Genomic DNA, 144,179 nt, shown 5'->3' on the forward strand with positions numbered 1-144,179 from the left:
AAAAGAACACAATGTCACGTTTGCAGCACTGAGTGACAAGACACTGCATTCAAATATCTAGAAAAGTGTAATAAAAGATGGCAAAATGTAGCTTGGAAATATATTATTTCCTCTAATGTCCCTTTTTGGATGACAGGGACAATTTAGAGCTTTTTATCTCCATGCAATGGCCAACAAACTGAAACGGAGTGAGGAGCTGCTGCCCCAAGAGAGCCGGAGGCAGCTCCACAGGAGTCCCCCCTGCATGTGTCCTGCACCCCGCAGCCTGCAGAGCATCTCCACCTTGTACAGGTCCATGGCTTGGCACACCCCGATCTGGATTTTACTCTCTGCAATCCTGGGTAAATACCTGAATCTCTCTCTGTGCCACTTTTTCATCTGTAAAGCAGAGGTACTATTTACTTACCTCTACTTACCTGTCACAAGGCTCAATTTCTTAAGAAGCACAAAGCCCCTTGATGGGCTCAGAGGGAAAGAAAGAAGTTGAGAAATATCAGGCGTTACCTCAAAGTTTCCTCTATCTGCTGTGATGGTGCTGGCCAGGGAGCCTGTCCCTCTCCTGCTGGGCAGCTCTCATCACCTGGCCGGTGGCTGCAGGAACCAGCCTGCTGGGGCTTGGCTCCAGCTCCTCCCAAATTCTGGGGTCTGCAAGAGCTAGGAGAACCACCACTCAGCAGGACCAGGGACCACCACGTTGCTGCTGCTGAGAGGTGTAGGAGACACTGACAGCTACAGGGCAGCCAGGCAGTCCTCCCCATCCCCTGTCCCTCCACGGCAGCAAAGGCCCTGCTTGGAGAGAAAGCGAGGAGGGGAAACATCAGGAAGATGTGGCCAGTCTCCTGCCAACAAATGCTTTTCCAGTGCCCTCTTCTGGAAAACATTTTTGGCCCATGCAATTGCTTCGTATAAGGTAGTTTGAGACTGGTGGTGACTTGCAAGAAGCTGCAGGAGCATCTCCCAGCTCTTCAGACCCAGGATCTACTTTGCTTTTGTCACCTGTGGACCTGTGCAGCTCTTCATGCCCTTCAGAGCATGCCCTCAGGGCACTAGCCAGAAAACAGGCAGCAAAGGATGTGCCGTCTTGCTCTCACCTGATGTGTCTGAAGGCTGTCCTCAGCTGTCCCCCTGCACGGAGACCCAGGGCCAGATCCCTTCCCTCCCTGTACTGAGGCACCTCCTGCAAACCTTGTGTCCCTCGCAGCCCAGCCCTTGCCACCAGCAGCTCTTGGGGAGCCTCCAGAGACAAGAACTGGGAGGGGGATAAAATATTTTGGTAATCCCATCCTTCTGAGAAGCTCATATAACATCACTATTAATCACCTGCAAACAGCTAACAAATGCATCAGTTCCTCGGATAATTGCACCCCAGAGAGGCTCTTGCTGCCTCTTTTTGCTCGCAGTCCGGCCCATCTCTGCCTTCACTCTTCAGGCTCACATCTCCCTGTCACACCTGTACCTGAGCCATGCTGGTGTCCTCCCACCAGCAGCTGCCCTCTGGCGTCACCCAAGGCCGGTCAACCTAGACCCTGGTGGGGACAGAGCTGGGGACTCTCCCCCAGCCTCAGCTGGAGGGTGGAAGAGGAGAGGGGGAACAATGGCCAGTAGCAGGCACATGGTGGAGGGCTGGGGCTGGGTGATGGCCACCACCCCCATCCAGCCTCAGCCCCAGCTTCTCTGCCAACTCAGTGAGCAGCTGGGCTCCTGCGGTGGTGACACAGCCCTTTGCTTCCCTCTCCATCTGCTTTTCTGACACCTAAATTACATCTGCTGCCCAGGGAGCTAAATCTAGAGGCGTGTGAGCCCCGTTAACTGGCATAGGAGGGGATGTGAAGCTCCTCTGTGTTTCTGATGACTTACCTCAGCACAGGCAATGCTCACACAGTGTTGAGAATAGCTGTCAAGAGAAGGTAGCACCCTGGGGACCAGCTGATGTGGATGCTACACGCTGGGATGGTTTTCCCCACTGCCTGCTTGCTATTATTTATAAAACCTTCCCCAGTTCATGCCTGTGTGTCTGGCCACATACACACGGGCTAAATATATAATTTTTTTTATCTTTTAGGAGCTGTTGTTCCTTCTTTCATTTAATTTTTTAACCAAAGCCAGCTCTGTTCCCAGATATTTCTTTTGGCTGTGGCCCAACTTGCCTTTTGTTTCTTATCTGCTTGATCTTGGTGTTTTCCTTTATTTTAGTCCTTCAAGGGATTCTTGTGCAGCCTCAGCCTTGGCCGCCCCCCTCCCACGGACCTAGCTCCGGCAGCTGCAGGGGAACAAGGACATCCCATCATTCTGCTTCTGCCCAAACACGGTGGGTTTTCCAGCCGGGCTCAGTGGGAGAGGCCGGTGAGCACAGCCTTTTTGGTCCCTCCACAACAGGATGCCGTGCCCCACAGCAGCCGGTGCTCCCCATCGCCTTTCCCTACAAGGGGCCGAGGGTTTTCCCCACGGCACATGTTCCCACCCGGCAGGCATGGAAAAAGGCAGGGATTGGCCAGATGTCTCTGCCTTCAGAAAGCCATGGCTCTCCGTTAGCTCTTAACTAAAATACCCACTGGTGATTCGGAGGTGGGGAGCAGGAGTGCCCTGAGCTCCATCCTGCAGTGTGGGCTGCAGAAAGGTTTCCTGCAAGTGCCCCAGGGCCGGCAGGGAAAAAAAATCCCCTTTTTGGCATGACAGTAGTTCCAGAGCTAAAACAGAAGCAGGTTAAAAGCACCACGGAATTTATACCTGCTTACAACTTCCCTCAAAGCTCAGTTCTTACACAAGTCAGCACGCAGGGAGACAAAATAATCGTACAGGAGGAATGGGTACCAGTGTCAAAGCAAAGAACTAAAAGATGGTCAGTGTTATGTGTTTTGGATAACATCCTCGGCAGGCAGGGTTGGAGGCAGGCGTGACATGGGGAGTGTGAGTGCTGAGAAAAAGGGATGGCTTCAGGGGGGACAAACGCTTCATAGGTGTCACCCCACTGACCCCACATGTGTGATGTTCTGGGCTCTGCGTTTCCTTTCCCCAGCATCTGCCAAAAGTATCCCTTGCAGCCAGAGCTCTCCGGCCTCCTGCAGCCGCCTCAAGCAGGACGCGCCAAGGGTGCTGTGCTGGGGTGCTGTGCCGGGGCGGCGAGGCCTGTGCACCTGCCGGCAGCGGGCTGGGGTGGCGCCCATCGCCCTGCAGGACCGCGTACGGTGCGGGCCCCGTGGGGGAAGGAAGGGGGTCCCACGGGGGACCCACAGCGGAGGCCGCCACAGAGACCCGACGCGCTCAGCGCACGGCAGGAGCCGGCGTGGGCGGGGCGGGGGAGGGGGCGTGGCGCGCCCGGCGCGTGTTCGCCGCCGACGTCACAATAGCGGCTGGCCAGAGTCCCTACCCGGTCGCAGCCGATCGGGGCTGGTTTGAGCTGGTGCGTTGCCATAGCGACGCCGGCTGCCCTATATATAGGAGCGCCGCGGTCGTGGCGAAGCTTTGTCAGCCGCGGCGCCCCGCTCGCCCCGCTCCTCCTCCTCAGGCGCTGGGCGCCTCCCGCACCGCCACCGCCCAGCAGCAGCAGGCGGCGGCTCGGAGCGAGGGGACCGACCGCCGGGGCTTGACAGCGGCTTCCCGCCGCCGCTGCCTGAGAGCGGGCGAGGTGAGGTGAGGCGAGCGGGGCGCGGAGGGGAGCGGGAAGGGCCGGGGCGGGCGCGGCGGAAGCCGGCCGGCGCGGAGCCACGTGTCTCCGGGGCCGCTGCCAAGGCGGCCCGGGCTGGGCGCCGGCTCCCGCCGCCGGGCACGGGGCCTCCCTCCCCGCCCGGGGAATCCCCAGCCCCGGCGGGGGGGGGACGGGAGGGTACGCGGGGGAAGGCAGGCTGCGAGCGGGTCAGGCCGGCTCGCCCTCCGCCGGCGGGGGAGGGGAGCGTTCCGCCGGGCTGTTTCCGGGGCGGGGAGCGGCAGGTGCGGGGCAGGAGCGCGGCCCGGGACGGCCCTGCCCGCCCGTACTGCGGGGCGGCCCCGCAACGCCGCCGCCGCCCGGGCCCTGGGCTGAGGCGGGGTCCCGGGTGGGGGGGGCCAAGCTGCAAGAAGAAGTAGTAGGGCTTTAATAACGAGCAAACCGAGCCGCCGCCTCGGGAAGCCTCCGCATCGGGCGGTCGGGTTCGCCGCCCCGCGGCGGGTCAGGCAGCACGGCCCGGGCCCAGGCGGGGAGCCAGCGGCTGAGCGGCCGCCTGGGTCCACGGGGAAGGAGGCCGGCGGTGAGATCAGGGCAGCCAGCCGCTTCCTTCCCGATAAGAGCCCAGCAGCCATCTGTGAACCCCAGAGTCAGGAGCGCCCCGGGCACCCTTTCTAGACGCAGCTCTGGTTATTTGAGTCCAGAGCCTCCAGGCATGACTCAGCTGCGTCTAAATACAGCTGCTGAATAAGGGAATGTTCTGGAGAGCAACTTCTAAATGAGCGCAAATTGCCTTTCTTCTGGGAAGCTGCAGACGCTTTGCACACAATCCAAATAGAAGTATGCACTGGGAGGCTACAGTTTGCATCTACGTGATCATGTGCTGTCTATACTCTGTGTAATTACACTGTAGTTAAAATTGTGCAATAAGGTGGAGATGGAAAGCTTGTAAGAACTTCTTAGCAAAGTCTGCTGTGACCAGCAAAAGTCATTGCCTTTTTACAGGTTAACAGGGAAAGTGCTTTTCATGCAGCGCTGTGCAGAGGGGAGGATAAACTAAATTCTTCCTGGTGGCGTTCACTTCTCTTAACCACAGCTAGAAGCCCCGGAACTGCGTTCTGCAAAGCTGCAACATCTTGTTGAAATTGTCCTGTGATAAGATGCAGCTTCTCTTTAGTAACAAACAGCTTGCCAAGAAGTGTTTAATTTGCTGTTTCTTAAGTTCCTTTCAAAGAGGCTTTTACAAGAAGCCTTTACTCCAGCTTCTGGGAGACTTAACACAGCATGCGAATGAGAGCAGGGGGGAATGAGTCTTGGTGGATTGTTGGGTTTCACTTCATTACGGTTAAATCTTGATCTAGTTTGAATCTCAAATCTGGTTTGTGTCTAATAAATGAGAATTGATCAAAAGATGAGTAGTTCTTGACACTAGCAGGTGCCATATGTTTCTGAAGGCTGAAATAAAGTTGTATAATCACTGACTTTTCAAAGTCGTTCAGTCGATAAAGTTTAATGGATTCTAGTATATGCCAGGGTATGGAATGAATGATTCTGTTAGTCTTGTTAATTTGTAACAGCTATAAAATGTGAGGTATTTTTCATATTGTTTATAGCCAGCCTTTTTGAACAGAGGGAACAGTGATGTAACTAAAGATTAGTGAATAATTTAGAGTTTACATAATCTTCAGTCCAAATCTGTATGAGTAGATTGAGTGTGCTTCAAAAAAGTGTGCTGAGAGAAGGAAGAGGGCTGGACCTGGTTACATGAAACCATATCTTCCCTATGAGTCATTAGCAATGCTGAGGTCTTTAAAAGGTAGCACATACTTCTGCTTGAATTAACAGCTTAATGGAGTAGACTGTCATTCTCTATTTGGACTACCCGGTAAAAGATTCACCCATACACTTTTCCACGGACTTCGTAGGTCTTGGATGGCAGAGGAATGTGCTTTTGCACTTTAGTTCTGATTCTCAAGGGACTTGCTACTTGTCTAGTAGATTCCTGCTAACAATGAAGATTTGTTATGGACTACTGTAAAATCCCATTATAAAGTGTTAATTGGGATCACTGTTAAGACTTTGTCTGCAGATCACAGTTGGGAACCACTGTTTTAGTCTGTGTCTGCTGCTCCTGACAGCTGAGGGTTTCTTTTCATGTAGCCTGGAGGTTGTGGGTAGAAGAGGGAAGCTCTAACCACCAACAGAGCAGCTTCAGGGAAAACCCTGATCTCATGGCTGCCTTATATGTAGTCTGAACTGTAGTGAGAATCCAGATATTCAGCTGGCTTTGATCTAGTGAGAGTTGTTGCTACTCAGAAGTAGGTTGACACTGGCACTAGCCATAATATTAACACTTCTGATGTGGAGGTGAAGAAAAAGACAGTGGAAACTTCCAGGGACTTAAACTAATAATATGTGACAGTATTTATTTGATATTTTTTCCCCTTTTGAATAGGTAGAGTATATCATACAGTTGCTGAACAGAGAACTTGCCTTCAAGCTATCAAGATTATTTTGTGGAGTGCCTCCTTGGTTCTGATTAAATCTGATCTGTCATCTGTGTAAGTTCTTCATCTATGCTGCTATCAGTGATCACTGTAGGAAATGTGTAATTTCTATGAATTTAAGTTAAGTTGTGAATGTAAGCCGTATGAATTTAAATGAAGTATTGAATGGGTTTTTTCTGTATCAACAGTTTGTACTTAAAACTTTTCACATAAATCTGAAATCTTGGAAATCATGAGTAGCTTCAGCAATGAAGAATTTGAATTCACCTTCCTTGATGAAGGCTTTACTGCCAAGGATATCCTTGACCAAAAAATAAATGAAGTATCATCTTCTGTAAGTATGATAGGAAAATCACTGCGTTTCATGACGCTACAAGTTTATAACCTAATGGAACAAGTTGCCTTTGCAGATCTTCTGCAAGGCAACCTCCTTCTCAAATGCTGACCTCTAGGCTTATCCTGTTATCCGTTGTTTGTAACTTTAAGATGTGTATTGCTCTAGGATGATAAAGATGCCTTCTATGTTGCTGACCTCGGGGATATTGTAAAGAAGCATGTGCGATGGCATAAAGCCCTTCCTCGGGTAACCCCCTTTTATGCTGTAAAATGTAATGACAGCAAAGCTGTAGTGAAGACACTTGCTGTTCTTGGTGCGGGATTTGATTGTGCCAGTAAGGTAAGATCTTGACTGTGTTCTGATCTGTGATGTTAGTATATGTTCATCTTTCAAGATGTGTTCATGTAAAATTAAGCATAGCCAAGCAGTGTTGCTTTTATTGTACTGATTAATTTGATCATCTGTCCAGAAATATTTCACAAGTGTAATCTGTTCTTTCTTCAGACTGAAATACAGCTGGTGCAGAGCATTGGTGTACCTCCTGAGAGAATAATATATGCAAATCCCTGCAAACAAGTATCTCAAATCAAGCATGCTGCCAGCAGTGGTGTACAGATGATGACATTTGATAGTGAAGTAGAATTAATGAAAGTTGCAAGGGCCCATCCAAAAGCCAAGTGAGTTATGCTAATTGTTCTGTAATTCTTGCTTGGGTTCCCAAGTTACAGAAATATCTCCTGTTATCTGAAACGTGTTCCTCATTAGTTAAGATAGGCTGCAAAACTATGAGGAAAATAAGCCTACTTTTAGCCAGTGAAGCCTAATCATGTATAGCTTACTGGCACATTAGGAGGAGACAGACAGGAAAGCTTGCATGTTTAAGTTCACTCTCATTCTGAGGCTATATGTGCCTGATAATGTCTTTTACTGGAACTTATACCCTCATGTTTTCCTGTTCCTAGGTTAGTCTTGCGCATTACAACTGATGACTCCAAAGCTGTTTGTCGTCTCAGTGTTAAATTTGGAGCTACACTTAAGACTAGCAGGCTTCTTCTGGAGCGTGCAAAAGAACTTGACCTTGCCATCATTGGAGTTAGGTGAGTTGATAATACCAAAATACAGCCGTATTAAATAAGACTTAAGTAGTCTACCTGACAATAAAGATACCATTGCATCTGGTGACTTGAATTTTGTATAAACTTCTTGACTAATTTGCCAAATAGCAACTCATATCTCATATCTCTTCATAGCTTCCATGTTGGCAGTGGATGTACAGACCCAGAGACCTTTGTTCAAGCCATTTCTGATGCCCGCTGTGTGTTTGATATGGGAGTAAGTCTAGTTCTGCTGTCTCTGGAACTACTGCCCAACTGTTGTGACAAAACAGAATCAAGTGTAAAACTGTTACGGGGTTAAAAGCTAGCTAAGTCACTATTTCTTGTTGGAATTCTTGAGGTCATGATGGCTTACTCTGATCAGTTGTGCAAAACTCATCTACAAATGTGCTAAAATCAGCAGCTCAAACACAAGTGACTATTGAACACAATGAGCTAGCTCTGTCCCAACTATTAATAAAACGAGTTTACATTACTACTTAAGCTAAAATGATAAACTAAGAACTGCTTTCTTGACAGCATTGTCATTTATCTCATTTTAGGCAGAACTTGGCTTCAATATGTATCTGCTTGATATTGGTGGTGGCTTCCCTGGCTCTGAAGATGTCAAGCTTAAATTTGAAGAGGTATAGCTTTGCTAAGAACTTCTTGGTTGTGGATGTTTTTCTTTGAATGTTGATCTGGATTAAACATCTCCCTTTTTCTATTTGTATGCAGACACATTTGCAAGAAAACTTGTCTGCTTGGTCAGACATTTAGAGGAAAAAGGGAATTAATCTGAAAAGTGAATTAGATGAACCCATTAGATACACAGCTAAATGACTGCTTAAACATGCAGAGATATCAGACTTGTAAATCAGGCTTTAACTGCAGGCTTGATTCTTCACTGGCATAGAGTTCTTCCAGTTGATGCTGTACTTCAGACTATCTAGATTGGCAGTGCTCCCACACAGGGTGAAAAGGTAGTCCTGAACCCATAATGTCCTTCTGGGTGGCAGCAAACTAGATCAGTGTCTGATCTGGTTTAGGACTAGGTTTTGGATTGCTTTTTAATTAATCAGCCTGCTTTCAGACAGAAATAGTTCTGCTTTTAGAAGAGACAAGGTGGCTGGGTATTAGTAGGACTTCCACTTAGTGTTGTCAGAGTATCTGCCAGTTCAACCTAACCTGGTGTTAAATGATGTTACACATTCACACAAGCAGATAGCAAATAAATTACATGAAGTGAGTTTTCTGCTAATAATGTGGGCTAACTTTCTCTCACTTGTGTTACCTCTTAATGAAGGCTGGTTTCTCATAGTGTGGTACTGGCCTACATGAAACATCAAGAGCAAATGACACTGTCATTGGGCTCCATGGCATAACAGTCACACTGCAGTTGAAGGCAGCTTAATAATCACTGATAACTGCAAACCTTGGAAATAACTGTTCATGAAGGCAACTGGATTTCAAAGGTGATGACAAAGCCTTCTGTATTCTTAAGATCCTGTGAGATTACTTCTTTAGGATGCAGTAAGCTGGGGGATATTGCATGACTTAGCAGAACTACAAGCGGACTAGAAATCAAAACTTGCAGGGCATTAATGCTGGTTTAATGAGTCCAGGAGGGGTGACTTCCTTTAGACTCAACCATGAGCTGTTTGGTCACTTAAAGATTTTAAGTTGCAAGTGATGTCTGCTTTTGTTGCTTTGTGCAAACTTGATTGCTAACAAAACTTTGAATGGGAAAGTAATACAAAAGCAATTGGAGATTACAATATGCTAATAGTTGTTACACACTTGACCGGCATATCGTTGTGAGCATGAAAGTCTGACTTCACCTCAGACTTCTAAAATAGCACCTGAGTAACTGCTGAAGTTCTAATACTGGCAACTGAATCTTCCCTAGATCACAAGTGTAATCAACCCAGCACTGGATAAATACTTTCCTTCAGATTCTGGAGTAAATATTATTGCAGAGCCAGGAAGATACTATGTTGCATCAGCATTCACCCTGGCAGTCAACATCATCGCAAAAAAAATAGTGTTAAAGGAGCAAGCAGGTTCTGATGGTATGTAAATCTAGACCTCATCTTACTTCTAGCCAACTGTGTGTTTCTTTCCAAGCATTCTCTTACTGGTGTCTCAACCTCTTCCAGATGAAGATGATGCAAATGACAAAACTCTTATGTACTATGTGAACGATGGAGTCTATGGATCATTCAACTGCATCTTGTATGATCATGCACATGTTAAACCAGTTCTGCAAAAGGTATGCTTGTTCAGAAAGTATCACACACTAGTTGTGTATTATGGATGCAGGAGGATCCTTGTCACAGCAGTCACTTCTCGGTTCACTGCCCCCTTCATGTTGCCAGAATTTGGCATTTGACTTATGAAGCACGCAGTGGAATTAATTCAAAGCCAAGGGTGGAGAAGGACTTGCAAGCAGCTCTTCCTCCCTTGTGAGGTGGAATGTTAAACTAATTATGAAATTACTTCTGGAAGCTCTGTTTTGATAGTCAAACTAATTATACTCAACTATCTTCTTTAGCGGCCTAAACCAGATGACAGCTGCTATTCCTGCAGCATATGGGGACCAACATGTGATGGCCTAGATCGTATCGTTGAGCGTTTTAATATGCCAGAGTTGCAAGTTGGTGACTGGATCCTGTTTGAAAACATGGGTGCCTATACTGTTGCAGCAGCTTCTACCTTCAATGGATTCCAGAGGCCAACAATACACTATGTGATGTCGAGACCAGCATGGTTAGTAATTAAGTGTCTCGATCTATCGGTGCTTTTGATACAGGGGGCTGTAGTGAATAGCTCCAGTCAGTTGGCTGCCCCTTTACAAACCAGGCCATAGTTTTGGTGCCATAGCTCTTGTAAGACCTCCTTGTGGTGTGGCAGAAGGCAATGCCTCTGGAGGCTTTTGCTTAGATTTTGCTTTTGTGCTGAGAACAATGCTAACACTACCAATTACTCTTTTCTGATGTACTCACTTCCAGGAAAAGTGCTTTTAAAGGGGAAATAATAGGAGTCTTTTCATTAACCTGGGCTTCTAGCTGGTGTTTTTCACTCTTGCACAATGTATAGAATATGGATTATCTACAGGTAGCTTCTGTGGCCAGTAATTAGAGACCAGTCAATCAGTTCTAACAGTACACTGTCTTCTAAACTGATAGTGTGCTGAATCCTGTGTCCTGTGGTCAGGAACACTCAACCATGCTGCTTCACAATATGATCTGTCTGTTTATTTGAGAGCTATTCCTTGGTTTAGGTTGAGCTCTGGCTCATTGCTCAGTGCAGAGTCCTACATCTCCATGGGAAGTTATTAAACAGGTAAGCAAAGAAAGAGGACTACCCCTTGAATGCAAGGATACTGTGAAACTGCACCTTAAACAGCAGTTTAAAGTAACCTGGATGCCCTTCTGTGCAAGACAGGTTAATGGATTGCATCTTCTATAAAAGTTGGGGTTTCCTGTAAGAGGAAGCCCTTATGTCTATACTGAAGTCTACCTACTAAACTGGCAGAGAGCATCTGGGCAGCAGTATTACCTTGAAGTATGATTACTATTGCTGTTGGGTTGCTTTCAAATTTACTGAAAATGCTTAAGTTCAGGGGAATTTTGCCATAAAAGTAAGGAAGCTTCCTCCATTCTTTTACTAGCCTTGCATCTGTAAGTAAGGCTTGTATTGTTTCTTTCCTTTAGTAAAACCTCCTGTCAATTGAAGCATTCATCAAATGGATTGAAGCTTTTAGACTTCCCATAAGACACCAAACTTGTGTCTAATTAGACTAAAAATGGCTCTGCAGGAGAATAATTAGTTTTTTCACTGTAGGTACTGGGTTTCTGTTAGAATGTAATACTTGGTCTGAGACGTGCTGAGCTTAATTGTGTGGACGTAACCATCATCCAAGGCTACAGCCCTACATGACTGCCTGTGTTTTCTGTTTTGGCAAGAAAATTCTGTGATACAAGCTAGCCCTTAACTGAGGTAGATGTATTGATGAAGTTATGGTACAGATCTTTCTAGCACAAGCAAAACATTTTTGGAATGTAATCTACATGTATAAAGGCGTACTTGTGGCTAGATAAATGTGAAAGATAAGGGACAAGATGACTATATATGCCTAAGTAAAACCTAGTAGTATATAGGGAGCCATGTAGTAGTACAACTTCTAGCCTTACCTATAGTATAAGATAACTCAGTTCAAAAATCCAATCACCTAAAGGTCTTCTGAGCTTGTCTTCCAGTACAACTCCTATCTGAGTACGGAAGGAGTTGCATGGTTCTCACTCATCAGCTCCTTTACATTCCTAGTCCGTCATTCATACTTTTACTTGATTTAAGTTACTCAGGAATGTGAGGGTGTGGGATAAGGAATAGTGAGTGACATAGGTCTGAAATTCTGAACTGCTCAGCACTAAGTCATTAAATCTGTATGGCATGTGGTATACAGACATAGCTGCAGGTATATAGGTGCATCTTTGCAGATCTAGGTCATACCCAGAAATGGTAAAACCAGCTTGGTACCAGAAGTGACCTGCACTGACTTTGATTACCCTGCCCCCCCAGTATTATTGTCTCAATTGCAGATGATGAGTGAAGAGTTCATTTTATGCTCCCTGGCAGTAAAAACAAAGTGCTTTGCTGCTTACCTTCTTTGAGGCACATCACAGTGAACACTTTTTGACTGTTGCTTTTTTTTTTCTTTCTAGGCAACTAATGCAGCAGATCAAGGAGCAAGGGTTCCTAGCTGAAGTGGAGGAGCAGGATGTTGCTAGTCTGCCACTCTCCTGTGCCTGGGAAAGCGGAATTGAATATCCAGCAACTTGTGCTTCAGCTAGTATTAATGTATAGGTAATATTTAGTAATTAACGGCAAGGTTAGTCATTGAATTTAGGGCATTGGGGGACCATTAAGTTAATTCTTGCTAGACTTTTTACCTGTTTTTTTTTTTTTAAAGCTTAGGTTTGGCATAACTGCAACAAAAATGACTAGGAGATGGGTCACAATTATCTGTGTTCCTATGGAAACTATTTGAATATTGTTTTATATGGATTTTTATTCACCTTTCAAGTATGCTACTAAAGACTGACCCTCAACTGTCAAACAAGTATTTGTAGCTTGTGTATGGCAGAATGGGCTAAGCTTAATGTTTTGTGACCTATCTGTTTTAAAATAAACTATATTGAAATAACTGGTCCTGTGTTTGGTTAATCTGTAGAGTATTAATCTGTCATGGATGGCTTTTATAACATCTATGAAGGCAGACCAGATGCTGTGAGCCCAGAGCTTTATTAGTAAAAGAATAACACAATTGCTGTCTCTTTCCCTACCCTTGCTCTCCCAACTTACCTAAGTGAAGGAACTCCTTAATGGGTAGGGCAACTAAATTGTCTCTTTTTACTCTGTGATTAGAGAAAGCTTGACTGTCAACAAGTTGAATACTAGTTGAATTATTATAGAATCACATTTGTCTGTCACTATTAAACATGGGCTTAACATGGTTGCATATTTTAAGTTCAATGCAGTGCTGGTTTTATTCATGTTAGTCTAAACTGCTGTGGCCAGGACTGATGGCTATTTAAACACATCTAGTCATTAATGGGAGAATACAGCACAGGCTCCATGGCTGCCACTGACAAGCTGCTTGTTGTGTGTGAGGATTAAAATGTATCATGGGCAAACTTAAGAAGCTGAAACTATGTGGCTGACTAGTAGGTGATAATTACTCTCTGACCCTTGTTGCCTAGGCTTTTAGTAGAAAATGGATGATAATGGATGGGACTTGACATCCTTTGTGCATGCAGTACAATCAGAAACTCTTATTTAATGTCATGAAAATAACATGCTATCCTGTTAAACTCCTGACTTTGGCTTAAATGTGGTAGATGACAGTAGTAAATACTAGGAGGCAGTACAGGGTATATTGTTAAAATTAGTGAGTCTACTTACTGGAGTGGAGCATTCTGATTTCTATTTAACCTGATGCTAGTTTGCTGCCACTTGTTGCACTAAAATCACAAAATGTTTCTGACAAACTAATTGGCCCCAGATCTGGATCGGTTGTGATTGCCAGAAGGTCCTGGACTGCAGGCATCCCTTAGCAAATGCCTGATGTGTAAAGAGAAAAACCATAATATATTGAGTAAGTATGTAAAGCTTAAGCTAACTTTGACTAAGCGTTAAAATTTGAAGGGTCATCCAAAGGGTAGAATTGCTGATAGAAACAGTGAGCAGATGTTCTGGGCTTTGGGATACTGAGTTTACAACCTTCATCTCACAGCTGACCTCATTGTGGCTGCCATAGAATCTTAGTGGTTTATTTTTACTTTTAATGGATTTTAAAATACCCCAAGGGACAGGAATTGGTCATATGGTGACCGTGGGGATTCCCTACCATCCAAACTAGGGAAATATGTTTCCTAGTGTAAGCTGGAGCACTGTGTGGGACAGCACAGATATAACAAAGCAAGCAGTGAACTCCTGTGGTTTACTTTGACCTATCTTCACCAAGTCTTGGGCCATCAAAGTCTTTGCTCTGTTTTGCCCTGTTCATTGATCAAATCCAGTTGTTCTAACTGCACATCTTAATTATTCCTCCCTGGAGCAAGCTTGTCTCATAGGGGAGGGAGGAGCTGCATGTCTTACATAATTAGCTCAACAACTCTGAGTCAGAGCCAAGAATAACCTATACCTTGCTAACCATGCTCTGTACAGTGCTGTGCCTGTCTCACTGTGGACTTGGCTGGCCCATTTGCAGGGACTGCGGTGCTCCTGCTCCTAACATCCCTGGCAGTCACTCCCTGCACTGGTTATGGTGGTGTCAGTTCTCTTGGGATCACTCTTAAAAGATGAGAGTTGTATCTGAGCCAAAGACCAAGACACCTCCCTGAGATGAGGGCATGGCTTCCCATCACCTCATTCCTTTCTTGAGCGCTGAAGCTACTTGAGATCTGACGCGAGTCTATCTGAGGCCTTCTGTAAGTCCACCTGTATACATGGCCTGTTCTGGAGTTCATCTGACATCCTTTGGTGCAAATGTAGTTTATATGCCAAAAAAAAGTTGAGAAACACTGGTACTCTGAAATTACATCGGCTGGAAAACCAAAGATGGGAATGGTTTAAGGAAAGAGTGGAGAATACTGAAGTAGGGGGAGCAGACTGAGGAAGTAAATGATGGGGGGAGAGTTGCTGATGGCAGTGTACTGTGGGGCAGAACATTTAACTCACAATTTAATTTTTAAGTAGCTCACCTGTAGGCTGCAACACAGGCCTTGCAGTCAGTGTCAGTGCATGAGTCGCCTTGGAAGAGGAGAGTCTGCTGCCTCTTTTGCATCAGCAGACTAACCCAGAGCCGGGAGCCTCGCTGAGCAGGGATCCCACAGCTCCACCTGCAGGAGTGCGGCTTTGTCCAGGAGCAAACCTGGAGCTGGAGGGAGAGCTTTTCTCCTCTCACAGACCTCGCCCCCAGCAAGTACTATCATTTAAACAGATCTTTTATAGCTAAACACAGCACCAATTTGCAGTAAGACTGAAATGGAAAGCTTTCTTTCCAGGTCAAAAACAATCCTCTTCCACAAAAAAAAATAATCATTATCCACAAGTAGAACTTAGATGAATAAGTTATTTGATTGTCAAAAAGTAAAAGGCCATCAATCATTGCACTAATAATTATTATTTTTAATTTTATCTTGAAATAAGCAGCAGTCAGTACCAAAAGAAGTGAAAGTAATTTGCTTTAGAGAAGTGTCCCTGGTTTTGACATGCATCACCTGGTTTTCTTGCCAGTTTGAAGGCGGTAGGTATCGCAGTGTCTGTGGTCTGGTTTCAATACCCATGTCACAAATGCCTCCAATTCAAATTCTTCTTTAGCTGTGTTTGACTATCCTGAAAATACCTTGAGAATGGGGAGCATATATGGGGCTGGGACGTGTATTTGGCAAGCTTTGCCATTGCTCTCCAGCTGTTTTTGTAGTCCTGCATGCAGGAGGTGTTCAGAGCAGCTAAACCACAGCGGTGCCGCTTTTGGAAGGCTGGCTGTGAGTGCTCGGAGTGGTACAGCACCAAGATGTGGCACTTTGCAGTGCAAGTCTGAGGACTAACGCAAAGGTGAGCGCTTTGGGCATGACCACTGACTGGTGGCTCCTTGCATTCCCTCCATCTCAGTAAGGAGAGGCCACCTGCATTACTGGCAAATGCTTGAGGACTGGCAAACAAAGGCAACTCCCTCGGGAGCACACTGCAGTCTTGCATATGTCCATGTTGTCTTGCAAATATCACTACAGTCCAACTAGTATTAGACTCTTATTTGCATGTGTTTCTCAAAGCTTATACTACAGCAACAATTTTCCTCAGTCTGTTAGTCTTTGCCTAAAGGCAAAAGCCTTAGCACACTGAAACCAACCCTCCCTCTTCCTTTCCCTCATTTTAGGGAGCTGGTCCCGGTTTTACCCATAGTATTCCCACAAAAAAAAAGTGCCTTCCAGTTATGTTCTCTTCAACTCACGCTCACAGAGTGCTGTGCAAAGGATTAATTGGCTCATCCTGCCTTTGTGGTTCAGAGCCAACTGCCGTGTTTCAGTCTAGAAAGCAGCCAAGAGATAGCAAGGCTGCACAGCAATTCAGGGAAGGAATCAAAGGCAGAGACACTTTCAGTCTGGTGATGTAAAGGGAGCTGTGCTCCCATGGAGTGCTACCAACATGCTACCAACTGCTGGGGAAAGGCAGGGTCAGTCTACATACCTCGATAATGCAGCAAGTGCCACATACAAGCTGAGAAAGGGCGCCTGTAGCAGCTCAGTACAAAGGATTGCTAAAGAACTTCATAATCACCGGGATTTCATCCATCCTTAAAATGCAGTTCCCTACCTTGGGAGAAGAACAGGATTTGGATATTCAGTGGGCTTAAGCATCGCCCTTTTATATTTGGCTACTAAGTTGGGAAGAACAAGATATTAGCTCTAGGTTGACACTCTTGCAAGGAAGAGGGATGCAATGCTTGCACAGGATATCACGGATGCAGTTTTCAGTAACATAACAGAGGTGCTGCTGCCCTTTCTGTAAGGTCAAGAAGAAAATAATCTATTGTGTTGCTAGGTAAAAAAATTCCTGTTTAAAAACTCCAGTTCTTCACTGTTAAGTACAATTCAACAGCAGCAACAGCATTTTGCCATAACAGCTCAATAAATATTTCTCAGCAACAACTCTTCCACTTTCCTGCAGTCGAAACTCACGTTAAATCATTCAAGTGTCTGACCAAAGTGAAAAGCAAAAGAAAAAGCCAACTCACCATGGAGACTGCTGATGTGGGGGAGGGAAAGTCCTGCACCCTGCCAGGATGGATGGCCAAACTCCCCGGGAGGTAGGTGCTGAAGGACTCATCTGCTTGTGCCATGCGGCTTTCATTCCCCCAGTGAGGTGAATATACCTGACTGTAAGTGAAGGGGGAGTGTTCTTCTGACCTGGGCCAAGGGAGACCCTCTCAGAGATAATGATGTGGTGGCTAATTAGCCAAGGAAAAGCCCGCAAGATGGAGCTCAGCTCAAAAACTTAAAAAAAACCCCTGTGACAGAGCCAGGGAAAGCAGGAGAAAGGAGAGAAATGGAAAGCTTTCAAATGAATCCCACACTCCCGATGTTAGACCGCAGCATAAGTAAGATGTTATTAGGGGGAACAAACACAAATAAGAAAGTACAAAGGAAAAGTATGTACAAAGTAATAATTAAGCCGTTGCACAGCTCAGAAAAAAACCAGCCAAACAAAACTCCTTTCCCTTCTGTTCACAGAAATAGGAAACAGAGGGATTGGGGGTTTTAATGCACAGAACACTTAAAAATTAGTAGCTTTTTTTTTTCTTTTTTAAGGCTGTTACCTCAATGTCCTGTCAGCTTCCAGCTTCCCGCTTGTGGCCCATTTCAAGGCTTGGCTCTTCCAGTAGCTATTTTTGCAACATTTTTATTCTCCTTTATCACTTCCGGGGTTAATTTAGGTTCCCTGTTGTCAGGGGTTTTCTTGGTGGGGTGTGTGTGGGTAAGTCCATGGAACTGGCCTATACCATCTCCCATAGAGCAGCTTTGCAGGATTGCTGTTAAGAGACAAGCCGGAACCAGGGGGGTCAGGCTGGGTGCAAGGAGAAACTTGCCCCATGAGGACAGCCAGGCAGAGGACAGGCTGCTGGTGGCGCTGGCCAGGCTCTGTCTCTGGAGCCTTTCAAGACCTGACAGGACAAAGCCCTGAGCAGCCTGGGCTGGCCTTGCAGCTGAATGTGCTCGGAGCAAGACATTGGGCTAGAGCCCTCCTGGGGTCCCTGCAGTCCTAGCGTGCTTGTCCCCACGCCGCTGCCCAGCAGGTCTGGCAGTGCTGTAGGGCTGAGCCCAGCAGCACAGGCCCCTCGGTCCAGCAAAGGGTTTTGCATTTTGAACTGACCTCACCAGCTCATCTGCCTTCCCACTGAGGCTGTGCTTGGTGAGGTGCTGGTGCTCCAGTGCTAAAATGGGTCTAAGAATGGGGTCACAAAGCTGTACAGTTGCCTTTGAGGAACTACTGAGGAGAGGTGACCCACTCCTGCCTCACAAAAAAAGGGGGATGGGGGGGAGGTGGGAAAAAAAGAAGTGGCAATAGATGCTAAATCATTGCCAAGGTGCAATTTCCTTTGGAGCAAAGGAAAGACCCACGTCCTGCTCCATGGGGTGAAGAAAGTTCCTCACCCAGGAGCCCTGACCCTCATAAGGTGGCATCTTGCCTTCCTGAAGCAGTTTCCCTCCATCCCCAGCTGAATGTGCTGCTCATCAGACTCAGGACTGCCATTCATTCCTCCTCCCAGGTCAGCCAATATCTACAGACATTTCAGGGGTCAAACAGCTTCTAAAGCAGAAACCTGTTCCCAGACTTAGGTTTAGGAGACTGGGCAGGGTGGTGGGACATCTGCGGGGTCAGATGTCCATGCCAGCATCAGGGCATGGAGGGTGTGTTTCCCCGGGGAGGTGAGTCTCACTGGGTGGAAAGATGCAAGCCAGCAAGCGTGGCTCACAGCACTCACAACACTCCCACGGCCACAGTGAGCAAGGGAAGTCAGCTGGCACCTCCCGCTCTGGTTTGCCCACCAAGCTGCTGCATGCCCTGGCCCCAAGTACTGCAGCAGCTACTGCAGCAGTCTCAGAAAGGGTGGACTAAAGGAAGAGACATTAAAAGATACTGTCTCGGTGGCTTAGAAGATGAAAGATGCAGAAAACCAGTAACTTGCAGAGAAAATAGACTAAAAAGGGCCTGTGGGTGAGGGCTGTGCTGCGCCTGAGCAGCAGGCATGGCTAGATGGCAGCAACAGCCCATGTTAGGGCCTCACTTTACCAGCTCCCTCCTTAATCCCAAAACTGGGATTCAGTGTTTGCTTCTGCCTGCTCCTCAGCCGACCAAGGCCTCCAGCTCTGGGATCTTCCCCCGGCTGTGGTTACCGCCTGCACACTTTATTTTTGGGGGGAGAGCAAGGACATTTCTTTGTTACCAGCAAATAAATTGACTTGCATTGAGGAGAGCCAACACAGAAACAGTGATTGCAGGGAAAACATAACCCCTTAAACCTTTGGCTTTTGTGCTGGGGAGAAGATGGTGGGAAAGGAGGCAGCCAGAGCAGAGAGCACCAGTGTACTTTGCCCAGCATGCATCCCTCCGGATGGGTTACCTGCAGCCCCAGTCATCCTTCTGCCTGATGTCAACAAGTCCAGGGGTTTGTAGGACACAGCAGAGACTCCGTCGAGTAGCGGCATCTGCTAAGAGATGAGGGCAGGCTGGTGGAATGAGGGCTCCCTAAAAATCTCTGCATGAGATGAGGCTGGCTGCACCCAGCTCCCTCCATCCCTGCCCATGTCCCCTTCCCAGGGCCAGACAAGCACCCCATGGCCCAAGGAGGGCTGGAGCCATTTGCCTTACAGTGCTTATTGCATGTGGGAAGTGGAGGTCACCCCATACCCAGGGCTGGACGGCTCAGCCTGGGTGTAAGCTGAGGCTTGGATGCACCCCACGATGTGGATGCACCCTAAGACATGCCCTGGGAGAGGCCCCGAGTTTCTCCCACTGCTGTCTCCCAGAGAAGAAAACCACCCTGCTTGGGCAGATGATGCCAGTGGGGCTTCAGTGAGGCAGAGCACATCTCCGCTGGTCTGGCTTCCCAGTGCTGTCCCCAGTAATGCCCAGGGACACCATACAACCATCCTCTGCCATCCGGCCAGCCCCTCACGCAAAAAGGGGAAAAGGAAAGTCAAAGTGGAAGGGGACAAAAAGCTACCCTGGTCAAGCTACTTATTACTTCAGGCTTTAAGCACTGAATTGCTGGTGCCTAATGAGATTTTCTTCTGTCTTGAGCAATACCATGCAATAAAGTATAATTTATCTTTGTGAGAGATGGATGCAGCTGAGCCGGTACCAGATTTAAGACAAAAGAGTATTGACGTCACTCTCAGGAGTCCGGCGGCAGATGTTCAGCATCTTCTCCAGCCTCGGGCCAAAGGTACAAGCCTGGTACACAAATTACCAAGGCAGATTCACCGGCCTGCATTAGCCGCAGGGTCACGACGGGCTGATCAAAATGTTCCCTGCTGGCATTAGGCAGCTGTGAAGCTATTTGCCATCAGTCTGCAGAGTACCATACTGTACTCTACGTGATTTAGCCAGGTACCGGCTGCCACGTAAATAGCCTGAAAGTTGAAATTGTCAATCAGGGAGCTAAGGGCACAGAAACTTGGGCACACGGGCTGCACAGGGAGAAATGGCTGTGCCCAAGCAGAAAAGGGAGGTTTTGGAGGCCAGCGTAACCCCACATGATATGTGTGGTGCCTGGGGAACCCTTTTACCCAGCTCAGTAACATCTAAAACCCAAAGACTCCCCAGAAATTTATTCATGGTATAAGTTAAGCACTGAGCTGATTTTCAGACCTCTACCCAAAATGATCCTGAAATCATGTTAATTTGGGCGCTGAAGTGTATGAAGGGTTAGAACTACTTTATGAGTCTTTTTTTTTTTTAGTTAATAATAGGGAGCTTAATTAACATTTTTACTGCCTGGTTATCAATTTGTAGAAACACTTCTGCAACTATTTTGCACCATCTCTGATGATCCTAGACAATCCTGTATCATTAGCAAACTTCCTTACCTTACTGTATCCATCCATCCATCCATCCATCCATCCACCCCCTTCCAGACCATTTAGGAACATGCCACCTCTTCATTCCTGCAGAGACTACGAACAGATTAATCAGGCAAGACTTCCATTTGTAAAAGCACATTTTGTCTCTTCCCTAATACATCACATTTTTCCTAGGATCTGCAATGTCTGTACTTTGAAATAATTTCTACCATTTTTTTCTGGTTCAGAAATCAGGCTTACTGGTCTGGAGTTCCTCAGACTGCACCCTAGAGTCGTTAAAAAATGCTAATAATAATCTGGTATCATGTTTGCCAGAGGCTGATAAAAATGAGAGGTTATGTTCTCATCTTTCTGCTCTTTAGGTGCACTAGGGTGGGCACCACCTGATCTGAGCAATTTGTTGCTGTTTGTTTTAGCAGGCTGCTGGAAAACCTTTTCCGTGGTGTTTCAGGTGGTGGCAGCTCCTCAGCCTGGGTTGCTGTCACCCGTGGCTGGGGGGGACCACGGCTGCAGCTTTTGATTAAGGAAATGAACTGTTGCAGCTTGGTTTCTCACTGCCATGCTGGTGGCATAGATAGTAAAATATTACTATTCTGAGATTTAAAACATGCTTGCTACTCTAAGATATATGGATAAAGGTAAAAACCCGCCTGGGCCAAATCCATTCACTTCAGCTCTTTTTATCTGCATGAAATCTAAAGTCACAGCAAATGTCTATGGGTAAGGGTTTCATCCAGACCCAGTTTACCCACGTCCTCGCTGTGTGACTCCATCCTCTCTCCCAGGACACGACAGCCACTTCATTGTCAATCACTAATTAGTCATCCAAGATGTCCGTCCAGGCAGGTAAGGCTGTGGTTGATCCTCTGAAGTACCAAAATTCCTCTCAATCCTCTGGGCAGAGCTAGTGAACGCGCCTGAAGACAGGATGCAGAGAGAGTCCACCACAACACCCCAGTAGCCCCCCAGGTGCTCCCTGTGGCACTCAGAAAGTGTTTGCCTGTATTAGTGCCATGCATGACACAGGCATGTACCATTTTTTCCTATTTGTGCCCTTTTCCTTCGTACACCCACAGCAGAGAAACCAACTGATCCAAGGTTGGCAGCCCTTTCTCAAAAACCTGTTAGAAATTAAACCCATTTCCTAGAAGCACCTTTCTTTCATTTAAGGTACTAATTTATCCTTATTGCCATAAGGTGTGGAGATGACTAGTGATTGAAGGGTGATTTAAATCACATTACTGAGGAGAGAATCAACTAGCAGGATTCCTTCAGAAAAAGCCCATAAGACAAAGCTGTGCAGCTGACGGTGGTAAAGACTTTGAAGTGACTCATGCTCCAGGACAGAGGTGGGAAGTGCTCATCCCAGGGGAGAACAAGGCAAACCCAGAGGCAGGACATTTAGCTTTACCCTTAGGAGAGTGCTTGTAAGTAGTATAAAGTGCTACAGCAAGGAACCACACTGCCTGTGCTATCAGCTCCGTGCTCTGCTAGTGGTATTAGCTGAGAGGTGGACAGTTTCAAGTCCCCTTGCTTGGTGGGTCTAAATGGGTGACTTGCCATCATGTCCACAGGCTGCACCTCAGCCTCAGCCTCCCACTGCCAGTCCCGTCCTCTTCCTCACGTCCACTTGTCCCTCCCTTGTTTCTAAATGGTGCTGCTGAATTTTGTGCTTGTGCAAAAGGTCCTGGTCAAAGAAAGCTTATGGGAAGAGACGCTGGGCAAAGAGACACCATCTGGAGTTACCAGTTGCTGTGTGGCACCCCATATTGCCATGCATTGGCAGCTTTGTCCAGGACAGGCTATTCTCCTGTCCCATCCCCACACACCTCCCCAGCACAGATGCTTGTGCTGCAAGCATGCTCCTGCTGCTTCCTCCCTGCCAGAGCCTGCCTGCGTGCACTGTGCTGGACCTGCACAGTGGCAATTTGAAAATAAATCCCCAGTATAGCTGCAGACACATGCATACACACAGGCTGATACCCCTCAGCAGTGCATTTGGGCATGTGGGGCTGCAGCCAGCCCACTCCATCCCCCTGCCTCCTCATCGACAAGTGCCCAGCCACAGCTGGCAGAGTGTGGTGTAAACCCAAACTGTACTGCAAAATAGCAGGTCCCAGGAGAGTGGCTTGTCCCTTCCTCCTGCCGAAGTCCCTTTTTCTCCCCTGGATACTATGAGAAATGCTCCCCTCCCACACTAAACCTGCCCAAGGCTCCTGGCATGGAGCAGCCTGAGCTGATGCTGACCTCGGTTGGCCTCCAAGGCAGAAGAGATGCTGATTCCCAAACTGTGCCAAGGAAATAGCTGAGAGACTGGTAGCTGATATGTGCCAAAATCATGCCAGCTAAGGACCCAGTGAGTTAGACATTAGGAGCCAGTGAGCCTGCCAGTGCAGCGCTCAGCGCTCGAGGGCGCTTGGGACAGGGGTTATTTCGTGAGGCTGGATGCAGCAAGTGGCTCTGGGAAGATGAGCTCTGTAACATCATGGCCAAATGGCCTTGGCTGTTGTCGGGACATGTTGGGGTTTTTTGTTGCTGAATGTCATTGCATGCAATCCTGAAGTTGTTTGGGAAAGGTCAGCTGAGCCTGCTGAGCCTCTTCCTCCAGACCTGGGATGGGTTTCTCTGCTCCATTTCCTTGGCTACCCAGTCCAGGTGAAATCTGGTTGATTCAAGGAGCATCTATGCCTGGCATTCCAGGTCCAGTGAGGAACCTGCATCGAGCTCATTACCTCCTCAGAGGTCCAAGTCCTTTCTTGTTTCCGTGGGCCACTGGCATACCCAAGTGCAGGCAATGGGGAAAGAGCCCCTCATGGCGCCTACACAGTGGCTGAGGGGTGGGGAAGGACTGCTTTTCATCCCATGGAGAACAACAACTGCTCTCATTGTCTTGCTCAAGACAGCAGCCAGTGTGCCAGCTCCCCCTAAGGCTCATCCCTGCCTGAAACCAGCATGGAGCAGAGGAAAGGCATCCGTCCCGAAGGCGGGCCCTGGCCCAGCAGCATGGCTCTCCCCTCGCACTCCAGGCAGTTGCTGTCTGTGAGCACGGTGTCCCCGTGGGATAACCTCCACAGTGTCCAGCAGCCGGCACAATCTGTTCTGCACGCTCAGTGGCTGGTACGTTTACATTGGCATCAGCAGGATGTCTGCTGGACCTGTGGGAACTAACCCTGTTTCCCTCCCTCCAGGTCACCTCCATGGTGGATGGTGCCAATCCAGCCCTGCACGCTTGTTTGCCAGGTGAGCTATTTTTTCCCTTTGCGATTGGAACGGAAAGTCTGCAAGGTCAGAGCTGCTGGGGCCAGTGACACAAAGCCTGCCCTGCTGGGAGCTGCACCACAAGGCCCTGCAAGGCTCAATACCATCTGGATATACCAGGAATGCAGAAAAATGTTGGGCTAACATCTGCCTCCTACTTGCACATCAGGCATCCAGAAGGGATTTTCTCCAAGGCCACCCATGCTGTGGATGGCTGCTGACACCAGGCAGGTTTTGTTGGAGACACAGTTGTGATGTGTAAGGCCAGACCAGCTGAGGCTGATGGCAGTAAAAAGTGGTGATCTACCACCTGATCTTAGGTCCTCTACAGGGACCTGGAAGATGACAAAGTAACACAGCCTTCAAGGAAGAACTGTGTCTGGTGGGGAGGATGGCAAACAAGGCGCTATCTTTTCTTGGCAGCACTAGCAGAGCCCACAAGTCCTCTTGGGTCTGCTGTTGGTAGGTGGTATGGGCTCTGACAATTGGGGATGTCCGAATTTGCCACATGGCCTACAGGAAACCTGGGAGCAGGAGATCTTCTCCCTGGCAAGACATGTGGCTGTCACCAGTGCCTCCTGTGTGCAGGCAAGTTCAGCTGCGAGGAGGCTTGCTGAGATTTGTGGCACACCCCAACCAAGCAAGCATGGGCTGGTGGGGGAATTACCATCAATTGGTGGTGGCTCAAGCATGAAAAGGAAGTTTAAACACACAAGCCAAATAAGAGCACTGAAACTTGTAGCTGAGTGGAAGCAGCATACAAAGGCTGGCACAGAAGAAATTAAAACCAGAAAAATGATGGTGGAAATGCAAGAAACAGCACAAACCTTGCTGGCTAGTGGAGGAATGGTCTAACTTCAGCTTTGAGAATCAGCTACCGGAATATGGAAATGCATTATAATTGTCCTTCACAGTCCCCTTTGTCCATCTCCCTGTATTCTGCGTGGTGTCAAAACCCCCCAGAAATGCAGGGGAGTGCAAAGCACAATTGCCCTGTGACTAACTTTGCCAGATGATTGCTACAACAGAGCAGAGAAATAGAGGGCTCTGGTCCACTGCGTTGCCACCTCACCTAACCATCCCATGCATAGGCACACACATGCTGCTCAGCAGGGACTTGTTGGCCCATTCAAGAATCCTGCCCAGCACAGAAAAGGTGAACATGGGGCTGCAAAACCTTCCATAATGGAAAGTGAGGTTTTTCTTCAAGCAAGTTGCCTTGCTTTGAGAAGGAATAAAAGCTAAACTCATGGTTCTTTTTTGAGTGTTGCCATAACAACTGAGTCAGCCCTGGCCTCTGGTGCCTGGAAAGCATCACCTGGGTACCATGCAGTGGGCGCCACATGGAGGTCCAGCCAGGGTGGCCAGCATCTCCCTTCACAGGTATCACGGGAAGGCATCACGCTCAAGGAAAAACAGAAAAAAGCGCCCCATTTTTTCCTGGATTTTTACCTGTTTTCCAGCACCAGTGTTGGCAGTTACCAAAGGGCTGAGCAGACTTGGAGTTGGTGAGTTGCATCAATTGAGAAGTCCTGCAGGTTTCACCAGTGTGGCCCATGATGCCTCAGACCCAAAAGAATTTGGGATCCTTGTGGGAGAGCTGGAGCCCTGTGGGGACCTGCTTGGGGAGCCTTGCTAAACTGTGCAGCCACCACTGGATTCCACAGGGGACAGTGGGCTAGTGATGGCATGCCTGAAGGGCAGCTGATAACACCAGAAGCTCAGTGAGAAGTGGCTGTGAAATCTCCTGCTGAGTATCTCAGAGGGGTTCAACAGCTGCTTTTAAGCTGTCTTAAGCCACTTCTACTTAAAAATTAAGTTCTTATCTACAGTTATCTTCAGCCCAAAGGGCTCCCCAGGTGGGGCAGAGGGCAGGCTACCAAAGCCAGTTTCCCCAAAGACTACATTTCCCCAGCATGGCCAGGGCCTGGCGGCAGCAGCACACTGGAGCATCACCACACGCGATGCTGGCAAGATGGAGGATGGCACAGTGTGGGGTGAACCCTGGCACCTGCAACCTATTTCTAGAGCACCAACACTGTCCCCAGCCTTGCTCCTCAGTGTTACCATACGCATGCAGTGCTGCTACCTGTGTCCTTCAAAGAGCATCCAACCTGCTTCTCGTGAGCCTCGCAAGTATTAATAATTCAGAAGGAAAGCAGCACAGGAATAACAATGGCTGTGCAACACTAATATCTAAATTAGCTGAGTTTATTTTATTTTCTCCAAGGAAAGCATGTGCTGTGTTTGTGCTTTGTTCCTGGTTATTAATGGCATATTAAGGTACAGTCATTGTACTCACCTTTCCCCAAGGAATCAGCTGCTAGCATTGTGTCTGCTGTCCCCAGCATCCACTCAGCAGTGGAATCAATTTTTTTTCAGGTATTTGCCCTGAAAAGAATCCAGGAAAATATTGAAAAAAGAATAAAGAGGAAAACCATACATGTTCAGCAGCGACTTGGCTCTTGGCAGAGAGGGTCAGTCATTGTCGCAGTCCCAGGAGCCGGGTGTTTGCTCACACCAGCTGGGTCTGGTGGAAGGAGGAATGGTCTCTTCTCCCACCACCACTTTGCCATTGCACCTTTGCAATAAGGTGGGGAGAGAGTGGTGGTCCTGCATGGTATCCCTGTGGGAGCTGGAGATGGGCAGTCTGCTGCTTCTGCTGGCTGCAACAAGCAAGGGCTCCTGGCGTCCCCAGCAGGATGGCACTCCCCAGCTCCATGCTGTGATGCTCAGCATGTAGCCTTTCCTCTAGTTGCTCTGAAAACACTTTTAAAAGCACTCACAAAGACATCTTGCCCCTGGAGAAACAGCCCAAATGGAAGATGAATCCCAGCTTCAGGCACAGGTTTAACTATACCAGTTCTGCGTTTTTCCATAAGAGGGGATGGGCCAATATCCTAGTTATGAGTTAGCTGGCACTCTCCTTGGAGTCTGGGCACCTCAGCGTTTCCCCAAACAAGCCCCTGATTTCTCTTACTGGAGTCTTACCCAGCTTTATTCACATATTCAGTTTCAGATGTGGGCAAGGAGCACCCCAGTCCTGCTCCTCAGACCCCTGGCCTTGACCAGCTCCCCCTGCCACAGTGCAGGGAGCATGGGCTGTCCCTGCAGCCACTGCCATGGCAAAGATGCAGTAGAAGAGTTCTCAGAAGCAACGTAGGGTCCTGCAGATGTGAAAAGGAGCAAACCCCGGGAAGGCTGCCTGCGAGATACTCCTTTAGACTTCTCGCCTACTGAGGCATGCTCAGCACAGTACTGGCTACAACCTGAACCCACATGGGAGGATGCAGATGTTTCTTCTTGCATGTACCCATGCTGAAGACACCTCCTAGACATGGTGGTTTGCAGCTTCCTCCTGTGCAAACAAGTCAAGAAATGCATTAGAGGTGCTTTAGTACATAGAAGAAATACATCCCTGTTCTTGCCAGTGAGGACAGGATGCAATAGAACTGTGCATGGCCACCTGTCTGGGACTTTAGACTCAGAATCATGGAATCATTCAGGTTGGAAAAGACCTCTAAGATCAAGTCCAACCGCTAACCTAGCGCTGCCAAGTCCACCACTATGCCATGTCCCTAAGCACCACATCTACACATCTTTTAAATACCTCCCAGGGATGGTGACTCAACCACTTCCCTGGGCAGCCTGTTCCAGTGCTTGATAACCCTTCCAGTTAAGAAATTTTTCCTAATATCCAATCTAAACCTCCCCTGGTACAATTTAGGCTGTTACCTCTGGACCTATCTCTTGTTACTTGGGAGAAGAAACTGACACATGCCTTGCTACAGACTCCCTTCAGGTAGTTGTAGAGAGTGATAAGGTCTGCCCTCAGCCTCCTTTTCTCCAAACACTGATGGAGAAAGCCTGGATTCAACCTGGCTGAAACTGTACCCATACTGGGTTTTTGGGATATTACTTTTTTCACTTTTAAACTAAAGAGCAAAATGCAAATAGTGACTGGAAAGACACATGTGTCCCAACCTGGGAAAGACTATGAAAGCTTTTGCTGTGGGTGACTTTGACAGGATGGGACCCTTAAGCAGGACCTGTCCCCACTCCTGTTCTCTTCTGCAGTGCAACCTCATCTCCACCACCGGGGAAGAGGAGGCATGGCCAGCATCACTGGGGAGAAAGAGGCTCCCTCGCTTACACCTCATTACCTGCAGAATGGCCTGAGTGATAGGAGCAGGAACGCAGAAGCAAATATCATCCAGGATGTAATTTGTCATCTTTGCTGTAATATGTTGTCATGGTTTTGGCTGGGATAGAGTTAATTTTCTTCACTGTAGTTGGTATAGTGCTGTGTTTTGGACTTAGTATGAAAGTAATGTTGATAACACACTGATGGTTTAGTTGTTGCTAAGTAGCGCTTACACTAGTCAAGGACTTTTCCAGCCTCCCATGCTCTGCTGGGTGCACAAGCAGCGGGGAGGGGAGGGGGCACAGCCAAGAGAGCTGATTCAAACTGGCCAAAGGGATATTCCATATCATATGACATCATGCCCAGTGTATTAACTGGCCAGGGGAAGCAACGATCACAGCTCAGGGACTGGTGGCATCGGTGAGCGGTTGCATCACTTGTTTTTTTTCCTTCCTCCCAAGGTTTCACCTCTCTCTCTCTCTCTCATTATTTTCCTTTTCATTATAGTATTTATTACTGATTTATTTTAATTATTAAACTGTTCTTATCTTAACCCACAAGTTTACTCACTTTGGCCCTTCCAATTCTCTCCCCATCCCACAGGGGTGGGTGGAGTGAGTGAACGGCTGTGTGGTGTTTAGTTGCTGACTGGGGCTAAACCACGACATATATCTGTGACCAACTAAGACTTGGAGTGTGATCTGCCTTACGCACTGAGTTTCATACTGCTGCATGTCAGATGCAGTTAAGGTAAAGGAAGCTGCCAAGGTCCTCGGCAAATGGGCGCAGGAAAGGTAAGAAAATGCTGGAGCAGGTGCCTGGGAGCACAGCTAGGGAGGAGGTGGACTGGTTGGCACATGGAGGTTTAGTGTTGCAGCTCCCAGTGCCAAGGACCAGGAAGCGAAGGCACCAAAGATCATAAAACCATAGAATAGTTAAGGTTGGAAAAGACATTTAAGATCGAGTCCAACTGCCAACCTATCACTGCCAAGTCCACCACTAAACCATATCCTCAAGCACCACATCTACCCTTCTTTTAAATACCTCCAGGGATGGAGACTCAACCACCTCCCTGGGCAGCCTCTTCCAATGCCTGAGAGCCCTTTCGGTGAAGAAGTTTTTCCTAATATCCAACCTAAACTTCCCCGGTGCAGCTTGAGGCCATTTCTTCTTGTCCTATTGCTTGTTACTAGGGAGAAGAGTCAGGCCCCCACCTCGCTACAACCTCCTTTCAGGTAGTTGTAGCGAGCAATAAGGTCTCCCCTCGGCCTCTTCTTCTCCAAACTAAACAACCCCAGCTCCCTCAGCCGCTCCTCATAAGACTTGCTCTCTAGACCCTTTGCCAACTTTGTTGCCCTTCTCTGGACACGCTCCAGCACCTCGATGTCCTTGTAGTGAGGGGCCCAAAACTGAACACAGGATTTGAGGTGCGGCCTCACCAGTGCCGAGTACAGGGGCACGATCGCCTCCCTGCTCCTGCTGGCCACACTATTCCTGGTACAAGCCAGGATGCCATTGGCCTTCTTGGCCACCTGGGCACACTGCTGGCTCATGTTCTGCTGGCTGTCAGCCAGCACCCCCAGGTCCTTTTCCTCCAGGCAGCTCTCCAGCCACTCCTCCCCAAGCCTATAGCATTGCATGGGGTTGTTGTGACCCAAGTGCAGGACCTGGCCCCTGCCCTTGTTGAATCTCATACCGTTGGCTCCGGCCCAACGATCCAGCCTGTCCAGGTCCCTCTGTAGGGCCTTCCTGCCCTCCAGCAGATCGACACTTCCACCCAGCTTGGTGTCATCTGCAAACTTACTGAGGGTGCACTCAATCCCCTCATCCAGATCATCAATGAAGACATTGAACAGGACCGGCCCCAACACTGAGCCCAGAGGAACACCACTCGTGACCGGCCGCCAGCTGGATTTGACTCCATTCACCACCACTCTCTGGGCTCAGCCGTCCAGCCAGTTTTTAACCCAGCGCAGAGTGCACTTGTCCAAGCCGTGAGCAGCCAGCTTCTCCTGGAGAATGCTGTGGGAGACAGTGTCAAAGGCCTTACTAAAGTTCAAGTAGACAATGTCCACAGCCGTCCCCTCATCCACTAAGCAGGTCACCTTAGTAAGATGTACTCAGAGCTGTAGCCCTACAGGCAGGGAGGGTCTGGGGGAGCTGAGGATGACCTGGGGTAGCAGCCTGACCCACCTGAGTCCTGGCAGCACCGAACACTGAGGTGTGGGAACATGTGGTGGGAATGAGCAAGGAAGGAACCTTTCTTCTCACCTTCAGGTGAGAGGCAATTCCCTCTAGTGATAGCCCAACCAGTGAAGATTGAGTTTAGGATAAACTGTTCCTCCACCATGAAGAGCCAGCCCACTGTCAGCCTCCTAAAATAACCCATCCAACTGGTGGTTTTGGGCTTACTCTCACCATTGAGGACAACAGACAGCTGCCATGACAGCTCCTTGCCTCCTTCTTCTGGCCAGTGAATAGAATAGAATAGAATAGAATAGAATAGAATAGAATAGAATAGAAATTTCAGTTGGAAGGAACCTACAATGATCATCCATTCCAACTGCCTGATCACTTCAGGGCTGACCAAAAGTTAGAGCATGTTATTAAGGTCATTGTCCAAATGCCTCATAAACACAGTCTAAACGTCCCCTGGTGCAGCTTTGAACCATTCCCACATGTCCTATCACTGGGTACCAGGGATCAGCACCTCCCTCTCCACTTCCTCCCCTCTGGAAGCTGTAGACAGCAATGAGGTCACCCCTCAGCCTCCTTTTCTCCAAACTAGACAAACCCAAGCTACTCCTCATAGGACATGCCTTCCAGCCCTTTCACCAGCTTTGTTGCCTTCCTCTGGATGCATTCAAGGGCCTTCGCATCCTTCTTAAATTGTGGAGCCCAGAACTGCACACAGTACTCCAGGTGAGGCTGCACCAACGCCGAATACAGCAGGGTAATCACCTCTTTTGACCAGCTGGTTATGCTGTGTTTGAGGCAGCCCAGGATGTGGTTTGCCCTCTTGGCTGCCAGAGCACACCGCTGACTCATATTGAGCCTGCTGTTGACCAGCACCCCAGATCCCTTTCTGCAGGGACCCTCTTCAGCCACTCATCTCCCAGTTTATACTTGTGCCTAGCATTACTCCATCCTAGATGTAGGATCTGGCACTTGGACATCGTAAATTTTATCCCATTAATCATAGCCCAATGCTCCAATCTATCAAGATCGCCCTGCAAGGCCTCTTGTCCCTCAAGAGTCAATAGCACCTCAGTTTGGTATCATCAGCAAACTTGCTAATGTTACATTCAGCTCTTGCATCCAGACTGTTGATAAATATATTGAAAGGAACTAGCCCCAGAGTTGAACCCTGAAGAACACCACTGGTGACTGGTCGCCACCCAGATGTAGTCCCATTCACTACAACCCTTTGAGCTCTGCCCTTCAGCCAGTTCTTCAACCAGCACACCACGAACCCGCTCATCCCACAGCTGGACAACTTGTCCAGAATTATGCTGTGAGTGACATCATCAAAAGCCTTACTAAAATCCAGAAAAACTACATCCACTGCCTTCCCTTCACCCACTAGGTGGGTGACCTTATCATAGAAGGATATCAAATTAGTTAAACAGGACTTTCCCTTTGTGAACCCATGTGGACTGTGCCTGATGATTGCATTATTCTTTAAATGCCTTTCAATAGTACCCAGTATGATCTTCTCCATAATTTTTCCATGAACTGAAGTTAGACTAATGGGTCTGTAGTTCCTTGGGTCCTCCCTCACACCCTTTCTGTAGACTGGAATAACATTGGCTAGCTTCAAATCAGCAGGAATCTCCCCAGGCTGCCAAGACCTTTGGTAAATGATGAGAGGGGTCCTGCCATAACATCTGCTAGCTCCTTCAGTACTCAGTGGTTTCTAACTTGTCTGGCATGGCCACCAATCTGGGACTAACCCAACCCTCTGGTGATGCACTGCCTGCCCTTTAACCACAGCAACCATGAGAGTGTTCAGAAGGATGCCCAGGTCCAAACCTTCACAGTGATACAGACAGGCAACAGCTCCTGGTGATGCAGGCACATCTCCAAGCTTCTACAGAGAGATGTTCTGCTCTCTTTTTTTATCTCCTGTTTCCTTCTTTTCCAGTGAAAATTCTCCCCTCCCACAAGAGATAACAGCAATTATTGGGTTCATCAGCAATGTATCTGCCACCACAGCAGCCTGGGGATCTCAAAATGCCAGTCTGCCCACTGGACTATTAAAGTCGATGGCTGATCCTAATCTTTAAATTTTAAGAGATGGTGCCCTCCATAATGGATTGGGGACTATCCATGGAGACCATGTGCTCGGTGGCTGCAGAAATGCTCACATTGTTCTTCACAGGAGTTTATTACTCAGGCTAATGCTAAAAATACATTGCAAAGGGCCTTATTTAAAAACCAAGGGCTAATGCAAACCTGGCGACAGAGAAACACAAGACCGAATACAAGCACCTCCACCACCCAGGCTGGAGTTAAGCTGCAACCAGACAGGCACTAACTTAATTTGAAAGGCAATGACATAATTCTGAATTAGCTTAATAGGACCTGCAATTCATACAGAAAAGCCTGAATTTATGTAGTAATTAGCCAGAGCTTTCAGAGTGCTAGGTATCTCCGTGGTGAGAAAATAATTACATAGCTTATTAAAGTGAGGCAAAAATGGGCCCGCTGAAGGTTTTTTTCATGCTAAACTCCACTTTTGCTAAGTTAGATTATACTTTTGATTAAACATACAATTTGCCAAAACACCAAAGTCATTTAACAAGTTGGGGTTTTCTACTGATCAGTTGGGCATCATTTCACAAGCGATTAAGCCCCCTACACACCAGTCCATCCCCGAAAGACACCCCAGGAGCCTGACGAGCAGTAAAGCTCTGCAAGCTTTTCATAGGTTTCTCCATCAGTTTTGAACTCTGCCTGGATCAACTCTCAAACGACGCATCCTGGAGGACGAGCCTGGAAATTGCTCTCCCCTCCTAGTCCTCCTTACCAGCCAGGGAAGCAGACATGTCCTCAGAGGAGCTCTTCAAAGCACAGCCAAGATGTTCAAAGTTACCCAGTGACTGTGGATGCACAACTTCAGCCTCTGAAGCAGGTCTGATTTTCTTCAGGGAGCTGCTTGGCAGCAGCAGCTAAAGCCCTTTCCAGTACTTAGCTGGCCTGTAATCAAAAGGTTCCCCATATCAGAAGCCACCTTTGAAAAGCTCATCCTGGCTGGGCTTCAGAGCATCTCCCTGCTCCCCCGGGATGCTGTGTGTGACCGTCTTTCCTGGGCATCTTCCTCGCTTGCTTTCCAAAAGGCAAGCTGGGAGCAACTTGGTCGCATACCCTGTGCCAGCCCCAGTCCGAAACAAAGCCAACCCACTTGAAAAGAAGGAACTTCTTAAAAGCTGGGAAAGCAGTAGGAGACCACCTAAAAAAATCAAACCTAGGACTGGAAAGTTTAAAGAGGCAAAGAGAAAGGCAAAAGAAATTGGGACGGATGAAGCAGGACACAATCCCAGTGTTTGTATGGGGCTGCTCAGGTGCTTGTCAGCCCGTGGTGGGCAGCAAACTCCATTGTGGGTACCTCAGCACATTTCAGAGCAAAAATTATAAAGTCAAAGAAATGGGAATTTTTTGACCGCTAAAATTTAGACTCTTCCAATTTCTTTCTGCAAAAACAAGTTCAAAATCAGCTTTTGTGAGGAGGTTTTTTTTCTTCCTTTTCAAATAAGAGTTTGGGCTTTGTTAAACAGCCACTTAAACTTGCTATTCGCTATGGACAGAAGTGGAAACCAGAGGAGGAGGGATGTTAGGAAAAGGTGACATAAGTCCCACTTAAAAGAGCAGATGACTGATGACAGAAGAACTGCTGCATTTATGAATGCTACAGAAAAACAGTTTGTACATCCTTGGTACCCAAGAAAAGGATACTGTGCAATGCTTAACTAAAAATATACCTGACTCATTTTAAGATCACACAAACAAGAATCAAATGCCGTGGGCCCTCCCAGAGGCACCATCCCATGACAAGGTCAGAAATGTTTTTTGCACGTTGTCCCAAGTGCAGAGAGATGCTAAAGCCCACGGTGGCCGATTCCCATCTAAACCTTGTGCATCTAAACAACTGCTACCTAGCCCATGCAAGAAAAGCCATTAGTGTAAGAATATGTGCAGTACCTTTAACACCACAGCATCTTCTGGCAGCCAGCCAGCATGAACACAAACAGTCTGGAGACAGACTATAAAAGCAACCATTGAATTATACTTTTTTCCCCGATACTTTGCTTTTTTTGCTGGGCTCACCCAGGGAAAACAGGTAGGCTTCTGATTAACAATCCTTTCAGGGTTGTGCTCATCAGCAGGGTGCTGCGATTGAAAGTACTGTTGGCTTAATAGCTCAAATTTGAATTTCTAGGGAAAAAAAAATGAACACTTTTCTGCTTGGCAGCACTGACATGAGCCTGTATTGTACACTGACTCTGACCTAATGTATTTCCATTTGGATACTGCAACCATCTCTCTTTTTTTTTTAATATTAAAGTATTAATACCTAACTACTACCAGGTCATTCTACACAGCAAAAATCCCTATAATTACATGCTTAACATTAACTTCAGGCCAAACCATTTGCTGATACTTTATTTTGCAGAGAGGACAAGCTTAAGCGGTTACCTGCAGACTCAATGAACATGGGGAAAACCGCTTTCCATGCCACCAATGTTAAACGTTACTCTAACAGCATATACCTGGTACCTGTGAGGAACAAGATACTTTTACTTTTTAAATTTGTGGTCACAGCAGCCTGGCCAGCAGGGCAAGCAGCTTTCCCTTTGGCACCTCGATCTGCTCTGCATCCAGCAGAAACCGAGCTGTCACCTTCCTGCTGTCTTCACCAAAGAATTGCCTTCGCCCAGGACCCAGCTGGGATGGAGCAGGATCCCACAGGCACCAACACCGCTACATTAACCCAGCTGCAACAGGGGGCTCCCAAAAAACCCTACGTACTTACAAGGCAATGTGCCTTGGACAAGACAGGGACGCGTCGGGCAGGGAGCCAGCCTTGCCCTTCCCCCAAATACATGATGCTAGGAACTTGTTGCATGGGTTAGACCAAGACAAGTGACAAGAAAAGTAGTCTTTTATTTCAATTAATATTTCTTGGCATAGGCAGATATTAAATAACACTGGAATGCACAAGACTATTAACATATCGACAGCAAAAGGGAGGAGGTGTAGCCAAGTCGAGAACAGCAGTGCGAGTCACATCACCTCGGGGCACTCAAAAGCCATTTAACGCAGCAACCACCAGAAAGTAGGACTCCACTGAGAAATACAAAATGAGGATGAACTCCTTTCAGGTCTTCTGTTAATACAGTAACATTGAAACAACTTACAGTAAAAATGAACAAATATTTGCATTCAGGAATTAAACAGAGTGAAATATCCACAAACTGCTAGTCATGCATTTCTTCTGGAACAGCAATTCGCTAATGCATAAATATCACAAAAAAACAATCTCCAAGATTTGAATAAATCACAGACAACTAGAAGAAACAAAGCTCGAGTTCTATCTTATGCCTTAAATAGATGACCTAAATAGTTAAAATTTTACTTCACCATATATATATAATTTATATATATATTAAAAGAAAGTAAAGACCATTAGATAAGTGCAAGCAATTTTCCTCAAAAAGAAAATTGGAACCATGCCCAGGAAAGCCGCTTTTTTTTTCTTTTTTACTTTTTTTGAACTTTCTACTCCATTCAGTCCACTTTTTTTTTTTTTTTTTTTTTACATAGTAATTTCTGAAGCAAAATAAATTATCTACCATCTGCTATGTCGGGCAAAAGTCCTACCTAGCATCTTCCCGGGAACTACTAGAACATCACCTTTCTTACAGACTAAGTGAAGTGGTGTCTCACCAGCAATTTGAACTCTTTTGTAGCTGCATGTAAACATATCTTTCGATTAACGTTTAAAATATGTAGAGTGAATCGTAACATTACGGGGAAGCAGAAACGGAGCTGCCGAAGGAGAGCTGCACTGGTGTTAGTGAGGGGAGCGAGGGCTGGTTCGCTCGGGCACACGCGCACGCACACAATCTGGCAATGGGATCTTATCCGCAAAGTGTGGAGGGATGGTTGAGAAGGCATCCGTTTGGGAGCAAAGCTTGAAGGACACAAGCCGAGATTCTCTGTGCACACTGTCCGCTTTAATCAGAATTGACTCGCGCTACTGGGGTCGCACTGTAACAACCGCACAATGGAGGGATCGCTCTTGGCACCTTTGATGAACTCCTCCAGCGAGAGTTTACCTGAAAGGGAGGAAAAGCAAAATAGAAATAACGAAAAAAAAGAAAAAAAAAGCTGGCTGCGGCTGCCACCTTTGCTGTAGCTTAGAAAAAACCTTCCTCACTGAAGCAACATATGTATATTTAATCTACCACAAAGGCATTGAGGGGAATTTAGTGCACGCACAGCAGCCAAATCCTACTCAAGCTCTTAAGCCCAGATGCATTTTCTTCTGCAAAACAATCTAGCATAATAATTGTTATTTTTTTATTTAAAAAGACAGTACCGAATATAAAACCAACTGTTCTAATATCATTTGGCAGCTTTTTGCCCAGAACCAGATTATAAAAATAATGTGACACACGAGCACAAGGTATAGTACCTGAACACATGTACACTTTGCAAATAACACCCATATTACTACGATATTTTAAACCTAAATATCCCAAAAGTATCCCGAAAGGCTCCACTTTTCACCCTCCCAGTTTATTGAGACGTGTAGGGATGAGCAGTGATGGCTTTTCCTGCACCTACAAGCCACTTGCTGTGCCCTGCAGGGTGTACAGGAACGGGGCCCGTTTCACAGGCCAGCGAGAAAAGCCAGCCTTGGGAGAGCTGCCTATTGCCACGTGTGAGCATTTCTGATTTATACCTCTTCGGTTTAGGCCAGGGGCCCTGACTTGGACAGACCCCATAACAGCCTGTGGGTCTGAAAAGGTGATCCCTGGAGGAGCAATCATGAGGAGTAACCACCTCATCATCCCCTGGCTGCAACAGTCTCGTGGCATGGCATGGCATGGCATGGCATGGCTCGGCACGGCAAGGAGGAAAGATTCCATCTGGTCCTCCCAGACCTCATCCTGGGGTGACCCAGCCTCCTGGCAGGTTTTTCCTGAGTTCAGAATCAGTCCCCTGCACAAATGCCATCAGGATCCTGTGAGCAGCTTCTGCCTTGCCTGCTATCACCAATACTCTCCTGCTTTGGCACTCTGAACCATGGCAGAAATAAGCTGTAACAGTGTTCATGACGAAACAGGTTTCCCTAAAACTGGCGGAGACAAGCATTTGCTGCATCCCCGACGCCGTGTCTAGTGATCTCCCATCTGTCTTGTGCTCCCAGCACAACCTACCCCCAGCCTCATACAACACCCCAGGGCCATCCTCACCCAGCCCAAACTGCTCTGCTCGAGACAGGCAGGACCCATGCATGAACACCTTGCACTTGGCAGCTGCCTGCTGCCACTTTTGGCCAAGTGCCCCTGAAGGGAGGGAGGCACAAGCTCATCGTGCCAGCTTTCAGCAGCCCCAGGATGCTCCCAGCCTGCCGTAAGGGTGGGGAGAGGACTGAGCTCAGTGGCCAGCACCCGAATCAGGTTGGCTGGGGAGGAATGAGCAAACCTTCCAGAAATTACAGAAGCTCAAAAACCCATGGCACCTTCTGTCCTAATTTCTGGCTTTTAAGCTAATGTTCCCAAACCAAGTGTCTTCTTAAGTTTTTATCAGCTGGAAAAAGAGTACTCTTAACTATCTGATCATTTATGAATTTTCTCCTCTCCTTGCAATACTTAAAGGCAAAGCACAAATCGAAATCTATATGCAATGTCCAACAGTCAGATGGGGAAGAAAAAACATTTCCAGCCACCAAGAACACATGTGTTTCCCCATGCTCTGACTTCATTGCTTGGCACTGCACAGCTTGCAGGGCTGGTATTTTACTGGGAATAGGATGACTTTATTTCAGCAACAAAGAGCAACAGATGGAGGATGTATATAGCAGGTTTTGTGACCACACTCTGTCGCACATCTGCATGTGTTGCTACTTTCCACAGAACAAAAATACTTTAATCATGTTATTTTAGGGCCCTCTACACTCGAAGTCGGGAGATGAAGTCAACGGTAAAGTACTCGAGAACTTCAGCAAGGCCAGGAATTTGCACTGGAGGCTGCAGCAGTAGATGCCAAAACACAGCCATAAAATTCTCTTAAATAAAAACCTTCCTATATACAATATCATATTTTTCCAGGTCTCTATATCTCAGTGCTAGAACCAAATCTTTGCTCCCAGTGAGCACGTCAGCGGGATACAGCTGATTTCGACATGGGCAGCTGCTACCTTGGCTGCTGCTGGGGTAATTCCCAGGGAAAGCTCCACCTCAACTGGGACAAGAGGAAACACGTTGGCAGGCTGATGGGCAGAGGAAATTGCTCAATTCTTCCTGTGTTCTTTGAGCCCATGGAAATGAGCTAGTTCAGGTGGAGGGGTCGTGACGGGTACGCTGTCAGATACTTCTCAAGTGGCTCCATAATTGGCTCAGGAGCTGTTACATCCCCCTGATATGCACACTGCAACAAAGTAATCTGCAGGACCACGTGTGACCATAAGTATACGTACACATACCATAAACATGCACAGAAAATACGCATTATGGACCCAGGGGAATTTTTGCTTTCAGGTACCCAACCACATCCCGACCCACGTTACTGATGACAAGCCCAGGACTGCAACTCTGTCAGGGCCAACAGGAGTAAAACCTTGTTCCTAGTTCGTGCTACACCCAGAGAAAATAACCCAAAGACATTGCTCAGGGGATTTTCAGAGGAGCCTTTGCAGAAGGGGATTTACCTACGAAATGTTGGGTCAGGACTGCTCCCCTCCCATCCTTTCGTCACCCCAGCAGAAGCAGCCTCTCACCCACTGACCACTTATTCGCCCTCTTTGTTATGGACTGGAGATATCTGCCCCGAGGGCAGGCAGAGACCAGAAATATAGGTGGGGACATCTCTGCCCTCTAGCCCCTGTCCCCCTAAGTACCATCACCTGCTTTAACCAACGCTGGGCTAGAAAACCTGTATTTCTAGAGCCTAAGGAGAAGTGCTGGTGGAGATCCTACCATCGTTGTTTGTGTCCATCTGTCTGAAGATCTTGTCTGTTCGCTTCTCGGGAGTAGATTCATCTTCTGGCATTTTCATTACTGATGAAACCATTTTGTAGATTGCCTGAGTATTTAAAAAAAAAAAAAAAGAAAATACATAGGGAAAACACAAACAAAACAATAAAGCATCAAGACTGAGAAAAAGAATTTAACCCTGTCGCAATAAAAAAAAAAGGCAGCTGACCCTGGTAGGCAGCTGCGGGACTTTATACACCAAAACAAATAAGAATTTCTGACAGCTGCTTTTTTTATTTTTCTTTCCTGTATTCATTCGCACTTCAAAAGAAGCTCCCGCACTGCTGGGTCAAGTTTAACTGAAAGCCAGGAACTAGATTAATGTATGGCAGGACTGAGCTAAAATACAGGAGGCAATGGTGTGTAAATCTCTTTTCTGCAACTGGGCTAAGCCACCGCCTCTTCAGATGGCTCTCATACACTCAGTTAACACGCATGCATGTGGGGTGTTGTATGGATTACAGATGAATATGAATATATAGGAATAGGCCTTGTTTTTTTCTATGGATGGGTAAGGAAACACATTTTCAGTCTTATAGGAATATGAATAAAGATCAATAAAGATCTCTTTAGGACATCTGCAGTCCTAGCCCTCCTCCTAAATTATGCCTGCCCAGCCACCGCTGGGGCACTGGCTGGATGCATGACGTGCTTCCCAGTGCCCCTTGCAGTGCACTGGAGACACATCTCAGCTGCGGAGCAAATGGCAAGCAGCCCACTGCCGAGGCCAAGCCCTCGTCAGCATGTGGGGCAGGGCCACAGAGGGCTCTGCCCCACACACCCTCCTGGTACAGCCCGCGGGCTTTGCGCCCCCAGCCTTCAGGAGGCAAAGACATGCTACGGCCTTTCATTTGGAGCTCATGTCAACTCAGATTTGAAGTTCGAAAGTATTCATTTCGAGATTAATCAGGTCAGTAAAATTTGCATTTAAGGTTTTTCGATCCCATCAACACCCCACTAAGAAATCCCCAGGGAGAGCTGCAAGATTTTGGTTGTGGGCCAGTTGCACAGCACCGTGTTGGTCTCTCAGGCTGTTTCCTCATCTGTACCTTGTAGGTCCCACCATGGTCCTCAGTATTCTTTTGGGGACCACGGGCTCAGGAGCCTGCCCGCAGCAGGAGGGACCCAGCTCAGCACAACCCTCATCTCCAGCTCCAGCTGTCTCAGATCAAAGAAGTTACAGCAACATGAATAAAATATAAAATAGAGACAATGCCTCACCTGCACTATTTCTAGCATTTCCCCACGGCTGATGTACCCGTTGCCGTCCAGGTCGTACATACTAAACGCCCACTTCAGCTTCTGTTCCAGCTTGCCCCGAGAGGTGACGCTCAGGGCGATGATGAATTCCCTAAAGTCAATCGTCCCGTCGCCATTGGTGTCAAAGGTGCGAAAGACGTGCTCCGCAAACTTTGATGCGTCACCATAGGGAAAAAAATTTGCGTATATTTTTTTGAACTCTTCCACAGTCAAATGGCCTGTTGGGCAATCTTTTAGGAAGCCCTTGTACCACTCTTGCAGCTCATGGTCTGTGAACTCAGTGTTCTCACGCAGGTCCTGGAGCACCTCGGGGCGCAGCTTGCTGTTCTGCTTCCCCATCCTCTTCTGGATCCGGATTCAGCAGCTGCAAAGCAAGACAGCATCTGCCTGAGCTCCAGCCCCCCTCTCCATGGAGAGAGGCCAGGGGCAGGCAGAGCCCTGTGGGAAACGCAGACCCTGCCCAGGGCAAGGGGGAAGGAGGAGAAAAAGGATGCCATAAATCACTAGGAAAATATCTCTTTTCATCTGGTCTCTTTTCCTCTCCTCTAGGCTCTCTCAGTTACTAGCATGCCATGGAAGGACAAGGGAAGGCAGTTTGGGAGGGACTATTTGGGAAATATAAATCCTTATATTACTCATTATTTGGGGAATAATAATCCTCATTATTTTATTTCTCTGCTACAATCCCACTCCTCTGTCATATGGCTTGTGATGCCCAGGTCTGGATCCCAACTCTTGACCCACCCCAGCAGGCTGATCTGCTGTGATGACCGAGCGGGAAGGGACAACAATGGTGACAGAAAGTAAAATCCATCTATGCAAAAGTGAAAGTAAGCAGGGATGAAGCGAGGGGCTGGAAGGGCAGGTGGCTCCACGCCAGCCACGTTCGCATCATCCAGATGCTCTTTAAAACCCCTTGGCTTATGGAGCACCTCGTCCCTCCTCCCGTGACAGAAGCACCAGCACAAGGGACTTCATCCTTTCCAGCAGATCACAATCCTCTGCCTCCCCAGACAAGCGGAGAAAAGGGCTTTCTAAAGCAAAATGTTTGGCAAAGTAACTCCTTCCAGGTTTACTGGGGTTTATGCTTTTATACAAGCTTATTCAGTAAGTTCAGTATTCCCCAATGTGGGCAAAAGGGCATTTCAACCTCAGGATTTTATCAGGATTTCAGGAGGGCGTTGGGTTTTCCCCTCTGACAGTGTCCGTGATGAGCAGGTGACTACACAGGTAAGACTGTCCAGCAACAGGAAAGCTCCTTCAACAAAATGCAAGACAGTCAATCTGTACTTAGAAAACAACAGGGGAAAAAAAAAAAGATACCATGATGCACTTTTGGCTTTTATCCCTTTCAGCCTTCATGGCTTCCCAGCAGTACCAAACCGAGCGGCCAAGCAAGAGGTTGGGCTACATCTCCTTCCCCAGACGCAAGAGGTTTATTCACAAGCTTTGCACGAAGTCACACCCAAACCCCTGTGACTGGTCCGGCACAAATGACATTTCTCTACACAGCCTGCCACACCCCTGTGAGGCTCGCTCACAGGCAGTGCATAAGGCAGGTTAGTAACAGGCCAACACCGCACGGCTACTCGGAAACTGCAAGGGCTCAGCAACAAAGCATGCAGAGACGGGGAAAAATACAAAAGGGGCTAAGCACTTCCCAGAGAGTAAAAATCCCAGGCATGCACAAGAACAACAACAACAAAAAGTCAACGGTCAGCAAAAAGTAAGTTACTCTACAGCAGAGAGATTTTCAACAGCTGAATTTAAGCTCATTTTATTTGTATTCTACTTAGTCTCTGCGTTGCCTCAGCAATGTAAAAAATCCACATCCTGCTCTGTGGCTTAATGCTCGGAGACAAAAACCAGCCAGCTGCTCATTAGTTCAGTGCATCAGGCTTAACGGAAAACTGTGTTATCATTAGCACTTCTGTTTTCTAGAAAAGCTGCCAATATTTCAGCTCCAAAGCTTTACTTTTGTCCATTATATTGCAGAGTTTTCGCCGGGCCCCTGACACACCTCTGCTTGCTCCCAACACACAGGGATGCTACAGCTCCCGGTCCCTGCCAGCATCATCCCTAGGAGAGCACTGGGCTGCCCTCCAGTTAAACCACTAACTCCCAGCTGCTCCCGCTGCCTTTCCATCTTTGAATCTCCCCTGCTTCAGATATTCATCCTTGTAGTGCCAAAGGCAGAAAACACAATATTCTACTCTACTGCAGTCAATTTGCAGAAAACAGTGGCTTGGAGCAAATAACAGATTGACCGTGGTCCTTTTTTTAAGAGCAGAAATGGTAACACCACGTTTCTGTCCTTGAGTGAGGAGGTGCCTTTGGGTCCCATACTTCAGTCAATCCCTTTGGCTTCATGATACCTGGTCCAAAAGTAGTCCCTGCCTTGCTGACAGCTGCCTCAGACTTCCCTGGGAGAGGGGCAGGAAGAGCAGCAGAGCCTGCTTAATGCAGGAGCTGTACTTTAAGCAGAAATAAACTCAGCTTTAATCTCATGCAGGGTTGTGAAACACACGGTAGAACTCCCAACCAGCAGTTAAAAGAAATTTGAAAAGGTTTAATGCCATTTCTCCCTATAATACCTTTATCATTCCTGTTCCCTTAAAAATAGAGGCCCCTAGACAACAGAAAGGTAAGATCTTAACTTCCTTTATTAGATTTCACTACTTCTACTAGCAGTAAGATATATCCTGTTATTTGGATGGATGCTTCATTAATATCAGCTTTGAAAGCTTATATTAAAGTAGTCTTTGCATTCAACAAATTACAGGTTATTTCAACCCTTCCTCCTTTTTTACATCTTTTTGTATCAGAAAAGTAATATGCAATGCTCTGAACACAATCCTTTTTTGCATATGAGCTTTTTGAAAGGCTTCATAATGTGTTCAACCCAAATGTAACCCTGCAGCTGTAGTAAACAATTTGTAATAAATAATTAAATAGCCAACATTAACATTAATTTATTAAAGCCCATCTAAAAAAACCCAGCTTCAATGTGAACTGTGTTGCAGGTAGCCCCTCCAAAAGGAAATGCCTAAATATCTCATTAATCATGACAGCAACCCCCTGCTGCTGGCATCCAACTGACATTTCATTCGATTGCTATAAAATGCTTTCATCAAATCACTTTCCAGAGGCTCAGTGGCTGATTTAGCCACAAGACCACTCAAAGAATGGCTGCTAATGGAAATCACAGGGAGTGGGTCAGTCCTGTGATTAGGGTTGTATTTTTCTTTTTTTTAAAATGAGCCTGTACCAGGCAAATCACTTGTTGCAGTGGGTGTAGAAGGCAAAGGAGGAGAGACACCCTTGCACGAGGTGTTGCCCCAGGCAGTCAGCAGAGACCTAGCTCCAACACAGCCTGCCTGTCCCTCACTTCCCACCAGACCAGGGTGCAATCCAGGGAAGCGATGCCACACACATTGCAGCAAGGTCCGTCCCTGCTTAGCTTGGTGAGCAAAAGCCCTCAGAGCATCTGACACTATCTCAGCAGTAATAAAAATAATCACAGGGATGCCCTTGAGGTCATCAGATAAGGAAAAGCTTGGAAGTAGAACTGCAGACCAGTAGACTTCACAAGTGTATCATTGCTCATGAAAGCAATGCTCAGCCATATTAAGGCTCAAACAGGGGAAATGCAGATCCATTTTTGTTCCAGTTTCACACCAAATTTTTTGTTAGAATTACGCGGTGCTGCTGCCTGCGATAAGCTACATCCAGCCAGGCTAGAAACCGAGATGCCAGAGAACACCTGCCTGAGTATGTCCTCTGTCCTTCTAGGCTCAACAAAAATAAGCAATAATGTCACAGCAAAAGCCTAGGAATGAGAAAAAAGATCTTTTATTGAGACCAAGACACCCACCAGTTATGCAGCACTACAGTGAGTAACTGCAGCTAACTCTGAAACAGCTGAAATAGCAATTCTGTGTTTTTACCAATAGATGGGCTGGTTGTCAGCATCCACACACTGAAGTATTTGAAATACTTGCAACAAAGCTCAGTGCATCCCACTTTTACATGAACTCTCCAACAACCACCAGTTACTGTGGGTAGAAGCATTCTCTGAGCAAATAACCCAGAAAGCCAGAGACCAACCCGGCTTTTTCACTGCAAACCTTCTGAAGGCAAAACCCCCTTAAACTGAACTCCTGTTGGGATCCATTCAGTGCATCAGTTATGGCTGCAAAAGGAGGAGTGACTCCTGAGAGATGCAATTTCTTGCGCAAACCCCCTTGGATACTGATTTAGTGCTAACAAAAAGAGGAAAATTGATTAAATGCCTGCCTGTAGGACAGAGGTGCTCTCCAGCAGAGAGAGACAGTGCACAGAGAAATAGAATAAATACTCTACATTATCTGAGCTATCTGCTTCGCAGGGGAAAATCTAGCACCATTTCTCTTGCGGTGATCACTCATAAAACAGAACAAGTGTGTCGGAAGACTGTTATGGTCCTGAAGCTGCAGCACAGTGCCTCTGGGACTGCAGGAGCCCAAAGCAAATGAACAACATAAGCCAGGCAACAAATACTGCTCTAAGCTGGCCTGAAATGCAAGAATCGTTCCCATAGGGGAGGTAGGTTTTTTTTTTATTAAAACACCTAAAGCATCAGATCCATCACTGATGCCTTCTGCCTTGGGGCACAGAAGAAGAGAAAAAAAAGGATTTAGGGCACAGGGACCTTGTGAAGCATCATGTTAACAAAGGCTTTGCTTGGAAACACGGTTTTACAGTGATGGTGGTCAAACACTGGTACAGGTTTCCCAGAAAAACTGTGAAGTCTCCATCCTTGGAGATACTGAAAACCCAAGTGAAAATGGTCCTGGGCAATCTGCTCTAGCTGACCCTGCTTGAGCAGGGCAAGTGAATTATTTCAAAAGGTCCCTGCCAACCTCAACCATTCTGTGAAATAGCCTCAATATCCTTTTTCCTACAGCCAGGTGAAGACAAGAGCCATGAGGAGGTCCTGCTCTCCCGGGGCAATTCAGCAACTGTGGTGCCTTGTTTGGAGGCTGTATTTTTTACAGTTTGATCCTTGTATTAAAAAAAAAAAAAAACAACACACAAAAAAAATCACACATAGTCGAAATAAAAATCTGTGCCACCACACTTCAGGAACACACCCTCAGAGAAAAAAAAGTGTTTGGGGCTCTGGTAGCACCAGTGCTCACCAACTTAGTCAACACAGAAGACTCTAAGACCTGGCAAGCTGCAAGAGGGAGGTGAGTTCTCAGGCACCTCAGCTAGCAATAAATGCCCAGTGGTAAGAAAATATCATGTAGCAAACATGCTGCAAAACAGGATTATAACGGCATCCTCTGGACCATGCTTTGCCCAGGGCCGGTCCACAGGCTGGATCTGAACTGGGAGGGAAAATGTGTCTGGGACAGATAATGAACTCTGGAGTAAAGAGCAGATTTTATTACATGTTTTAATTCCAGTATCCTAAGCAACGAGCATTGCAATAGGGAAGGCACAGGATATACAAATACGTTGCTATAGATATCTGGTCCTGCCTGGTAAACTCATATGAACTCCTTTCCTGCCCTGCAGCAAAAGCAGCGCTAATCCCAGAATCATGGGTTGGAAGGGACCTCAGGGATCATCTAGCCCAACCTTTCCAGGAAGAGCACAGTCTAGACAAGGTGGCCCAGCACCCTGTCCAGCCGACTCTTGAAAGTGTCCAACGTGGCCGAGTCAACCACTTCCCTGGGGAGATTATTCCAATGGTGACTGTCCTCACTGTGAAAAATTTCCCTCTGGTGTCCAATCAGAATCTCCCCAAGAGCAACTTGTGTCCATTCCCCCTTGTCCTCTCCATGTGACTCCTTGCAAAAAGGGAGTCTCCGTCTTCTTTGTAGCTGCCCCTTAAGTACTGGTGCATGGGGATGAGATCCCCTCTGAGCCTCCTTTTCTCAAGGCTGAACAAACCCAGCTCTCCCAGCCTATCCTCATATGGCAGCTTCCCCGTCCTCTGATCATCTTGGTGGCCCTTCTCTGGACCCCTTCCAGCCTGTCCACATCCTTTTTGTGTGGAGGGGACCACAACTGTACGCAGTACTCCAGCTGTGGCCTGACAAGCACTGAATGCTCACATACCAGCTACCGCAGCACCTGCTTCATCTTCCCAAGCTGTATACTTGGGGCCAAAAGTAACACCTTTTGATAAAGTTTGAAGCGCAGCAAGGAATATCTTCACCCCTTGAAAAGTTAATAATAGAAGCAGCAAAACAAAAGAGAAACCTCAGTCAATAATGCCATGAAAAATTCAAACCCTGCAGAAATGCTGCGGGGTTTGAGATGCAAAAGGCTGGCATCAAGAGGAGCTGAAGCTCCTTCCTCTGCTGCCTTCGGGGAAACAGAAAGAGAAATGAAACCTGACAAGCGAGGAATAGACCGTACTAAATAAATAAATGGCTTTCTAAATTTTTCAATTTCAGTGACTAATCATGCTTATATTTAAATAAGTAACATTGCTTGCTTGCAACTTATTTTCAAGTTAAATCCTTTTCAGAAGCTTACTAAAAAAAGTAGGTGAAGAAAAAGGAGCACCCCCTGTATCACCCACATTCACAGTTCCAGAAATCAGGTTCGTACATTGAACGTCCTCCCAAAAGGCGCAGTGAATTGGTAACAGACCTTGAGCCACCTTACTTTGTAAGTTTGTCCATAAACACATACCCAGGAATGGTGTGGTCCTCAAAACCCAATTCCATGTCTAGGATGAAACCCCATTACAGATAACCACCTACCCCCAGCTCACCAAAGAAAGATAAAACTACAAAGATTAAAATTACAAAGATAAAATTACAAATCCTGCAAATAGTTATGTGAGAGGAATATTTCCAGGCTGGCACATTAATTTCATGGAGTCAGCTGTAAGGGCTGAAACCTAAGAAATTCACTTACAGGTCTCTGGATTGCTCCTATCTATTGAAGTCACCTTACTCAGGATTATATTCCTGATTTACAGGGGAAAATCAATTAGTCTCTGACATCGAGCATCAATGCATTAACCCGAAAACCATTTTATGTTTGAATCATCGGTATGCAGTGCAGAGGCATTTGCAGATGATAGCGGCAGTATCTTCCCAGCAGTCACTGCGTGAGCCAGGACACGCCAGTACCCACTGCGCCCGCCAACGCTGACCGCCATCACCAGGAGACGAGAGCTTGCCATCGAGGGCATGGTTACAAATTCACTGCAAAGAAACAAAAGAACCACAAAACACCCCCAAATGTTCATGAATTACTGCCAATGAGGAAAAAAATGAGACCTGTGTGGGACCAGAAAAGTGGCAGTTCCTCGAGGAGCTCTCTGTAATATTCTCCAGCTCAGGGAGGACAGCTTATTCCTGTAAAGGGCAAATAGACCCAATACGATAAGAAAAGCACAGAAATATTTCGAGTAAATCAGGAAATTGCTTTAATTTGGTTGAAAGCAGATTGGGCAGCAATGCGGCTTGTGACTGCAGACAGGAAAAGAAAATCATGAGTGGATTTTCCTTGTCTCCTCCCTTTGCCTTTTCCTTCTTTTTTTTTTTTTAAAAAAAAACAAAACCAGTGGAGAAGAAGCCAGCCCTGTTTTGTCTTCAGACACTGTGCAAAGTTGGCAAGGCTTAAAAAAAAATTACAGTTTGTTTACACAATATTAGAAAGCAAGGAAAACATGTTAGCACAATATCTTAGCATACAAGGTCTTTTTCGGGGAATGCTGTGTTGCATGAGGAAAAATCCACGTCATGATCATTGAAGATACTATTGTGATATATAATCTTAAATAAAGCTCTGTGAGTGTGGGCCTGCAGGACAGGGAAGGTGCCCAGTGCGAACCAGGAAACCAGAGAGAATTTTGCAGTCTCAGAGTTTACAAAGAGGGGAAAAAAGGCAATAAATATCAGCACAGGGCATTATATTTTTAATATAATTAAAACCACATAATTAGCACAGTTGGGCTGTCTTGTCATTGGATGTTAGAAGTTTTATATGATGCATTTATTTAAGTGACGAAGGTAAATCACATGCAGCTTCCCACCCTTTCCCTGCTGGCCATCCTCAGAAAGCTTCCTTAGCGCAGCATTTCTGTGCAGGGGGTCAGTGGAAGGGGCAGCAACGCATCACAGGTGATGTCCAGTGAGGTGAGACACTGCTGCATCGCATCTTGAGCACACTGCTACACCAGGGGAGGCATATCAGTCCTTTTGCTTTTCTGGTGTGCAAAGCCACCTTTATAAAGTCCCTAAAACATTAAAAGGACTTTCAATGGTACACTGACTTCTTAAGTCTTGCTTGCTTGCCTTAAGGGATGCGTACGCACTGATTTGAGGGACAAATGTGGGTTGTATTCCTACTTTTTACATAGTTGTCCTTGCTACAGAATACTTACAGCCCTAGGAGGAAGGAAGTTGGCTTAAATTTCAGAAGAATTAGTCAAAATATGGCAATATCAAGAGCCAGCTGCTGCCCACCTGTGGCATCAGAGCCATCCATGTGCAGAAGATGGAGAGTCTGGGGACAATGACACTTGCTGAAGAGACAGTGACAGATGATTATCAGCCATCACTGACCATCCTCACTGTTAATGACACCTAAACGAAGCGGGGTGGAAATCTGACATCCTTCCCCAGCTGCAGGTACCAGGCTGAAATATGAGGCTTGGAGGAATCAAGGGGATTTCAGGGTAGCTAATCTGAAACAGGGAAGAGAAGATAACTCGTTTTGTTTTCAAAGAGTGGAAAGAAACTTTGTTTTTTTTTTAAAAAAGCATTATTTAGCAGAGGTATGCATAGAAAAAAAATGCTGAAAAATGTTATTTTTGAGATATGGCAAGTAGCTACCTTTAACAAAAATTCAACCAACATTTATTTAGATGCTTAATTAAAAATACTGAAACACTGGGATGAAAAACTCTACCAAAAGAGAAGACTGTCACTAGCATTTTCATCCACCAAATCACAGCTATTTCTACTACTACCCTATTTTTTGTTCCAAAAACCTCAAATCTGGTATAAATGCATCCCTTTATTTTCTTAATCTAACTTTCTAAATGAGTTTGTTTTTTCTTTAACAGACCATCACTTTTAAATAGCACCAAAGCCACTGGTTAACTTCCTTGTAAAAATAAACTCCACTAAACCAAAATTCTCAAAACGCTTCTCTTTCTCCTTCAGTGGCAACTACTACTGACAGTAATCTAATTGTGTCACACCTTTATTTTTCTGTTTCTTGGATGAAAAAAAGTGATGTTAAAAAAATCTAAAAGCAAACATAGAGTTTAACTTTCTTTTCTTGCAGAGGTGTAAAACACCTGTAAAATAAAAACCTCAGTAAAATAACTATGCGAGAACAGCATCCCACCAGTAAGGAAGGAACCTAGTTCCACTGGATGCAGCAATTCAGGCAGCAGGAGACCCAGTCTTCTGCTCTAAGAATCAGCCCAAGCTCTACGCTAGCTGAGGATATTACTCAAGTCTTGGTGCAGGTGACTGTACCAGCTTCAAAGGGATTTCTGAAAATTTATTTTTAAAATCAAGGAGCCAAAAGTGCAGAGACTACTATCACGTGCTGGAAAGCCACGTACCGGCACACATCTCAGACAAGAGCATCACATGAGGAACATGATGCGAGGTTTGTGCTCAGGTTAGTATCAGGACAACCACACGCCTTTGTACCTTGAGAACACAATGCCAAACACCTCATATTGAATTATAGCAAAATCTGTGCTGGGATGCGGACACCCATCTGGAGCAAACTCTTGCCGTGCTCCCGGGATGGCAAGGTCTGCCCACGCTAAGGCGTGCCCAGGCTGGTGGCTCCCCACGGGCAACGTGTGCAAGGGCACACATGGGCATTTACACAAGGCAGCACCTTGGTGGTGTGAACTCCAGACCCAGTGGTCACAGGAATGAGCGGGGCGTTGACACCCCTGTTAGGTGGATCCTGACCACAAAGTGCCATTTTCCATAACCATTGCAGAGACGAGGACATCTTGATCAGCGGTAATATGACATACCATCTCTCTGGCCATGCATGATGCTCAGTGATATGAGTAATACCCCCTCTCACCTCTTACTTAAGTTCCCATCAATTAATATGGGAGAAGTGATCCAGAAAACAGGAACCATCAGATTCTTTTGAGACTAATTCCTGCAAAAGCAGTACAAAAATGGACAACACCCCTTTGCCGAGTTGTCAGGCAAGTCACTGCACTTGCTGGACTTCCCCAGCACCTGAGTCCATGGCAAGCAGGGGCTGATGTAGCATCACAGCAGGACACCTCCAGTCCCAGCCCATGCACTAAGTAGTTGCAACTTGCATTAATCCTGAACATTTGGCAGTATGATTTGCTCTTAAGTGCGTTCACTTACTATCAATTATGTAGAAGAGCAATATGACTGTCTAAAATAAAGGGAGTGCTTCATATCAGAGGAAACAGCTGAAGACCCCCTGACCCAAACACATGATGATATTTTTAGGGTCACCAAGAACATCCCTTTGAAAGTCCTTTCTCTCCTCTAGCATTTCTACACTGCGTTCAACACTCGAATGCAAATCATCTCAGAAGCAAACCATGCAATCCACATTCAAGACATCTCTTTTTTCATTAACCTCCACCACGGGGCTCCATCCCTAGCAATATCCACACCAAATGTGCTTTTCTGAGCGCTGCGGGCGAAGGCTGCCTGGAGCTGAGTCTCTCTCAGCAGGCTGGGCAAGACAGCAAATGCAAAATCAAATCAAGCTGATTTTTATATTTATTATCTAAGTGATGCTAGTAGTGCCCAAATGGGTGTTTTTTTGTTTCTAACTGGGCACGGTAACAGGAAGGAGATGAGATGGGTTTGAAGCAGGCATTATCCCAACAGGCGTGGGATGAGAAAAGCTGACCTCCCACCTGTGACCACACACGAGGCACATCCTGTTCCACCACCTCGGTGCTCCACCAGTGAAGGTCTCAACTGGAAAAACAGGAAATGAGTGTCTTCTCTCAACAGTGAGGTTGACGGGGGGCATTCATGGGGAAGAAAGGGATGAGGGAGAAAACCTACTCCTGTTACCACCTTAAGGTCCCTCTTTCAGGTGGCACTATCTTCATGAACTTTGTTTTAGCAAAGGCAAAAAGAAAAAAAAATAAAAAGCACATCATCAGTAAAGTTTTAATGTATCAGGCCATAGACATATAAGTTCTTCTGGGTCTGGCCATACTTGGATACTGATCTCAGCCACTTTTTAATCTTCTCATTTATTACTCTGGTCTCTGAAGAGACCCTAAGCTATACCTGATATCAACTACTAGTCAGCCCCACTTCCTAACAGGGCTACAGAAAATCCTACTAAACCCAACACTTTCACCAGCTTCTGCATCTTTCACAAACCAAGATCCACGCTAGCCACCAGGCTGTCACGGTTTTTTTAATATGCCTTCCAAAAGGATGACATATCTGTTTTCCTGGAAATTTTCAGCAACTTTTCTGCACACGGAGAAGGTATCCTGTGTGAGAAATCATGTCAACAAGACCTTTCGGTAAGTGCAACATTTGCATAATGTCAACACAGTAATTTTTTTCTCTTGAGAGGAACAGGAAAAAAAGTGTTTAAAGGATGCAGCAGTGGTTTAAAGGAGGACTACACTGGTGGAGGATGGTGCACTAATTGAAAGTTTCTGAAGTGATGCCTTCTCCCAGGGTGTGCAGACATCATCTTTCAGCACACAAGAGCGAGGCCACCTCCCTTCCCCTTGAAGCCTGCTAACAGCTTTTTGTTGGCAGTACGTATGATCAAAGGGAAGACCAGTGAACATACCATCTTCAGGGTCAGGGGAGTCAGCTCCAAAACTGATGTAGATGTTTGGAGTCACATTGGCACTGGGGAAGAGGTTCCTGCCAGATGAAGGTGAAGCTTTATCTGCTCGGCTGAAGGCAGTCCAGACCATGGAGGCACCAGGTAGATCCTCCAGCTGATGATCTGCCTCTTCTCTCTCCCCTCTGCAAACACAGGCACGATCCTCCTGCTGGACTTCCCTGATATACACTGAGCACAATAGAAACAGTCCCACATTTCCCCTCTCATGCTCTGAAAAGAGCAGGCAGTATCTTAAAAGCATTTTAGGCCTCATATTCTTGTGTTTAACATTTTTTTTAGCTTCTTGACTCTTTATCACAGAGATCATGACTTGTCAGACTTATCTTGAGACCTCCGTTAAGTTTCACAACTCAAATGCAGCAGCAAGCATCGATTGGGCTCCCAAAAGAAGGTTGCCCCCCATATCTCCTCTCTGCAGCACCAACATTTCCAATTGAAGGAGTGGTGGTGGGGCAGGGTGGCCAGATGGGCATTTATATATACCATAGCCCAGCCCAGGACAGCACTCTTCAGCATTCTGGTGCCAAAAGCTTGTCTTTTGGAAAAGGATAGGAGCTGCAGATGAGGATGACTCCGCTGAACAACGGCACATGGCCTCAGCATGCTGGGTTTTGGAGTAACTCCAAGCAGGGTGGAACTGTAAGGAAGCAGACAAAAGCTTTGGATAGAGATCTACGGGGAGGAAGTGCTTCCTACTTCCTATACTCCACAGAAAGGACGAGGGCTTTAAATAACCCTCCTCCCAAGCCCTGCTAAAGACCAAACAGGTTGCCGCTCCAAGAAAGTCCTGTCTGGCTGGGACCTGGCTGAAGGCTGCTGGGGGTCTCTCACGGGATGTGGCCACCCCACTGTGGTTCCCACCACCTTGGTGGGAAGGGGAGGCCTGGGCTGCCCACAGTCCCATTGTGACCAGCACCATCCAGATAAAAAAGCCTGTGGAAAGCCTGGGACAGGGCTCTCAGCTCCCCCACCAAAGGTGCAGAGCCAGACTTGCCCCCCCAAGAACATCCTTTGCTGAAAAAGGAAAATCAAGAAGCTATATTTAGAGACTTTGCAATGCCATCTCCACATCATGCTATTTCTCAGCCCCACTGACCTTTTAGACCCTTCCGGTATAGCCCATAGGGCTGCAGCACCCCCTTTATTCTGATGGACAGAGACACTCAACCTGCTTCATCCATGCCTCCCACCTCCTCTCCCACCCCACCTCTGCAGCCACATTGGACCTTCCCATCTTGCCTCCCTCCTGCCTCTCACATGGTCCCACGTGTAGACCATGAACACTGGAGCTAGGACAACCAGTAGGTTGGGCAACAGTACTGATAAGCAAACAACTGGCACTGACAAAAAAAAAATAAATCACACTCCTAATGAATACCAATAGAATATTTACATTGCTTGGATGTAACAGAATCAGACCCTAAATACAGTAATACATATTTGCAGATCACCCAGATCTTTCCTCTGTACAGTATTGCATCAGTTATCTGTCCGTTTTAACATACATATTCAGTTGTCACACCTCTCACCTGCCCTGTTCTCCACCCTGAGCATCAGCCCGCAGGAGGAAGCCTCTCATTTTTCAACCCATGCTTAATGTGCTGGCGCACCCATTGCCTATTAACCCAATAGAAGACTTGTGCTGTGCCAAAGTTGCTTAAATATACATCTCATATTTTCAATGGAAAATACCTGGAAGATTTAGTAACAGAAAATAAGGGAGACAAGGAAGGAAACCACAGGTTTGGAAAATAATCAGGCTAGACAGATTAAGAAGCAATGCAGAAAAAATATACTGCAAATTATATTCTCAAAACAAAATTGAAGATATAGGCAGGCCAGAAAGAACCGACTTGTGCGCACATTTCTGCTCTGGCCTCTGGTAAGAAATGGCTTTGAAATGGGGTTGAATAAACAAACTTCCCTTCCTGGAGGAAAAAATTAGTTCATGAATGGCTTTGCACAAAACAATTGCGCACCGGTTTGGAACAGACATCTGTGTTTTTGACCTGCTGAGATAGCCATCAAAACTGTGCTTGGTCCAAAACTGGGAGAGATAAAGTTATCAACTCCTCCCCAGTTTTACAAGGGAGTGAAAGAGTCAAAACTATTTCTCATAGCAATTATCTGCCAGGTTCTGGGTTCACTGGACAACAAAATGCACTCAGTAAACATACTGTTGTTATAAAACTCCTGGGTTATCTCTACTAATTCATATTATGGCAATACAGGGAGCACTCAGCTGAGAAGGCGGAATTGCTGGGTTGAAATTAGACAGAGTGCAGTAAGAAACAGCCCGTGGTGACACTGAATTCACAGCCAGGGGTGAGAGAGGCAGAGCTGCCTGACTGCCAGCCCTGGAGAGGCAGCATATCCACCACAGGCATGCACTGAGGCGAAGACGCTGAGTGCCACCCTTCCTGCAAATTCAGTTCAGCTATTACAGGTCATTTATCTTTTTCTTGTTGCTTCCAAACCACATCAGTGTCCTATAAGCTTCCATTACTCAGCTTTGTCCTAATGGCTTCTGTACAGAGCTATGCCAGTGTGGACGTACCTCAACATACTTGCACTTCAACACAGTCAATACTCACTATTTTCAATAATCCTAAAGATGAGCTGCTCTTCTTGGAAGTATGGTCACATTGAGGCCCTTAAAGCATCACACAGATACGTGTTTGGATGGTTAGATATGCATTAGGGATGGTTATGCCCAACAAGAGCTCATCTGTCACACCAGGGAACACGTGGCACTGGAAAGCCCTGGCTGTCCCCCTGCACTGCACGTTTTTCCTGCTTTTTGCTGAGACAACAATCACTTGTGCATAAACCCAGGTAAGCTTTACCCCTCGTCGTATAACTGACACCACCAACCTCATGGTGCTGGCAATTCCACTCACTCCACTGAGCTAACAGTGGGGATTCAACAGGGGAAGGGATCATCCAGCTCACCAGGTTCGGCCCCTGGTACAGCAGGTGTAGCATCACTCATTGACTTTCTTCTTGAGCTTCATCCCAAAAGCCAGCCAGGCTTTGCTCCCATCAGCCCAGTCACAGTCCTCTAACAGCTCAAAATCGTCTTCTAACTTCCAGCCCAAATGTGTTCAGTGCTGGTTACAGCATTTGATCTGATCCCAATATAATCTTCTCTAGAACTTCCCCCCTACATACACACGTATAGAGGACAATCACTCTCACATCAGCCTTGACTTTCCTGGCTTAACTGAGCAGGGTCTCCTTGCCCCCTCTCAGACACACATTTTCCTTTCCCTGTGTTTAGAAATCCTCCTCTGCACTTAGTGCAGCGACAGCCTCCTGACTCCTGGTCACTGGGACCACACCGCACCATCTTGGACGAGGTCTTGCCTGTGCCTGCAAAGTGACTCCAAGTTTCCTTATCTGCACTGGGAACATGTCCAAGAAGGGGATTTGTCTTTTCACCTTAGTGCCTTGGGTCAATCTGTGTTCAGCTCTGCCCGGGATCTTTTCTGCATTTCCACACAAGCAGCTTCTCCCCCTTCAGAGGTGGACTTCCCCTGCATTTCTTGCCTTTTCTGTGACTTCCATCCCCAGGTTTAACCAGCTCTCTCAGAACCATGTCCTGATCTTCTTTCACATTAACGACAAACGCCAGTGTCATGGCATCAGATATCTGATCTACACACTTCCAAATGTGGAGCTTCAAAACCCATCTGCTGATAAGGTCTAATGGAAAAGATGTGAAGCTCAGTGGAAAAACAGCATTAAGAACTAAATGATCCAACACATTTCTGGAACATCTCCACATGCAAAACTTATCAGTGCACATCATATAAGGATTTTGCCAGTTTCTTCCCAGCTATAAATGTTGGGCAACCAAGGAGGACCACTTCTACCTCCCTCCCCGTGGGAGAGCAGGGAATAACAGCCAATTTGTTTTCTAAACAAAACAGCAGGCTTGTACAAAACCAACCAACCAAACAAATCTAACCACAGCCTAAACTAGGGGAGACCACAATCACTCCCTATTTGCTATTCAATAAGATCCGTGTACTAGAAAAAATGTTCAGCAAGTGCAGTTTCTCACACACATATATTTGTATTTTATCTATAATAAGCATTTTTTTTCCTCCTAAAGGGGGAGATTCAGATCTGGCACTTCAGAGGAATGACTGTAACAAACAGAATAGCCATTAGGCAGTTTGCTCTGAAAATAAAAAAATAAAATCTCCCTTTACTAGAGCAGTGAAAAAGGTAACTGAAATAACCCTGAATGCTACAAGCAGGCTGCAGCCCCCTTGGAGCACGAGCAGCCTCAGGATCTGCTGTATGGGCAGGGGAAACCCTTTGGCAAACACGTGTTCTTGCACACTTACAGACAAACGGTGCTTGCAGTCAATGAGAGATTTGCCACTGAGAAAAGCATTTATTTTATTTTGACATCAAGACAAGCATGCCCTTTGTTGCTTTACCTCCTGAGCAGGACTGCGGCAGTCTGGCACAACTCCTCCCCTAGCTCCAAGCACCAGAGCAACATGGCAGGACCCTCTGCAAAACCAGAAAGACACCCCCAGATTGGGTACCCATGCAATCAAATGGATGGGGAGAAACCATGCAAAAATACCGCAACTTTAAAAATTTACCAAAACTTTGGTCCATGCCATAATGGCATTTGGAAATACATTGAGGCACACGGGTAGGTTTGGCCACGCACAAGCGTGCTCAGCTGGGTGCTTGCTCCGATGGCCCATTGCTTCTGACTCATGAATTGTGAAAAAGCGTCAAACCTCTACATGTCTTGGCACACCAGTTAACAAAATTGGTGCATACATAAATCCCCCAGATCTACTTTTCCTATAAAAAGCAACTGTTTATTGACCAAAACTTCTCTTCCTGGCAGGGAGGGGAGCTGCGGCAGCATGTTTCTCAAGGCTGCACCGCAAAGCTGCAGGGGCTGCCAGGAGCACCGCAGGCACAGCTTACAGATCTTGTCAACAACAGAGCACCACTATTTACCCACAAATAACCCCACCAAAACACACAGAATTTCCTGAAGTTGCTGTTGCAGCCAGCGTTTCTAAGCCTGTAACTTACCTGGAGAAAACCACAGCACAAACACATTCCAGCCAGTGCTACATTTAAAACAAATAGCCTGGTTTCATGCCTCTGTAAGAGTGGTAGGAGCTACTGTTTCTTTGCTAAAGGCACATCTAAGGCTGATACATGTTAAAAGGTAACCAGTAGAAGTCCACTACTCTGGCTCTGTGATGGGGATCACATCTGCCAGTGGCTGCCCCAGCTAAAAAGTCGGATGCTGGAGGTATCCCACTGCAATGCAGAAAAGTGGCAGCTGAGATCTAGCCTCCACTGTGCCAGGCACCATGCACGGGGCTAAAAAGAGACTGTCACTGTGCCAAAAATCAGATAATTTAAGTACAAAAGGCACCCGACGGAGCTTCCCTGCTTTGCCAAGCAGCCGGCTGGGGAAACCCAACTTGGCACAGCAAACATCAGCCTCCATTGACAAAGTGGAGTGTCCTTTCAAAACAGTCCTGGGCAGGTCCAAGGACAGGGGCTGAGGGTAAAGAGGAGCTGCCTGATAAATGGCAACACTGGGCAAACCTAAAAAAAACCAAAACCTGCTTCCTTTCCTTTAAAAGGTTACTGACCTCCTTCCTATCATTGCCTCCCAGCCCATTAAATATCATTAAATTTACCAACTGAAAATATAAGATGACTCATGTCTTAAACTTGAAGAACATTTTTTCCACTCAGACACAACAATTTTGCTTACCTTCATCGAGCATCAGTGCCAACAGTTGTTCAAGTACAGTATAAATATCAGCTAAGAAACATCGCAGCCTTTGCCAGTAAACAAATGCAGATTTTGGCACCAGATCTCACAGGAGTAATCGCAGAATCACAGAATGGTTTAGGTTGGAAGGGATCTTTAAAGGTCATCCAGTCCAATCCCACTGCAGTGAGCAGGGACATCATCAACTACATCAGGTTGCTCAGAGCCCTGTCCAACCTGACCTTGAACACTTCCAGGGATGGGGCATCCACAGCCTCTCTGGGCTACCTGTTCCAGTGTTTCACCACCCTCATCGTAAAGAATTTCTTCCTTATGTCCAACCTAAACCTACCTTCTTTCACTCTAAAACCGTTGCCCTTGTCCTGTCACAACAAGCCCTGGTAAAAAGTCTTTCTCCATCTTTTTAATAAGCCCCCTTTAAGTACTGGAAGGCTGTAATAAGTTCTCCCAGATCCATCTCTTCTCCAGGAGGAACAACCCCAACTCTCTCAGCCTGTTCTCCCAGCAGAGCTGCTCCAGCCCTCGGATCATTTTTGTGGCCCTCCTCTGGACCCGCTCCAACAGGTCCATGTCCTTCCAGTGCTGAGGGCTCCAGAGCTGGATGCAGGACTCCAGGTGGGGATTCACCAGAGCAAAGCAGAGGGGCAGAATCACCTCCCTTGACTGGCTGGCCATGCTTCTTTTGACGCAGCCCAGGATACAGATGCCTTTCTGGGCTGTGAGTGCATGGTGCTGGCTCATGTCCAATATTTTGTCCACCAGTAACCCCAAGCCCTTCTCAATCCATTCATCCCCCAGTTTGTATTGATACTGGGGGTTGCCTGACCCATGTGCAGGACCTTGCACTTGGCCCTATTGAATTTCATGAGGTTCACATGGGCCCACTTCTCAAGCCTCTTGAGGTCCCCCCAGATGACATTGTGACCCTCAAACATATCGACTGCACCACTCAGCTTGGTGTCATCTGCAAACTTGTTGAGAGCGCACTCAATCTCCCTGTCTGTGTCATTAATAAGTTAAAATACATGACAACACATTGCAAAAAAAAAAAAAAAGCCCAGGCAAGGAACACCAGCACAGGCCGAGCAATCCTGCATGTGGTACTGAAGAATGTATGCACAGCTAAGCTAGACCACAATTTCTAGAAACTCCATTTCCATGCTTTATTTAATTTAACAAACTAAAACCCAAAGTGCCAAACTGAAGGCTCAATGACAACTCATGCTAAACAGACTGGCTACTCAGATCATTAAAACACTTGAGAACTACTTTACTTCCTTCTGTTTACGCTCTGCTAATCTCTACATTTCTCTCAGTCTGATAGAGTAATTAAAAAAAAAAAATCCATTCCGCTTTCAGTTTCTGACCAGAGGAAGCATCAAGAGTTCACAAGCAACTGGTATTTTTTTTAAATGAGAAATATTATTCTCCATATACTTTCGGTAAATAATCCCACTGAGTTTAGGTATGAAACTGATCTGCAAAATTAAATAGGCAAGAATGTAAACTTAGTGTCTCTGCTTTGAAACACTGCCAGACTCACCTAATGACCAACTTGGCTGGAAAGTTATTTATCAAAACAAAGAGGCCAAGTGATGCACAAGTGCTGAAGACACAGCAAGGAGTGCAGAGAGGGTAACACCTAAGTCAGTTATGCAAGTGGGGAAGCGCAGGGTGAAAGGACGGGAGGACTCTGTGGGATGCACGGCAGCCAGCCTTGGAAAGCTCATAAAGAGCTTTGGCAGGAACCAGCTGCCCCACCAGTGATGGTGAAGCCAAGCTGCAGCACCACCGGCTGTAGGACCCCGTGCCCAGCACCCGGAGCAGCAGGGCAAAGCTTGCAGCGAGCTGCCGAGCTTTGTGCTTGCCAGGCACATGTGTGGAGCCTGCGGGGTGCTGGGGAAAACAACAAAAGGGCTTTGATGCTTTCTCTGCCATCTATTACGGTTTTTAATGCTGATTTTCTTTTTCTGGGTTTGCTGCTGAAGTGCCCACGGACAATGAGACTATTGAGCATTTACTCCAGCATGAGATTAGTTTGGGTTTCAGTTTCTGCTGAGCCAGCTCATTTGCTTCCACATTCTTACAGGAACAGATCCTGAAATACAAATGGTCAGTCATCATCATAAAAGCAGCAGAAGAAAGATTCTTCATATAACAGCAGCTACATTTTTTCTTTTTCATAGCTCTGGCCAGAACCATTCAATAGCTTGCTCCTCTTTCTAATTATGTTACATTAAAGAGGCAAGGAGCTATTGTTTCATCTTTTCTTTAGTAACAAAAAACCCACAGACGCACCTCAAAATATCAAAAACCCAACGAACCCACAACCAAACTGGCCAAACTGGCCAGATGAAAAGAAGTTTTCAGGGAAGCTAAATAGAAGAATTACTGTAGTCCCCTCCCAAGCGCCTCGCATGACTGCGGTGCTGCCTTCAGAGACCAAACCTGATTGCTGCAGCAATTAGTCACAAAATTCAAGGCGAGTTGAAACCACCAGATACACCAAGGAGCATCCCTGCACTATAACTGGTTCTTCCCCCACAGAGGAAAACCAAGTGGATGAATAACCAGCAGTTAATAAAAATCAGCTAGCCATCCCTGGGCTGTGACACTAGCAAGGATGAGACAATGGCAGCCGTCATCACAACACTCGTCCCTTGTGGCACCACCTGAGTCAGTGCAGGAGCATCTCCTCCCCGCTGGGTGCTTTGGTACCCAGTGGCTGCAGTCAGAGTATCCCCCCATGCGGCTGCAGCAGCTCTGCAAAGCACAGGGCTTCACAGTTCCCCGGACTTTCTTCAGGGGAAAAGAGGCGAAAGGAAACCCAGATCATCTGTGACACTCATCAGAGCTCTTCTCTGCCACGCTAGCCACATTTTCCTTTCCACCCATGGTTACTCCCTTCGTGATTACTTGTGCAAAACTGCCTACAGTCACCCAGAAACTAAATTGTATCCATCAACTTTACTCCTGCTCAGAAAAGCCCCAAGTAGGGCAAGATGCTCCCCCATGCAGCTCTGCTCTTCAGATACTTCACCAGTTAGATGGGCAACCTGCAACCCCTCCAGGCACTTTTTAAATTACCTTTTACATACAGATATAATATCCATTGTCCACTAATGCTTTTTAAATGCTGTATGCTTCTCATTGGCCACCCCAGCTGGGCAACCCATGGCTTGGCAGGCCTGTACTGCCCCAGCGCTGCTCTGCCAGCCCACTGCTGAACCTGCAAGCGCCATCTCCTCTGGGCTGGGGGAAAAACACATAAATACAGGTCAGAAAACCAAGATCACAAAAGGCTGAAGCCACTGATTCCCCCATCAGTGCAAATTTTTCCAGTGGGTTGCTAAACCTCTGAGAACTAACAAGCTGTGAAGTATAAATATGCAGTGTAAACATACAGACGATATGTATGTTAGTAGGACTAATGGTTAGAAATCACTGATAAAATTTAGAAGGACTTTCAGGGAAATCTTTCCAAATTGCCGGCTTTTGGATTTGAGACAAGTGAGGCTGGTTCATGGAGGTAAAAAACAAGGTTCATAGAGGCTCATGGAGTAAAACGGATTTAGATCACACAGAGAAGAAAGAAAAGGTCCCTGCTGGCAGCTTAGGCCAGAACCAGGCTCTGCAGCATCTTACTGACCACAAGCTCAGGGAGTTTCAATCCTGACTGTAAAGAGCAGAGAAAACTACGCAACTTCCTACTGCCTTTAGCAGCTTATTCATAAACAATTTAGTATTACAAACATTTTAATTGCCTGTGTGTCCCCTGCACAATATCATTAGGCCTTCTCAGATAAAAATAAATAAATAAAATTTAAAGAAGCACAGCGTCCTTAATGAAAAAATAAGCTCCCAAGGCATCTCTTGACGAACATGCTGCCCCATGGTTTCACCTAGGCGCTGCCTTTCTTGCTTCCCGTCTGCAGCTCTCCTAGCACCAGCTCAGCAAACCGCCCCAGCACTGCATTGCTCCTCCCTACCCAGAGAGCAAAGCCCCCTACAAGCTGGCACGGCTGCCGCTGCAGTGTCCTGGTGGCTAGCGAGCCCAGCCTCGGTGCCGGTTACACCGCTGTCACACCACACCGCTGCATCAGCACCACCACCGCTCTGCTTGCTCACCTGTTTCACCCGGAGCTGCTTCTTCCACTCCAGGCCTCTGACCCACTCTCTACAATTTAGGGTTCAAAGCCAACCACCTCCCTTCCTGCCAAAACTCATATGCTCAGGACCGATGGAGGACCTACACACTTGCACCACCATGCCACGATGTGTATTTGCAGAGGGACTTCACACAGGACAGACACCCACAGGGTGCCTACATACCGACCGACAGCAGCATGACCCCCCCCACACCCAGAGAACAGCCAGCCACGCACCACCAGCCCCGCTCCATGGCCAGCTGCCTGAGGGGGTGCCGGCCACCCCCCCACCCTCACCTTACCCCTCCGGCCACCCCGGGCTCAGGTGGGGGGTTCCCTGGGCTGGACTGGCTGCCCCATCCCTCCGGCTGCTCCGCCACAGCCCCGCGCAAACCAGGAAGTGGAAGCAAGCTGGCAGTTTATTTTTAGATTATTTTTTTTTTTTCTTAAATACAAAGCGAAAACATGGGCAGAAACCACGCGTCCACCCTCGCTCCACCCAGTGATGGGTATTACACTTTACATCCTTCCAACACTCGGAAATTCCTCGGTGACGCTGGAGAACAGACGTCACCCTACTACCCCGAACATTTCCATTATCCCCCTCAGCAGCTCCATTCCTACATGGGCAAAACAAGAGTCTCTCAAACACCAAATTAAGTCTCTCGAGTAAAGAAGCAGGCAAAGCCTGAAGAGGGCTTAGAAAGGGAGCATGTCCTTAGCACTGCTACAGTGTAAAACCAGGCAGGTGGCTCTGTTCTCAGCCTGTCTCCCTCTTTCACACCTCCCCAAAACCCATCCAGGCTTAGGACATCCAGGAGCACCAGCAGAAGATGCAGCTCACACCTCCAAAGCTTCGTTGCGGACATTTCAAAGAAAGAAGAGCTAGTGTAGGATTATTTGTCCCTTCCCACCAGTTCAAATCACAGTTTTGAATCCCTACTAGCCAGCAGTTGACTGCTGCTTCTCTTCTGAAGCTCCTCAGACATCATTACTTACAGTATCTTTGGGTGTTTTGGTTAAACAAGATACAGGATCTGAAGAGACACCCCAAACTTTAGTTTCAGAGACGCAGGAAGGTAGAAAGGGGTGAAGGGTTTCCAAGCGGTTGATGGTTTTGCAGTCTACAGCTCCTTAGGTTGAATTTTTGGAGCTCTGAGACCACCTGGCTGGTCACCCATCCACTGTGGGAATTTCTGGCACAGTACTTAGTTTCCCTCAAATGTAAAATTAAGATAAAAAGTGGAAAGATCCCTTTTTTCAAAAATGTGCCTATTAGAAATCCACAGATCTTTCTTTAAAATAAAGGGGGGCACTAGGTCAGCATATACATATTTACACCAACAGCAGCAAGACTTCTGCATCAAAGAGAAGAAAACCTTCAACAAGCAAATATATTTACACAAGACCCAATTTGTGCCCACAGCCTGATGTGACTATATATTCAGGCTCTAATGGCAAAATTACCTGTTTCTACCTCTGTTCAAAGAGAAAACCCACACCAGTGGACGGCCACTCAGACGTGAGCATTATTAATATAGAAATTACTCTTTCAGAGCCCTGAAAACCCTAATTAATCACAGCACTGTTTTTATGAGCGATTGTTTGCAAACGCCACACCAGCTCCGCACTGCACCACCCTGGCGTCACCGGTGATGCCTAATCCCAGGCAGAAAAATGTCCTTGCTACTTGCTGAATACCATACTGCTTGGACAACAAGTATAAGCCATCATTTTGATGAAAGAAAACTTCAAAAACAAAACAGAGTCACTTAAAATCATGAGAAGGCATTTACTACTTTTATAGTATCTCACTGCTGATTTTTACCTCCAAGACAAGAAAAATTTGGAGGGTATGCCATTGTTCAGTAGCTCAGGGAGGGACTGGGCAGCTTAAAGCACTACAAGGCGTGAAGAAACACAAGATGTTGATGAATATAAAAACAACAATAAGATGTTTGTGAATATAAAAAGGTGGAAGCTAAGATGGTTGGGCCACTCCAACCACTCAGTAGCCCTCCACACAAGGATAAAAGGTGGTTTCAATGCAGCCTTGCAGATGCCTCAAGTAATTTAAAAATCTTTTGGAAAGGCTGTCAAATATTTTTGTGCATCTTAAGAAGCAGAGCTGACACATAGACATCTTTCCCCAGTCCAATCCAACAAACACATGGGTAAGACACAGGCTGGCTTTAGGACAGCAGATTACGTTAGCTAACAACCACCCCTTGCTTCACTTTCACTCAGCCTTCTTGGTCTGTCTCAACCAGCCAGACTGGGTTTTCTAAACAAATCAATGTATCGGGGCACCCAGAAGAGACGGGGCAGGCCGCACACTGGCACGCCATTCAGACACGCTGCAGCCCTGATCCACTTTGACCAAGCAGCTGAACTCATCCTGTCAAAACAGTAGTTAAAAATATACCTTTATCCTGTCCTGGATGGAGACTTGGCTTCTTCCAGTGCTGCCAGGATAGGGGCAGGAGCAGCACAAGTCTGCTGCCCCAAACCACCTCACCCTACGTGACACTGGCAGTGGCGTCCTGAATGCACCACCACAGAGGGCAAAGCTCTCCACAGCCTCTGCTTGCCTTACTGCCAAAGGTTTTTCCTACACTGTTAACAAAAAACTAAATATTTTGTTGTAATTAAGAAAAAAAAAATGGGGGGCGGGATGCTGGCAAGAACAGCCCTAGGCTTTTGCTGCACTGGAGACGTTTCACAAAAATATCACTGCAAGGCTGTAGGTGTCATTAGTCCCCTTGTCTGTATTTTACGCACTTGTGTACAGTGCCTATTCAACACCCTCCAGCGACACAACAAGGTGCCCAGTGACGAGGTAAAATAATCCCTTGCTTAAAAACTGAAAGTTATTTTATGTGGAGCAATGAGAAATGCATTTGCTGGGTGAAGCAGAAGCCTCATGCTGCGCTCCTGGCTCCTGAAGGAGACTTGAATTTAAACCTACTTAACTAACGAACTGTGCTCTGCAAGGAGCATCAAGCTTACTTCTAGGAAGCACCACAGAAGCTCCACAGTCAACTACAACTCCCTATTCCCTTCATCTACAGAAACAGCCCCTTTCCCTTTCCCGCTGGCCGAAACTTTGCTGCACTACTTTGCTGACACAGCAGATTTATGGCTGCAGTGACACCAGTGTCCTGCTCCCTTCTCACACAAGCCCACCTACAGTAAGGCAGCTCCTTCTCAGCTTACCACCGGGGTGGGCAGAGAGACCCACTGACACCCAGACCCCAGGTTTCCAGCAGCAGACAGCAGTGCCAGTGGGCTGAAATGGGCTGCTAGCCCCCCCAGGAGAGGCTGGTGCAGGCCCCCCATGCTGAGCGCAGGCGAGTTCCCAAGAGAGAGGCATTTAAGTGCCAAGACCTCTCCTTTCCAGCCTCCAACGAAGTACAGACTTCTCCAGCAGCCTAATGGACTGTGTTTATTGCTGCATCCTTCACTTTATAGGTCAATGTATACCAGAGAGCTAGCAATTCTCAGCTAATCAGATTTCTGTGCAGACTGGCAAATGGCTCCCAATAAGAATATAAAAAACCCATAAAATAAACAATCCCTATAATCAACTCGCTCACTGTAACGCATGCAGAAAGCTCATACGCTTTATTAACACATTTATTTACACTTTGCAGCAGCATCCTGGGGGCTAGCAGTGGTGGGATGACCCCAGCCCAGGCCAGCTGCAGGAAGGAGCATGTTCTCGCTGCTCTTTGCTGTTTGTGCTCCACTAACACTGTGTTATTTTAAAATTAAATTAACAGCAAGTCCTTCACGTACCATTAGTGTGCTCGCCAAATGCCAAAGCCTAAAACCAGACTGTGAACACCTGCTCACAAAGGAGGTCCTTGCTCCACCGCTGGATTACTCTAGATGGGAAACTTCCTATCTACCCAGCCAGACCCCAAAACCATGAACTGACATTGCCAACGGGGTGCATAAATCATCCTTCCCACAAAGTCCAGTGCATCCCCTTGTTACCCTGCCCCTGGAGCTCTGCCACATTCTGTCCCTCTAAACTCCAGATCCTACGCACTTTGCTCCGAAACATTTTGGAAAGCTCCCTCTTCACGGAAAGAGCTTGAGAATTTTAATGACATTGTTGACATATATATGGCAGCCCTCCTCCTCCTCACCACAGTGCTCGTAGTGATGGAGGGGCACTGCATGCCCTGAGAGCCAAACTGCTGAACCCAGTGAGCCAGGAGAAGAGGAGATGCTGTCCATTCTGTACAGAGGCAGGCAGAAAATCATGACCTCCTCCTCCACGATGGCACTCAGGAGGCTTTAGAAGATGACCTGGATTTCCAGCTAAAACGCTGGTGTTCTCAGAGGTCTGGCACCCAAGCTGCTGAGCAGGTAAAGGGGATGGTGAATCTGCCAAGATGCCTGAGTAGGTGTAAAAGAAAAGCCCTGTGCACGCAATAGTCTTACTGCAGCTATAAATAGCCCCCTCTAAACCAAAGTTTTACACATTGTATTGACACTCCTGACTTAATAGGATTTGCCTGAATCAGCTCCGGCTGCTGCAGGGCAGCCTTGCCAAGCAATTTTCACAACATGTGCACACCGTAAGGCTCTGCAAGTGGGGGGAACACAGGCATGATCTCATGTTTTCAGTGTCCTACTCACACTAAGGCAGGGGGAGACTGTGAGAAATTCCTAAAGGGTCTTAATGTGTTTGCATGCACAGCACGACAGGGAGAAAACTTCCAGGCTGACTATTTCAATGTAACAAGCTTATCTCACCGCTACATTACAGAAGCATCTGTGTTTAATACCAATGCTGTTTCTTTCTCTTTTATATTAATTCTTTTTTACAGTGGTAGAATAAAATGGAAAACAACACTCTAATGAAATATCTATTATAGTAGCATTTATATAATTTAAAATAATTTCCCACCCTGTCTGGGTTATTGTCTGTTTACTTGAGATGCTGACCTGAGTACTGCTAGCCAGATAATCTTTTACTGTACCATTTCCACCACACCACCTTTGCCTTTGTGGTATTTCACAGCCTGCCAGCAGGGCTGAGAATCAAGTTCAGGTTCTGCCCCAACCCTTTGAGCATGCACAAAATACACCCCCTGCCCTGGGTCCTGAGGCTGGGCTGCGCTGCCAAGCCTATGCCTGCCTTCCCGGGCACAACTGCAGTATCGCTTCACCTGGCCCTGCCCCACCCTCCATCATCCACCTTCCAAAAGCGAGCCTCCATCGCTTCCATCACTTGATAAAATATTCTAAAACCTGTCCCCTCATCTGCTGTGGGGAAAACCAGTATTGACACTTCCATCCCCAAAATGTAAAAGTACCAAGGACTACTTATACCAGAAGTGAGCAGCCAGAGTCCCCTGACTGCGTAGGCAACTACCCCACTCTGTCCTGCTGTTGCAAGGGTTGAGCATCACCTGGGTGAAAGCATCACCCCAGCACCTCGGGGCCTGAGCCACAGATCAGGAGGCAGCAAGACTTTATCTTGCACAGATGCAGGACAAAAAGATGTCTTCTGGTACCTTATCACGTCATCCCCATCATCATTGCCTTACAGGGAACAATCCTGAGCAAGGAATGAAGTAGGACAGCTTCATATTGTGCATTCCCTACCAGCCCCAGCTTCCTTCAACTGCTGCATGACCATAAGCAACACAGGAACCACGCAGGACAATTGTAGATGCTCATCCATGTGCGAAGTATTGCAGGTCACTGACCCAACCTGCTCAGGACAAGCTCTCAGGCATGCTGTATCTCTGGGACTTAGGAACGCACTCTCTCTGTGCAGCACTTCCATGTTTTTTTCTGGGATGAGGTTTGGCTATTGGGAGCACTGGGAATTCATAACACAAGTAGAAGCAATAGCAAAGTTGACCTCAAGCTGGTTCAATACACTCATTCTGAAACTAAAGTAGCTAAAATGTGATGCATCATTTTTTCCTACCACAGACTTAACTGTTATGGAAAATGCAGTAATGAAGAAAGGGGCTTGTGAGCTAACCTTACCTGTCTGCACCCCATCTGCTTCTTCAGTACGCACTGCACGCTACGGCAACGACATACATAGCGTTTGCACGGCTATCTAAGAACCCCAGGCAAAAGTGATTGTAAAGAGACATGTAGTTTAAAATTTCATTAAAGAAATGGCTATAATACAATCACAAGTCACTCAATGCACTGGAGGCTGAATGTTGCTAAGGAAAATTATGAGCCTCCCCCTGCAAATATCCTTATCTACCCACAACAGAGGAAGAGCCAGTAGTTTAACAACATCTTTATTCAGCACATGTACTAGACCAGAATAAGGTGATCATTAAATTGGTTTAAACAGAGAAGCTAGCAAAATTTAATAAGCCTCAACAAACCAAGTGAAACAGGGCTAAGAGGCTCTACCAGCTACATCTTGCGCTTAGTCCCCTCTTAGGACACCTTCTATTGGACATGGAAAGACAATCTGCTTCCATGCACGATGGATGATGGACAGGTGGCTCCTTCTGCAAAACCTGTTTTTATTCTACACAAGTGGATAATTCAGCTCAAGGGGAAGGGAAAAAAAAAGCAGAAAGGGAGGTAAGGAAAATGCTTGAATGTTAGAATAGGCAAACTACCGAGCTAGAAAATCTAGATTAAATTAAGCATTCCTACAAATTTGTAATAAAGAAACAAACGGCTCCCATCTGGAAGCTCAGCAAATTAACTTGGTTCCTAGTTAAGAAGATGGCACCAGAGCCTGCTTCCAGAAATGTAAATATCCAGTGTGCATTTGCAATCCAATCACAGGCTAAAAATATAAGACAACTCAGAGTGGAAATCTGATTTTGTGTCTACCCTCTTAATGGGAAATAAAACAATCACCCTCTGTAGACACAGCAATCTGGACTCATTCTTGCTGCTTGGAGATATGCTGTAAAATGTCTTTGTACCATGAAAATCTTTCAGCTGTTTCTGATTGCAAGGCCACAGCCTATGTGTTGGGGGCCTGACTTTTCTCCGTCACACTCCACTTCTTCATCTCCTTTTCCAGCCCGTGTTCCTAGTTGCTCCACTGTACTGCCCTCAGCTCTCTGTTTACTTACACCACTTTATTTCATCCTTATTATTAAGAGTACTCAAGCTCCTTGTCCCTGAGAGATTTATCTTTGGCCTTCCAGTAAGAGACAGAGCGCCCTTGCTCTCAGTGTGCAGATAGAGAACTCAACCACAGGCACGAACAAGGCTCAGGACTAAATTTAAGCCAGAAAAGGACAGTCTGTCTGCCAGTGGGAAACATGGACTAGGAAGACCATTTGGGGTAGAAGCCTGTTTTAGATGCTCCCCGGTGGTGCCTACCTCCCTCTAGGTTACAGACAGAGCCTGGGGAGACCAGGCTTAGCCTCTGAGCATCATCCCTGGGGACTTTCAATGCTACAAAAGGAAGGAAAAGCCATTACAAGTTAATGTCATCCCTATGATTCAAGAACTGACACTGCAAAGGAAGTTTTAGAGTATTCCACCACCAGAAAACATTAATGGAGAAAGGATGATTCTCCATGAATGAAGATGGCCTTCGGTGATTACAGCAGGCACAGCTGAGAGTTTTAAACTAAAGAAAAAGAACAACCTCTAGAGAGAGGAAAATCAGTTAATTCCCACATCTGGTTTTAATAAACAGACAGGGGTATTGGTAAATGTGGACAAAAAAAAAAAAGCAACACATAATGTAATCCAAACTTAGGAGAACAAAGAGCATATTAACATCAATAGCAGCAGTCAGATAGGATGGTAGATAATTAGCCAGAAATTCATACATGATGAGTAAGAAACAAGATCAAGGATTAAAATACTGATACCAGGAGCCAGAGCAATGCAATGGAAAAGTCAGGAAGCAGAAGGAGAAGAAACTCAGGATGGCAGTCTATGGTCCTATGGGGTCCACATTGCCTGGGAGAAGAAGGGACAATGGCATGGGTTGTCCTACACCCTACAGAGTTTGCATGGGAGTGCAGTGTAGATTGCAAGGTCCACAGCAAGATAACAAGTGCTGGCAGGGCTTACCTTACTGTGGGACTGTAACTTCCGAAAACATTCAACTGAAGAAGCTACTATTAACGTTAAGAGCTGACCACAGATATTCCTGGAAGCAGCAGACAGCAGTTGTAATCCTCCAGCTGCTGAACTAGAAAAGGGTGATACTAATTTAGACACTGTAAGTAGCTGTAAGCTCTCACAGAAAGTAACTCTGGAGGCAACTGTAATCACGGAGAGGTGGTTTAGGCAGAAGAATATGCAGAAATTTGTATTTTCAATTTCCCATAAGCTTTGAGTAATCAAAGGAACTTGGCATGGAAGTCAACAGGACTGAAGTGCTCAAGGACACACTTGGAAGAAGCTAAGACTATCTTTATGGCAAAGACTATTTTTTTTTTTAAAAAAAGGAGTTGGTACTTATAACCCCAAGCAAAATGGGGAAGACTTCTAGGGAATGATTCCCGATCTAACTGGAGAAACAATCACCAAAAAAGGGATTTTAGGACTGAGCAGAGTGCCTGTGAGGAATTGAAAGGAAGGGCTGCTCGGCAAAGACAGCTATGACACGGAGGTCAGGAAACTAAGGGGTAAAAAGAAATTGCCAAAGTCAAGCTGAATTAGATCACGCAAATAAAAATACAGAGCAAGGTTGAAAATGTTCTTCAGTGATACAAATTTTTTTTAAAAAAAAAGAGGCTAAGGAAAGTGGCAGACTAGCAGCATTCAGCTGATGTATTGTAAAATGAAAGTACAAGAAGGGAGAGGAGCTTTTGCTGTAACCACAGCAGGATGGTGAAGAGCAGTTAGAAAAAAAATAAACTCACAGCAATGACAAAAAACCCACCAACCCAAATTATTAAACAGACCATAAGTTAAAAGTGAGGCATTTTCTAATCCGGGAGGGAGGTGAACAGCCCCTCAGCAGGGCAAACACCCAAAAGAGGACCTGTTTGTTTGTTCGGGTTGGAAGTCTACTCGCCGCTCGCTGCAACAGCACAAGATCGGGCTTTGCAATCAACACAGCTTCATGAAATTTGCTATTTTGAAACATGCTGACCACCACCAGCTCACAGAGAAACCTAAACAACAGGATGATGACAGAGTCTCATGATGCATGGAGAAAACTATTTTAAACTATCTTAAAAATTAAATGGAATTAATTGCTTCATCCTGCAGCACTCAGGCAAGACCACTCTTGGTGGTCTCCTTCAGCACCTTCACATCCCTTTTCTGACTTCAGCACGCCATCGTCCCTCTGTGATCTCCTTCAGCAGGAGCTGCAGCACAAGCTCCCACACCTGGAGGTTTGGAGGATGGGAGGGTGCTTATTTTTAAGCACTGGTCATTTGAGTCATTTTGGAACAGGCACCAAAGCTACACCACCAAACAATCATATCTGTTGCTGGGTGGGAGCAGTCTGTCTCATGTTTACTTACTAAAATTTGGTAGTATCAAGTATTATTTGGTTTTAATCAAGATTAAAACCAAGCTCTGCTCTGAAGAACCTTAACACAGTACAGCTGTCTGCCTGGAGTTCACTCCTGAACTTCAGCATCCTGAGCAAAAGCAAACTGCATCATTTATAAACAGTCATGAGGGTTTCTTCCACCGCACAGAATTAAGAAAAGGTGATTCATTTATCTGAGAAAGCTGGGATTAAAAAAGTATGCAGTATAAGCCAATTTTTAAGCCTTCTTGTTCTCCAACAAAAGTGTCACTATCAGAGCACAGGGTTGCCTTTAAGGGACAAGAAAACATTTCAAAGAAAATATTTTGTAGCTCCATCAAGCCAGTATTCAACCATACACGCAGTAACTGGCTTTGTGCCTGCAGTTTACTGAGAGTTAAGCTCAAAACCTCTGCAGTAACAGAATTGCCATCACACAAGCCAGGGAAACAAACCTGTTATTGTACAGAATTATTATTGTCATTATTATATTATTAACCAGAACAACATAAAGCAAGGGTAAGAAGCTATATGAGTAACTCCATGACTTACGCCCAGCTCCACTGCTGCTCACCAGCTCTGAGCCAGCTCAGCTGGATGTACAACCAAATGTATCCTTCCCATTCAAAGCAATGAGAAACAGCTTAACCTCTAATTTAAGGTCAGATCTGAGGACACCTCCTCAAACAGAAAGACAATTAAAACCAGCACTAGCTAATAGGCAAGTCCACAGCATCAACGCACTCTAGATGATTTTTCTGAATTGGTTGTCTTGATGCAATGTGGTACATAGTGTTATGACTTGTCGCTGTAAAAATGTTAAAAATGTACAAGTTTACAAAAATGTACGAGGAACTCTTTTCTGCAGTCTTGCCTTTTCCCTCACAAATCATTGCATTTTAAAGTGTTTAGTCATCTCCCTAAATTAAGCTGCAAATTCAGCTCCTTTACTAAGCGCTGGGAATTTCTCCCTCCACAGCATGTCGCCAAAAGGAGAGACCTTCTGGGAGGAAAACCAGGAGGTAAGTAGGTATTCCCATTACAAATACTACTCCAGACAGTAAAATTATCAATAAATATTTTCACATGCTCTGCACATGATGCCACCAACTCATGAAGAAGAGAACTTGTGACGTCCCATCAACAAAAGCTCTCAAACATAATTTGATTAAGCATGGATCTAAGTGCACAAATAAATCCAGCCAACCCCATGATACTTTAAGCATACACCTCAAATGAAATACAAGATTGAGTATCTTCTGTGCTCAGGGCAGACTTTAAACCTCTTTCATTACATGCTTTTCAGTGTAAGACAGAAGTGCAATGCTGAAGCAAAGGAGCAGACTGAAAGAGAACTGGGCTACAAATCACAATTTATTTTACTGTCAGTGTCTTATCTTTAGACCAGTCTTGCAGGGAAAGAACAGCAGGGAAGAGGCTCAAAAATTGTTTCAAAGACACTACTGCACTTGCTGTCTGCTAGTAGATTAATCATTTAGTGTCCACTTAGCAATAACCGTAATTGTTTTTGAAGACATTCATATTGCAAAACTGTAAGAGTGGGTCCAGTTGAATCCAACCCTTCTTCATTTTACATTTGCTTTAGACATGTTATCCCCAGTACAGAAAGAACTAACTTCAAGGAAGATGAACTGTCATGTAGATTGGAGTTTATTGATTACCCAGACGACAATTCCAGCCCAGCAATTTGAGATCTCTCCAAGGGGGAAGAAAGAGATGGTATTTACAGAAACTGCTTCTAATGAGAAAACCTTAAGGCAAGGAAGGCGAACCCAAGAGCAATGAGTATCAATTTTTATAGATTATAAACAACTGTTTGCTCTTTTGCTTTTATAATTGCATTTCCCTTTATAACTACAGTCCCTACGCTCTACCTTTCTCCAGAAACACCCATTGCTAGGCTGGGGTGGCCAATGCTGGGTTATACAGCGCTAACTGTGGGCAAAGCATGTTAAGCCTTGCTTAAGCTCACTTTGCCGGGGACAGCCTTAAGTTTATCAGTCTAATAAAAACCCTGGAACAACTGGTTTCATCAAGGGACTCTCCCTTTTCCCCCAGTGATTTAAACAGTAGTTTTGCATAGAGGTCCATGATGAAGGAGTATTTCTAGAACAAATCCCAGTGTCCCAAGCAGGTAAGTTCACTTCAAAAGGGCACTGAGCCCATAGAAATAATTTTATTTTAAAGGAAAAAAAGAACAAACCAAAAGACAAGCTGTTTCTCCCAAGTCATCCTGACAAGCCAGGCTTGCTGAAGGTAACCATGGATAAGTCTCCCTTGTTGGCTGAGGACCTGAGCCAGCAGGACTTGGGGAACCAACATGTGTGGCTGCTCCTTCATTGAGCTTTACATGGTTTTCTGCATGCAGAAGAATCTCACCCCTGCAAATCTAATCCTCTCTATGTTATAGCTGTGGGATGCCAAGAGTGTTGAAGCTCCAACACTTGGGGTAAGCGAGGAAACCTAACCACATGGCTTCTAACAGCCTTGGCTCTGCAGGTACTAGATTTGCCTTCATCAGATATGGAGTACCTGCAGCTCCTCCATCATGAGAGAAAAGGAGCTAAAAAAAGCAAACAAGAGCAGAAAGCAATTATGGTTAAAGAATCCTCTGAACTGAGCTACAGCTGAGCTTGCACGCAAACAGAATTGGGTTTCACAGACAAGCAGCAATGATAGAAGAAGAATTAAGTAAACAGCCATTCGCCAAATATAACTTTCTAAAACAGTTTGTCAGAAAACGGCAGCTTTAGTGGAGTGAAGTAAGAGGACGGAACGGACATTCTCACAGCATCACATTTTTATTTAGAGAAGACAAATAAGAAAAAAATAAATACATCTTGCAGATGGCCTGTCTTTGAGTAAAAGCCTCCGTGCCCTGACTCCGGGCCAGCCACATTCCAGCTCCAACTGCACAGCCTGCAGAAGCATTAACAGTAATTAAGAAAAGCCAACCATAGTGATAAGCCAGACTTCTGTAAAAGAAATACATGCTGTGCTGATACTGGGTTTTTTTTTCTTTCACTATTTGGTGGACTAACACAGTGCACTCCTTATAAAGACAATTTCCAAGCACTTCACATGTTCCTCCACCCTTGACTCACTGAATCCCAGATGGGGCCCTTGGCATCACTCATCCCAGTAGGCCTCCAGGACAGCGCCAAGGACTTCATGTGTGGCCACCATGCAGATACTGCTTTTCCAAATCACCACACAACTGTCCAAAGCACAGCCCCTGAGAATTTGCTGCGATCTCACAAAAAGTGTTAATTTGAGAACAACCGATCTAGTCCAATACCCCTTGACTCAAAGAATTTCTCCAAGAATTTCTGCATCAAGACACCACCCACTTGGCCTGCATCACAAATGTTTTCAGAAGATACACAGCCCTGACGTAAAAAGCCTCCAGAGGACAGGTAACCCACCATAGGCTGAAACAATTTGCTCTGAACAGTGACGTTCTTCCCCTGTTAAGCAGGCATACAGTACACAGCTTTTTGGGGAGGGATGGTATAGGGGAATTTGATAACTTTGTGTCACCTCTCTCTTCAGACTGTATATAGCTCAGTGCTCACTTGTGCAGCTCACTGAAAGATTACTTCACTGGTTCAGGCAGGCAAGCTAGACCCTTAAGATGTTTAAGTGATCTGGGGCAGGATGATCATCTGTCCCTACCCTGTCCACAATTAACTGTTGCATGACCCTCATCCCTGCTAGAGCTGAGCTCTCCCAGGGGAGTGAGATGAGCTTCTTCCAGCACGACCAGGAGCATCCCTCTGTCCTCAGCTTCCAGGACTTTAAAGAAAGTTGGCACAAAGGGAGCCAATCCTATCAATGCTCCCGAATCCTGCTTATTCCACCTAAAGCTCAGTGTTTCAAACAGCAGGGAAATTAAGCAACAGAGCCTTGTGGTAAGGTAATCGAATGATGTCATATATCTACGTTTAGATTGTTGTAAAGAGCATGACAAACCTAAAACAGCCTGCAAATTCCTAGAAGTAAACAGTTCTTCATGTTACGAAGGTCAGCCATCTGTTTAAATGTTCACGTCATAGTTAATTTAACCTTTCTTCTTCCACTCCCCTCTCTTGACCCAAGCATACTCCCCAGGAAGAAGAAAACCTGGCTGAAGTCACTACAGTTATACAGCTCTCCTCACCCACAAAGAGCTGCCCATCGAAAATATGTTTATGGTTAGGACAGACTACAGAAGCAAAGGAGAAAAGTGGTGGAAAGAAGCAGTATGTTATCGAGGTCTCACAGGACAGCCAAAACCTGCAGAGAACAGGACTGCAGGTGACATTTGGAAGAGAACTAACTCAATTAGGTTCTGAAAGCTGTGTTCAACAGCCCTGACACACAGGAGCCCTCCAGCCCATCCTACCCAACATCTGTTCGGACTTGCTCTAGAAAAACTAGAGAGCATTACAACATCCAACTTCAAACTGTCATCTCATGACATGGAGGGCTTCAAAGTGAAATATGACTGGTGGCAATGGATTTCACATACAATTCTAATGGAACTGTTTGCTTTAAAAAATATTTTAAAAATATTTAAAAAATATCTGGAGTTACTCAGCCAGCAAAGCCAGCCCCAGGCTGAAATTGGACTTCTATGAAGAGAAATGGGCTCCGAACTGTGCATGTTGTGAAGAGAGAGATGAGACAGAAAACCCCTCCAAATTCTGCTATTCAGCATCCTTTCACAGCCAAGGTTATTCTGTCCTCTCCTCTATCCTTGCAATAAAACGAGGGAAGAAAATAAGGAAAGAAAAAAGATCATGAGTTCTAATCAAGCTGAAGAACGAGGGGGACAGGGAGACTGAGCCAAAACAAGCTATTTTCAGGAAGAAACCAAGCCCGTGTAAAGTAAAAGTTACAAAAGATGTGAAAGCGGGTGGCTGAGGATTGGTCAACCTTCTGCAACCGCCAAACACTCTTGAAATGCCTCTTTGAGGAACTGGCCAACGCACTTGAGATCACAGGTAGCACCTGTCCATCAGGGTTTCTCTGGCATGAAGGAAAAGGCAATACATGCATCTTTACACTTCCAGCTTTAGGCTGGGAATGATGGTTTCAAAGGAGACAATGCAACATGCTGCTTTATTGTGTATAATTTTAAACGAGCAGGAGTTGGAACAGGTTTTGATGGAGATATTTGGATAAAATTCTGTATAAAAGAGACATTGTACAGAACTACCTACTGGGTTAAACACAGCTGAGTTTGGATGGAGAAAAATGCCCCCATGCTCACTTGGAAACCCATCTAGGAACAGGTGTGAATCCTTGGTATTGCCAATGGCTTAATTCAGAGGAACAATGATGAATGACTTATCTGGAAATGTTGCCATTCATTATTTTCTAACACCTCCAGCTTAAAACCCTGCAAACACTTAGCAGCCTGACCTTTGGGATGAATTAAAAGCAGTGCTACAAAACCAAAACAAAATATTTTCCTGGCTTTTTTTGAAGTCAATAGGACCTGTGTTATTTGAAGAATGGTAGCCTAAGGGAATCTGCATCACAGCAAAACTGTTTAGGCAGCTTCCATTAGTTTAAAAGCCCATTTTTGTTTAATGACTGCAGTTTCACATTCTCCCAGTGCCATGCATCATAACTGTCATCCCTAAACTCTAGATTTATGAAAGCATCCAGCAGCATCATTGTACTCAGGGGTCTGCTGACATTCCCATTATTAAACCACTTCTTGCAGGTTTTGACTTGCGTTTAGGCATAATAAACCCTGGATTCTGCCTGGGTGCTGTCACGGAGATGGATGCTGCTCTGCTCCCCTGGGGTACCCAGAATTCCATGCAGAGCCATCGTCACCCCTGACCAGGGAATCTCCCAGAGCATGGGAGGCTGAAGGGAGAAGGATGCTTGAGATGCAATGAAAAATAAAATCAAACTTTTATATTTGTTCAGCTAGGAGTAGACAAAACAACTCCCTTGCCATCACGGGAAGGGACTGAGAGCATGGTAAAGTCCCACTGTCCTACTAGGTCACGCTTTATCCACAGTGCAGCGAAAGCATGTGGCTGGAGGGGAACACAACCACAGAGCTGGTAGATGTCTGGAAAAAATGAGAGAACCAGCTAACCTGGAAAACTGAACCCCTTTTCTTAGAGACCCAGCCTATGATCTTTAAAAGCACACTGATTCAAGAGAACAACCTGAAGTAATCTACCAGGTACTCTACGAAATTCAACATTTAGTGTCTTCCTGCTTTGAAATGTCTTTTGTACATGCTAGCGTCCCTCAATCCTCAATTCACTTGCCATTTTGCAGGTAAATTCACCTCCATCTTTACAGTGGTGAACAGGGACCATTCAATCCTCTTACTTGACTATTCAAGTGAGCAGCAGAGTTTGTCAAATACATTTGGTCTAACTTAAAACAAAAAACCCAGCCAAAACCTAAGCAAAGCAAAAGGAAACAGCTTCCTTTTTTTTCAGATTCAAAATACTTAGGAAGCATATGCAAACTCAGGGAAGGTAGTCCTGGTATATTCTGAAACCAATCTGCTCAAGGTTTTGAATCCTGAGGTTTCTTTTTTCATACTCTTATATTAACAGATTTATTGTGCTCCTCCTTATAGCGTTAAAAATATTTCATCATCATTCAGAAAAAAGGTATTTTAACCTAGAAAAAGACTTAAAACCAAACTGCCTTAATGATTCCAATATAAATGATCAGAACTAGAAAATAAACTATTTTGACTTGTAGGTAGTAACAGTACATAACAAACAATGAAACATGATACAGCCTTAATGATACATGCCTTAATACTGATGTGCCACGAAATAATCTATTGATGGTAAACCCCTAAAATGAAATCTCTCCCACAAATTAGAAAAATTATGATTTTTCCCAAATATTTTTTTCTGGTGTGTTACTGAAGAAAATGTAAAATTATATTCCTCTTGAAATTCACTGAAGACAATTTTTTTTTTTCTGAAATGAAAATTCTGTATTTCAACCCACTTCAGTTTTACTGTAGCAGATTCACTACCTTTTAAGCCCACACTCCATTTGCCGATGAAATCAAAATTGAGACAATTCATTCTCAGGCTTTACGGTATAAGACAGCCAACAAGCACCTAGCAAAGAAAATCTCTCCCACCCCTCCTGCACCAAAGCAGGAACAGAGATACTGGCTGGGATCTACAGCCCAGTCTTCTTCCAGTTCCCCAATCCTGTCTACAGGAGGAGAAGGGAGGAGAGTTCAGCTGGAAGGGACCTGCAACGATCATGTAGTCCAACTGCAGATCCTGATGCTTCACCCGAGAAGACAGCAACAAGGGTCTGATGGCCACCTCTGCTTCCCCCAGCGATGAAGGGCAGCTCTCTGGAAGGGAGCAATCTGGATTGTGATTGCTAAGAGACAAGATTTTCTGGTAACCCAACAGCAGTATTTATAGATACTGAATGTTTAGGGAGAAGGGAGCAAAACTGTCTGGCTTAGCTCAGACCCTTTTTTCTCACACAAGGACAAGCTTGCATCCCACCAACCCCACCCATACTCTCCTCTGGAATTTCACCAGGACGCTGTGCAGGAGAAGGAGATGCCTGGACCCAACAGCCAATGTAGATGCAACAGGTGTCAGGGGAGAGAGAAAAAGAAAAACAAAACCCAAAACAACTCCAAACCAACCCCCCTTCCCCCCCAAACCAAACTGTTAACAAAGCAATGGAGCCCCAGCCCCTGGCCGCAGCAGGAATGCAGCAACGAGGCTGCAGCAAAATGCTTGTCAGACCTTTAAGTCTGTGTGTGGTTAGATAGTTAAATGGTTAACTTTGCTACTGAAATACTTAAATACAACTAAAATATATGTAAAGCATGAAAAGGGGTACAATGAACAGAGGATGTTGTTCTTTTTAAAGAGCCAAACATGTTAGGTCAAAACCCTCACAATAAGTTGGGGTTTTCAGCTTTCATTCCAAAAAACCTTTTAATTAACGTTCATAAAATTTTCCCTGCCTTCAAGCTTGGCTATTCTGAAACCCAGCACGCATCCCACATCAAAATTATTCACATATTTTCTTATGGCAAAATTGACAATTTAAGTTCCTCTACTCTAAACGGCAAAATGGAGATCAGACTTCACCAGCTCATTCCTATACCCAGCTGACCACAAGCTGTTGAGCTGGGAACGGGACTGAAAGCCTTTGCAAAAAGCCAGTTGCGGTGCTGCAGTGGCAAACCTACAGCATCTTCTCACCCCTTCCAATGGACGTTCTGTGCTGCCCATGCTGAACAGTGGAGCATCCAGCCACTACCACTGGCTTTTTTTCTATATAAGGTAGAAATCAAGTAGCTATTGAAAGTTATTCTGCATTCCTGATAAAGAGAAAGCAGTAAAAATACCCACTGTTGAATGTCTACTTCATTTCAAATGAAGACTTGAAGGGGATGGAAACACTAATTTTTTTTGTGGGCTGAGGCCCTGTGTCTCCCCACATGTTCATGCTCACACAGCTGGGGATCGCGCTTGAGACCACTGTGGCTGCTCATGGTAGCATTCCCGCCAGGATCGTAATGCCTTTGGGTGCCATGAGCTAATTAGAGCAATTAAGTAGATTGCAAGCCAGGACTCCCTGGGATGCAGAGACCAGGAGGATGCCCACAAGCATATGCGTGCTGCTGGGGCACATGGAGCAGCTCTACCACCACTCCCCTTCTGTCAACCATCACCACTCCTCTTCTGAACTCTCACAAAGGCCAGAAATATGTCCAGAAACTCCCCAGAAGAGACAGTGCTACATCTCCTGCTCTGAAGCAGCACCCTGTCCCAGCAAATCCTGGAGGTGGGAAGTCTGGGGGTGCGCTGTGCACCCATGGGTGATGTCCTTTCTATGACGATCCCCAGAAAGGGAGCTGCATCCAAACCACCTACGGAAAATGATCCCTGATCGTGCTTCCCCTCCCCACCCCCAGAACCACAATATCTGGCAGCCCATCCAACCCACAGGCATCCAGACAGACATATTCTCCATAGATAGCTCTGACTGCACCCCTCAGCCAACCTACACCCCAGGACATATGTTTATTTTTGCTTTAACAGCACACCAGGCTGCTGCAGGGTGATAAGCAGGAGAGAAGTGAGGAAAGGATCCACACCAAATTACCACAGGTTTTTTTAATTAAGAGGGGCAGGGCCTGTGAGGTGGGGGGGGCACAGGTGCTGGTATGATGTCCATGGGAGGTCTCATTTGCTTGAATTAGATGACCCCACAAATGCTCAGATGGATGAAATCCACTGCATCCCTTCAGTGGTTGCCCAGGTAACTCCACTGAGCATCTCCAAACCCGCTCAAGCCCCTGCTTACACCAAAGCTTCTCCGAGCAAGTACCAAGTCCCTGACCATAAGCCAAGGCACCCTTTTATTTTATTCCAAGCCTGGCCAACATGATTGAGGTCACATGAAAACTAAAAATTTAATGACTCACTGTAGAGGAAAGGGAAAAAAAGCACTGAGCTCATGATGAATTTTTGCAGCTCTTGCTATGGACAGGGTTTGTACAGCCATGTTGATTTTTTATAAAAATAGTAAATGGTATTACCTCTGTGCTGTGAGACCAAAGATTCACAATGATACCTTAATACAGCTTAAATAAAAATAGCACTACCTGAGTCAATCTGAGGATGATAATGCTTTGTAATCCCACACTATTAGAGGATGAACAGTTGTATAGCAGTGAATCAACATGAGATACTTGCATTAGGAGACGCTCCTTTTTCATGCTATATAGCAACATCTATATAAAATGTAGAAGGGAGGTGGTGTTTGTAGGAGGCACAGTACACGGCAGGGAAAACAGCGCTATTATTTTATAATACAAACCTGGCACCCTGCTATTTTCGAGCTTGGAAATCTTGGCTAATACCTTGCATTTTTTAAAAGCAAAGCCTGCTTTTAACTTCCCCCATCAGAGTAAAGAACTCATGAAAAAGTCTGAATTTTAGGAGTGGGCTATCCTGAAGCCTGTGTGCAACCAGGCAGAAGATTCATTCATAAAAACAAACATGGATGAACAACAGTGTTGCATATTATTCTGGTTATTTTCTTAATATCCTTGCATAAGTAAACAGTGTATATGGAAAGCAAATGCACAATACAACATAGAAATGCTTCATGAGTGAAAATAGTGAACCCTTTTGTATTCAAAATATAGACAACACACTCAAATACCAATTTCTAAAGGTGGTAGGGAGGGAAAATGCAAGCTTTGATTAGTGATATATTAAACCATAATAAATTCTTCTTAATTACTTCATTACATAAGCCACTCACACAAGGTGCTATTTGTGTATTGCTGTTGTGCTCCCCATTTGTTCTTTTTTAAGACACATTTTCCAATGAATTGCACTTTTCTTCCCCCCCACTGCAGTATAGTCATACATATGGCAGACATCTGGCCCTTGCAGCTTCCTCCAGAGGGTTTTAGCAGACTGTGGGGAAAGGTAACAACACTGAAAGGTCTCCCTTTCCCCAACAGGATTTGAGTCCTCAAACTAGGGAGTTTTCCAAGGCGGTAGGGCAGAGGATGCCCAGGGAAAGTGGAACACAGCCTCAAGCTCCCCCTTGACTTGCCTGCTCCTCCCTCCTCCATCCCTGTGCTCAGCCTGCCTCTGCTGCTGGTTTTTCCTCCCCACAGAGGATGCTCACAGGGAGAGTGACCCTGCAGGACCCCGGAGACAGGGACACGGGTGGCCTGTGGGGAAGGCAGGGAGGTGCTGGCTGGGACAGCAGAGGAGGAGCCATGCTGGCAGGAACCTGGGCTCAGGGCTGAGGACATCCCAGTGAGGGGGGTGTCCTCATGATGGAGAAGGTCACAGTCAGGCCATGGGGAGGTGCCCACGGCCCCACTCTATGCACAGGACTATTTCCAAAAACACTCCAGCACCAACAGCAAGAGCATCCACTAATTTCAGTGCTAAGCCACAGGTAGTCCTGAGGCATGTCCAGAAGTCCAACCCTCCAGTACTCCATGTGACCTCCCATTAAAGGGGAGCCACCTTCCCTCAAAAGCAAAGATTGCACAGGTTTCAGCTCAGCTGCAGTTTAAAAATAAAATGCTTCTCAAAGCCAGTTTGGTAGGACAGATCTGTCAGGTCTTTGGCTACAAAAAGTTTCGCTTCAAAACTCAAATCCTGGATGTTGCAGCGATGCACACCTTGCTGGACCAGAGGAGCGAGAAGACCCATTTCAGCTACAGAGCCCCACATCCATGCAAGCAACAGGCAGTCTCTGCTGTTCATGCCATTTCACGGCCTATCCTCTGCCTCCCTTGGCCATGGGCACAGTTGCTCATGCACTCCTCTGAAACAGCACAGAGGCTACAGTAATGCCACTGCTGCAGCCCGACCACATCACATCTGGGACCGAGATGGCCCTCATGCCCACATCACACCTCCAACCTCCTGGCACAAGCACCCCAGCAGCACCCCGAAACACACCGAGGCATGAGACCCCCAGCATGGGTGCCGATTCAGCCATCCTGCCCAAGGCGGCCCTGCCGCGGGTGCATCTCCTGTCGTGTGTCTGGCTCCCCACTCTCTGCTGCTCAGAGCTGCTTATGAGCTTAGAAGCGAAACACGGGTAAGCAGCTTGCCCTGTCAGATCCCAGAGTACCCGTCAGAAGAGCACTCAAGTGCCTGTTCCCCTCCTCCTCAGCCAGCACCCTCACCTCCAGGTGTGCTCAGCTGGGGTAAAATCCAAGCTACTTTCAGGCACTTTCAAATATATTTTGTTTTCGCAAAGCTGTATTTTGCTCTGAAGCCACCCATGTGCCACTGGCCACACATTACATTTTGGAAAATGGCCAGCTGGCTCAGCACCACTCTGCCTCAAGTCTGTCTCTTACTGTATGTTAAACATGAATCAACACAGCCAGACCACTGTAAGGCTCCATACAGAAACAGTTACACCCTGGAGATGTACCTTCATACTGGTACGGATCAGCTAAATTCCCAAATTGGAATAAAGGACAGACCTGAATTTGAAAAGGTGAGGAGGAATACAGACCATTAAAGCAGCAAAAATGTGGTGTATAAACACCTGACACCTCTAAACTCTGTTTGCAAAACTGCACTGGGAGCCCAAGTTTCCCCAAAAGACCACAGGACCTTCATGCTTTTGAAAGCACTACCCAAGGGTCTACCCAGGGGAAGGAAACTAACTCTGGCAAGCAGAGTCTAGAGTATTAACAAGTTGGGGTTTTTTGCTTATAATCTATTCAGATGTTACCTGAAACAACAAGAAAAGTCAATTGTAAGTACAATTTAAACTGACAGTTTAAAATTGCTTGGCCTTTACACATGGTATTAGTGTCACTGACCCCATACTCTCCTCTGCCCTCAGGAAAGAGCTTGATTCTTCTTGCAACATCTCAAAAAGATCAACTGATGATTCAGGTCCCAATATAGCAATTACCAGTACAAACAGCATGCAGGTTTATAATACAGATCCATTCATAGCTGCGAGGCTGGGGGAGAGGAGGTTTTCATACCATTACTCACAAGAGCATGTTGGCAAAAGGCACACAGGATTCATAATTTGGCCTTATAAGACTCATGGTTTATGGACATAAGCCTTAGTCAGAAGGACCGTCTGGGGTTAAATGAGCTCCCCTTATAAAGAAAACACGGGCAACAGTTTATTAAGTAGGGGATGTTTTCGTCAATGAAAGATGTAATTTGTGACAAATACATTTAAGGTGCATTAAAAAAAGATCCTTAAGTGTTAAATAAACATTTTCTGGCCAAAATGAAAACAAGCACAGTACAACACACCAAACCCCAGCATCTTCCCCTGCCCTGACAAGGAACAAGTGCAGATGGCTACATTTCAGCTGTACTGACACTTCAACCTGGGACCACCTGTATCAAAAGATACCTTATCTATGGAAAATACATTAATTTGGAAGATGGAGAAGTCCATTAGAGGCTTGGGACATTCAACTGTAGTTCATTAGTCAGTCTGAACCCACAAGAGCTCTTAATAGCTTATATCCTGTGCACCAGGGAAATGCAACTAAAGAATAAACTTCCTGAGCAATTAATGGGTAATGATATAATCTGGTTAATCTCATTGGAAAGAAATCTAGAATTGAAAGAGAAAACAGGGTACATATTTCTCTAGAAACAACGAAAACAAACAGCAAAGGGTGCTACAGAACTGAGTCCCAGCTGGCACTCACCGGAAGACATCAACTCCACCAGAGGGAAAGAAATTACACGGATGTAAATCAGTGCAAGAGGTAGCTCTCCGGCTGCAACGCCACAACATCAGCATTTCTGCAGCTCTTTACTGGTTTAATGTTTCACTTACTTACAAATAAGGACTTAATGAAGTGCATACAAATAAAATACTTCGAAGTCTTGGGTGCAGGCAGGACAAAGTCAGTCACATGCAGCAGAGATTAGCATGAGTTACGCAGGTCATTTAACCCTCTGGAAGTTGCATTCCTTTAGATTAACACAGATGGTCAGAACAGAAAGGGAAGAAAAAACACCTAAGGTTGCTCTCTGACACAGAAGATACTTTGCCCCACTGGACAGTGTAGGCTTTTAGTAAAAAATACAGTGTAATTTTTACAGAATTTCCCTAAAGTCAAGTATTTTTGAAAATAACACATTTATTTCATTAATCAAGTCTCAGAAAATTCCTTCTGGTGCAAAGGTAAAACTTAGCATTTTGATGCCAAACCCCTACTCAAAGATTAGCCCTGCCAGCTCTAAAATTAAAGCATGTCACAAGCTCAGCAAACTCAAACTTCTGTACCCGATGCAGAACAAAAACCAGCACTTGTATTTTCTATTACTAATTTAATTTTTCTATTACTAATTTAAAGAGTGCCTTGAAAGGAGCAGGCTCTGGAAAGTACTCACCACCTATCTTGGAACCTCTTCAAAGAAAGTCCACAGGGCTCGATTGCCTGGAGGAGAAGACACAAACCAAACATGCTTTACATTACAGTTTTCTTTTAAGTGACAACCTTCCCACTTTTTGGCCTCCCCTGTAAAAACCAATTTTCCTAGCTGAAAAAGAAATCAGAATTAGTCTAAACATGTAAAAACTCTGCTCCAGTTCTTACCCTACACTGAGAAACAACTTTGTTCCTGCATTTGCATTTTATTATTTGTTCTGAAATAGAAAACAGCTCCCATGTTGAAAAATGCACAGATTTCTAACTCAGACAGCAAATTCTTCTGGCATTCAGAAATCTGCTGAAACCACCCTTCCTACTTTAAATCCTTTTTGTAAAGCTCATCTTTCAAAATAAGCAAGTATCAAGTTCAGATTCAGAAGGTTTGCTTGGCTTATACCTCAAAATATTACTGTATCAAGATCTAAAAACAGGAGAAAAAGAAATAAAATATGAGGGAGTCAGTTTCAAGTTTTCTGGAGCCACTAAGCATTGCTCTGAATGGTTAGAAAACACTTATCTTTGCACTGAGCAGCTTCTCGAGAAAGCAGAGTATAATAATTTGCATTCCTGCAGCATCTGCCAGCTGTGAATTCTGAGGTTTCATCAGTGCTTAAGGAGTCACAGACAAGAGCACCAGGAGCAAGCTCACCTGCTCCTGCAACTCCTAATCTCTCAAAGTCTATGGATCAGAAAAGCGAACACAAGTCACTCACTCCCATTCCCACCATCCCACAGAGCCTTCCATCATTTCCCCCACTGCCAAGGCTGGGCACGGCTGGGAAGCATTAATCTCCTCCAGCCCAACATCTCCAGCCCCACCACACCAACTTCTTTCCACCAGACCCTTGTCTGACCCAATAACCCTATAACTCCTGCAAGCAAAATCCCGCCAGGTTTGGGACCCTACCCCCAGGCACCTCCAGCTCACCCATAACACACACATTCGGTCTGCCCAATGCAAAACCCCAGCCACAGAGATCCCAGACTTTACCAAAGCCTCCCAACAGTCTTCTTCAGCGCTTCACCATCCCTACAAGTAGGAGTTTCTTCCTTTTGTGATACCATTCAAACTCATTACTGCCTGCCCTAACCCCTGAAGACATGGGGCAGAGGTTTCATATTTCTCCACTCATGGCAACCTCCTAGACACTGCAAATCCGTTGTGCCAATCCTTCCCCTTCTCTCCAGACCAAACACCCCACTCCTTCCCATCTTTCCTCTTCAGTCCTGTTCTCCAGATCCCTGCTGGCCTCTCTCACTTCTCCACGTCTTCCCCCAGAAGCAGTGCCCCATGCTGGCTCCAGTACTCCAGCGATGCCAAAGCACCAGGAGACGCAACACAGGACACAGCAAGGCCATCCTTCTGTTTATGAAGACTGTGTCTGCTGCTGTTGGGGCAGGATGATGCTGGCAAAGTGGTGTGTGACTCACCACAACCCCAAGACGTTTTTCAGTGGAGCTCCTCCAACCACCCCTGGGTAGTCTGTACAGCCAACTAATTCACCAGGGATAACTGCAAGCCCACATTAACACTTTTGGGTGTGAATGATGGACCCTCCAAGTTAATTTTCTGTTTTTGTCCAAAGCTATTTGAAAAACTAATGCCTCCTCCCAAGGGCTTGTAACCTTCCCTAGTTTCGTGCTACCTGTTGAGTCTGAACAAGGATTTTATCAAATCCATCAATTACAATGACCCAAGCCACAGGGTCCACCTCTGGAAATCCCCACCCAATACTGCTGAACTTGATGACATACAGGAGGAGCTAAGCTTGGAGCATGGTTAGCACACCTACATTGCACCATCCATTAGGCAAAAGCTTCACCAAAATGTCTTTTCCCTAGCTTCCTTCTAAGAATTTCAAAACAGTGCCAAAAACCTAACTAGGACTGAAGTACATCATATCATCTGCTCTTCTTCTATCCACAAGACCTGTTAGCCTGCTGTAGAAGGAAATTAGGGTGTCTGACATGATTTATTCGGACTAATCCATGCTGACTGTTACTCATATGCATCTTGAAGATGCCTAGGTGGGAAATAATTTATTACCTTCCAGGAAGATAATGTAATAAAAGTCAGACTGGCTGTACTGCAATTCCAGCTCCTCCTTTTTTAAAAATTTAGCACCATATTTTTTGCTTTTTCATTGTTATGGAAACCTCACAAATTCTCCACAGGTTTTCAGAAATAATCACCCAGAAGAAATTGTAAAGTGAAGTCAAGCAGCCAGCTGAAATCCAGCTCCTTCTACAAATCATGAGAATGAGACAAGTGTCTTGGAGGTGAGGTCAGGGCATCCCGCCGTGCTGTGGGGTCACCAGCCACCTCCTTCAGGTGCCCACTCCCCTGATCACTGGTGTTTCTGGTTGACAGGCTTTTACTGAAGACCAGCCTTGCCGCATGCATCCTCCCAGCATCTCAAGGGTTGTTTTAAACAAACCCTTCCCTAAAGCCCAGAGAACTGGGAAGTTAAGAAACAACCAAACACAACAACAACACCACCACTACCCCAACACCCACCACCACCACCCTCCCCACCCCGAAAAAAAAACCAAAACCAAAAAACCACAAACCAAAACACCCTTAAGCGAGTGCTCCCTAAATTATTCTTTTCCTATTTTATCCTGGTATCTTCCCTTGTCAGTGCAGATGTTAACTACATCAGTCTTCTGCTCACAGGAAGGAAGATCCAAGACTCCGTGAAATTTTCTATTACTCTTGAGATTCCCAGGCAGACACTCAAAAATGTTGCAACCTGATAGCAATACAAGCATTTATGCAAGTCATTTTAGCTTCAATATCTTTTTAGGAAGAAAACCTGGTATCCTCATTTTACACAGGGATGGACATTACCTCTCCAAGTTACCAACCCAATGGAAAGGCAAGGTAAGGATTGAACCTGGTCAATGGCAGAATAGGAAAAACAACCTACAAGCTCTTCTGATTTCTCTTCTGTATTACTGGTACAAAACTGTTGTGCCTTCCCCATTCAACAAACCTTACAGAACAGTGAAAGATTATTTGGCCATATTTGTATGTTCAAAATAAATGGCACTTCCCAGTTCCTGGCTAGATTCTGGCATCCCAAAAGACTTTCAGAAAAAAAAAAAAGGCTGCTTAATTTTTTATAATCTTACAAAACCTTTGCTCCAACCCAAGGGAGTAGAGGGTAACAAGGCAGCACACATTAATTCCTATGTTAGCAGCACATGAAGTATTTAAATCCACTGCCAATTAAAAGGTATAATTGAATTAGCAAAAGCAACTTATGGCAGAAATTCAATTACAAAGCAGCGTTAAAGGAAGAGATGTCAGTAACTTTTGGAGGCCGGGCAGGAAGAGACAAGTGCATCAATCTACTATTTTCAGAGCTGCTAGCAAAAAGCTTAAGGAGGAGACTGTTCCAAAAAGTCATTTGTAAAGGTCCTCCTTATATAAAGGGCTTCATTGATGGACTGGAGAAACCAAGGTGACTATTTTTTTTTTCCCCAGACCATACTTTGACCTATCTGGCAAGGGTAAAACTCCCTCCCGACAGTCACACATCATCCACCCCTGCCTCCCCCATGAGCACTGCAGCTCTGCCACGTTCTGCAGCGTCTACAGACCTGCCTTAGCTTGCACTAAAACCGTTGCAGACACCTTTATTTTTCTTTTGCTTTCTGAAGTGATTTTAACTGCATTCCTTTGCTTCGAGTCATAGACATAATATACTAAGTAGATTTCTTTCTACATGATGGAGAAGTCTCAAGTGTTGCGGGCACTTTTCTTCCTTCAGTGGCCACTATTTTACCCTGCCCTGTTCTAGCCTCCATTTGTTCCCCTTTGGCTGATACAATCCTCGATCAATCTCAATGCTGATTACTGATAAGACCCTCCCACACCTCCAAGGTTCAGCTTTCATAACTGCATTAAGACAAATCAATACTGTTATTAACGTTGTTACATTTGTGGATGGTGTGACCTGCCTGCAAACACCACACACAGCAGTGGATATAACCCCCAGCACCACATGAAGTCTCTGCTCTCCCTTATTTGCAATTTCTTTCTCAACTAGATTCTGCTATTTTATAAAAACTATTTTTTTCTTGCAAATGGCAACTGGTGAAGGCTTGTAGAACATCCTATTTTGCAGTCCCCTTTACATGTGGGTAGTAATAGTCCATGGAGAGCCAAGAAACTAACTGTCCTGCCACTTGCTATGCAGTTGGACTAGATGATCGTTGTAGGTCCATTCCAGCAGAACTATTTTATTCTCTTCTCATTTTCCCCCAGTCCCGTCCAGCCAGTCAGCTCACCACCCACTACTGCGCCTCACCTTTGGCTTTTGCATTTCTACACATGCTTGCGGAAGCATTCACACTGCATGTGTAGTTGTGCCAGCCCTCATGACAGCTGACAAACTGCTCTAGAGTGTGTCCACCCACTCCTTCCTCCATAGCACAATCTCTTCCCACTCACCTCTGGCCCCCTTTCTCCTCCTCACCTTTCACACCACTCCCATAAAGCAACCACACTCAGAGCCCACCCAGCAGATCTGCGAAGTCCCACCTTGACATGTAATTCAACCCACAGTACAAGGAAACTCCCACAGGACTCTATCCTCCAGCTTTGTTTTCTTTAAGGCCCCTACATCCCAGAAGAGGAGTCAGTCAGTTCACCCTGCCTGTCAAAGGATTGTCACTACCCAAGTTCATTTCCAACCTGCCTACGTCCCAAGGATCACTTAAACTGCTCAGCATGGCTCAGAGAGCCCAGACACCACCGCAGGCCAGCGTAGGCTCATTTCCCTTAGCTCCTGGGCAGGTTTTCACAGAATCACAGGTTGGAAGGGACCTCAGGGATCATCTAGCCCAACCTTTCCAGGAAGAGCACAGTCTAGACAAGGTGGCCCAGCACCCTGTCCAGCCTAATCTTGAAGGTGTCCAATGGGTCAGAGTCAACCACTTCCCTGGGGAGATTATTCCAATGGTGACTGTCCCCACTGTGAAAAATTTCCCTCTGGTGTCCAATCAGAATCTCCCCAAGAGCAACTTGTGTCCATTCCCCCTTGTCATCTCCATGTGACTCCTTGTAAAAAGGGAGTCTCCAGCTTCTTTGTAGCTACCCCTTAAGTACTGGTGCACAGTGATGAGATCCCCTCTGAGCCTCCTTTTCTCAAGGCTGAACAAACCCAGTTCTCCCAGCCTGTCCTCATATGGCAGCTTCCCAGTCCTCTGATCATCTTGGTGGCCTTTCTCTGGACCCCTTCCAGCCTGTCCACATCCTCTTTGTGTAGAGGGGACCAGAACTGTACACAGTACTCCAGGTGTGGCGTGACAAGCGCTGAGCAGAGTGGGATGATGACTTCTTTCTCTCTGCTGGCGATGTACTTTTTGATGTAACCCAGCATCCTGTTGGCCTTCTTGGCCACAGCAGCACACTGTTCGCTCATGTTGAGCTTCCTGTCCACCAGGACCCCCAGGTCCCTATCCATAGAGCTGCTCTCCAGCCAGGTGGATCCCAGTCTGTGCTGCACTCCCAGATTATGTTTTGCCAGGTGCATGATCTTACACTTTTCCTTGTTGAATTTCATAAGGTTCTTGCTGGCCCACTCCTCCAGCCTATCCAGATCTCCCTGCAGAGCAGCCCTCCCTTCTGGAGTGTCTACTTCCCCACTCAACTTGGTGTCATCAGCCAACTTCATCAGGCTACACTTGATGGCGGAATCCAGATCACTTATAAAGATGTTGAATTACATTGGGCCCAATATCGATCCCAGGGATTGAAGTAAGGCTGATGGGCCTATAGTTACCCGGATCCTCCCTCGAGCCCTTCATGTAGGTGGGGTAACATTTGCCTTCCTCCAGTCCTCTGGGACATCCCCTGTTCTCCATGACTTCTCAAAGATTATGGAGAGCGGCCTTGCAATGATGTCAGCCAGCTCTCTCAACACCCTTGGGTGGGTGGCGTCAGGGCCCATTGATTTGTGGGGGTCAAGCTCCTGTAGTAATTCACATACTAACTCTTCCTTCACTGATGGTGGGTCGGTGTTTGGTTCAATTGGCAATTTTGTTCCCAAAGCCTGGGACCCTACAGTGCTGGTAAAGACCGAGGTGAAGAAGGTGTTGAGGACCTCTGCCTTTTCTACATCATTCGTGATTGATTCTCCTTTTCCATTTAACAATGGGCCTATGTTTTCCTTCTTTTTCTGCTTGTGGTTGACATGTCTGAAGAACCCTTTCTTGTTATTTTTTATGTCTACAGCCAGTTTCAATTCAAATTGGGCTTTTGCTTTTCTGACTGCGTCTCTGCACTCTCTGGCTATGCCCTTGTAGTTCTCGGTGGACAATCCTCCACTTCTCCATTTCTGGTGTGCTTCCCTTTTGGATTTGAGTAGACCCAGGAGGTCACAGTTGAGCTATGGGGGCCTCTTGTTCCGCTTACTTCCTTTTCCTTTGTGGGGGATAAACTGGTTTTGTGCTTCCAATAGAGAGTTCTTGAAGAATTCCCAGCTCTCACTAGCTCCTTTGTATTCCATGGAAGCCTCCCATCGAATCCCTCCCAATTGAGCCCTTAGTGCACTGAAGTTTGCTCTTCTAAAATCCAGAACCCTTGTCTTAGAGGTGACCTTCAGCTCACTCAGCAGGATCCCAAACTCCACAATATTGTGGTCACTTCAGCCAAGGCTACCACTAACCGAGATATTACAAAGCAGGCTTTCTCGGTGTGTGAACAGCAAGTCCAGCAGCACCTCCTTCCTGGTTGGCTCATCTATCATTTGTATCAAGAAAAAGTCCTCTATACATTCCAGGAACTTGGTAGATGACATGCAAGCTGCCGTATTGTTCTTCCAGGAGATATCCGGGTAGTTGAAATCACCCATCAGGACCAGGTTCTGTTGGCCAGAAGCTTGTTTTAGTGCCCCAAATATCGCTTCGTCGGCTTCATCACCATGGTTAGGAGGTCAACAGCAGATGCCCACTGTGAGGTCCTGCTTGGATATGACTCCTTTGACTTTAACCCAGACACATTTGATAGAGCAGTCGCAATCACCATAGTTGACTTCGATACATTCAAGGTGTTCCTTGATGTAGAGTGCAACTTCTACCCTGCCTGTCTTTACAAAAGAGCTTGTAACCGTCCATTGCGATGCCCCAGTCGTTTGAGGCATCCCACCATGTTTCAGTTACTCAGTTTTCTAGCCCATACTGAGCTCCAGGGTGCTACAACTAGAGATTTAGATGCTGACTGATGTAAAAGCTAATTCAAGCATTCTCCTCAATACCCAGCTATGGCTGCGGTGCAGATACACCTCAGGTTGTGCATCCCCTGAGGGGCTGGTACTGCTGAGAGAGATTTCTGTGGTGTCAACAGAATAAATTGCTGCCTCTCCTTCTCTGCCTTGGACAGTGCTAGTGGCACTTCTCCTGTTACCATTTCACTTAAGCAACGTGCTTGCAACACCCCCAGTCCAACCACTGCAATGGGCACGCATGGAAACCCTGCAGCCTCCCCAGGAACATCTCAGGACGCATACGGTTAAGTCAGAGATTGAACCGCGCTCCCTCAAGCCCCAGGCCATCAGCCAAGCCACAAGTGCATCAGCTCTGGTAGCAGACAGGAGATACACCCGATACCTGCTTCCAGCTGTCACCACAACCACAACAGTGAACGTCAACTTGAATGCATCAAACTGGGTATACGCACAGAGATGGTCACACAGCCCAAAAACTCTCAGTGAAAGCTGCTGGCAGTCACCGTAGCAAAACACCAGTTCTCACAGGGAAGACTGTAACCAGGCAGCTGCCAGGGCTTGAAGGAACCACCAAGCACAGACAGTATCAGGAAACAGCAACAAAGAAGAGTTCAAAACATTCCTTGGAGGCCATGTTTGATTATTTGAAGCACGTCCTGGACCTATTGACTGACAGACTGAACAGCGTCCCAGCTACTCTGATATCTCACACTGTAAAGCAGCCTGCATTTTCAGAAGGTGTCCAGCTCCTGACAGCTCTCTGCCTTCAGGCTCTCTCCCTCTGCAGTTTATTTGGACAACTTTCCTACACAAATTTTTGCAACCTGAAGCATGTTGCAGCATCACCATTACCTACACCTGCTCACAAAGCCACCCTGACACTGCTTGATGAATTTAACCTATAACAGTGAGGTGAAACACAAAGCAAGGTCTACCTCTCAGCAGAGAAAACAAAGAATGGTGGATTTGTACCATTGGGAAAAAAAAAACCCAAACCAAAACCCACACAAAACAGGGAGAGTGGGGCTGCTGCGTGTGGTGTTGTAATCCCTGCCCCAGCAGAAAGTTGTTTTCCCTTGGCTCCCCTTGGCACTCAGGTCTATCAGGTAAGTCAGCAAGCCCTGAGAGCACAACAAGACATTTACCTGGGTGCTTAAATGTAAACTCTCTGAGTAAGAGACTTATGTCTCTGTCTGGAAGACCGTTTGTGACTTGTGCTCCTACCCAAGCAGAAACATCACACCTTAGCCATGACACATCCGCATTGGGTTCACAGGAGTCACAGAAATCCTGTCAAATGAACACATCTATCCCCTCAATTTTTACTGTGGGATTTTAGGAAACACTCCATGCTGCCCCACACATCTCCACTGCACATCTGCCATGCTGGAGCTTTCTTTACAGCATAGATACATTTGGAGTGCAATCCAAAAAGCTTGGACCAAAATCAGTAGAAGAGTAGGTCTACAGAGAGTAACTGTTGTTTCACATCTCCAAAACCCCCACTCTCGAGCGTCCCCGAAGGTTTATTTATTGAACACAGCTGCAATGTAGTGGTTAAACCATTGACTGAAGAACAGCCTGAAGCGTGCAGTACAAGAATCTTATCTGTGACTGACGCTGTCGTAACACAAACAGTTACCCCTGCCAGATTCAGGGGAACAACAAGGCAACCAACGGAAACCAAAAGAAGCCCGTACAAAGGAGAAACCTACATGCCAGCAAGACCTATCATGAAATATATCATGGGCTACACTGCCAGATTAGTCTCAGATGCAATTCCCCTGGCTTTGGATGAGGTTTTCTCACTTCAACCCAAAGCTGCAGATTGCATTTCTGCCTTATATGTCAGTTTTGACTCCAGTCCCTCCTGCTAATGGACCCTCTCACAAGTTGGGAGATAACCTTTGGCCACTGAGGATGACCCACTTCAGAGGGGTGAGGAAGCTGTACAAACATCCTCTGCCCAATTTAATGAGTGATTACTGTTTGCAGTCCTTAGGCCAGCTTTACACAGGCAAAACTTGTGGCTTATTAAACACACCCCAGACTTGGGTTCCACAAAAGCAACAAAAAAGGAAACCACAACAGAGTAGGGAAGGTTTACAAATTCAAGGGTAAGCAAAGGCTTTTTCAGGACAGCACTAGTGCTAAGACTAGAAGCCACATTGGGTAAGTTGATGTTATCACAGAATCAATTGCCAGAGTAAGTTGTATAAGCTCATGTACTGCACTAAGCTCCCCTAAAAGCTGCAGGCGCATGAAAGGAGGAAAGGAAAGTATGGAAATTCAAACACTCTGCTATGACTAAATGTGTTACATCTGATTTAAAGTGTCAGAACAAGATTGATTAATTTTACTTAACTATTTTCCCCTTACGGAATTGCAGCGTTGGTTTCGTTGTTTTTTCCCCAGAAAGACTACAGACAAATGCCACGTACTGCCTGGTCTGACTTGCACAGAAGTGATCAGCCTACAGTTAAAAAGGATGCAGGCAGTTGGGGACAGAACAGTGCCAGTTATTTACTCTATTTCCTCTTTTAAACTTTTTCTCCAATACAATTAACTAAATTATGCCATTACACATTCATTGTCCAGGAAGTTTCTCTCTTCCCCATTTCAGCCTCCTTTTCAGTTGCATTCCCCTGCTTCACAGGATGCTCTAAACTAAACATTACATTCAAGTTACACAATGAAGATTTGGAAGGAATGGAGTGAATAAGAAAGGTCATGGGAAGGGAGGTATCTGCTAAAATTAGATTTGCTAAGCAGATACACAGGACATAGTGTCAACTGCCTTTTATTGAAGGAGATTGCAAATTTGTATCAGCTAAGATACCAGGTGGAAGGACAGAACAGAGCAGTAGTTTAAAGAGTTCAAAAACTTTCCAAGGGCTGAATGAATCCTGAATTTATTCAAAAACAAAATTACAGTGATAAATGCTGTTATGGCACAGACAAGGTACCTCATATAACCTTAACCCTCTCTGCATATTGGGGCTCTTCTACGCTACATAAAACCACACTCCAGCTACAGAATGTGCAGCTGTGTTTAAATTGAGTTTATCACAAACTAGTGCCCCTGGGCAGATCATTTATTCATTTAAAAAAAATTTACACATGCTCAGCCTTATAATTATATGGGGGAAACCACCTTGAAAGCAAAGCAAAAACCAGATGCGCCAGTGTCTTGTTAACCTCCAGAGAGGTGGAAAAGCAACATTAAGAGCAAAACTTCTTGTACACATTGATCATGGCTTGAGAGGCTGTAAAATATCAACCTCAGGTGACAAAGATTTTTCCAGGCTGATGTGTCTTTCCTGCTCTGGCAGGACAGGCTGCTGCTTCCACGCAGGCAGCCCTCCCGCAGCCCACAGCTTACCCTGGCACAGGCTGTTCCAGCACAACCAGGGGACATGGAGATGGGGTTCGGCCAGCAGCAGGGCCGTCCGAAACACAGCTGGGTGAGCCCTTCCCTGGGAGCTGACGAGACACTTGGGTGACAGCACTAGAAGTCCCCTCCTCTTTCTACTTGGTGGGAACCAGGTACCTGAAGAAGACTGATGGGTGACCACCTTGAAGTCTGTGCTTTGGGATCTGTCACCATTGATACTCTGGTTAGGGATTTTTCCCTCTCCTTCCACTGCTGACTGACATTAAGAAATGCTGCAGCCAAGCTTAGGTTTAAATGGAGGCTGATAACAGGAAGCAAGAGACTGCCATCTCCGTGGCTTGACGTGGACAGCAGGGCGAGCTGGGAGAGGAGAGGAGACAAGCGGTGGCAAACAGGCACCCTGCAAATGCCACATCATGCCAGCCGCGGGCGTGGACCAGAGCTGCAGAACCCAGCACGGAGACGTCACAAAAACAGCCACAGACAGAGGCGGCAGCAGTGGCTGGCCCTGAGGAGCAAAGCCTGCGGCACCGCTCTGCCCCAACACCTGCATGTCTTCCCCAGGTCAGAGTCCACCCAAACAGCAGGCGAGAGACAGCGAGTGTGCTCGCACGGAAAGCAGGAGGCACGATGCCATACCGCTCGTGATATTTAAAAGCCACTGAGAGTTTGTCTGTCCATCTAATGACTATTATACCAGGAGGCATCCTTGTTACAAGCCCCTGAACAGGCATTAATATTCAATAGCCAGCCTGGCCTTTTGCACATGTACAGCTCAAGAATATTAAAACCTTTCCCAAAATGGTTTTGCAGTGCTTTCCTGAAACCAAGCAATGCAGACAACTTTTGTTAGAAACATGTCTCCCCGCCAAGCATAAAAAGCCAGCAGGGCCAGGGAATGAGGCACACAAGGCCCCCAGCACTCCAGACAGGGTCACCAAGCGTCTGAAAACACAGCTCAGCACCAAGAAGCAGCTAACTCAAAATCTCCCAACACAAATGGAACTAGTGAACACCTGGCTGTGAAGCTCCAGTCCCCAGAAGACAATGTCTAAGCCAACTGCTGAAGAAGGAGAGCCTTGAACATGTCCTGCAACAAGCCAGAGCTCTGGAAGCAGCAAACAAGAACATCTTCACTTCCAGATCATGCCTTCTGAACTATGCCCATAAAAGTGAGCATTCACTAAATTCACTTGTTTCTGGTGCTATCAGTTCGTAACAGCTCGCTTCACTTAAGGCACAGGAGTTCTGGAAAGCTGCAGCACACACCTTGCAAACAGCCTGCTGACAATCCCCATTGGGGGTGATGAAAGGCACAGGCAAACACCAAGAGATCTGGGAGAAATCACAGTCGGTGCGGCTGAGGAGCTCAGACCTAGCAAAACATGCATACAGCAAGTCATTTTGTCAGAAGAGAGACCTCCTCCTGTGGCGGCCACAGTACCTGCCTTGTTTCTCCGCTGTGGAGGATCCAGCGGTACCTCGGCAGGTGCTGGCGATGGGATTTTCTTCTGCAGACACTCCTCTCCTCCTTCCGGTCAAGCAGGGAGATGTTACTGCAGTCAGAGATTCCTATTCCTGCAACTGCAGGCTGCTTGGAGGGTCCAGCCACAGCTGTTCACAATCTCAGGATGATGAAGGCAGGCTCTCTGCTCCTTCGCAAAGTGCCACCAGGGTGAGGGGGTTTCGCACGGGGACAACCCTGGCTGGGCCAGTCTGCCTGCAGGTTCACAGGATCCTTAAGGAGATGGGAGAGGAGGACTAGAGGGTGAATTACAAATGAAGGATGTTCTTCCCTCACTTTGTGTAACTCCTGAGAAAAACACAGTTCTTAGATTTAGGGCCAGTTTTAGGAATTAGTTCCATTTTAAGAAGCATGACACAAGCAGAACAGAAAGTTGTGGCTGGAGTCTACAGAGCTCATTCTCATTTACTTTCACATCATTACCACAGCTCCAATTACCCTCAGCTGGAATGAAATCCAATTTCCATTACAAAAAAAAAAAAAAAAAGAAAAAAAATCTTCTGATACATCTTGTGACAACCCCAGAAGGGCCCCTGACCAGCCCAGGCAGAGCTGCTGCTCCTGGGACTAGCCTGGCGCGGAGGAGTGCAGCACCCCCAGGCACACACTGTGCTCCCCAGGGGAACAGGCACACGTGCAGTGACCAAACTCCTGTCCTGACAGCCTGAGAAGGGGCCACAGCCTACACAGAGTACAACACCCAGCAACCCCTCCACTCCTCCCCCCCGGCCAATGAGTTACCAACAGCAAGGGAGCTAACTGAAGGGAAAAGGTCTCCCACAACTGATTTCAGTGGGTTTGCTCCTCATCAAACCTAAGCCAAGGACAATCATTTGCCATGAGATTTGGGGGAATCAGGCTCCTTACACCAAGGACAGGCAGGCTTCTTTGCACAAAGCCAGGCACATGCTCATTCTCATTTAAATAGTTCTGGCCTTCAGAGACTGGTCTCTAAAAGGTGGTTGTCAAGTACCTGCATTTCCAACCCCCGTTTTATTTTAAGTTCCTCCTTTAATAAACTCCTACCCAGAGGAGTATCTGTTTTCTGGAAAGTCCCCCAGAATCCCTCTGAAGCAAAACTGACATACAGGAGCTCAAGAGCTATAAGACCCAGCCCAACAAAAATCAAAGTGGTGTCTAATCACAGAGGGCGTTTTATGCTGAGTCCACTTTCTTCTCCCCTCTCCTCTGACAGCAACTCCAGCTGTCTCAGTACAAGAGCTTTAGGAGGACAGACACCAGGGAGAGGAGATGAAAGAAAGGTGACATGAGTATTGACTGTCGAGAAGAAAAGCGCATTGGAAACTGGAAGGAACAGCAGAAGTCCTGGCTTGCTCATATATGGTGCTCTGACCACACTGTGGAGGTGACTACAGAGGGCAGCTGCCTGCGATGCCCACCAGCCAGGCAGCTCCTGCCAAGCCTGCTTTCCAAGCTGCTGTATTCCCTTCAGCTCTGGTGAGGGGGATACAGGGTTTTGAGCATCTTCTAACATATTTAACAGATGTTGCTTCTAGGCCCTTTCCTAAGCACCACAAAGTACACTTGCTTTCTTTTGAACACACATGTCATAAAGACATTGCTAACAGTTATGCATCCACGACCTCCTCCCTTGTAACTCCCACTCCCCTCATCAACCAGCCCCAAATCGTCCTCAGAAGGGAAGTCTGCTTCTCCCCAGATAAGCTTTAAGAAAGACAAAGCACTGCCTTTTGAGAAACACCATTTACCTGCTAAAAAACATAAGCTTTGCTAAAGAGAAAAAGGAAAGGATGCCCCACAAACGCTAACTGGCTTTGACGGCAGCTATCTGCAGCATGGCCAAAAGCAGCAAGGTTTCTCCCCTAGCACCATGGGTGAGCTGCCAAGAGCAGAGTACCCTGCGCACAATGCCCTTGGGGAGAGGGGAACAAACCCACAAACTGAAAAAAAAAATCCTGCTACCTCTGAGCAAGGAAAAGCATCCCTCTGCACAGACATGCTAGCCTGTAAGGAGCAGAGGTGAATGAGATGCACTGCGAGGAAGGCTTGCAGCACGCCCACGCCCTGGCTCCCGGCCCCAAAGGCATTTCTTTCCCTCCCTCCTCCCACCACCACCACCCCCGCCTATTCTAAAATGACTTTGCATGAGCCATGTGCCAACTTTCAAGCATCAGCAAGATGTATTTTCTTATCCCATGCCCAAGTTATACCATCCATCATGTTTGTATTTTCAAGAAATCACAAGAATTTGGTGTTTGCACACCAGAACACACACACGCGCGCTCCCTGGGCATTCATAAGAAACGCTTCTTGCGATTCCACTGGCGGGAAGCACGTTCCCGATGCTGGCATGCTGCACGGTTGGGGAATCAAAAACCCGTTTGCCACTCTGACTAGCCCACCAGTTAATTCATTACGATAAACCCATTGTCCAAAACAAAAACATAATCCAATTGCTAAACCAGCTGCCCAGGTTTAGCTGTTGCTCTTGGCAAGCATGTCAGGATCTCAGCGCGCCTTGTTTCCAGCAAGCCTCTCTGTGGGTGTGAGCCATGCCTTCTACCTTTGAAGTGTCTAGGTGTCCCTGTCACCCAAATCCAGTGTTTTCAACTCAAGTAGATATTTAAAGGGATGCCATCAGCTCAGAACACCTCTCTGAACACATTAAGATTACAGCAACTGAAATACTCGCAAGCATGCCTTTTTTCCCAGTTGTTAAACATGCATTTATCCAGCTGCACCCCATTCCATTTAGGCAGCCTGATTTCCCCTGAAAAGAGAGGGCACAAAAAGAAAGTAAGGCTAATATATATCTGCAGAAGTTACCAAAAAAAACCCAAACTGGCAGAGGGTGTCAAAGGCTGCTGCATGAACTGTATGTAACTATACATCTAAGTTTTGTTGCTGAAAACACGCGGCATGCAAGGGAAGGGAAAAGCTGACCAGGCTGCAGCTGGCATCTTTTGCACGGAATGCTGCTGGCATGGGTTTCCACAGTATCTCAACTAACACAGACCACCAGGGAGAGTTCCTTAAACTACTTGCTGCTTTATTTGACTTTAAAAAGATATACACCTACAGGACAAGCAACACTGAAATACTCAGAGTACCATTGCCATCTCTTCCAGCCTGGTTACTCACAGGTATAATTCACACAGTGGGTTTGTAGATAAGCAACATTTCTTAATAATAATAAAGGTATATTTCATGCAGTGCACTCCCAAAGAACTGCAGCATTTCTTAGATTACAAGATGGATCCAGCCCCCACCAGCTCCTGCCTTCTAATTCCAGTGCAATCAGCGCAGGAGAATGCATAATTCATCCTGCAGTCAGTCCTACAGGTCTCCCAGTCATTAAGCAATGTAACATTGAACTTCCAGAAAGGTCACATTTCCAGGAGGTTCAGCTGAAGGATATTTTCTCCCATCCATTGAAAGCCTCAGGGAGATAAGGTAAGGAGCTCCTTCATGGACTATTTGTCCCCACTGCTTAAGGATTCACAATGACTGTGCTATGAGAGCGTGACAATAGGCAGAAGACATTATCTGGGGAAGTCAAGAAATGCAGAAATCGACGGGTTAATTAGCAGGTTAGCAAAACACAACCCACCCATGAAAACTTTTATACAGCACAAGGCTGATGAAGTGAAGATAGTTGTTTGCATTTGTTATACTCTCAGGATGGTAGAGGATTATTGGAACAATGGAAATTTCAGGCATTGTTTTAAAACACTTTCTGCTCATTAAAGCTAAAACCCACCAATTTAGCAAGAGCAAATCCTTCCACAATCCACGGGTAGGGTCCCACACAACACAGTAATACAGTCAACATGAGCTAAGATTAAATCACTTTGTGCCAAAAGAAATTTAACTTCAGTCCGAGATAAGCTCCATGAAGATATTGAAGTTGGACACAAACTATTTTCTAATACAGACGGCCAACAAAGAAACTGATCCCACATACAGACATTATGGGAAGCATGTTTGAAAAAAAAAAAAACAACCCAAACCCAAACCAAACTGTTTTTCTTTCGTTCACTAGAAAACATATTGCATTTGTTACTGGATCTGACCTAGAAGTCACGCTTGAAGGAAAGACCCACAGCTCTTTGGAAAAGTGCAAGATTCTCCTCCCATGAGTATCAGTGCACCTTGCATACACAGACAGCACCACCTCATTCCTAACAGCCTCACATCACCGAAAGCAAGGAAAAAAACCCCAGCAATATAGGATTTTAATTCAGGTTGCCCCCTTGGTCTACCAGCATTCCTGTCTCACTCATGCCAAAGTAATTAACACGCAAAAGAATATTGTCTTGAAAAAAAATAAAATCATGTTGCATGAGTATTTTCAATTGCAACCGCTTCTAATCACAGATCACATGCTTTTGGTCTTTTGCCTTTTTTTTTTTTTTTTTGCAGAGTCATAATCCATGTTTAATGTTGCTTAGGCTACAAAGTAATCTCTTATCATCAGCTCCCAACTGGCCCGTTTTATGGCCGTGCCTGTGAGCTGGGGTAGGAGAACCAGGTACCATGGTGCCAGCTGTGACACAGACTGAGCAAAGCATTGCCAGCACCTCTACAGTGACAGCCTCATTCCGGAGCTCAGAAGGTTTGTCTACACTTACACAGCATCCAGCTGTAAGGGCAAACCCTGCTCCTGCCGCTGGCAGGACTCTTCTCATCACTGCAATTCCCTGAACAGACTCAGCTGTGCCAAAAAAAAAACCCAACACTTTTTTGCCAGCATAGCTGACTCCTCAGCAGAGCTGCTGCCAGCGTTGCAACAGCCACTCTATAGCGGCAAACGCGTTTTTTCCCCTCCCGGTTTCCTACACTTCCAACTCTACACAGAGAAACCCTAAATTTAAGGCAAGAAACAAAGAAAAGCATAAAATAGGTGTCAGGAATAGGCGACACGTGCCCTGCTGGCTGGCCAGCATCTCCCCGCCTAACCTAAGGGAAGAAGTGGGGAGATTATCTGCTTTTCTGACCCTTACCACACCAGATGAAATCAAACAAATGCAGTTGTAAGATCCTTTTGCCTGAATCAAAGGACTCCCGATCGATGCACCCGAGAAGAGCGGAGACACTGGGAGCGAGGTGGATATTCGGCCCCGGAGCAGGCAGGGCCCCGCGCGAGCTCCTCTCCGGCTCGGCTCCCCGGCCGCCGCAGGAAGCGCCCAGTGATGCCGGTGGGACCCCACGCAGGACAGCCTTATCACGCCACCAGGCTGCTAAAACAGCCCTGTGGTCTTTCCTCAAGTTTCAGCTCAGGCAAGAAAAGCTTTTGAATGCAAAACCATGACAAATGGCTCCTACTGGGAAAACTGCAGAATATTTTGGGGAAGGAGTAATTGATTCCTCCTTCCTTTCCCCCCACAGAAAAAAAATTTGATCTCCCTACCAGATTTTCATTTGTCAATGGGATTACACGATAACGCTCAGTTCCAGTGCTATAAGTACTGTATATTGCACACCTATAACTATACCTGTGAAAAAACTCAGGATTTTGTCATAAAGGTATAAATTACCAAGCTGCAAGCAGGAGCCACAGACCTACTGAACACCCAGCTGGTTTTTGCGGTAAACGTTTCATTCCAGATGATGCATTACACGACCTTTTCCCAAATCGAGCAGAAACTTATTTGCATAAAAACTCACTTATAAACACACTTGCCCTGTTTTAGTCCCTATTTCTTGCGATTCTCTGCACTCCGGCAGCTACCGCGCACCAGAGCCCTGTGCTCCAGCAGGTCCCCGGCAGCTCGATGCAAAGCAAGGCTGGCAGATGCCTTTGCTGCCACGACCCACGGGAGCAGGGTGTCCCCCCTCGCACCGGGTTCAGGGGACGGGGTGACCTCGGCCGCAGCCATCCGGCCTCCAGCGCGGCCGCAGACATCTCCCAGCGGAGAAGGCAGCCAAAAAAGCCTACTCACCAGAGGCAAACGCCAGCATTTTTGAGAGGCTGTTTGGGAAGGTGGCAAATAGGAAGTCTGGATCTGAAGGAGTTGACTCAAAGCGCCCTGCAACATTCATGCGGCGGGAACTTCGCCGGGTAAACCATTAACCACCATAAAGCAGAGCTGCGTAACTCCCTTTATCACCAGGCGAGACGCGCACACACCCCGAGTACACACGCGGGCTGCGTGTGTGTATATACACACACACCGAGAGCAGCGCGCACAAGCGCGCACACATGTGTGCGTTCAAGGGCAGGGGAAGCGCCGGCACCCCGCGCTGCGCGGGGCGAGGCGGGGGCTGCCACCGCAGCCCGGCGGCGGGGCCGGGGGGTCCGCTCCGCGCCCGCAATCCACCCGGGATCTTTCCAACCCTCCCTCACCAAAAACACCCACCCCACCCCCCCAAAAAAGCCGGAAAGCCCCTCACACCCCCCCCCCCCCCAACTCCGCTGCCCCACAGTGCCCGCAGCAGCAGGCAGCAGCGCGGCTCTCCCGCGGCCCCGGCGAAGTTTCCGCGCCGCTCCGCGGGCGGCGGCGCGGCAGCCCCAGCCCCTTACCCGGCTGGCGGAGCGGGGTCCCGCGGCGGCCCGGGAAGCGGCGGCGGGGGCGCGGCGGCTTCCTGGGAGCTACAACTCCGCGGCGGCGCCCGGGCGAGCCCCGCGCCTGCGGAGCGGCGGCGGCGAGCGGGGAGGAAAAGAGGAAATGAGCGGGAGGCGCATTGGAGGGAGGGGGAGGAAGGAGTCGTCGCCGAGGGACCGGGGAGAGCGAGGGACGGGGCTCCACTTCCCCGGCGGGCCAGCGGGCGCGGCGGGGCGGGGGGCGGAGCGGAGCGGACCGCGCCGCTGCTCCGCGGCCGCCCCGCGGGGTGCGCAGCGCCGAGCCCCGCGCAGGGCCGGCCCCGCCGCCGGCGCTCCCGCCCAGCGGCCCACTTGGTATCGCCCGGGCCGCCGCCGCCGGCGGGCAGGAAGTGCGGGGCCGGCGGGGCAGCGCGGAGAGGCGGCCCCGGGGGGCTGCGCGGCCGCGGCGGGGGGCGGCCGCCCCGCCGGCCCCGGCTGCGCGGGCCTGGCCGTGGCCGTGGGGAGTAGGACGGACAAAAGTTTGGATTTTTCGGTTTTTTTTCCTGGTTTTTTGTTGTGGTTTTTTTTTTTTTTTTAACCCCGAAGCAAATAAGGAAACGGTGAAACAGGACTCCCCCGGCACCGGCTCATGCCAGGCCCTGCGCGCATCTCCAGCAGCAAGTTTTCGGTGTGCGGGGAGGACGGTGGCAGCCCTGGAGCGGCCGCTGGAAGCGAGTACAACAGCCTCGCTACACACCTCACCTTCCCCGCTGAGCAGGGCGGTAGGGACAAGCCCCCGCGCCACCCAGAGTGCCCCCCGCCAAGGCCGGTAGCCATACAGGTGAATTTGGTGCGGGTAAATTTCGTTCCGCCAGCTGAGGCTGTGGATGGGTGTAGTCCCACCCTGCCGGGGACAGGCGCTCGCGGTTCTGTGCGAGATGTGAACTTGCACAGTTCACCCGCGTACCCCATCACAAAATGGAGGGGATTTAGGCATTGATGCTAATATGCTTCCTGAGGGATGTAATTGGAAGTGTTGCTCTGAGATATGGTCTGCAGCACAAAGGAACGAATCCTCCCGTTAGGGTTCCCCCCCGCCCCAACTCCTGCCCAGCACATTTTCAAGTCAAAAATATATGGAGAGTTTAATGTAGTTGCCACCGTGCCTTATCGGTAGCTTTCACTCTGCCTCCCCTTATAGGAGACTGAGCACATTCAGTGCAGTCACAAGATAAGAACTGAATAGAGCTGAAATCAAGGCCACACCAGGAAAAAGATGCTTAAAGATTTTAGCAATAAACCTTGGGAGGCAAGGGGGGGTGAGAACAAACAGAAAAATCCCACCACCACCACCAAAGCAGCAGGTTTTCAAAGCTTATCTCTGTACTAAGTCCAATGGATTTTTGTAAGGACAGGGGAAAAAAAAGCCAAACAAAAACCCCCTAATCTTTCACATCTACTCCAAAGCTTGAATACATTGAAACTGAATATATTGGCGCAAAGAGATGAAAATGTTACTCAACAATAACCGTTTTCTCCAAGACCTTTCACAAGTAGTTCAACCATTTTGCTAGCTTAAAAAAAATAATAAAATGTCGGCCCAAGGCAAAGACCAAGCTTGGAAACTAAAGAACCTGAACAGTTGAAAAACTAGAAGCAACTCGAACAGGAACATATAATGGAAAACTGTATGCAACCACCATCGCTGCCAACTTCACATACTTGAAGCTGGGTTCCCCTTGCAGGAGATGATTACACGTGAGTAATCCCCTTGATTTCCCCGCAAACCCTTCCCCGCGCGAGCATTGCCCATGTAAGTGCAGCAGCCGTGGGAATGGGGCTGTCGCCGTGCCTCTCCAGGGAAGGCGGTGGCGCAGCTGACGGCATCACTCTCCACCCAGGAATAGGTGGCAACAGAGCAAGTACCTGCTTGAGGCCTACGAGATTTACAGCTCTTCAGGCCGACGTCTGGCAAGAGGAGGCAGTTTAGGGCACTCAATCCTGCTTTCATTTTTAACGTGGTTGCCACCCAGTAGCCGCAACAACAGCGGTTTTTCCTCTGCATGGTGTCCTGCAGTGGACAGGCTGTGAGATGAGACCGGCAGCTGTTGCTGGAGGCTGTAGCGATTCCTGGCGAGGGTGCCCTGGTTTGATGGGGCTCAGCGGCTGCGAGCACCCTGCCCTCGGTTTGGGGTGATCCTCAGGTGTGCGCCCCACTGCTGCACTGCACCCCACTCAGCACAGCACTCAAACATTTCTGCCGGGAGCTGCCTACGCTGGGACACTCCAGGACGTTTTATGGCCAGTAAGTACTTACTTGAGAAGGACTCATGGCTGCTTCTCCCTTCAATCCCTCCGGTATTCTGCATATTATCCCATGATAAATTGCATAAATACTGAAAATATTTCTGGATTCAACAGTTATTGGGGAACACACAACAAGAACCAAATGAGGCGCTACTCACATTTATACCCAACTTCTTTCTTCAAGAATTGCACCCTTCCGGCTGTGACTGGATACAAGGTGGTGCGATCCAGATGACCAACCAAAGAAACACCACCAAGATTTCAGATGATTTTGAGTCCTAATGCCTGATAATGAGCAATTCCTGAGTTACATTATTCCCTTGGGAAACAAGGAAGGATGACCTTAGAAAGTCGCCAGCTGTTCACAATGTGAGATGAAAAGAAGCTGCAGACTTTTTCCTGCAATGAGTTTGTGAGGGCTGCTGCTCCTGCTCTGCAGCCTCCCAGATCTGCTCTCCTCTTCAGAGAACGTGCCACATGAAGACTGTCAAGCCCTGCACTTGCCAGTTAGGATTCACATATAGTCAGTTACCTTCTCATAATATGCACTTAAGTGCGTACTTGAGCATATTACTATGAGAACTTAATGTCCTGTGAAATACTGTGTTCAGTTTTGGGCCCCTCAGTACAAGGACATTGAGGTGCTGGAGCGTGTCCAGAGAAGGGCAACAAACCTGGGGAAAGGTCTGGAGAACAAGTATTATGAGGAGCAGCTGAGGGGACTGGAGTTGTTTAGCCTGGAGGAGGCTGAGGGGAGACCTTATCGCTCTCTACAACTACCTGGAAGGAGGTTGTGGTGAGGTGGGTGTTGGTCTCTTCTCCCAAGTTACTAGCAATAGGATAAGAGGAAATGGCCTCAAGTTGCACCAGGGGTGGCTTAGATTGGATGTTAGGAAAAAATTGTTTACTGAAAGGGTTGTTAAACATTGGAAGAAGCTGCTGAGGGAAGTGGTAGAGTCACCATCCCTGGAGGTTTTGAAACAAATGTAGACGTGACACTTAGGGACATGGATTAGTGGTGGACTTGGCAGTGTTAGGTTTACGGTTGGACTCAATGATCTTTAAGGTCTTTTCCAACCTAAATGATTCTATGATTCTATGAAAGTAGGCACATTTGCAAGATTGGGCTCACTGGGTGTATCTCGCTTATTTTAAGTTCTTCTTTTGATGGCGTTATGTTCATTAAGCCTATCTGTAATGCTCCTGTGATGACCTAGTGTGGGCCTTTGCAAAATTAAATCCATAGCTGCTCTGGCATCTCACCTTCTGTTTCTTTTTTCTTTCTGCTTTTAATTCTGTTTCCACAGTCAGGAGAGTGAAACAAAGGGATTAAATTAGATTCATCTGAATCACTCTTACTATGCTGAATTTGAAAATACTGTGTGAAATTCCTTCACCTAATCCCTGATCCTAATCACCAGGGATTAGATGGAAACTCAAGTATTTGAGGTGTGTGACATGCTCCTTTCTTTAAATATCTACCATAATAATGTGAGCTTCATAAAGCTATTGCTAATCTTGAGTTATTACCTGCCCTCCTGTGGTTTGGCATGATTAACTTGAGGAATAGATTAAAGCGATATTTACCTTTTCTAAGCAGTTCATCAGCTTGACCTGGACAACCCAGCACCAAAAAAAACAAAGGAAGAAACTGCTGGCAAGGGTTAATGATTCAGCCTGCTCTTTCCCCATTGGTCTCCTGATACCTGTCATGGTTGTCGGGATGGAAAACTCCAGAGCTTCAGGAAGGGCTGGTCAGCAACGGCATCCTTGAAGGTGGCTGGTTGCTCCAGCTGCTTTCAGGTCAGGTGTCTGCTGGAACGCTTGCATGGGTCAGACAGGCTTTGCTCTGCCTCTCCCAGAAGAGCCAGGACTTGCCTCTGCTGCAGACAATGGCAGCAAAAGCATGTCTTCTGGCTCTGAGCTGGGGATGTGGTCATCCTGATCATCCCCAAGCTGCCCTCCTGAAGGTGGATGGCACTTCTCCAGGGGGGAGCTGCTGGCCAGCAGTTTAGCCTGGGAAGGAGGGTCCTGCCCGGCTGGGGCATATGCAGGACAACATCATGGGAGCAGCTCCTCACTGAGCATCCTCACAACTTACGTTCAGTGGAAGAAAGCAATGTTTTGAAAGACACTAATTATTTCTTTTATCCTGTTTTAATTTTGCTGTTGGAAATCCCTCACCGAGGAGTCACTTCAGAGAAATTCAAATGAAAACAGCAATGGAGAAGCACAGCCAGTGTTATTTCACTGTGATAAAGCCAAGTTGGATGGCAGGTGCTTGGGGAAATATGAGGGAAAATGGTTTATCAGAACTATTTTCTTTGATAAGTTTTGTCTTCCAGTAATAAAACCCTGGAGCCTCCTGGTTTTTTGCTACCAGATGCTGGGGCTTGACTCTTCGCCTGCATCAGTTTAACTGCTCTTTGTGCTCCTTTCCTTTTGCATTTCCAGCTTGGACATAAGAGGCAAATAAACACAACTTGGGAGATGCCAGCTGTAGTCATTGCTCTCACCCGCAGTATGGGCAAGCAGAATCACCTGGACAGGCAGACCCAGTATTTAATGTACTACCAAAAGAAATATGCCAAGGGGTTTTGCCAGTTGTCTGGATCACAGAAACTGGAGGTGGAAAAGAGCAGGTATGTTTTTACAGTGCATTTTCCTGCCAAGGCAGGATTGTTCCCTGCAGTGTCTTCTAGTGTACTTCCCTGGCCTGTTTTAAATGACCTTGGAGGATGGGGAGAGGCAGGAGGGAGGAATCTGCTAGTACCCTCCAGAGTCACTTTGTCTAATTTGAACAATATAATGTGGAACAAGTGAAAATGGATGTTCAGAGAACTTAGTTACAACACAATATTTAATGTAGGTTTTTTGCATGCTTTTTCATCTCTAACCTACTTGCTATGCCTGCCGCTGGGCCAATAACATTGGATAGATGTAAAAAAAAAAAAAAAGTAACAAAAATAGTGGCAATACTCCATCATTGCGTGATTTCTGCTCTTTCTCTTAGCAGGAGATTGTTTTGGGTGCTTTCTTCCCCTGCAAGGAAAAATGAATAGTAAGAGCTGTGAGGATTGGCAGTAAGCCTGAGAACAAGAGATGTGAACCTGAACCTGCACAGCTGGACAAAGAAAAAAATGCAGTTTGCTACCTATATTTGTATTAAGATTGCCCCAGGGATACCCCAGTGCCTACGGGGGACTTAGCATATGATCAGCCAAGGCCGTGAGGCACATTTACATGTATAAGAACACTTGGTGTCCTTTACAAAGTCAAAGAAAGCAACTATTAAAGCAACATAAAGGAAAATTGGCTGCACGGTTTTTCTCTCCCATAATGGAATGACTGAGGGAGGAAATATTAAAAAAAAATTAGGCCTGACAGAGGTAGCAAATTTATGACTTAAACCAGCACATTTTCATTTCATTTACTGTTGTCTACCAGTTTATTACATGGGAATCTAAAAGGGACGCGATTTTGCCTCCAAGGCTGCAGTTGCTATGCCAGACACTAAAGTTAGATGTTTTAGATAAAATTTTAATATTAAAGCTTCTTACACAAAGAGGGAAAAAACTTTGCTAAGTAGGGAAAATTAAAGTCTCATTTCTCTCCATGGTACACCAGGGTTTGCCACAATGGTTGCTGGGATTTATCATCAAAAAAAGTATGGGGCAGGGGGCATTTTAACTAAAACTATTTAGAAAAATCGGTATTTCCTACGCTGCATAGCCTGTACATGCTTATTTTGAGTTGCATCTGCCAAGAACCTAGTTCTCCTGTGGGCTCTACATGCAAGGATACCTGCTATCAGGGCAGAGTAGCAGGGCTTTGGGTATTCATCATAATCTCGTGGCAAGGTGAGGGCCTCAGCAACTTTGGTCTTGGCATTCCTACCCAGGGTTTTAACCCGCACCACCAGCAGCAGCAATATCAAAACACAAAATGCTCTGTCTAGCTTGTCCGAGCAAAAAGTAACAGGGAGCCTTTGAAATGGAAGAGGTCCACAGAGCCATAAAAAGACAGTCATGTCTATGGGATGCACCAGAGTGAACTCTGTGATTTGTGGTCCAAAATGGCAGATTTATGCTAAGAGAGGTGGGACAGAGTAAGAAAACTCAGGTGTTTCTATGCAGCAGAAAATATTGATGCTGTTACTTGTTTCTATTTTGAATCACAACAGCAAAATGCAAAAGCCAGAAATTAAGTGTGAAAAACACCAGTGTGTCTAAATGAAAATCAATGTTTTAGCCAGGCATTACAAAAGCTTTATAAAGCAAACCAAAGCAAAGTATTTTTGTTCAATCACAGCAATAAAAAAATAGTATAGTAAACCCAGTATTTTCTCACAGTGACTTTCGGTTTTGCTAAGGCCACTTTTTTTTTTCATATGCTGAACAAAAGAGGAAAGGAAAGAAACCCGACAGTGCTTTCTGGGATGTTGGAGCCAATAAGATGCTAATTTAGTGCTCTGCCAGCCTTCGGGCTCCAGGATGCCTTCCAGAGCCCTGCGAGAGCTGTGGGACCCCACCTGCCGGCATCAGGAGTCTGCTACCCCAGTCCTCTGGAGTGAAGAGGCTTTGCATCATGCTGCACCCCTCATCTGGGGCTCAGACCTTCCTGCTGGGACATTTGTGTCCTCACGCCACTCCCATCTGCATAAATCGACCCTGAAATACTTAGTATTGAAATTCCTTTCAATACTTAAAGGGGGCTTTTGAGAAAGATGGGGACAAACTTTTTAGCAGGGCCTGTAGCAATAGGACAAGGGTTAATGGTTTTAAACTAAAAAAGGGTAGATTCAGACTAGATATAAGGAAGAAATCTTTTACAATTAGGGTAGTGAAATAATGGAACAGGTTTCCCAGAGAGGTGGTAGATGTCTCATCCTTGGAAATGTTGAAGGTCAGGTTGGATGGGGCTCTAAGCAACCTGATCAAGTTGAAGATGACCCAGCTCATGGCAGGGGGATTGGACTAGATGACCTTAAAAGGTCCCTTCCCACTGAAACCGTTCCGTGATTCAGTGAAATCAGAGGACCTCAAAAAGCAGCATTTCCCATGGGATCAAGGTCTCCCACTCAGTACCCGAAGGCAAGGCCATGTGGATCATTCAGTGCAATTTGGAGGAAGTCAGATTAATTTTGGCATGGGCGATAGAGCACTCTTGTGTTGCTCCTGTTGGTAATTAAGAGAAAGCAAATCACAGGGGAGGACAATAAAAGTATTAATTAACAACTCTTTCAATAAGAAAAAAGTTAGTAATTTTAAAAAAGTTGGTTTATGCCTGGAGAAAATCCTTAAATAGGGTAATCACGTTGGGTATTTGACAAATGCACACTAATAATTAAATGGTAGTATTGATTACATGTTTAGATAATCACCAGATCCTCTGTGCTGTTGCAGGAATGTCCCAATTCTGCTGCCTCGAGCTTTGATTTCAAGGAGTGAAATATAGAATCATAGAATAGTTTTGGTTAGAAGGGACCTTTAAAGGTCATCTAGTCCAATGCCCCTGCAATAAGCAGGGACATCTTCCACTAGACCAGGTTGCTCAGATCCCTGTCCAACCTGACCTGGAATGTTTCCAGGGATGGGGCATCCACGACCTCTCTGGGAAACCTGTGCCTGTGTTTCACCACCCTCATTGTAAAAAGTTTCTTCCTCTTAGCTAGTCTGAATTTACCCCCTAGTTTAAAACAGTTAACCCTTGTCCTATTGCTGCAGTCCCTCCTAAAAAGTTTGACCCCATCTTTCTTATAAGCCCCCTTTAAGTACTGAAAGACCACAATAAGGTCTCCCCACAGCCTTCTCTTCTCCAGGCTGAACAACCCCAACTCTCTCAGCCTTTCTTCATAGGAGAGATATTCCATCCCTCTGATCATTCAAGCATGTAGACAATCACATTTCACTCGTTGTCCTTTGCCTGAGAAATCCACGTGCGTTTCCGATGGGATGGAGATTGCAGCGTACAATCCCACAAAGCCAACAGCAGCCTGCGGGCTGAGTAAAGGCACTGCTGAGGCCTCTGACCCACCGGGCACTGGGGTTAGCTGGGATGGGCTTAGCTGGGACAGGTGGCAACACAGGCTCCGTGCCTGACCTGGTGGGTGCAGAAACAGAGGGGGGCGGAGAACCCATCAGTGTGGTGGGCCTGAGGCAGGCACAGAGGGGAGCAGGATCCCCACAGGACCTTGATCAGCAGCTGGTGCTGTTCACCCGATAGGGATATCACAGCAAAATATAGAAGGCTCTTGCTGAAATGGGAGGACTTTTCCAGAGGGCAGGTTATTTTCTGGCGCTGTCAAGCATCCTGCCCTACCTTTGCCACAGCGCTACCAAAACATGCATTTTTTTATAAAACCAACAGAGAGAGGGGCAGCAACTTTGCAAATAAAAGCAAGTGGTTTCCAGGTATGTATTATCACCTTTTATCACAACACAAACCATGAGGCATTTTACTTCAAGCAGAGCGTAGTTTTTCCCCCTTCAAACAGACAATAATCCAATAAAATAGCTTCCTAGCAGGATCCTGGACAATGCATGATACCATGTTCTCATCAGCATCCCACTGGTGTTCTGGCAAAGAACTGGTGCTCATGGCACCCACCAGTGCGGCTGGTCTCAGTAATACACCCAACAGCGTTCAAAGGCAAACAGTGGCACAGCTTATTGAAGCCACAGCAGCTTCTCTGCACTCAGATTCCCATGCAAATACCACCAGATTTTTCATATTATCATGATACCAGGTGTCCTGTTTTATATAAAATGATATCCAGGCAAGAAAGAGAAATTCAGTTACTACTCCATGCTGGGGGTATCTGAACGACATTAATTCTGTCTGATAGAGACTTTTAGAGACATCCCTTCATGCAGACAGAGATTAAGAAGCAATAAAGGGCACCCAATGAGTTCCTATACCAGATGAATTCCTAAAAAGTGTTGGACTGGGTCACCTTTAACATAAACTGGTAGAGTTTCACCACTGCTTAATTAATGTACAGTTTGGCCTCAACCATGCAAAGAGCACATTTCTACCATTGCACACATGAACTCCCAGGAATGACACAACTGCTGGTTTGCTTTGGGCTCCTGTTGGGAACAGCCAGCCTTTAATGGCATATAAAATTTAGGTTTGGGTAACAAAAAGGTAGGTAAATAACTTACACTAACAGGGGCAGAAAGCAAAAAGTAGGGACTCTGGAGCCTTTGGGGTCTTCCAGTGTCTTCCTCTCCTGGCTGCTTCTCTTTATGGTTTCCTTTCACATTGGGTAATGCATTCTTCCATTGAAAAAAAGGTCATTTTTTCTGAGTCATCTCTGCAGGAAATCTCCTGTTCTAGCAAGGTCTTCTCCGCCACGCAGCGGTGGGTGCTGGTGGCCGCTGTCTTCCCCAAGGCAGGTCCCATCCCTTGGTGGTGTAATTGAAATAAAAATACAGACGTCCTAATAATAGCCAAACTATAGACAATTCCAGATGTGAAATTTGGTTTCTGAAATTACAGACCCAACCAAGTCAGGCCTGAACCAGTAAAATTCGGCTGTATTTCCTCTGACTCATAACTGGTTTTTCTGAGAGGTTTTCAGTGAAATTTTTTCAGCAATTCCTGTGTTGTTGCCTGACTCATACTGAAACACCAAAATCATTATTAAAGTGAAATTGTAGCAAAGGGGGTGTGAATACTTGGTATTTATCAGTTTAAAATGCACTAGAAACCATATTTTGCTATGGAGCACACTTTGTCCAATAATTAAATACTGTATTACTTACAAAAGCAAGCAAAAAAATCTGTCTTATAGGGCACAGAGGAAGTCAAGCGCTTAAGAAACAACAATTTTGAAATATAAGGCTAACTTATGCTTCAATAAACCTTCACTTATCCTCATGACACATGAGTAATATTTGTGTTCAGCATCCCATCCACTTTAAGTCTGAAGCCCCCATCCATGCCTACAGGGAAAAGGATGCTCAGCATGAAGGATGAGGTGTTTGGATGTCCCAGGGATGGGCAGTGGTACAAAGTACATGACTGTAAGCAATTGTGATTGGCGCTTCCTGATCGTGGGAGCAGAAATGCCTGCAGGGGTGGGGGCAGAGGTCTACCCACAGCTCCCCCCACCCCCAACAGTGCAAAGCGGAGAGAGGAGTCGTGCAGGTTGCTGAAGCCTCCATCTCTGACAAAAGTCCCCAAACATATTGTGTTTTTCTTCTGTTAAAGGGTGATTTGCTGCAGGAGGGCCGGTGGTGTCATGCAGGCATAGGTCTATCACCCTCCCCATGGGCTTGCAACATGGGAGCAGCATCCATTTGCCTGATGAAAAGCTGTACATGGGGAGGACCCAGTCCCCATCCATGGCTGGAACCCAGCTAACCCTACCTGGGTTTTCCAATACCATTAAGCACAGGGGTCTGTGCGGGTGGACGTCAGAGGTGGTGAGTTTGGGGAAAAAATTGCTACAACAATGATTTCTTTGCTTTTTAAATTAAAACTCAAACTGTTGCTGTGGATGAAGGGCCAAAAAAAAATCCCGCAAGCCTGAGAGTTTGTATTTACCTTTTCACCAGCTCTGCAGATACTTAATTTGAACATTGCTTCATCTCCTGTCTCCCTCATGTATCATTGCTAATTAAAGTACACACTCTGCACTTACCCAAACGAGGATGTGGGAGGCAGAAGAGGCTCAATCTCATTTTCCACTGCTGTATTGCCTCTGCAGAGCCAACTGCAGGGGAACCAGGGTCCTGCTCAGAGCCTGGCAGCTGCAGTGTGGACCTTTCAGCACCACTGCATGTGATGGAAACCCCCAGCGTGTGAGCGGCAGCCTCCAAGGGAAAGGGCTCAGTGAAAGAAGTGGCTGTGATTCCCTGGGCAGATGGGGTGAGCCTGGTGAGGGAGGCAGTGACACCTCAATGCAGGCGCTGCTCCCCGCACCCCTGTGCTGGAGACCACTCTGTCCCTAGCCAAGGAAGCTGGAGGAGCTCTGCTGGCAGCAGCCTCATAGGTCCGTGCTTTGGTGTCTCCATGCCCTCCAAACATGCCTCCTAAGTTCCAACTCAAGTGAAACTTGAACAAAGCCTTAGGGCTGTAAGGACACATCTCCCCCAGCCTGCACCCCAGAGAGACACCCCTCTGGCATGTCGCCCAGAGCCCAGCCATCCCCGACCACACATCCACTCGCTCCCAGCCAGCAAAATGAGATTGCTAACTTCTCCCCAGCTTCTGGTTCCAGGCTAGAAGTCTGTCTCTTTCAGCCTCCCCACTGCAGCCCTGCTCCACTTTACTCCCATCCCAGCCAAAATGCAGGGGTGTTTTTGGCAGTGCCCAGTTCTGCAGCCACACTGGTCCCTGTGCTCATCGCAAACCCTTCTGCCCCATGATGCTGCAGGTGGTATCAACCTGTAATGGGTACAGGGTTACTTTAAAGCCAATGAATGCCAGGGAGGGAATGCAGACATTATTAGGTTCAAAGATTATCAGTGCCTCAAAAGATTCAAGGAGATGGTGTCAGAGAAGAAAACATCAAACACAGCATGTTTAACATTTGGCCAAAATCATTCCCTTGTCCCTGTCAGAAACACCAGCATGCACTCTGCTCTACATGAGCCAAATGTATCCATAAAAGCTGGGGAAAAGCACTGCTGAGAACTTCCACAGCTCTGAATAATTAATTCCCAGAACTATAAAAAGCAAAAAAGGAACGAAATTTAGAAAAAAACTAGTTTTAGGATAATTATAGTACAAATCAGGAGAGCACTTGGACCCAAGACAGATGCATTAGTAGGACAACCAAGCACAGTGGGTCAAATTCATACTCAACAGAACTGCATAGTCTTCTACAGAGCTTCTCCTGGGATGGATTCAGCCCAGGGAGAGAAAGCAGACCCTGCAGTTAGACTGATGAAGTGAATAGATATCTAAAATAGCACCTCTTAATATAGAAACCATAGAAGAAGTGAGTGAAATTGCTTCAGGTTAGCATTCCTGCCCCAGCTGTAAACAGGGAGGAATATTTTCTGAAATATTTTGTTATAACACTAGCTTAACCTGCTTTCCCCCACCCTGCCTTCACTATCACGTCTACTGTGTTATAACCAGTCCTATAAAATCTCCATTTGTTTTCAGACCTTATCACATTTCAGCTTTTTTCAAAGCTCCAGATGCTGGAATTCATGTGTTGCCTGTGAACACAGGCCTTCAATTTTCAAACCAGTTATATTTCTAGTCTGTATTTTTCATGGCAAGTTTGAAAACATTAACCCTGAGCCCTGAGTCACCAGCAAGCAACCACAGATGTTTTCTTCCAGTTTCCCAGTTTTTTAAGCCAGTCATTACAGTGTCCATTTCAAGGTGTTGAATCCTTGAGACTGCTCATTTAACTTGCCATTCTCAGGTAGGGGGATGTGGATTTTTATAGCTTACAGACTAACACGTGTAGTCAGGCTGTATACTGGGCATGTTTTAATTGAATACTGAAAGAGCCAACATTGGGTGACTGGTTTATGTCTGGTCCCATGCAGCCTTAGTGCCCTCAGCATCTCAGCGGGCTCCCCGAGGCTCCACACAGGGCTCTCCAGGGCAGACTCTGGCCTTTACATGTTGCTTTCTGGAAAAAGAGCATACCTGCACAGAGGCAGAACTTTATTGCCTTTTTTAAATAACAGCAACAGATCACCTGAGAATTCACTTTTAGGCAAGCCAGAAGCAGCAGGCTCCTCACGGACTAACAAACAGGGAGATTATCACTGCTCCAGAAGAGCTGTTTTTAATGTCCATTGCCCTGGTTCAGCATGGCTTTCAGTGGCACAGGACCAGACACTTCCAGTAGTACCTTCCAGCCAGAGATACATGCAGAATTGCAGGGGGGTCTGCTCCATGTCAGCTCATCTTTCCATGAGCTCCCTGTTATGGCGTTATTCATTTCAAGTATGAATTTATTTGGTACAGTCATAGCATGCTATCAAACAAGTGCACTTTTCATAGTGGTGAGCCATGATTTTCTATAGACTGCATTTAATAAGAGCATTGGCATCCTTCAAAATGAAAGGCTCTCCTATCAGCCTGTGCCATTCCTTGAACTTAAAATGTGCATAAGAGGAGACATGTATTATAAGCAGATATCATCTCCTTCATTTATAAGTGAGGGAGCTGTTTGACATGACATGAAGCAACTGAAGAGAGGAAGCAAGGATTGCTGTATGGGTCAAAAATGCATCCAGCTTTGCTGTGGGGTTCTTGGTGTAAGGGGAACAAAAGACCATCTTGATGAGACTCAGCTCTTTAAAGCTCTTAAGCGGGAGACAGGTAAAGCATCATATATTTCCCTTGTGTCCAAAAACATTAGGGTCAGTTGAAGAGAAGAGTATGTGGTAAGTGTACAGATGATGGAGAAATGGAGAGTATGCTTATTAGCTTATGGACAAGGCAAAGCAAGTGGGAGCTGCAGGCGCAGAGGAGGGCAGGATGACAATTCAAAGCAATGCTGACAAGTTGGGGAAAAGGTCTGGAAAAAAGGATGCAGTTCAGTAGAGACGTGTGCGAGGTAGACGGGAACAGTCAGCTGTGCAAACACAGCCTGGGTTCAGCTGCAGCAGCTCTGCCAAAAACAGGGCTGAGAGGGTGGCTGTGGATTGCAGAGTGAACATCAATCAACAGTGTCATGTTGTTGTGGAGAAGACAGATGTTCTAGGGAAGATAAAGGAGGAGCAGAGCCCATACAGTGGGAAATTACCCTTCCACACCAGCCAGTGATGCACTGTGGCTTGAGGAGTGGCACTTGCAGAGAGCCCAGCTGCTGAGGAATCAGGGAGGTGGAAAACACCCCAAGAGCAGAGGCTGACTGAATTGGGGTTTAGCCTGAATATGTGAAGCCTGAAGGGAAACATAATCCTCCAGCTATGTAAAATGTTGCCTTAAGTGGAGGGGGATGTGTGCAGTGAACAGGAGCAATGAGCTTAAGTTAAAGCAAGTAAAAGTCAGAGCATGCATGGGAGAAAAAAATTTCTGCAGGTAAGGTCAGCAAACCGCTGGACTGGATCGCTGGGGGCATTGAAATTTCCATCACACTATGAACAGGTCAGACAGGTGGTGGTTAGAGATGATAAAGTGCTATAACCTGCCTTGAGGCTGGAGAAAAGATTAAATGAGCCCTTGTGAATCTTTCTAGCCCTGTTTTTCTGTGATTTATCAGAGGATTTGCAGCTGCAGTTTTCCACATTTTCAGGGTTTAAGAATGTATCTCTGCTGGCCCACACTGCAGTGGAGATGTTGGGAGAAAGAGGAAGCCCTCTTGTATAAGTCCAGTGACACCCCATTGCTTTTGGAGCAAAGTCCCTGTGAAGTTACCAGCAAGCTGTGCTCCAGTCTCCTCAGGAGCTGCGAAAGTAATGCTCAAAGCTTTTTTTTCCAGTTTTGGGGCAACTAAAATATCAAGAAAAAATTATGGATGGGCCAAAATAAGAGAGGTATTTCAGTTCAGATTCCAGGCTGTTTAATCCTTTCCTCTCCCATCATCCTTTGTCAACATCTAGGTGTCTTCAAAGTCAAGGTAAAAGAACAAAACTCAAATTTGTCTCCTGGAAGTACCAATGCCAAGCTGTTGAGTTTTCTGAATTCATTCTGCTTTTGTAGCAGAAATGATTCACAAATTGAGATTCACATGGCCTTTCAGTCCCCCAGAAGCTATTATGAATATGTTGGCTCAGTTCTGGTTCCTTCATTTGCTATTTTTGGGGGAAGCAGCAGTGCCTCCTGCTGCCTAACAACGTGGTGGGTGACAGAGAAGGACGAAGCCAGACTCTTTGCAGATACGCAGAACAAGAGGTCGAGGGACAGCGGTTACATATGCAGCAAGGGAAGTTCCGGTTGGAAACAAGGAAGAAATTTTCATCATGAGGGTTGGTGGTCAAGCACAGGAGCAAGTTGCCCAGGGAAATGGTAGTATCTCCATTCTGGAGTTTCAGAATTCAATGGGATGAGGCCCTGGACAACCTCACCTAACTTTGAAGTCAGCCGTATTGGGAGCAGGGTTGTGACTAAGACCCCAGAGGACATTTCTATGGTCCCAATAGAGGTAAACCAGAAGTTTCCTAAGTAACAGCAGAATTTCCCATACTACTTCATACCTAGAACACACTTTTCCCCTGGATTTAAGTTGGCAACAATTAGCGTGTGTCGTCAGGCTGCCCCAGTCCTACCCAGTGCCACCAAGCGTCTGACCCAAGATTTACTGCTTGGTCTGTTCCACACCACATCCCAACCCTCAGCTGTCCTTGGCACATCTCTCTGGCTGGGCTCTGGAGGCTGGTTGATAAGGACAAGTATCTCATCTACCCACTTTGTTTCACTACAACAGAATGTAAATGAAGTACATATACCAACATGGTCTTAAAAAAAACCCCAAAAAGATAAGTGAACACCCTTTCTTTCATTACTGTGCCACTGCAGCATGGGAGACAAAAATTTATGCTAATTCCTCTCCCTTTCTCATAGTGTTCGTTGGTTTTTTAGGGCTTTGGTAAATCCACCAGATGTCAGCCAGACAAACCATAGCAGTAATGGGTGTAATCAGTACAATCTCAAAAAACACTTTACAAAGACTGCAAAGCATTCTCCCGCTCTGGAAAAAAAAAAAAGCGAAAAACATCAAGACTAGCATGTTGCTCAGATCAAAATGAGCACCTTAAAGCCCTGAAGGCAACTGATCCCCCCAAATCTCACACATGTTTTTACATAGACTTTGCTCACAACTGCACCAAACAATATTTGCCTTTGCTGTACCTGCTGAATGTCTAGCCGTGATTATAGGTCACCAGAAAGGGCAGAAGACATTTTGACTTTCAGAGCCAGGGTGACTTGGCAGAACAGGGCTATTAGGACATGACTGTCTTGTAACCAAGCCAATTTAGCACAGCTCTGGAAGCCCTATGCTGGTGCAACCATGACAGGATACATAAGGAAACTATCTTGTCTTCTTGCAACACTTTTCTGCCTATTAGCTAGACAATAGATTTTCAGGAGCATCCTATGTCTTTGCATAGAGGTCAGATATCTAAAGCCAAGACAACGTTTAAAAACAGCACATAAACTTCTTGGTTAAAACATTAAAAATCTGAACATACCTTTACATCCATGCTTATAAAGGGATAGCAGGGTTGACAGGGCTCATCACCTCCATGGTATGGCTTTCCTGATAAGCAGGGTACCTAGTCGTAGGTGGTGCTAAAAGAGTCTTTCTGTGTGCTTGCATAGGGGAAGGATGGACAAGACAATTGATCTGCTTGAATTTAAAAAGACAGATTTATGAAGAATAATTGCCTTCCAAGTTGGCAGAGAATGTGTACTGCCTTTAAGGGATTCACAGCTGTGTCCTGTTCTCGTGGAGTTAACTGAGCTCAGAAAAAAACATTTGATCTATTCTTCCTTCCTTAATTCAACATAGCTGAGAATCTCCCAGGATATTTCTATTCACGTTGCAGCAGGCTTTCCATTTCAGTGTGTTGGCAGTGAATATCTGTCACAGGGATGGCATTTTCTACATGGAAAGTATCACCAACACTTACAGTAGACAGCAGCATATACATCACCCAAATGGCTGACTGGTGTGTTGTAGGAAAAGCTACCTTTTTCTTTGACTACAAATGCAGGTTGCCTTGAGCAACATGAGTTCTCCAGACAGATTCCCAGATTTTGTATCTTTTCTGTGTTAGATTGACAGCTGTGGCATTTAGCCTCATTTAAAGCTAAGCCACAATTAAGTACAAAACAAATAGATCAGGCAGCAGAACCACTCATGTTCATAACAGGCTTCCAATCTTCATCCATCATTTCCTGCAACCCTGTGCAAAGATGTCTGACTCTCACCTTTTAAAAAGACAGACTTTTTAAAAAGTTCATATTTGCACAGTACTTGAACACAGCTGGAAACTCCCTGTATAACCTTCTTCCCAGGGAAGAAGAGGAGGCAAAATCCTCTGCAGGAGTTCCTGAAAAGTGACCACAGAATTAAATGAGTAATACAAAAACCATGAGCCTAAAAGAAGAGTGAAAAGTAAATTTCAGCTCCAAAACAATGCTTTTCTTTTCTTTTTTCTTCTGGCTACACAATGCTGCTGCAATAGGCCTGTATGGTATCAGCACTGGTGTAGGCCTGTACCTATATGGTGTCAGCACTGAAACCAGCATTTATAGAAATATGATGCAGCCACCACCAGAACTGGTTTGCAAACCCTCTCAGACATTACCTACCTGCCCTGACTCAGACTCTGAACGTCTTTATTTATATTTTACTTAGATGAAGAACCTGAGTAGAGTTATCGAATCATATTCCTGAAGTAAATCATTAACACTGACACAAAAGGCTGTCCCATGAAAACCGTGTTTCCAGGGAAGTGCATGAACCCTGTTCTCTGTGTATGTTAAACACATCATTTCTCTGCTAAAAGTGTGTCTTAAGGTTAGTTCCTATTATGTGGACTTTTGCAAGGCAAGAAGCAGCCTGTTGTGACACACACAATGTCTGTTAAGCTCTGCTGGATGTAGAGGGACACAGACATTGCCCAAGTCCATGTTAGGATGTGGGTACACCCCAACTCATACCTTCAGTCCACAGAAAGGAAAGCTTGAACTTGGTCCCAGCATGGGGACCAAGGCAGCAGGGGACAGGACCACAGACCCATGCCTTATTTTAGACTCAGTCTAAGTGTAGATGAAGCATCACTCAGTATGAAATTTATGTTAATATATTGTTAATATTAAATTGTTAAATTATATATTTCTGCTAAATCTAATATTTGAGAGTTTTGAATCCTACTCTGTTTCAGAAGTAAGACTCTGACACATTTTTTTGTGTTCATATGGTGATCAAAAAGGGCCATTTAGGCCATCTCTGCCAGAAAAGCATTACCCTAAAGGGGTACTTTTTCAGTCTTGTTTTAAATATCCCCACATTTCCCTGAAAGGCCATCCAAAGGGCTGTTTCATGACCTGCATATAGAATTTCTCCTGGCACTAGGAGGATATACATATGCTAAAGTCATGCAGAAGTCAAACAAGGCTTCAGGAAAAATTTCCGAATGAGTAAATTCAATTATTTGAGTTTACTCTTGCAAATTCATTATTATTTTGTAGCAGCTCTATAAATGAGCATTCAGCAACCATGGGTTCACCCATATTGCATCCCGTCAAGGTGGTGAAACTCAGGATGTAACTGGGAGCACAGGAGAAGGTCCATTTCCTGTACTAATGTTACAACTGTGCTCAGACAGCTCTGAGAGCCAACAGACCCTTGCACTGCTGCTCAGGGGGCCTGCGGGGACTGCTGGGTGCTCTCCTGGCCCCCATGCCCCGACAAGACTGCACTTCTGAGCTCCCTGCAAGACAAATCATCTTTCACAAAAGCCTGCTCAGTTGGATTCAGGAGTACTGATCTAGTATTGCAAATGTATTGCTCTTGCAAACGTTACCTCCAACAAATATTTTGCAGAGACTCAAGGCTGCTTCTTCAAAACAAGCCTTGCATCAGTCATTCACAACTGAAATACTGCTGCTCACATCTCCCTGGTTCTGAATGGAAGTGCAAAGCACCCCTCACACGCCCCCAGCCTCCTGCCTTCATGATTCAGCTGCATCCCTCACTTCTTCCCCAGTCTTTCACTTCTGCTCCCAGCCAAGGTATCACATCCAGCCTGTGCTTGAGCTGCAGGATTGTTACTTTTGTATGATCAATACCCCTTGGCTACCTGCTCAGTTTAATACCTGCCTGCTCCATTCACTGCATCTCCACATCAACCCTGCTCAAATGCTGACAGCCCTTCACATTGCTACCCACGTTGTCTCTCCTGTGTGAGATAAGCAGACCCTTAACCCAGATGGCTAGGCTTAGCCATACAGATGTGAATGGACTGCTTCAGGTTTGGCATGGAAACATGCAGAGCTCTTTATTTTCTGTAGCCGCTGTTAATACAAAATATATTAAGTTCAATATCTCCTCTCTTCTGTACTTCTCTCCCCTGAAGTATCATGCATCCTGCAGTATGATGTGCTCTGCCAATCTGTCCCAGTTGTCTTGATGAAGCTTGGCAAAGCAATTCAGTCCTTGGCTGATATTATGTAAGATATTAGAGTGTTCTGAAACACGTCTGCCAGCATTTTGACAGTATTATTCAAACACTGTCACTAGAGACTAGTCTGCTAAATGTTGCGGCCGTGTTCCTCAGAGGTGGCCTTGTCCCTCAGCAGTGACTGAGGAGGCTTTCCACTGAAATGTCTCAATGCTTTTCTGCTTCCCTCTGATGCACTGGCCTGTTGTCTCTTGTGTGTATGGGGCACCTCAGCTGTCTCTGGGCTCCACCCCAAAGCACTCCTTACCCAAACTGGGCTGCTTCGATCTGTGAACCCCTTTAAACTAAGCTAGTGGAGCAGAGACAGCAAACTCTTGCCTTCTGTGTAGGAAGGCACTCCCATTTTACTTGACATTATTTCTAGTCCATTTGTTAGGGAAGATGCTAAACAAACCCACTCATCCTGAATTTGATCTTCAAAAGGTCATATGTCCCATTGGTTACAGACCCACCTGCCTCCCCACCATCTTCTCTTGCTTCATATACCAGTTCCTTCCTGTGCTTTTTACCCTGCCCCTATTCCTACCACCCAGATTACCCCATCTATCTTTACATCTCTTCCCCACTCACCAGTCTGCCTCATCTTCATCTGCTTTTCACAGCTCTGCCTTATGCATCCATATGCTTCAACTGCAAGCATAATATTTCTTTGCTCTTGGCTCCAATGCCCAAAGGAAGAGGTCCAGAGACTATGCAGGCTGGAGCCTTGGGTTTGGAGATAAAATCATCCAACAATTTACCCACACCACCGTATATCTAAAGTGTATGCGAAATAGTGATTTTTTTTTTCAGAAGTTTGTATCTTGGCCAGATTTGGGTGAGAGGGAAAACTGAAAGCTGATCCAGTTGCAAATCAAACCCTCCTACTGAGCTTCAATTTCTGCTCAAAAATGAGGCACCACGGTGTGGGCTAAAGAGCTTCAAGAATTCTGACTTAAGGAAATTAGACTGGTTTGTGTCAGACTTTTTCCAAATTTGCTGGATAAGATTTCTGAAGCTTGCAAAGCCACCAAGCTCTGGGATAGGCAGTATAATACGCAATCCATTTGGATTCATTCTTATTTGACAAGGCATAAGCAACTAAAAACAGGACTTGAGAATAGAATTTGTTTCATAACTGTTAAGTCTACACAGCTGTGTAACTTTAAATGTTCTTCTCCTCCAAGACCTGGAGACACAGAGAAAAGGTAAGCCTTGATGAAATACAAGTTACCTGTAATAGTCTTCATATTTAGTAACTTAAAAAATTAGAGACTAAACAAGCTTTATCTCATTAAGTGCCAGAAAAACATCAAGTTTTGTTGCCAGCAGTCATCTTGAGCCCCTCCTAAACACCCAGTTCAAGCTTCTGAAAGACAAAAAAGGCAAAGTTGCATTATAAGCTGAAGGAAGACCTTTCATGGTCATGTATTATAGTTCAGGAATCCTTGCTCTATTACTGAAAAAAGTAGGTCTCTATGTTACCCTGTAACATGCTGCAGAACATGACATTTCCAAGTAATTTGGGCCTGTCATGGGCTTTAGTTTACCCTTAATTAGAAAAGGGTTCTCACCTCAAAGCAAAGCTGACATTTGCTCTCATTTGCTGATGGCAGTTATGTGTTTATCTAGCACTCAACACAGCAGAGCCCCAAGCTTTGCCCCTTTGAGTGTTAGAACAATATGAATCAACAATATTACTTCTCTGTTACCAGCACAGCTTTTCTCCAGCTCTTTCTTTCCATCTCTATGCTTCACAGAAACAGGTGCCATTGCTTCCACTTCAGTAACATCAATAGCTGCAGTCTCTGGCTCACATCCTATCCTGACCCTAATGCTGCCGGCTGCCCTTCCCACCCTGGACCTCTTTCACGCATGTGGACCCAGATATTTGTCTCTGAACAAGAATGGGAGCTCTGTCCTCCACTTAGTGCACACCTGCAGCTCCTGTTCAGAGGAGCCTGGAACACTAGTTTTTCTGGATTTGGGGATGTCTACCCACCTATCCCTGGTAAACGACAAAAACCCAATACCTCTGGCTTAGGGATCTGCTAGACGTTGTTTCAGCTCTTCATGTAAACGTTCATCCTTGCAGATCACAAGCTGCTGGACAACCTCCAAACGTATGCACCCAAGTTGGCTCTGAACCTACCTACATAACACAGCCCCAGGCAAAGTGGCTTCATCATATCACACTCATCCTCAGCCACACTTACTTTCTCCAGTTGCCATCACAAACTTGGCAGAAGACTTCATCACTGCAGAGGTCCCTTTGCCACTCTACCTTCATGGCTTTGTCTTTACAAGATCTCACTGTCGTACGTCAGGGTGTTGGTGTCCGTAGGAACAAACCCCTGCAAATACCCACCTTCAAAAAGCCAATCAGCATCAGCTGCTTATTGCCTCTTGCAGACCTCATGGAGTTATAAAACTCACACAGTGTGATTGTAATAACTATATGGCAGAGTACCCAGATCTTCCACTGTGCAAAATTTTAACACACAGAACCCAATAGCATCTTTAGTCATTTACCACAAAGAATGAGACAAACTTCATAAAGAAAATAGATCTCCTCTTCTCAATAACTCAGAAGAAGATATGCTCTTTCAAGACTCCGTAAATATATATTCTCCCATTATGTAAAATTAATTTCCGTATCAGACTAAGCCGAAGAATTATTAGGATGAAAGGTTGCTTAAAATGGTCTATGTTACTGATTTTATCAGTTACTACTTACAGCTTTAAAACCGTCAATGCCATCTAATAGTGTCCATATTTTATCTGCTGAGAAATCTAATAGTCTCAGAAAAGAGGCAATATCAGACTGCATGGTCAGTCTTACTTGGAAGAGAAAATACGATTCTGAGAAATTTAACCTTGAACAATAAGAGAAGGAAAATGGTGAAAACCAGTTGCTATGTTGCATATGCACATGGAAGGGGAGAAGAAATAAAATTATTGTGATGAATACGGAGAACATCTTACAAATAATGCAGATGCCAGCATAAAATATTCTTTGTTTCTGGTGTTGGTAATGAAAGATAAGAAGATTGCTGCCATATCACACCAATACTATGAGTGCATTTTATTTAACATATAAATTAAAATTCTGTCAATAATCCCAGAGTGGTGTGCGTACGCAGAAGGTATTAGTTTCTGAAATTCAGGAGCGCAATGGTGAATATCTCATAATCATATTAACATCTTTTTATCCCATAGTTCATGTAACATACTACCACCCATATGCTGCTGTTTACCCTACAGTAGCATCTGGATGCCCTGACTTGGGGTCCCACTGTGTGAGATGCTGCAGTTTCAGTTGGCAAAGGCTGTGGTACTTCCACTGGATACCAACCCATGGATGAAGGGCAGGGAAAGGCAAGAAATGCCTAGACAGTAAGCGAATCCTGAAAAAGGATTGCCTTCATTTAAACATACTTATAAAAGCCTGGTACAAGTAAGACTAACTAGATTAATCTAGCAGCAATGAAAATCCCTCTCCAAGGGATAATCTTACTTCTCGTTAAACAGCAATTGTGTCAGAGCTTGCTCTGAGATTGCCCCTCACCTAGTCCAAGGCAAGCCTGTGCACACTTCCATCAATAGTATTGAGTTGCATTAAAAAGCATAGTTAAAGCAGCGTTACTACCTCCTTTCAAAATGAATGCAACTATAACACATCAGGGCTTCACATGTGGAAAGATGAAGCATGTTTTTGCATTAAGGCAAGTGAGCTCAGTACTGGGCACCAAGCTGTGTTAGTTACTGGCTCTCAGCTGCTGTTGCAGATTGTCATCTTCTTTGGTGTGAACAGGGACATCTGAGGCCTTTATCCACCCTTGCAAAGCACTTCACTGTGTCAACACCAAGGGGCAAGGCATGTGTAATCCAGCCAGCCCTGTCCCTGTGCTGACAACTGCCCGTCCCTGCCACCAGCTGCACAGGGTTGGGAGAGCTGTGCATGGGGAGGTGTTTCTAGCAGTCCTCCTGCCACAGCTGGCAGCAATGATCCCATCTGTTCCCCACATGCATTTTTACACCCTGGTTCATCTGAAATGCTCTCCTTCCAGTGACTAGCTAGGACAGCTCCCAAGGGAAGGGCATGGTGCTTTCTGAACTGCTCCAAGCCACCTGGCAAAGAGGCATCTGGGCAGGTGTGTAGTTCTTTCCTCTTATTTTACCCTTTGCCATTGCTTGCTCCTGCTCTACATAAAGTGACTTTTTTCAACCCCCCTCATTTCATACCTTAAAGAATCAGCTTTGTTAGTGTTCTGGCTGCCTGAGCTATCCCAGAAGCACTGCAATAGCTTTAAGGGCAATGCTACCAACATGAGCCTTGTTTTGAAGCTGATAACCCCATCACAGGTATTTTGCTTAGACAAGTTTAGTAGATGAGATTTCAGCATCTAGCATCCTCCCTTTCCAACAGAGTTGTGTTCATGTTTTCTTTGCTAAAAAGGATTTTTTTTCTTTTTACATTTTTAATCTGCTTTTTAAGACTAGCTCCATCTCCTTGATCTGATCCATCCACAAAAATACTGCAATCAAAAGAAATCTGTTTGATTGTACTAGATCACTGATTTGGAGTGAGAACATCTACCCTCAAATTCTGCCTCAAATCAGCAAAAGAGGTACTATCTCCCTAATCAGGTGTTCTCTTACAATTTGCTTTAAAAAGCTACATGTGATAAAAGCAAGACAGCTGACTCCTTGAAACTTTTAAATGTCATTATCTATATATGCATCTTATGATCCAATCTAATGTGTGCCTTATCCAAATGCTTACTGCAGTGCTTTGTTATCCTAACTTAAATCTACTTAGGAATGTTAGTCACAATTGTTATTTTAATAGGAGCCCACTCCTGAATTTTTCTTGTGGTCAGGACTCCTGTTCAGTGGGTAAATTTCATGGTCTTGCAGAATAGGCCTTACATTATCACAATTATGTGCAGAAATTACATGACCTTGTTTTGTATTTCGCTGACATAAAATTGGGTGCTTCCTATTAGTTCCTGACTTTTTGTCTGATAGCACAGTGATAATTTCTTCCTGAACACCAAGTATAATGTACTCAGCAATTAAGCCTCAGAAAAGAAGCAATTATTTTGCTTACAATGCTTTATGAATTATGTTCATAAAGGTCTAGACAGAGGTGTCAGCTATTCTCTATACAATCTGATATTTGCATGTTAATTGAATCCTCCTCTGAGGCCACCCTATTTAGCTCATCAGAGAAGCAAGAAAACTAATAATTCATACGTCAGAGGGGGTAGATGAAGAAGGGAGGCCATTACCAACACGAACAATTATCACATTTCTTTTATATTAGAGGTAAAACACACACTTATGCATAAACAAGACTCAGTCCATGGTAGCTGTTAATTGGCCTCCTTTGCAGTCAATGGGCCTACCCGGATTTGCGCTGGCCAAGGCTCAGATTGGTGCCAAAAGAGTCCAGGAGGAGTCTGTTGAAATTGGGGATGTTCTCGGTGCCAGATCTCACCCAGACAAAGCTGTGGCATTCGATGGCCATTCGCATATTGCCACTGAGTCGTGAAAATAAAAACTCACGCAAGCTCAGGGTGTCAGAGGAATTGTCAAGAAGGGAATCCTCAGTTCTTTCCCAATCAGGAGACCTCTATTATCAATGCTAAGGTTTACCTGGAATAGCTGCTAAATTGCATTAAGACTTCAGCCAGAATACATTATTCAAGTCACCCAGCCGTTCCCCTTGATTTTAACCTTTAAGATCATTGACTTCAACCATTAACCTAACACTGCCAAATCCACCACTAAACCATGTCCCTAAGTGCCACATCTACATATCTTTTAAATACCTCCAGGGATGGTGACTCAACGACTTCCCTGGGCAGCCTGTTCCAGTGCTTGACAACCCTTTTGGTGAAGAACTTTTTCATAATATCCAATCTAAACCTCGCCTGGTGCAACTTGAGGCCATTTCCTCTTGTCCTATCACTTGTTACTTGCGAGAGCAGACCGACACACACCTTGCTAATAGAATCATAGAATCATTTAGATTGGAAAGGACCTTTAAGATCATCATGGCAACATATATCTAAAACCAGCTTGATAAACAAAAAAACCCCCTCAGAATTAAGGATGATCTCAAAAGAAACATAGACACTCCGCAGTCTGGAAGGTGCGGGAAAGCTTGTGGCCAGCAAACACTCATCCACATCCAGCTGAGGCTCTTCAAGGCCTGATATCCCAGACAAGCTCAGCTGGATGCCAAGTGGCAGGTTCAGATATATTGGGGTTAAGCTCTGCCTTGAGGTCTCACTGCAGTAGGTGAGTGCTGCTGCTAGTGTTATCCGACCTACAGCATGTAGAATTCCACAGCATGACTCCAACTGCACCCTGGTTGTGATTTCCACTTAGAGATGACCACCCATTTCCTCTATTGTACCTTTTACTTTTAAATTACTGGTACATACTTTCAGTTCACTAATAATGGTGGAGAAGAGGGAAGCGAGGATGCCCAGCCTGGGTGCAACTGCTTGGGGTGAGGACTGCTGCAGATATCTTGCTTACAGATTTGGAATTAAGATTATGAGATTATTTTGATACCATCAGCTGGGGAGAATTGTGTGTTGATTGCTGGCTGACCCGAGGGTGCTGAAGTACGCATACAGGACAGCTCTCTTAAAGAACTGACTCTGACCACTTGCAATTTTCACCAGTTTCAACAAGTCCTGCCAACTGCAGATATAAATAAATGAATTTTAATAATACTTCACATGTTTTACTTAAACTAAAACCAAAATAATTCTTATTGCCTGGCATCCACCATGATATGACATTTCACAACTTAATAAAAGATGGAGGTACACACGGTACTTTCTGAGAACTGGTGGGATAGGCTGTACATCCAGATTGCCAATTTTTATTGTAGCCCATAATTTCCTGTCTCAAAACGTAAGTTAAAGGTTTGATATTTGCTTGTGACTTTTTCCTAGGTAATCGGGACCAAGCTGTATTTGGCTAAAAATACAGATACAAAGCACAGAAAGGGAAAAAGCAATAATTTTGGTTGTATAATCTTTAAATCCTTAATGAAATGTGATTGCTACTGAAAAGGTTTCTCATTTATTAACATATGCATTTTCTATGGCAAGTGAATTGAACTGGCCATTACTAACCACAAGGTCCTTTAAGCCATTAAAACCAGTAAAGCCGGTCTGCTCACATCCCACTTCTACTTCTGTGTTAGTCCAGAAAAATGGCACTTTGCTTTTCCTATTTCGAAACAGTTTTTCAGCTTTCAATTAACTTGTCTTTGATCTGAACTAGATGAACATGCTGAAACAAAAACCCCACTGAATTCCTGCTGAGATGAAATAGCTGTTAAACTGTCTTATTATTTTGACAAAAAACTTGTTTTAGATGCTTCTCTGGTGACTTTTATGAGCTTAATGCTCTTTCTTTTTCAAACTTTGGAAATAAGCATTGTCATTTTAAAATATATTTCATTTACATCAACAAAAATTTTCAGATATTATAGGAAGCTCTGGCCCTAATACACTTGTCATAATTTCATGTCTTAAAACAGATCACCTGCTTCATTATTGTAGTTTAATTTAAACTTTGCTTCTTACAGAAATCTGTTTTAAATAAATATCTTCTGGTTTTAAAAGCAACATAATTTTCTATAATGGCAAATTAAATTCACTGTGGATAAATAAACATGAGAAGAACAGTTCTTGCTTTACTTTCAAGTTAGTGGTTTCTGAACAAACCGTTACCACTCAGGGAAAAGATCCTGAAGATATAATAGATGTAATGAGCTGTAAAGAGCTTGAATAATGACAGAAAAAATGTTGCTGATGATACAGAGTTATTTAGAACAAAAAAAATCTGAAGATGACAGAGGAATTTCAGAAGGACCTCACTGGGCAGCAAGCTGGTTGGTAATTTATGGATAAATACAAAGTGACACACATGGAAAGAATTCTAATCCTACACAATGATGAATTTTAAATTATCTTTTTCCATATGGTTAAAAGATAGGGTAGTTTTTGAAAAATTCAACACAGTAGCTGTTAAAAGTAGGGAACACAAAAATAAGGATAGAAGCAAAGAACAGAAAAGAACTTGTCCTCATGGGACAGGGACTACGCAGGAAACACCTCCACCTGGCACACAGTGTGCAGGTCGGGTGCCCTCCACCTCCAGCAGCATCGGCTGGAGCTGAGAGAGACAGAGAAGGGCAACAAAGGCTCAACACACCGGCCATCTTCAGGCCACCAGAAACAATGGATCAAAGGCACCATAGACAGCCACAAAGTCCAAGTGGGATGGGGGAGGCAAACAGGATGATTGCTTCTGAACCTGGCCCCAACCACTTTTGTTTAATGCTCTCCAGGTGGACAAAACGGTGAACACGCATAAAATATCTGATTATGAAACATCTCTAGAGCTCCTTGGCACAGGTTACCAAAGGCTTGTGGGTGCAAAAAATTGAGTTACGCAAATCTGGAGGAGGATGTGAGCCCAGTGAAGAGTATCAACCTGGAGAAGTACCACCTGTGGCCCTCAACAGGTTGGAGATGCAGATGGAAAGAAGGTGTGAACATGTTGCCACATGCTCACTCTGTTCCTTTACTCTTCTGTAACTCAGAAAATCACCATATTTCTGGGAAGGGCTGGTTCATCACTTAGGTAGGATTATGCACTTGTGCCTAAAACTGTAACCTAAACCATGCTAATAGTTGCCATGTTTTACTAGGTAGAGCTGTTCCCTAAGCAAGATGCCAGTATCATGCAGATACTGTTAACATCTCAGATATTAAATAAGAAATGCTTCTCATGGAGAAACAAGCAAGGTTTACTTGCATTCCTATTTAATATATTTAGTTCTGGTATTGCAAATAACAAAACCTATGAAGGTGCTTAAGCATTTGGAATTGCTAAATTATATCAGAAAGCAATCAGAAAACTCAATCCATTAGCCTGATTGCTACAATAGCAATAAAAAAATCATTTATCAAATAAGTCATAAAAGATTCAAGTATCCTTGACCACTGCCTGACAAAACACACTGCGTCTCACAAAACACATTTCAGCTTCAATAAGAATCAGAATATAACCCTGACACTCGGTGTCCAAATAGGACCTCTACAGCTTGACTGGAACTCTACCTGCATACATTATTTAAATTTCCAATTTGGCAACAACTTAGAAGGAGTGTATAACAACAGAAACCCAACTCTGCCTTTCACCTGCCCAGGCATTCATAGTAACAGAATGGACAACAGTGCGTAAGAAGATAATTCAGTCTCAGGAATATAGCCCAGCAAGGTTATCACTGGGTTGCATCTTTAAATAAGTGAGCTATTTCTACACCTTACCGCAGCAAGTGCTGGGACACTTCCCTGCATAAAGATCCTTACAGAAGTAAGCACAGCTGGAGGCTTGACAAGATCTTTGCAAAATCTGGGACCCATTATTTTTAAACAAAGTTATAATCTAGTCCCGCATGGAGAAAAGTGTCTTCATCCACCATCTTGCAATAGCGTGGCCAGCAGCAGAGCTTGCTGTTCCCAGCTGTGGTGGCTGGACCTGCCAAAGCCTATGGCTGATTGCTGGATGTGAGAAGAGGGCGTGATGAGCAGAAGCAAGCTAAAGATGGCAAGTAGAGAGGGTAAGGGACAAAAAGGAACGATGTAGTTCCTCCATTTTTTCTGGCTTGGCATCTCATTTATAACATTAACAACAATGCCAGGCTCATATTTAGCCGTTTGTTTCACCAGTTCTCAAGCACTTTGTGAAGAGAGGCAGAGCCATCTCTCCTCCAGCCCGATATGTGCCAGCACATCGCCCCACACTGCCCGTGCTTCGGTGGCAACCCAACTTCATATCTTACTTTCTTAGTCATGCTAAGAACATCTGCCAGGAGCAAAACTAGTGTTTATCCACCAGATTTTGAGAGCCAAAAGGTTCCCGATTTAAATCTCCCCAAGTGTTCCCCTCCCTACAAAATTAGTGTTTTGCTGTCATGGAGACAGATGACTGAGCGCTGATCTCTGCACTTTGGTCTGAAAAACAAGAAGCACTTGCCTGAAACCAATTCAGATGAACTAGTCTGTCCGCCATTGGAAACAGTTCAGCTGTTAATAATTTGGCAGTTGATAGAAAGAAGACATAAGAAAAGAAAACATTTCCTCCCCGTGCTTTGCCACAACCTCGCTTTCCTAGCGGTTTGAGAGTTTCTTTCTAATGTAAAACCTGAATCTTTCTCCCTGCAAATTTAAGCTTCCCATTTCTTATCCTATCCACCAAGGGCACAAAGAAGTGATTTCTCCTTTCTTCTCTGCCTCTCCCTGCAGCCCCGTGCCAGGGTCACTGCAAGCCTGCTGCCTCTGTCAGCCCTCCCCCAGAGGGGGCTGCCACCGACCCTTATGTTCCCTACCTTCCCCCATACATGTCAGCACCTTGCATTTGCTGTCATTGACTCACCTCCTACAGTTTTAGTCCATTTTTGTTAAGGTTATTTTGAATTCTCACCCTGCCCACCAATGTACTTGCAGATAGCCCTGGTTGCATATTGTCTGCAAATTAACAGGCTCAGGCTGCCTTGGTCCATCACCCAGGTAATCATTGAAGAACACAGAACAAAACCACATGCAAGACAGATGCAGCAATGCTCAACAGCAACCTCATTTCCTTTTAAGTGAGCCATTACCACACTTCGTACACTGTTATCAACTAACCTCACATGTATGTCACAGTAGGTTCAGCCAGACCACATTTCCCTTCCTGGCTGGACGTAGCATTCACATGTAACATCTGAAGCCTGAGGATGGTACTTCTGATACCTGTTTTTCCCTTGAGCACATTGACTTTTATCTGACTATAAAGGTAAAATACCTGGGAATTTAAAAGACAGGGTTGTATTTGCTGCTACCTGTCTTACCTGGTCATTCCAGGTGCTTTCCAACAGTCTGTTGTTCCACGTGCTTTCGGGTAGGAGGGTGGTACCTTCAGCTGACTCATCTGTGAGCCTTTTCTCCCACTTTCTCTTCAGTACACCTGCATGCTGCTGGACTTACAAATACGTCATCCGTTCATCATGGTACTCACATCACGCTATCTTCAAAGGTGAAAGCAAGAACAAACTGCTAACTTCACGAACTACCCTCTAACCTGGTCTTTTCCTATTCTGAGATAAAACCTGAAGTAGTTGTTGATAGGAATTGTGCTTATGATGAAGCATGGGCAGAAAGACAGGGAGCCCTGGGACAGCAGGGAGTTATGAGTGAACTGGAGCCTGTGGCCCCCCAAGAAGGGCAGGAAAGGGATGCTTATGGCATGCCTGGTCCCAGAGCAGAAGCCAAGCAGCTCAAGGACACTTCTGAAAGCTGTGGACCAGGCAAAACAAGTTGGGGTCTCCCAGGCAGCCCAGGACAGAGCAGTTCAGGCAGCCTTTGCATAAGACAGCAGAACCATGACAGCTACAGCGGCTTTGCCAAGACGTCCCTAGAGAGTCCCCCCCGCCTGTGGGACCATGCCTGGAGAGCTGACCCAAACACGCAGGCAGATAACCCCAGCCCTGGGAAACTGCTTCCTGGCTCCAAACCAAGCTAATACCTCCCTGTAATTTCTTAGTTAAGTGAAAGCTAAGTTGGATGGAAGAAACCATCAAACCAAACCCTTAACCAGACAAGGGTTACTTGTATCCTGAGAATGCTGTGCATGAACTACTAGTGAAAACAGATGTCATTTACATCATTATTAAAAACTGCCAACAAGCCTGAGGAGCAAAAAAAAAAAAAAAACAAACACCAAACCCTAAGCAACAAAAATATTATGGGTAGACGTAACGCTTTTCTGAGGAACTTTTTGATGAAAATGATGATGCTGTTGCAACAAGGAGCTGCTCCGTGAGCCTTCAGTGTCTCTTCTGTCACCAGCGAAACATTCCCACCTTCAAAGGAATTTCAAATAACCATGATCAACCCTGTGGCTGAGCACGGATGTTTAGTAACCCATCTTCAAACCTGGCTGAAAGCCAACGTGGGGTGCAGTAGGGTCAGTGGATTTGACTTTTCTTCATCCTTCAGAATTGGACTCTGACTGGCAGAGTATTTGATAGATTGCCAACAAAACTGGAGTCAGCCTGGGGAATGATGCTCTCTGTATCTCATTTGCATTCCAAAAGGCCTGGTTTTTCCTGGTAATGACAGTCAGCAATAGCAGGGTAGCTCTGAAGTATTGAATGATTACGAATAACATTCACAAAATATTTTTCATTCAAAGGACCATTATAAATAAAATTATTAGTAAGCCATAGTCTGGCCTATAGCACCCTATTCTTGCTTTGTTCCCCACCTAAAAGTCCCAAAGAAGTTGCACAGGCAGATGGTGACTCTCAAGTCTCATTTACTACTTCTCTGCCAGAATTTCACTAACAATATTTCTGTAGCGGTGTGCCATTGTACGAATTATTTCACATGCACAGAGTTAGCTCTTTGGGGAACAGACTTACCGGCTTTGGCAAATAAAAGGCAAAGGATCTACATCTCATAAACAGAGAAAATCTAGACCCAAGCGCTTAAGTCACACTGAACTTAACCAGAAATAAGTAATATTCCAAGTGGAGTCAGGCTCCTAAATTTATCTTTATTGACATGGACCTACTTGACTTGGCAAAAGAAGTCTATGGCAAAGGTAAGAACTGATCCCTCTTTGATTTCAGTCCAAGGTCTTAAGGACTTGGCAGCAGAAACCCACAATGCAAAAGGTACTTGACACTTATTTGTTCAGAAAAGTCCACCCTTTCCTTCCTGGGGTACAAGCTCCAGCATTAGTCCCTGATGGTCCCATCTGCTGCCAGAGCAGCCAAACCCAGGGGCTTTAACCATGGCATGGAAGCAGGGAGATGTCCAAGAGCCAGCCCAGGTGGGCTGCCCACTACAAAGGCAGTGCTAGGGATCAAGCCAACAGAGCCTGGCTTTCTATATCACACAAGGAAGCTTTTGCTTATCCAGAAAATAAGGATATGGAAAAAGTTTTATTTGCTTCCTCTAAGGTTATTACTGTGCCCCAAGCCCAACCTGAAGAGAAGCCCTGCCACTTTGCAGGGATGGACAATTCAGAGCAGGAATAGACTGCAAGCACAGACAAGCTGGGGTAGGAAGTAGAGTCACCTCCAGAGAGGCACAAGGGCTGGGAACCTTTGGGAAGGTCATCGGAGGGTTTTAGTGGGGAGCATCACAGGACCACCACAGAATAACTCTGCAGGACATAGGAAAACCACTGAAGCTGCTGCCACGACTGGCAGTGCTTTAGTGGGAGCATCGAAGATACGAATAGCAGCGCACATATGAATAGTGCTGTCTGTATGAATAGATGTGCCCGGCATTTAATTGTATTGGGAAGAACTGAGGTAGAATCTGGGTAATTTTCATTAATTTAAGGATCTTCTACCTCTTATTATACAAATGCACATGGTATTAAACCATTCACCGTGAATAAAGCTGTTTGAACCAAATTTAAAAAAATTAAAAATCCTGAAAGCTTTCCATAGTTTGCTATATGGGAACTTGTCTGTTTTATGATCCAGGCTTTATTTTTACATGTGCTGAATTCAGCTGTTACACTAACATAGAAACTGTAACCAGCTTAATCTTCCTGTCAGTCTGGGCATCTTTAATACAGCATGTCTACATTAAAAAGACTGTTATTATATTTTGCTCCTTGACTTAATTAAAGTCTCTTTTATGAGATGCTGTATTTGTAAGTACTTTCCCCTTCCTAAAATGAGCCATCTTGTCTGGTACAGTAATTATAACAACATCATTGAATCTGTATTCACAGCCTGTTTTTAAAATTGCTTCCATTTCTAAGAGAAGACTAAAGATGTTTGTGGGTAGAAATGCTAACAAGATGGGTTTCTCTGGCTACATTCAGTCAGAAACACGTGGATCGCACAGCACAACCCTTAACAGGAAAACAATTTTAAGTCCCCACTGAATGACACCCCCAAACTTTGCATAAGAGAGACATTGCCCTCAGCCCTGCCAAGTTGACATCATCCCAAGAAGCACAGCAGGATACAAACACTTTTTCCCAGCTGCAAGTTATAGTTAACATCAATCAATTCAAGCTAGGAACAGGACTGAGCTGCCTTGGTCAAACCCTCCAGAGCTGAGCACTGGTCCCAGCTCTGCAGCTGACTGATAGCACAACCACAAGTGACTCACTTCATTGCCTTGTGCAATAGTTTCCTTTCCAATATTTGCCTCACATTTCATTATATGAAGAAACCGAAGCCAGCAGATCATCTTTAGAGTAGTGACTACAAAGTGCTTGGCACAAGATACAGCTGAACTCCATCAGCAGTTTTCCCAGGTAATACTGGGTGACAAAGAATGGCAATACTCTAAAATGGCAACAACTACACAACTGTTATACCCAGCTGTCCTCACTTTGATAGCATGACCAAAATTTTGCAGCTCCTGTTTCTTCATAGGACCTCTATGTTCAGTCTACTCTTCAGTTGCTGTTGTTACTTTACAAGGAGAAGGATGTAACTTCCCATCTTTTGTAACTCACTAGCTGGAACACAGGGCCTAAGGGATCCCTGGGCTTATCACCTTCAGCTCTGGCAACCGCAGGCAGCTGTGCCATGCCATTAATGCTTAGCCTTGACCTGCCAGGGGGACTTCTATTCCCACTTATCCTATCACTCCCCATCAGCTCCATACACCACAGGCCAAGAAAGCTTTACCTCTGATTAAAAAAGAGAACTACAGGTACAAAAGGTGAAAAGTCATAGAAAATATAGTGAAAACAGGAAAAAAAAAAGGAACAAAGTTCAGTGCCTGACATCTCAGTACAACAGCAAATTCATTAGGAAAAAGTGCAGAGCAGGCAGATGCTACTCTTTCATAGCAGTTTTCTTGTTTTTAGCAACTGGAAATCCTTGTTAATACTTGAAATCTGAATCCTGCTCTCTAGAGCTCACATATTTCTCCCCACTTTCCTCTCTTGTATCTATCCTAACACCACTGACGGCTGATTGTTACCATCATGCCAAAATCTAATCCAGGCCTTTGCTGTACTCCAAGACACAGCACTCACCTGATAAATAACAGTGTATATACATATATTAAAAAAACTTTAATTCCCTCCTCTGCTTCTTGTTACCATTGCCCCAGCCTCTTCCCTGCTGTTGGCTACTTTAATAGCCAAAGATTTGTTTCACATGAGAAACAGAACACAGATGAAGATGCAATGACACCTCTGTAATCACAGAGATTAATTATCTGGGATTCAGATACCTATTCCTAACAGATGACTCATGCTAAGAGCTCCAGAGAAAGGATGGAAAAGCTCAAGTCCTTGGTGATCTGGGTTGCTGGGATATTTATTGCTTAGAGAGTGCTTGGTGATAAATTTTTACCATGAATATATGAAATTAAATTCATAGTACAGTAATCTCCTATCCCATGGACAGACCTACGCCACCACATGCCACTTCAGCAGACAGTAGACTCATTCTTTACTTTCTCTTTTTTTTGTTCCTCTTTGTACCCCAAATCTTTGCAAACTAAAAATTATAAGTTTTGCAAGGTCTCTTTTAATCCAAGTTACTTACAGAAGAAAACAGACACTCTGAGTACGGAGTCCTGTGGAACCCTGCCTGAAGGAGAACAAAAAAGCTGCTGGTTTTGTTTTGGTTTTTTTTTTTATTATTTGACGTAGCTGTGTTACCACCATGTCTCCCTGCTCTCAATCGTCCCAGTCAGCTGCTATCAGTGCTTTATTAATCACCCTGCAGTAACCAGCTATTGGGGGAGATGAGTGCTTCTGCCTGTGCTGAAGGCTGCTGCTATCACATCCTTCATGCTGCATATTGCGTCTGACTCTCTTCATCACTGACATATTTTGGGAAGAATTTCCATTAAAAACAAAACAGAAAAATGACAGAAACCCTTGACTTTGTAATAAAGGTGAACTAAAATTGGAACTTTAAAATTTGAGCTTTGTTAGTTCTTGCTAGTGAGGAGGCATCCAAATTAAATTCCTGAAATATATAGGAAAAGATGAGGCTGTTTTCTGGCGCCATTTGAAGTAACAGTAATGCAAGAACTACTGATGGGGTGAGATTTCTGCATTGTCAAAAACTCAGCCTAAACCCCAAATGTCTCCGTTTTTATACAGAGTCTGTAACAATAGTGCTTGAATTACTGCCAAACATTCTGGGGACATTTTGTGGATTGGAAATTGAGGGACAGAAACCAATTAATTTGTCCAAGCTTAAAAAAAGCCTGTGACAGAGCCAAGAACTGATTTGAGATTGGAGTCTCAACATGCTGTGTAATTGCAAGCCTATCTTCCCCCCTCAGGCCCCAGCTTTCTATAGCTTTCTGCTATTTCCTTACTAACCCACCTCTAAGATGCTTTTCTTCCCTCATTCCCATCAGATAATTTATGATGCTTTCAAATTTTTACTGCTAGAAGTCAGGGAACACCATCCTCGGACCTCACAAATTTAGTGCCTGAATTTGTTTCAGGAATAATAATAACACAATGTTGTATGCATTTGCAGAACTAAGATATTTCTGCCATCTATTTCTTTGAAGCTTTTATTGCTCTTTCCCTCAGAGTTTATTCACTGTGTCAGCAATGTCAGAAAATGCTTTCCTTCTTATTCCACTTCATATAAGAAAGTAGGAAACTGAACAATTACAGCAAGGGAAGCAGCCCCTGACATACACTGGTCAAGCACCTACAATTTAACAAATACAGGGACTAATTAAATTTTCCTTGGTTTTCTCTGCCTATTCTGTGCCTCTAGAAATGCTTCATTTGTTATGAAGGGAGAAAGAAAATGGAAATGAAAAAGAACAGGAACACTTGCCCCTACAGCAAGCTAAAATTTCTTCTAACAACAACAAAAAAAACCTTATGGATTTTACACCCTATTCTCATTTCCAGAGAAGCAAAATTTTGAGATTAAGAGAATTTAGAGCTTCTGCAATGGTACCTCAAAATTTTCAGGCGGTAAAAATGTTAAAGAATGGTGATTTTCCTTTAAAAGTGAAGCAGCAGTTTGTGAAAAGTAGAGATTTATTCCTCATCAGTTTTTTGAGGATACAAAAGTATTTAAAGCTTCTTTCCAATGACCTGTATTTAAAATCAACATTTTAATTATTTGGTTTTATTTTCTATAGAATTTGTATCAGAAGCATTTTTGAGTTTCCAGTGGTGGCTTCTTAAAGCCTAAAATTTCACTCGCTGACCTTTGGCCTAGTTCTCCAAAGAGTATACTGTGAAAGCCCTGTGGTTTCTCCAAAAAGTTTGTGTTGTGGCGCAAAGAATGTTTTGTTCCTGTCCTCTTTTAGTGTAGATGACAGTCTGCCAGCATAATGTGGTCTTCGTAAAAGTGGGAATAGTTGTTCATCCAGGTTTGCGCTTTATTAAATTATTGTTCAGAGGAATTCCAATGGGCACATGTAAATGAAGTGCAAGGGGGTCTTACACAGTCCAAGTACTTAATTTCTTGCTACTGAATATTATTAAATTGTGTAGGAGTCTGAAACAAAGGAGGGTCAAGTGAATGGATTTCCTATTAAAGCTACAGCTGTGTTGATATAATTAGGGGAAACTTGAAGTCCAAACTCTCTGCAGCGTAAAATTCAGCCTCTAAGAGAAATGCAGACCAATAGCAGGAGCTCTTGGGTTTCTACATCAAAGGTGACCTCGTGCCTAGTTTTGCCTTCAAGCCCTTCCCCCTCAGCAGTTGCCTTGAAAACTGCTTCTAGAGCGTGGCCAGCAGCAGTGCCCTTGCTCCAGGCACATGCAGCACCTGCCAAGCAGAAACGAAAACCAACCAGAGCAAGAGATGGACAAAACTCAGGCTGGTTCCTGAAGGACTGTGCTTCAGGGGATGCACATACACTAGGAGGCCAGAGCCACAGTACTAATTTAGACTGTGAAATATTAAGTAAATGAGAGAAGAGAAGCTTTGGTGTCATGGGCTGCTTGAGAATACAGTCAAGAGAGTGACACTATTTAGAAAAGTCAGTATAGACAAAGTTTTCCTGTATGGATTAAAAAACCCCAAATACATCTTTAGAAGGGATGTTCAGTTGCAAAGCATCTTGTTCAGGTAACTAAGAGCACACATTAAGTGAAGGGCTCTACGATGTACCCAGAGTACTGATATGAAGAAAAAAGAGACAAACAAAAGAGAAGTGTTAACTCTGTAAAATGGCTACATGTCTATATATGTAATTTCAGAAACATAGGAGAGAAGGTACATTTGGCAAATGAGAAATAAATAAACCATGTGCGGAAAGGTAGTTGGGTACAGTCTGGGAATGATCTCACATCAGCCTACATTATCACAGAAGGTGCAATTTGCTGAATTCAACATATGTAATATTAAAGATGTTTTCTGATAGAAGAGAGTGAGCTAGTTTCCCAAAACCTGTGAACTACACCCACAAACAACTGTTGACATTAAAAAAAGCATTGTCCATACAAAATCCCATTCTGAAAGTCTGAATATTTCCATTCCAATGTTTTAGAGGATGTAATAAGGGGAAAATGAGTTAAAAAAAAGCAACAGCACATTTTGGACCAAAACTTTTGACCCAGGTCTTTTGACCCAGCACATTTAAATTGGTTGTCTTCATCAGTTCCTCAAGTTTAGGTTGGTTACAAAAATGCTCAGGATTTCAAAGAGACAAACATAAATAAGTTACAAGAACTTCAGTGTAAAGAAGAAAGAGCTTGTCTTCCCAAACACGCAGTTATGAGATTCAAGTGACATGGAGGGAAAACAAAAATGCTTTAAAAAGTTACTTTAAAAATAAAACAAAATTTTCCAACAACTCCAAATATTTGAGGAAGAAAATGTATTAGTTTTCTGCAAAAGCTGTTTTCAGCCTGCAGTTACTGAATCAGAATCTAAATAACCTGAATTATCTTTAATTGGCCTAGAATTACGCGGCCTTTACCAGAATGTTAACTGCTCACCCTTCAGCCACATCTCCACAGACATACAGAGAAGAGTTTTCATCTTCTTTGATGCAATGGTGCAACTAAGGAGGGTAGGAATGGGTGCCATTTCAACCCTGCCAGCCTGGATCATCTTCAGGCTGCAAATCATCCCAGTGGAGAAAAAAGGAATGTTTCTGACAGAATCACACTGTCAAAACCAGAACAGCAGTCACCTCTAGCCATGAACTGGGTTGGTATGATTTCCTATTATCATTTTCATTATCCTTCTACATCTCTTTTCCAAAATTCCAAAGCTCCAGTTGCTCTGTTCTTTAAGAACCATGCTTGATTTTAAAAGGAGCCTAGATGACCACCATAAGCACTCATATACAGGAATGTCAGCTTAGATTTATCCACAAATGCCAACTTATATTAAGTGCAGTCCATTTAAGGGCTGAAATTCTGCTGAAGACATCAAAAGGAGGAGCTCTATTGAGCAGGATGTGGTCCCAGAAGTGTTTAGTAACTACTTGGAAAGAGATATTCAGCAAAAGCAATCGAGTAAACCCAAAATATAGTGTTGCTTATGGGGATTTTGTCTGTTCTTTGTTTCCCTTTCTAACCCACCCCCATGACCCATGCTTATTAAATGACTCGGGGAAGACCCTTCACAGGTTTTTCAGAAGATACCTTTCACCCAGACCCAGCAGGGTCTGGTCTACTGAACGGATAATCTGCATCTTCACATTGTGATGATGATGTCAGCTCATCATGATGTTGTTGTTTGGCTCAGTGACCCAGCACATGCAGGTGGTTAGGAGTTCAAAGGACACCCTTAATGTGCAGAACAAGTTGAGATGCTTTAGGGTGCATTGTGCTTGGCATGGAGAAATAGTCTGAGAGGAACTTAGGTGCAAAAGTTGCTCCATAACGCTGCAGCATACTGCTGGTCCAACATGATGACTTGGACACTGTAATACAATTTTCAACAAATGCATTGAAGAAATAAGCACGTTCAGCCCCAATTTCCAGAAACCCTGTTCTTTCTGGCCAACTTCTATCTGGTATCCCTCAACAATCTGTGAGAAAAGTCCCCAGATGCCCAGTAACAGGACATAAGGACCATAGGACACCCATGCAGAATGTGAGTACTAGCAATAGTATTTGTCACCAAGGCACAGTGAAATCATTCCCTCTCCCAGCTCAAAGCAGCTTGCTTTGCTACAACAAAGCTGCATGCTGTAGTGAAATCCT

The 144,179-nt window shown here is 45.6% G+C and overlaps 2 protein-coding genes across 7 annotated transcripts; one reads left to right on the top strand and one right to left on the bottom strand.

The window, feature by feature from the left end:
- Positions 1-3,311: 3,311 nt before the first annotated feature.
- Positions 3,312-12,791, top strand: ODC1 (ornithine decarboxylase 1). 2 transcript variants are annotated; one of them, XM_075086826.1, is made up of 12 exons: positions 3,312-3,625; positions 6,096-6,201; positions 6,336-6,481; positions 6,650-6,823; positions 6,989-7,161; positions 7,447-7,581; positions 7,735-7,816; positions 8,142-8,225; positions 9,488-9,650; positions 9,738-9,850; positions 10,133-10,347; positions 12,306-12,791. In XM_075086826.1, the coding sequence occupies exons 3-12, from the start codon at positions 6,380-6,382 to the stop codon at positions 12,445-12,447; spliced, it is 1,383 nt and encodes a 460-aa protein (XP_074942927.1). In that variant the 5' UTR covers positions 3,312-3,625; positions 6,096-6,201; positions 6,336-6,379; the 3' UTR covers positions 12,448-12,791. The 2 variants fall into 2 exon arrangements, with proteins under 2 accessions (XP_074942927.1, XP_074942928.1); XM_075086827.1 differs by lacking the exon at positions 3,312-3,625 and adding an exon at positions 4,199-4,480.
- Positions 12,792-35,824: 23,033 nt separating this feature from the next.
- HPCAL1 (hippocalcin like 1) lies at positions 35,825-104,855 on the bottom strand. 5 transcript variants are annotated; one of them, XM_075086828.1, is made up of 5 exons: positions 104,551-104,855; positions 85,851-85,897; positions 40,620-41,022; positions 39,342-39,447; positions 35,825-36,473 (listed from the first exon to the last, which is right to left on the bottom strand). In XM_075086828.1, the coding sequence occupies exons 3-5, from the start codon at positions 40,995-40,997 to the stop codon at positions 36,376-36,378; spliced, it is 582 nt and encodes a 193-aa protein (XP_074942929.1). In that variant the 5' UTR covers positions 40,998-41,022; positions 85,851-85,897; positions 104,551-104,855; the 3' UTR covers positions 35,825-36,375. The 5 variants fall into 5 exon arrangements, with proteins under 5 accessions (XP_074942929.1, XP_074942930.1, XP_074942933.1 ...); XM_075086829.1 differs by lacking the exon at positions 104,551-104,855 and adding an exon at positions 103,970-104,227; XM_075086832.1 differs by lacking the exon at positions 85,851-85,897 and having other exon boundaries at positions 104,551-104,853.
- Between the last annotated feature and the right edge of the window lie 39,324 nt (positions 104,856-144,179).

Source organism: Phalacrocorax aristotelis, chromosome 3 (assembly GCF_949628215.1).
Source record: "Phalacrocorax aristotelis chromosome 3, bGulAri2.1, whole genome shotgun sequence".
Lineage (NCBI taxonomy): Eukaryota > Metazoa > Chordata > Aves > Suliformes > Phalacrocoracidae > Phalacrocorax > Phalacrocorax aristotelis.

What these genes read in the sequence shown, in the direction of transcription:
- ODC1 (XM_075086826.1), top strand. Translation starts at nt 6,380, where the DNA reads ATGAGTAGCTTCAGCAATGAAGAATTTGAATTCACCTTCCTTGATGAA. An exon ending in GGAGCAAGCAGGTTCTGATG is followed by an intron (nt 9,651 to 9,737) that starts GTATGTAAATCT and finishes AACCTCTTCCAG; the next exon opens with ATGAAGATGATGCAAATGAC. An exon ending in TTAAACCAGTTCTGCAAAAG is followed by an intron (nt 9,851 to 10,132) that starts GTATGCTTGTTC and finishes TATCTTCTTTAG; the next exon opens with CGGCCTAAACCAGATGACAG.
- HPCAL1 (XM_075086828.1), bottom strand. Translation starts at nt 40,997, where the DNA reads ATGGGGAAGCAGAACAGCAAGCTGCGCCCCGAGGTGCTCCAGGACCTG. An exon ending in AAATGCTAGAAATAGTGCAG is followed by an intron (nt 39,448 to 40,619) that starts GTGAGGCATTGT and finishes TTAAATACTCAG; the next exon opens with GCAATCTACAAAATGGTTTC. An exon ending in GATGGACACAAACAACGATG is followed by an intron (nt 36,474 to 39,341) that starts GTAGGATCTCCA and finishes CCTCCCTTTCAG; the next exon opens with GTAAACTCTCGCTGGAGGAG.